Source organism: Mauremys mutica, chromosome 1 (assembly GCF_020497125.1).
Source record: "Mauremys mutica isolate MM-2020 ecotype Southern chromosome 1, ASM2049712v1, whole genome shotgun sequence".
NCBI classification, from domain to species: Eukaryota; Metazoa; Chordata; order Testudines; family Geoemydidae; genus Mauremys; species Mauremys mutica.
This window is the reverse complement of record NC_059072.1, coordinates 152,251,797-152,393,412: the sequence shown is the minus strand read 5'-3', so window position 1 is coordinate 152,393,412 and position 141,616 is coordinate 152,251,797. Positions and strand designations below refer to the sequence as shown.

At 49.0% G+C, this 141,616-nt stretch overlaps 4 protein-coding genes and 1 non-coding gene across 15 annotated transcripts; 1 reads left to right on the top strand and 4 right to left on the bottom strand.

Moving 5' to 3' along the window:
* Window positions 1-30,498: 30,498 nt before the first annotated feature.
* GAPDH (glyceraldehyde-3-phosphate dehydrogenase) lies at window positions 30,499-35,504 on the top strand. The gene is made up of 12 exons (XM_045000775.1): window positions 30,499-30,615; window positions 31,313-31,354; window positions 32,041-32,140; window positions 32,511-32,617; window positions 32,709-32,799; window positions 33,032-33,147; window positions 33,323-33,404; window positions 33,690-33,841; window positions 34,000-34,078; window positions 34,402-34,485; window positions 34,687-34,784; window positions 35,178-35,504. Exons 2-12 carry the CDS (start codon window positions 31,332-31,334, stop codon window positions 35,245-35,247), a joined length of 1,002 nt encoding a protein of 333 aa, XP_044856710.1. The 5' UTR covers window positions 30,499-30,615; window positions 31,313-31,331; the 3' UTR covers window positions 35,248-35,504.
* Window positions 35,505-67,316: 31,812 nt separating this feature from the next.
* On the bottom strand, window positions 67,317-86,092 carry IFFO1 (intermediate filament family orphan 1). 8 transcript variants are annotated; one of them, XM_045000760.1, is made up of 11 exons: window positions 85,970-86,092; window positions 84,896-85,065; window positions 78,217-78,277; window positions 78,036-78,131; window positions 77,529-77,669; window positions 77,071-77,079; window positions 76,466-76,650; window positions 75,254-75,374; window positions 71,145-71,240; window positions 70,752-70,882; window positions 67,317-68,081 (listed from the first exon to the last, which is right to left on the bottom strand). In XM_045000760.1, exons 1-11 carry the CDS (start codon window positions 86,039-86,041, stop codon window positions 67,979-67,981), a joined length of 1,185 nt encoding a protein of 394 aa, XP_044856695.1. In that variant the 5' UTR covers window positions 86,042-86,092; the 3' UTR covers window positions 67,317-67,978. The 8 variants fall into 8 exon arrangements, with proteins under 8 accessions (XP_044856695.1, XP_044856681.1, XP_044856684.1 ...); XM_045000746.1 differs by lacking the exon at window positions 85,970-86,092 and having other exon boundaries at window positions 71,145-71,237; window positions 84,896-85,669; XM_045000749.1 differs by lacking the exon at window positions 85,970-86,092 and having other exon boundaries at window positions 71,145-71,237; window positions 76,466-76,626; window positions 84,896-85,669.
* A 5,552-nt stretch (window positions 86,093-91,644) lies between these two features.
* On the bottom strand, window positions 91,645-103,984 carry NOP2 (NOP2 nucleolar protein). The gene is made up of 17 exons (XM_045001915.1): window positions 103,917-103,984; window positions 102,867-102,985; window positions 102,644-102,689; window positions 102,375-102,478; window positions 100,520-100,794; window positions 100,150-100,193; window positions 99,319-99,473; window positions 98,733-98,932; window positions 96,709-96,798; window positions 96,543-96,630; window positions 96,274-96,414; window positions 95,883-96,022; window positions 95,539-95,628; window positions 94,701-94,823; window positions 94,502-94,599; window positions 93,237-93,367; window positions 91,645-93,085 (listed from the first exon to the last, which is right to left on the bottom strand). The coding sequence occupies exons 2-17, from the start codon at window positions 102,970-102,972 to the stop codon at window positions 92,850-92,852; spliced, it is 2,067 nt and encodes a 688-aa protein (XP_044857850.1). The 5' UTR covers window positions 102,973-102,985; window positions 103,917-103,984; the 3' UTR covers window positions 91,645-92,849.
* A 2,525-nt stretch (window positions 103,985-106,509) lies between these two features.
* On the bottom strand, window positions 106,510-132,104 carry CHD4 (chromodomain helicase DNA binding protein 4). 4 transcript variants are annotated; one of them, XM_045000738.1, is made up of 40 exons: window positions 131,982-132,104; window positions 130,537-130,688; window positions 127,464-127,591; window positions 127,058-127,249; window positions 126,614-126,732; window positions 125,970-126,211; window positions 125,761-125,888; window positions 125,442-125,577; window positions 124,720-124,901; window positions 124,331-124,570; window positions 122,376-122,579; window positions 122,070-122,275; window positions 121,499-121,630; window positions 121,151-121,247; window positions 120,459-120,650; window positions 120,156-120,356; window positions 118,779-118,916; window positions 116,279-116,400; window positions 115,990-116,163; window positions 115,541-115,682; window positions 115,030-115,161; window positions 114,811-114,928; window positions 114,459-114,583; window positions 113,898-114,135; window positions 112,759-112,931; window positions 112,409-112,589; window positions 112,204-112,290; window positions 111,942-112,030; window positions 111,724-111,857; window positions 111,270-111,414; window positions 110,849-111,014; window positions 110,345-110,460; window positions 109,911-110,037; window positions 109,619-109,696; window positions 109,362-109,499; window positions 109,166-109,274; window positions 108,735-108,867; window positions 107,511-107,706; window positions 107,203-107,378; window positions 106,510-107,031 (listed from the first exon to the last, which is right to left on the bottom strand). In XM_045000738.1, exons 2-40 carry the CDS (start codon window positions 130,631-130,633, stop codon window positions 107,014-107,016), a joined length of 5,751 nt encoding a protein of 1,916 aa, XP_044856673.1. In that variant the 5' UTR covers window positions 130,634-130,688; window positions 131,982-132,104; the 3' UTR covers window positions 106,510-107,013. The 4 variants fall into 4 exon arrangements, with proteins under 4 accessions (XP_044856673.1, XP_044856675.1, XP_044856677.1 ...); XM_045000740.1 differs by having other exon boundaries at window positions 109,911-110,034; XM_045000742.1 differs by having other exon boundaries at window positions 110,345-110,454.
* On the bottom strand, window positions 110,681-110,823 carry LOC123362297. The gene has a single exon (XR_006576405.1).
* Window positions 132,105-141,616: the final 9,512 nt, after the last annotated feature.

Below are 141,616 nucleotides of genomic sequence, written 5' to 3'. Positions count from 1 at the left end.
GCATTCCATCCAGGAGCAGCGGGGCACCCAGTGTTCGCACACCCGGTCGTGTGGCACTTCCTGAAAAGTTTTTGGAAAAGATCCACCCCCTGACGAAACCTCTCATGCCAGCCTGGGACCTGAACTTGGTTCTTTCCTGTCTGATGGGTCCTCCTTTCAAGCCACTGGTTTCCTGTTCACTCCTCTACCTCTCCTGGAAGGTCGCCTTCCTAGTGGCCATTACTTTGGCATGCCGGGTTTCCAAGCTACGAGCTCTCACATGTGAACCACCTTCCACAAGGATAAAGTTCAGCTGAGGCCTCCCCCAGTCTTCCTGCCGAAAGTGGTATCTCATTTCCATGTAAGCCAGGACATTTTTCTGCCAGTTTTCTACCCGAAACCGTATGCCAATCTTTGGGAGCAGCGTCTTCATTCACTGGACGTTAGAAAAGCCTTCACCTTCTATATAGACTGTACAAGGTCATTCCATAAGACGACCCAGCTGTTCGTCACCATCGCGGAACAGATGAAGGGCAGATATCTTCATGGATTACCGCATGTATCCGTACCTGCTACAATTTGGCAAAAGTCCCTCCTCCTGCTGTTACAGCTCACTCCACAAGGGCTCAGGCATCGTCTATGGCCCTTCTGGCAAATGTGCCCCTTCAGGACATCTGCAGGGCTGCCACATGGGCCTCAGTGCATACCTTCACATCGCACTACGCCATGGTCCAGCAATCCTGCAATGATGCTGCTTTCGGCAGGGCTATTCTTCAGTCCACACTGCCTTGACTCTGACCCCACCTCCGAGGTAAGGCTTAGGAGTCACCTAACTGGAATTGATATGAGCAAACACTCGAAGAAAAACCGGTTACTCACCTTTTTGTAACTGTTGTTCTTCGAGATGTGTTGTTCATATCTATTCCATTCCCCCACATCTTCCCCCTCTATCGGAGTAGCCAGCAAGAAGGAATTGAAGGGGGGTCGGGCTGGCAGGGTCTTATATAGAGCATCATATCGGCGCCACTCCAGGGGGCTCCACAGCTGGCCCGACGGGTAGCTGCTAGGGAAAAGTTTTTTCCAACTTCTGTGCACACGGCGTGTGGACACATCTAACTGAAATAGATATGAACAATACATCTCGAAGAACAAGAGTTACAAAAAGGTGAGTAACCATTTTTTTTAGAGGGCATGAACAGAACAGGCAAGCATAGAGTGATCCATGCTGTCGTCCACTCCCAGCTTCTGACAAACAGAGTCTAGGAACACTCAGGGCATGGGGTTGTATCCTTGACCTTGGCTAATAGCCAGATCTATTCTTCATGAATTTATGTAGTTCTTTTTTGAACCCTGTTACAGTTTTGCCATTCACGACAGCCTGTGGCAATGAGTTCCACAGGTTGACTCTCTTGTGTGACGTACTTCCTTTTGTTTGTTTTAAACCTGCTACTATTAATTTGATTGGGTGATCCCTGCAATTCTGTTACGTGAAAGGGTAAATAATATTTCCTTATTCACTTTCTCCACACCAGTCAAGATTTTATACAGGTTTATCATGAAAAGTCCCAGTAATTTTAATCTCTCCTCATACAGAAGCTGCTCCATACCCTCATGATTTTTGTTCCTCTTTTCTGTATCTTTTCCAATTCTAATAATCTTTTTTGAGATGGGGTGACTAGAACTGCATGCAGTATTGAAGGTGTGGGCATGCCATGGATTTATATAGAGGCATTATGATATCTTCTGTTTTATAATCTATCCCTTTCCTCATGATTCCCAGCATTGTTAGCTTTTTTGACTGTTGCTGCACAATGAGTGGATGTTTTCAGAGAACTATCCACAATGACTCCAGGACCTTTCTTTCAGCTAATTTACACTATGGGTTGTCAATTAATTGCAGTTAACACCTGCAATCAACTAAAAATAAAATTAAAACTTTTTTTAAACTGTTAATTGCATAGCTCTGGATGGGGAGGTAGGCATTGGCTGCAGACTGTCCACTCAGGTGCTCTAACCCAATCCGCCACCGGAGGGAGAGGAGAGAAGTGGAAGTGGCTCCTGGCTCTGGGTAAGAGGTAGGGATCCTGACCCATTGCATCCATCCGGCCCCTCACTCTGGGGACCGCCCCTGCGCCATGCCCCATTGCATTTGGCTGGCCACTTGTTCCAGGAGGCATAGAGAACAGGAGCCTGGCAAGCTGAGCCTCCCTGCACCAGCCTTTCCAGTACCTGTATGAGATAAATAGTATTTCAATTTATTTTTTTATGGTGCAAATATTTGTAATAAAAAATAATATAAAGTGAGCAGTGTATATTTTATATTGTAATTGAAATCAATATATTTGAAAATGTAAAAAACATCAAAAATATTTAAATATATGGTATTCTATTATTGTTTAACACTGTAATTAAAACTGCGATTAATCACAATTAATTTTAATAGCTTGACAGCCCTATCACAACGATCTGTAACCCACTAACCTCTTTTTGTCCTATTACTACAGGGGTGTTAAAGGGCCACTTTACATTGAATGGTCCCATTAGACTATGTGCTAACTACTTATTCTAAACTAGCTGTTAGACCGTGGTTCTCAAACTGTGGGTCGGGACCCTGTTTTAATGGGGTGACCAGGGCTGGCATTAGACTTGCTGGGGCACAGGGCCGAAGCCCGAGGGCTTCCACTCTGGGTGGTGGGGCTCAGGTTACAAGCCCCCACCTGGGGTAGAAAACCTTGGACTTAAGTTTTGGCCCTACCAGGCTTTCCCCCTGTCCTGGGCAGCGGGGTTCGGGTGGGCTCAGGCTTCAGTCCCCGCATCCTGAAGTCATGTAGTAATGTTTGTTGTCAGAAGGGGGTCACGGTGCAGTGAAGTTTGAGAACCCATATGTTAGACCTTGTCTTTAGCTGTGACACTCTGAGTGCCTTTCTCAGACCCAAGGAAGAGCTCTGTGTAGCTCAAAAGTTTTTCTCACCAAGAGAAGTTGGTCTAATAAAATATATCTTACCCATTTTATCTTCTAGTAAGAACTGTAGTCATACTGCAGTGTTTCAAGACCTGTGCAAAAAATTACACTTGCTAGGTTTGTGTACTGTACTATTGTTTCACCTTGCCTACAGGCTTATCACAGTACCTGTCAATTCCACATCATACTGTGATGTTGCACCCCATAGTGCTTTATGGAAATATGCTTATGAATGTATATATGACATAACTGGAATATGTTTTATGCTATATATGCCATGTAACATATCTCTGTAAAGGTTATGATCTACTGAATATATTCATCCTATTTGTATTAATGTATCATTTTTGTATTCAAAGTTATGAATATTGGCTGTGTACTTGTTTGATTTTAAATAGCCTTAATAAGGCATTTGGTCAGCTTCTTAACTCGCAAATTCCTTTCTTAAGTGCCCAGTCAAGAAACACTTAACGGACAATGGAACCTTGGACGATTCCAATCCACATACGTCTACCTGGGGACATTCAGGGTAGCATGTGAACAATGGCTGCCATCTGTAAAGTTCTGAGTCATGCAAGGACATGTGACTTGCCCATGTGACTCCAAAACTCCAGCTTGCAGCTGGATTCTGCATATGAGAGAGGAGGGGGTCTCCCCCCACAAGAGAGAGTCTATTTAAGCCCCTGGGAAACCCCTCCATTTTGTCTTCAGCTGGCTCAAGAGATAGCCTCCCCCCCGCCCCAAAGGATACCTGAAAGAAACTGGAACAAAGGACAGTAACCACAGGGGCAGGAGTGATTGGTTGACCCAGACTAGAAGGAAGCTAGTCTGTAAAAGAAGCTTACTGGAACATCTGAGGGTAAGATTTCATCTGTAATCACTTTTTTACTGTATTAGGTTTAGACTTGCATGTTTTGTTTTATTTTGCTTGGTAATTCACTTTGTTCTGTCTGTTATTACTTGGAACCACTTGAATCCTACTTTTTGTATTTAATAAAATCACTTTTAACTTATTAATTAACCCAGAGTGTGTATTAAGACTTGGGGGCGGGAGGAACAGCTGTGCATATCTCTCTATCAGTGTTATAGAGGGTGAACAATTTATGAGTTTACCCTGTATAAGCTTTATACAGTGTAAAATGGATTTATGTGGGGTTTGGACCCCATTTGGAACTGGGCATCTGAGGTTTGGAGACAGGAACACTTCTTAAGCTGTTTTCAGTTAAGCCTGCAGCTTTTAGGGGAAGTGGTTCAGACCTGGGTCTGTTTTTATAGCAGGCTGGCGTGTCTGGTTCAAACAAGGTCCCAAGCTGGCAGGAAAAGCAGGGGCAGAGGTAGTCTCGGCATATCAGGTGGCAGTCCCAAAGGGCGTTTCTGTGATCCAACCTGTCACACATACCTCATCTAAACATACATAAAATAAGCTTTCAAAGATATAATGTTTTGAAATGTGAAGGGTGGATATACTAAGTTCCAAAAATATTACCCTTTTTGGAGGATTGCTCCACACCTATCTATACTGTCTGCATCCTCTTTTAATACTGCTCACTAATCACCCATGTGTGGTATAGCACTCAAAGAAGAAATGGGGGTTATTTACCTATAACTGGAGGTTCTTTGAGATGTGAAGTCCTTATCTGTATTCCACTCCTCACCCTCCTTCCTCTCTGCTTCAGATATCTGATTTGGAGTAAAAAGAGAAATTGACGAGACAACAGGCCACATTGCCTCTTTTACCCTAAGTTCAGAGCACAAGGGAGCAACTGCATAGACGTGGACTGATGAACACTACTTGCTACAAGTCTCTGATCTCAGGCACATAGAGCATATGTGTACCCAGGTATGGAATACAGATAAAGACCACACATCTCAAAGAAGCTCCAGTTACAGGTAAGTAACGTCCATTTTATGGAATAAGCAGCTGTCAGGGTGAATAACAAAACCGACTTTTTAAAATCAATTTTTTTATTTAAATCAGGCTTATTATTTACATGCTGCTAGATATTTACTTTTTCTTCTTTGAGTGATTGTTCACGTCCTTCCAGTTAGGTGTGCGCGCGTTGCGTGCATGGACGTCAGAAACTTTTCCCCTTAGCAGCTCCTGTTGGGACAGCAGGGGAGCCCCCTAGAGTGGCGCCCTTATGGCGGTGAATATAGTACCGTGTCGGCCCGACCCCCCCTTCAATTCCTTCTTACTGTCCGTGGCAGCGCTGGAACGTTCTCTCTCTTGGGAGTGATCCCTTAGCTGTTCAGTCTTCTAGTTAGAGTTGTTTTTAGATAATTATCAGTTAGTTAAATACCATTGTATTCAGGTGTCTGGAAGCTAATTCCAGCACCAGCCATGGGCTGCGCGGCATGCCGCAAGCCCAGGGTTTCAAAGCTTGCACCACATGCCTCAAGTCTATGCCTAACAGTGACTCCCATGACTCCTGTTTCTGGTGTCTGGGAGAGGCTCATCAGGCAGAGCGCTGCAAAATCTGCAAGGCCTTCAAACCGTGCACTAAGAAAGAAAGACTTTCGCCTTAAGCAATTGCTCATGGAGGCTGCGTTACAACCACCGGCACCAGATCGACTGGCACTGGGCCTGGCTTCCTCAGTGTGAAATGCCCTGGCATCATTGCGCGATCCAGCACTGCTCAGGCACCGTAAATCACCGTCACCGAGGTGGGACGACCAACCTCGGCACCAGTTGACCTCTCTGGCACAGACTAAGTGTCACAAGAAAGGGGAAAGAGGGCCCTCTCCCCAAAGAGCTGCCAAGACGCTCAGAGAGGCTCCCAGAACGCAAAGATAGGTTGCAGGCCCGAGCCAAGAACTGACACCATTGACTCCGGTGCCTCAGGCCTCGTTGAGTCTGGTACCCAGCGAGTTCAGTGCCAATGAATGTCTGGAGGAGGTCCTGGAACACCTCTCCTTGCCCAACATTTTTGAGGCAGCAAAAGACCTCATTGAACTGTTGACACCAAATCCACTGTCATGCAGGGAGAAGCCTCCGGCACCACCTAAGAGGGTGCCATCCAGAAGGAATCCAGCAATGGTGCGCTGCTCGAGGCCACCATCTCGGCACCGCTCATGGCACTGTTCCTGTTCAAGCTTGGCATCCTGCTACTCCGTGGCACCGGCGAACCAGTGCGAGGTTATGGCACGGGAGGCAAATCTACCCGCAGCGACTAGATGGCATTCCACAACGCCATCGGTCGCCCGACACTGGAGCGTGGCACCAGCAACCTCACCAGCACCGAGTGAGAGGCGCCAGTCCCTGTCCTGAGACTCCTGGTACCCATTCGCGGTCCTGGTCAGCCAGGCACCGCTCCCCGGCCCGCACCTCACCCTGAAAGTCTCAAGTTAAGTACCCAATAAATGGTGGCCCCTTCTGAAAATATGCCTGCATCTATTTCAGATGCTCCACCACCAAAACATCTGGGCCCCTTCTAAAGCTTTACTATGACTCAAACATTTCCCCAGCTGCATTACCTATAATAGTGCCCCATCTTCTGAATGTTTCCCTCTTCAGCTGGATCCCTGCAACCTGGTGCTGTGTCCTGTGCCTTCCTGTGCACTGTAGAAAAATTTAATTAAATCAGTTCTGGCTTGGCAAAGTCTCTCTCTGGTGCTGAGTGACAAGGTAAGCTGCTCCCAGGACAAAAATCCTACTGCACTTCACTCACACACACAACCTGCCCAAAAAAACCCTCACTTCAGTGCTACGGAAAAAAGCCCCATGATCATTTTTCATGGTATGTGTATGGGGAAGAACGGATGCAATGAAATGGATAGGCACTTCCTGGCTCTTGGGCTGAGAGGAAGGAGCCCTAAAAGCTGCATCAACCATTGAGATATAATTGTGAGAAGGGAAGAGAATCTGAGGCAATACAGGGCAAATATCTGAACGAGGGCTAATAGGGGCAACACAAGGCTCCAGGTACTAATTCACTGATGTCCTCAACAAAAGAAGCAAATAGCGGATGATAGAATGGGTTGTTTCTTTCAACTTTTGTGCCAATTACTTCAGCCATGAGCAATTAGATTAAGGCAAAATAGAGGTACTATTAACCTCTCCCAGCTCTGTGCTGCCCTTCAGTACTGATTCACAGTACTGCTGCTGTTCTTGTCCTGGGTCTCATTTTTCCCCACTGGCTCTGCTGATTACTTTCTGCCTTCGCACACACATGCAAACGCGCCCCCTGGCTGACTTCTGCACCCTGGTCTCCAAACAATGATCTCATTGCCACATTCAGCTGGTGAGAAACTATAATAAAATGGGGGAAAATTAAACACATGAGGGGAGAGTGAGGCTGCTGATTTAGGAGGTAGGAATTTGCCTCTTGCTGTCTCCTGCATTGTGTGTCTGATCCTGAGAAAGTGACAGCTTGACCTAGTGCTTTCCTAGTTGAGACTCTTGCTATGCTTGTTCCTCTGGAAACAGCCTGGTTCCTGCAGATGTTGCATGAATACATGAATAGCTCAAAGGAACATACATTCATAGATTCCAGGGCCAGAAGGAACATTGTGATCATCTAGTTTGTCCTCCTGTATAACACAGGTCATAGAACTGCCCCAAAATAATTCCTAGTGCATAGCTTTTGGAAAAACATCCAATCTGGATTTTAAAATGGCCTGTGAAGAAGTATCCACCACCACCCTTGATGTTCCAATAGTTAATTACCCTCACTGTTATGCCTTATTTCCAGTCTGAATTTTGTCTATCCTCAACTTTTTCAGGAATTGGATCTTGTTATACCTTTGCTAGATTGACGAGCCTATTATCAAATATTTGTTGCTCTTGTAGACTCCTATAGACTATAATCAAGTCACCCCTTAACCTCTTTATTAAGCTAAATAGGCTAAGCTCTTTGAGTCTATCACTATACGCCATGTTTTCCAATCCTTTAATCATATTCTCATAGCTCTTCTTTAAACCCTGTCCAATTTATTAACATCCTTCAATTGTGTACACCAGAACTAGACACAGTATTCCAGTAGCAATCACACCAGCATCAAACACAAAGGTAAAATAACCTCTCTACTCCTCAAGATTCCACTGTTTATGCATTCAAGGATTGCATTAGCCCTTTTGGCCACAGCGTCACACTGGGAGCACATGTTCCGCTGACTATCTACCGTGGCCCCCAAATCTTTTTCAGAGTCACTTCTTCCCAGCAGAGAGTCCCTCAGCATATAAGTAGGGCCTACATTCTTTGTTCCTACATTTACATTTAGCTGTATCAAAACACATTGTTTGCTTTGCACCCAGCTTACCAAGCAATCAAGCTTGCTCTATAGCATTGACCTGTCTTCTTCATTATTTGCCACTCCCCCAGTTTCTCTGTCACCTGCAGCCTTTATCGATGATGATCTTATATTTTCTTCCAGGGCATTGATAAAAATGTTAAATGTTCTTCTTTGAGTGCTTGCTCATGTCGATTCCATTCTAGATGTGCGCGTGCCCATGTGCGTGGCTGTCGGAGATTTTTTGCCTTAGCAGTACCCATAGGGTCGGCTGTGGCACCCCCTTGAGTGCCACGCTCATGCGTCGGTACATGAGCGCCACCGGCCCTACACCCTCTCAGTTCCTTCTTACTGCCCGTGGTGGTTAGTTAGAGTGCCTTTCCTTGCATAGCAAGGGCTAGCGGTTTCGTCTCTTCTGACTTTGAGCTTTAGGGCCTTGTAAATAGTTGTTTATAGTAGTTAGTGTTAAGTAGTTGTTAGAGACCCATCAGGGACTTTGTCCCAGGCGGGGCATGCCCCGTTCTCCGGGGTTTAAGCCCTGCACAGACTGTAACAGGCCTATGCCTGTAAGTGACCCCCACAGCAGCTGCCTCAAGTGCTTGGGGGGAATTGCATGTAAAGGACAAGTGTTGTATTTGTAAAAACTTTCAACCCAGGGCTCCCAAAGATTCATTTGAGGGCTCTCCTCATGTAGGCAGCCCTCTGACCGGCTTCTGAGCCATCCCGGCTGGATTCAACTCCTAGTACCTCATTGCATAGTGCACCCCTGTCATTGGGCTTTGCCCAGCACCACTCTCCGTCACCGGTGCCCAGTAAGAAAACTAAGAAGCATGGCTCCCCGGCACCAGGCAAGAAAGGCCATCAGGCAAAGGACCCAGTTCAGGCCACCCGGCCATGCCGGAGCCATGCGGATGTACCTCCCCAGTCAGGGCCCTTAGCCCCTTAAAGGATCCATCACTGACTCCCGGGAGTGGTAGGGGACCTAAACTTGTGGTGACACCAACGCCTTCCCAAGCTCCCCCAGTGCCAAGAGAGCAGAGGCCTCCACCGCCACTGATGGCACTATGTGTGCTGCAGGAAGCAGCAAAGGCTCCATACGAGGGCAAGCCAGTTGCCAAGACCCCCCCCAGAGGGCAATGGCATGCCACTTATCCCCTGGAGCCAAGGCAGCATTCTCCATCTCCACGTTGCAGATCTCTGGCATCGCAGCCCAGATCCTTTGGGCCTCGCCCTTGGTCACTGGCACCACGTTCGTGGTCCCCAGCATCTCAATGCAAATCATCTACGGGGAGGCGCCAGTCACCATACTACCAGCACCATTCACCCTCCCACCGGTCGTCCTCCCGGCGCAGATCTCCATCACCTGCCCCATGGGAGCACTCCCTGTCGTGATACCGGTACCCCTGATACTAGCACTTGTTCTCCCACTCCAAGCATCTGTCTTCGGCAGTGACGGTCATCAGGCAAACACAGGCGCTGACAGCCCCTCCATGGTCACCAGAAGGGGATTTCTCCAGCACAGAAGGGCAGTTCAGTCCCTTGCTGAGACTCCACCGGTGCTATTGAGCACCAGAGGCCACGTCTACATCTACAGACCACCTTGGCAGCACGGCCAGTGGTCAGCACATTGGCCCTATTGGAGTGCATGGGGTATGCCAGTGATGCCGATACCCCCTTCAAACCACTCAGCTGCTTCCACCTCAGAGCAAAAGTTGACGGCACCAGTGGCACCAGGATCAGTGCATGAAATGCACTTGGAGGTCGGGACAGAGGAGACAATGCCCACCCCAAACCTCTCTTCCCCCATGGGAGATGATGTCTTGGGGCCTGCCCCCAGCAGTACAATTGTTGTCCTCATCCCCAGACAAGGCAGTAGAGGGACCCTTGAGGGGTAGCCCACTGGACAATTTTAAGGAACACCAGGCCCTGCTTCAAGGGGTGGCCAAGAATTTGGGCCTAGAGGTGGAGGAGATGGCCGAGCAGGCAGACACCTTGTTCAGTGTGCTCTCGGGCTCTACTGCCCGTGTTGCACTACCAGTGCATGACGGGTGTGACGTTGCACCCCATAATGCTTTATGGGAATATGCTTATGAATGTATATATGACATAACTGGAATATGTTTTATGTTACATATGCCATTTAACATATCTCTGTAAAGGTTATGATCTACTGAATATATTCATCCTATTTGAATGCATGTATCATTTTTGTATTCGAAGTTATGAATATTGGCTGCATACTTGTTTGATTCTAAGTAGGCTGTAGTGAAGCAGTTGGTCAGCTTCCTGAGAAAAGACTATTCTCAGTAAGTGCCCAATCCGGAAACACTTAAGCCAACAATGAACTTGGAGACACCAATCCACATCTGCGCTTTCCCAGGAATGTGGCCTGGCTGGTAAGGAACTCAGTCATGCATGGACATGTGACTTGCCCAGGTGACTCCAAAACTCCATCTTGGAGCTGAATTTTGCATGGGGGTGGGGGGTGTCTCCACCCACAAGAGAGAGTCTATTTAAGACCCGGGAAACCCCTCCATTTTTGTCTTCAGCTGGCTCAAGAGAGAGCCTTTCCACCCCAAAGGTTACCTGAAAGAGACTGGAACAAAGGACAGTAACCACAGGGGTGGGAGTGATTGCTGGACCCAGACTAGGAGGAGGCTAGTCTGTAAAATAAGTTTACTGGAACATCTGTGAGGGTGAGATTTCATCTGTAACCACTTTCTTACTATATTAGGCATAGACTTGTGTGTTTTATTTTATTTTGTTTGGTAATTCACTTTGTTGTGTCTGTTATTACTTAGAACCACTTCAATTCTACCTTTTTGTATTTTAATAAAATCACTTTTTACTTGTTAATTAACCCAGAGTATGTATTAATACCGGGGGGAGAGGGGGAACAGCTGTGCATATCTCTCTATCAGTGTTATAGAGGGTGAACAATTTATGAGTTTACTCTGTATAAGCTTTATACAGGGTAAAACAGATTCATTTGGGGTTTGGACCCCATTGGGAGCTGGAAATCTGAGTGTTAGAGACAGGAACTTAAGCTGTTCTTCTTCGAGTGATTGCTCCTATGCATTCCAGTTAGGTGTGCGCGCCGTGCGTGCACGGCATCTCGGAACTTTTTTACCCTAGCAACTCCGGCGGGCCGGCTGGGCGCCCCCTGGAGTGGCGCCGCTATGGCGCTGAATATACACCCCAGCCGGCCCGTCCGCTCCTCAGTTCCTTCTTACCGCCCGTGACGGCCAGTTGGAACTGTGGAGTGCTCTCTGTCCTCCACTACCCTAGCTCTCGCTAAAGGTTTTTTGTATATAGTTAGTTCATAGTTAGTGTAGATAGTTGTTATAGTTAGCTAGTTAGGTTTAGTGTTAAGGTTAGGGGGGTTTCCCCTCCCTTTCCTCTCCCGGTGCGGGCTCATGCCCAAGGCACCGGGCTTTAAGCCCTGCGCAATCTGCCAGAGGCCTATGCCCATCGGAGACCCGCACGACGCCTGTCTTCATTGCCTCGGCGAGGGTCATCGGACAGACAAGTGTCAGATCTGTTCTGCCTTCAAGCCGAGAACACGTAAGGAGCGGGACTATAGACTTAAGCAGCTCCTCATGGAGGCGTCGTTACAGCCCCCGGCACCGGCCGCGCCGGCACCGAGAGCCTCATCGGTGCAGAGCGCACCGGCTGCTCCGAGCCGTTCCGGCACCGCGGCGCCGCAGCCTCAGCCAGCGACCGCGAAGACCCGGCACCGCTCCCTTTCGCCTGCTAGGAAGCGCAGGCTGGTGAAGGCGATCGCTAAGTCCTGCGCTGAGGACTCAGCCAAGACTGTTGCGCCACCTGCCACTCCTGCGGTGGCCGTGCACCAGGCGGGCACCGGGCCCTTGACTCCGGCGCCGCAAGGGCCGTCGAGTCCGGCACCGCCACGCTCCCCGGCACCGTCCGCGGTTGAGCCACGACTGCCGTCGACGCCGGAGACATTCTCCGCGGCGCGTGAGCTGATACAGCTCGTAGAGGCACCGAGCCTCCGGCCCCCGGCACCACCGGTGCGGGCTGTCGCGTCTGCCGGAAAACCGGCAATGATGATCCGGCCGCCCTCCGCGGACCACCGGCACGGACGACGCTCCCGGTCCCGGTCACGCTCCCGGTCCCGAAGAAGGTCGCCATCCCGCCGATCTCGATCTCGGCACCGCTCGCCGTCCCGGTACCGGTCGCCATCCCGACGCCGATTGGAGTCCCGGTACCGTTTGTCATCCCGGTACTGGTCGCACTCTCGGCACCGATCCAGGTCCCGATCGCCGTCGCGTCGGAGGTCTCAGTCCCGGCACCGTTCCCGGCACCGCAACTCCCGCAGCCACTCCCGGCACCGCAGATCCCGCTCCCGGTCGAGCTCCCGGCACCGGTCGAGCTCCCGGCACCGCGGTGACCGACGGTCTCGGTCACCGTCCCGGTACCGAATGGACAGACACCGTTTCTCGGCACCGTCTGCGGACAGACTACCGCCTTCGGCGGTACAATCCGTCAGCGCCTCAGCACCTCCTTGGCCATCCCGCCCGGCATCGGTGGCCTCCGGCGCTGACAGCAACGCGCACTTACCACCGACCCCTCACGGTGATCCTCAAGGGGCTCAAAAGTGGGGCTTCTGGGTTCCCTGGGCCCAGTATGAAGCGCAGGGGGTACCGTTTCCCCCGAGAGACTTGGCCTCCGAGCGCAGGGTCCCCGAGGCAACGGTTAGTCAGGCGGCCCCTTCACCTCGACGTGAGCCCTCCGTTCCGCCGGACCGCCAGTCCTCCATGCAGCACGACCCAGCCGAGGCGCAGTCAGCAGCCCCTGCGGAGGAGGCCGTCGTGCAGGGCTTGTCCTCATCGTCCTCCCCGGACGAGGCGGTGGCCGGTGCTTCGACCAAGGAGCCGCCGCCCATTGACCTGAAGGCCCACCAGGACCTGCTTCGCCGGGTGGCGACGGCCATGGATCTCCCAGTAGCGGAGGTCCAGGAGGACGAGGACCCCATTACCAACGTGGTTGGTGCGGACGCTCCCGTGCGGGTGGCGTTGCCCTTTGTGAAAACAATCCAAAAGAACGCCACCACGCTTTGGCAAACACCCGCTTCCATCCCTCCCACGGCCCGCGGGGTCGAGCGTAAATACTCAGTTCCCCCTATGGGCTATGAGTACCTTTATACCCACCCGACCCCGGACTCCTTGGTCGTGCAATCGGTTAACGACCGCGAGAGGCACGGTCAACCTGCCCCTGCGCCTAAGTCCAAGGACGCCCGGCGCATGGACCTGCTAGGCCGCAAGGTCTACTCGGCGGGTGGCCTACAGATGCGTATTGCTAACCAGATGGTCCTCCTAGCCAGATACGTCTTTGATATCCTAACGTCCCTGGCGAAGTTCACGGAGCTCCTGCCGTCAGCCTCCCGCCAGGAGTTCACGGCGATGTTAGAGGAGGGAAGGAGATCATCTAGGTCCTCCATCACGGCCGCCCTTGACGCTGCGGACTCCGGAGCTCGGACCTTAGCCTCCGGCGTGTCGATGCGGCGCATCGCCTGGCTGCAGTCCTCCACCCTGCCACCGGAGGTGCAATATACACTGCAGGACCTGCCCTTCGACACGCAGGGTCTTTTTTCCGAAAAGACGGATTCCCGGATCCAGACCCTAAAGGACGGTCGCATTGCCATCCGCACCCTAGGGATGCACACGCCGGCGACACAACGCAGGTCCTTCCGGCAGCAACCCTCCCGGCCCTTCTACCAGCAACGCTATCGGCCGTACAATAGCCGGCGACCGGCTCAAAATCGCCATCGTCCTTCCGGCAATCGGCATAGCCAGGGCCAGGCCTCGTCCAAGGCCCCTCAGGGGGCCAAGCAGGCCTTTTGATGGGACGCTCGAGGACGGCCCATCACTCTCCCTACCGGATCCTTCCCCTTTATTTTACAACCGCCTTTCCCATTTCTTTTCGGCGTGGTCCCAATTAACAACAGACAGCTGGGTGCTTCAAACAGTCCAGTCGGGATACCTCCTTCAATTTGTTTCACCCCTGCCTTCCCACCCACCCTCCCTGTCCCTCTTCAGGGACCCCTCTCACGAGCAAGTCCTCTTACAAGAGGTTCAGACTCTGTTGAGCGTGGGTGCCATAGAAGCAGTGCCTCAAGACAGGCGGGGCAGGGGATTCTACTCCCGTTATTTTCTCATCCCCAAAGCGAAAGGGGGGCTACGTCCTATCCTGGACCTTCGCAAGCTGAACAAGTTCCTGCTCAAGCCCAAGTTTCGCATGGTTACCTTGGGGACCATCATTCCCTCTCTGGATCCGGGAGACTGGTTTGCCGCCCTCGACATGAAGGACGCCTACTTCCATGTCGCGATTTATCCTCCTCACCGACGTTACCTCCGCTTTATGGTCAACAACGCCCACTACCAGTTCGCCGTGTTGCCGTTCGGGCTCTCCACCGCACCGAGGGTGTTCACCAAATGCATGGCGGTGGTTGCCGCAGCCCTCCGCCGTCGTCGGATACATGTCTACCCGTATCTCGATGACTGGCTGGTTCGCGGTCAGTCTCAACAGCTGGTGATGGGCCAGTTGACAGACATTCTGTCCGTCTTCCAACGGCTCGGGCTTCTCATCAACGCCGAGAAGTCCACTTTGGTTCCGTCACAGCGGGTGGAGTTCATTGGAGCGGTCCTCGACTCCGTGATAGCCCGAGCCTGCCTGCCGCAATCTCAACATCAGACCATGGTCTTCATCATCCGGGACCTCGTCTCCTTCCCGACCACGATGGTGCGCTCCTGCCTCCGCCTCCTAGGCCACATGGCATCATGCACGTATGTCACCGCGTACGCGCGGCTCCACCTCCGCCCGTTCCAGTCTTGGCTCGCATCGGTGTACCGACCGAATCGCGATCCCATCGATATGGTGGTCACAGTCTCCAGGCCGACCCTCGACTCCCTCAACTGGTGGCTAGACCCGCAGGTCGTCTGTGCGGGAGTCCCGTTCCATCCGCCTCGCCCGTCCGCCACGCTGACCACGGATGCCTCAGCGCTCGGTTGGGGGGCTCACCTGGGCGACCTTCACACCCAGGGTCTGTGGTCGCCGCAGGAGCTCGCTTTCCACATCAATGTACGCGAGCTGCGAGCGATCCGTCTGGCCTGTCGCACCTTCTGCACCCACCTGCAAGGCCGCTGTGTGACAGTGTTCACTGACAATACAACAGCAATGTTCTATGTGAACAAGCAGGGCGGAGCCCGCTCCTACCTCCTCTGCAAGGAAGCGATGCTCCTGTGGGACTTCTGCGTGACCCACTCCATTCACCTGGAAACGTCCTTTCTTCCGGGAGTGCAGAACACGCTGGCCGACCATCTCAGCAGGTCGTTCCTCTCCCACGAGTGGTCTCTCCGCCCCGACGTCGTACACACGATCTTCCAGAGGTGGGGGTTTCCCCAAGTAGACCTATTCGCGTCCAAGGAGAACAGGAAGTGTCACCTGTTTTGCTCGTTCCGGGGTCACTCGCCGGGCTCCCTGTCGGACGCCTTCCTGTATTCCTGGAAGGATCGCCTGCTCTACGCCTTCCCTCCGTTCCCGCTCATTCACCGAGTGCTTCAGAAGCTGCGGAGGGACAGAGCCACCGTCATTCTCGTAGCTCCGGCCTGGCCGAGGCAGCATTGGTACTCCCTGCTGCTCGAGCTCTCCGTTCGGGATCCCATCCCCCTTCCGTTGTGGCCAGACCTCATCACCCAGGACTTCGGCAGGCTCCGCCATCCGAGCCTGCAGTCCCTTCATCTTACAGCTTGGTACCTGAGTGGTTGACCCACGCAGAGAGGGACTGCTCGGCGGCAGTACAGCAAGTCCTGCTAGAGAGCAGAAAGCCTTCCACTCGCTCCACCTATCTGGCGAAATGGAAGCGGTTCGCACTCTGGTGTGACCAACGAGGCCTCAATCCCTTCGTAGTCCCGGTCCCTACTATCCTGGACTACCTCTGGTACCTTAAGGAGCAAGGTCTTGCGGTCTCCTCCTTGAGAGTTCACCTGGGAGCAGTGTCTGCCTTTCGTCCATCCGTGGAAGGTCGGTCCATCTTCTCTAACCAGATGGTTTCCCGCTTCCTTAAAGGCCTGGACCGCTTGTATCCGCCGGTGCGGCGTCCTGCCCTGACCTGGGATTTGAACCTCGTGCTGGCCAAACTGATGGGTCCTCCTTTCGAGCCCTTAGCCACGTGCTCCCTGCTCTACCTCTCCTGGAAGACAGCCTTCCTCGTCGCCATTACATCAGCGAGATGAGTCTCTGAGCTCCGTGCTCTAACGGTGGGTCCACCATACACCGTCTTCCACGGGGACAAGGTGCAGCTTCGACCACATCCGGCCTTCCTCCCAAAGGTGGTGTCGGCCTTCCACCTCAACCAGGAGATCTTCCTCCCGGTGTTCTTCCCGAAGCCGCATGCCTCGCCTCGGGAGCAACAGCTGCACGCCCTCGACGTCCGCAGGGCGCTTGCTTTCTACATCGAGCGGACTAAACCCTTCCGGCGTTCGCCCCAGCTGTTCGTAGCGGTTGCTGACCGCATGAAGGGCGAACCGATATCCTCCCAGCGGATTTCCTCTTGGGTCACCGCGTGTATCCGGACCTGCTACGAGCTTGCTCGCGTGCCGCCATGCCGCCTCACCGCACACTCGACGAGGGCGCACGCCTCGTCGGCTGCCTTCCTGGCCCACGTTCCGATCCAGGACATCTGTCGAGCGGCAACCTGGTCTTCGGTCCATACCTTCACCTCCCACTACGCGTTGGTGCAACAGTCTCGAGACGACGCAGCCTTCAGCTCCGCGGTATTACACTCCGCCACTTCTCACTCCGACCCCACCGCCTAGGTAAGGCTTGGGAATCACCTAACTGGAATGCATAGGAGCAATCACTCGAAGAAGAAAAGACGGTTACTCACCGTAGTAACTGTTGTTCTTCGAGATGTGTTGCTCCTATCCATTCCAGACCCGTCCTCCTTCCCCACTGTCGGAGTAGCCGGCAAGAAGGAACTGAGGAGCGGACGGGCCGGCTGGGGTATATATTCAGCGCCATAGCGGCGCCACTCCAGGGGGCGCCCAGCCGGCCCGCCGGAGTTGCTAGGGTAAAAAAGTTCCGAGATGCCGTGCACGCGCGGCGCGCACACCTAACTGGAATGGATAGGAGCAACACATCTCGAAGAACAACAGTTACTACGGTGAGTAACCGTCTTTTTTCAGTTAAGCCTGCAGCTGGTGGGGGATGTGGTTCAGACCTGAGTCTTGGTTTGTAGCAGGCAAGTGTGTCTGACTCAAACCAGGCAGGGCACTGAAGTCCCCAGCTGCCAGGGGAAACAAGGGAAACAGGCTCAGGGGTAGTCTTAGCACATCAGCTGGCAATTCCAAAGGGGTTTTCTGTGATCCAACCCCTCACAACGGGGGAGGGTCCTGAAAATTGCCAAGGCCCTGTAGCAAACCCTGTCGTCCATCCCTCCCATCTCCAAAGGGGCCAAAAAGAAGTACTTCATCCCAGCCAAAGGGTTCGAGTACCCTATACCCACCCATCTCCAGGCTCACTGGTCGTCTCTGCAGCCAACGCAAAGGACAAGCAGGGACACACCAGTTCAATTCCCAAAAAATAAGGAGGCCAAAAGACTGGACCTTTTGGGGAGGAAAATTTATTCAGCTGCCAGCCTGCAATTCCAGGTGGCGAACCACCAGGCCCTCTTGGGCAGGTACAATTTTGAACTTACGGAGGGACTCTCATAAGTTAAGGAGTCCCTCCCTCAAGGGTTGGCCCAGGAATTTGGCACCCTGGTGGAGGAGGGTACTGTGGCAGCGAGGTGCTCTCTCCAAATGGCATGGGATGTGGCGGACTCGGAGGCTAAATAGCCGTCTGGGAGGAATTTGTACTAAGGTAGAAAGGTCCTGGATTTTCCCCCCGTCCCCTTTTCCCCCCTGCAGAGTGCGGCACTGCTGATTGGCCGCCTGGGCCTGATTGAGCTGCTCCCATTGGGCCTCCAGCAGCCTCAGCACGTTGCGGGGGAGGGGCTGTGCGCTGGCAGCATGTCTAACTTTGGCTCCACGGGCAGCCAGCGGCTCGAGCTGCGTGGTGGTAAGGGGAGTCCCGGGGGGCAGTCAGGGAGCAGGGAGAGGGTTGGATGGTTCGGGGGGGACTTTCTGGGGGTAGGGGTGTGGAGAGGGGCTGGGGCAGTCAGGGAGCAAGGGGGGGTAGATGGGTTGGGGGTTCGAGGTGGGAGGAAGTGTGGGCCTCTTTCCAACAGCAAAACACAAGCATATAAAAGCAGCCTTCAGCGTGAAGTACTATCGGATGGCCCAGGCAGCCTGCACAGCACCCAGCCCGCAGAGGTGGGGCACTCTGCTTGCCTGAGCTATGTTGTTAATGCATTTCATTTGGAAGATGCATCCCGAGTGATTTAAAGGCCCCAAACGCTGCTGAAAGAGCTGGGACAGTTGCAAGCTTTCTCTGCTGGGCTTTTCATCTGGGTAATATAATGCAAACCTGCTTGAGGCATCGCACAAAAGAGATTTATTGAGGAAGTTCATGCATCTCACAGCTTAAGCTCTTCTAAGCTTGCAGCCATGGCACAAAAGGATTTGGGAGCAGTTAACAATTCTGTGTGGTTAAGAGATTTTCATTTCCCTGGGCCCTGCTACCCAATCCCACAGGGCCCCACAGGGGAGACTGAGTGAGTAGCCCCGCTTGTTCTCTTCCTAGACACAATCCCTTCCCTGCTTCTTTTCCTTGTGTTTGCAAGGGTCTCATTAACATGCATCTGAATGCCCCTCCCCCAGGCCTTCCCTCCAGAGACAGTCTCCTGGCTTCTCCTCCTTCCTCACTTTCTCCTTCTCTCTGTCTCCGTCTCTGCGTTTTTCCTCCATGCCCTGTCCCTTTGTCTTTACCCCGCCCCCGTGCACTGTATTAAGCACATCTCTGCCTCTCTTGTTTATGGGCTCTGTGCTGGGATGGCAGAGGCAGCACTATTGTTGTGCTCTCTGCTAGGTCTGTTTGGATCAGACTCTAAAATCAAGCACTCCCTTTGATAGCAGTATCCCTCTGCCTTCTGGCTAAACACTAAAGCCAGGTGCTAGGGCAGAAGCAGCTGTCCATGTACCCTCAATGGCAGGAGCTGGGGGTGGTCCTTCGCCCCCCCCGACCCCTCTCCCCCACACACATTGGATTACAGGGTGTATCTGTGTATATTGGGAGTCCTGTCAGGGGGAGGGGAGCAGTTGCATAGGCGTGGGAGTCCTGGGGGTGGGGGTGTGGATAAGGGTTGGGGCAGTCAGGGGACAGGTAGGGTCCTAGGGGGCAGTTAGGGTGGAGGGGGTCTCAGGAGGGGGCAGTCAGGGGACAAGGAGCAGGGAGGATTAGGTAAGGGGTAGGGTCCTGGGGGGCAGTCAGGGTACAAGGAGCGGGGGGGTGTTGGGATTCTGAGGGGGGCAGTCAGGGGGCAGGAAGTGGGAGGGAGTGGATGGGGATGGTGGCAGGGCTCCCCCCTGTCCTCTTTTTTGATTGTTGAAATATGGTAACCCTACCCAACAGGGATGACCTAGACTGGGTAGTCAGGGTGCCAGATCACATCCGGTCATCACTGGATTGGTGGTTCGATCCTGGGTTAGTGTTGGAGGGAGTTCCTTTCATGGCCCCAGCCCCATCATTGACACTGGTCTCTGATGCTTCAGACTTGGGCTGGGGAGCCCACCTGGGTGAGCTCAGTACCGGTGGCCGCTGGTTGAAGGATGATCTGGTTCTCCATATCAACATCAGGGAGCTCAGAGCAGTTCCCCTGGCCTGCCAGGCTTTCTTGCCCCACCTGAAGGGCAGGGACTCATCAGTTATAGGTCCTGATGGACAATACCACTGCAATGTATTATATCAACAGGCAGGGCAGAACCAGGTCATCGGCCCTTTGCCAAGAAGCTCTCCGTCTTTGGGACTTTTGTGTGTGGCATGCCATTCATCTGGTAGCTGTGCACCTGCCAGGGACCAGGAATGAATTATCAGATCGCCTCAGCAGGACCTTCTCATCTCGCCACGAGTGCTTGCTCCACTCAAAGCCTGTCAGTGCAATCTTCCGGAAGTGGGGGACTCCCCAGGTGGACCTGTTCGCGTCCAGGCAGAACAGGAAATGCCACGTTTTCTGTTCAATCTGGGGGAAAGACAAGGGTTCCCTGTCAAATGCATTTCTCCTTCCATGGTCAGGGGCTCTGATGTACACCTTCCCACCAGTGCCATTGATTCACAGAGTCCTAGTGAAGATCAAACAGGACAGGGCGAAGGTTATCCTAATAGCCCCTGTGTGGCCTCCCCAGCACTGGTTCGGCATGCTACTCAAAGAAGAAAAAACGGTTAATGTGTAACCCTTCTGCCAGGCAAAGCCAGCAGCAACTAGGGCCGGGTTCAAGATCTAGGGGTTCCTTTCCATTGATACAACACAGAACCAGCTTGACCCCCACCCAGTGACCTGGGAAAATTACACATCACCTGTGGGTGCCTATGAGAGACAATACTTCCCCACTTGCAAGCAGAGAGTCTGTGTGTAGCAGAAAAACTTTTAACAAAAGGAGGGCAGTAACTGAGCGTTAATTTGGGAAAACACCACAAACAGGGTTCATAAACCTAAACCATCAGCAGAAGACCCACTGCTCATGTAAGCTGGGCAGTGTCCTTTTCCCCTTGGGTTCTTAAGTCCTGCAACCCAAAATTCCCTTTAGCGTGCCCATCCCTTCTCTGCACTCCACTCACAGTTACTGTCCTTGGTCAGTGCAGACCCAGAGTTCAAAGGTGCATCTGCAGAGTTCACCTCCCACACTGGGGGGAGGTAAGGAGGCACCTTACTTGCTCCACTGCTTGGGCACTTGTCCGCCAAGCCTCTCCAGCTCTCGTTTACCAGCCAACTGTCAGCCACCTTCAGCTGCCACATGCCCCTCTGCTGTGACCTCTGCACATCAGTCTCTTAGTGATTTTTAGCTATTGGCAGGCACAGAGCTGTAACAAGGAATTTTTGCACCCAAGGCAAGGGCCAGCTCCAGGCTCTTCAGCGGCAGGTCCCTGAGTCCCTGCCACCGAATTGCCGCCGCCGCTTCCTGGAACTTAGGGACCTGCCACCGAATTGCCGCCGAAGCAGCGGCGGCGGTAGAGCTGCGCCCCTCCATATTGAATTGTGAGTATAAAAAGATATATAGAGTAGGAGTCAAAAAGGTATGTAGGCCCCTGACTTCCATTGAAATCAGTGGGACTTAGGCACCTAACTACCTTTGTGAATCTCACACATTCTGTCCATACCATGCACAGAATAAGGCAGGAATCCTGTGGGGGAAGAAGGGGGGAAGAAAACAGTATGCAATTATATAAAGACTATCATAATGTGCAGGGGCCAACATGAATTCTGACGTTTCCTAACTTTCAAGTGCTTGACTTTAATAAATATTCCATGTAAAAAAATTAAGGTCCTAATATAATAATATTAGGTGCCAGTTAAGGCAGAGTTGAGTTTTACAGCTGAAGCAGCAATTCGGTCCCTTTAGATATGAGAGATACAGCATAACCTCACAAAAATTACAGCAGTTCAAGTACAGAATGAGTTTTCTGAGAATTTAAAAGGAAATCTGTTGTTTAGATTAGGAATTAAAAATAATGAAATGGATCATTTAACACCCAATGTCAGACTTGGTTTGCCCCTAATGATCTCACTAGCAGGATGCCACAGTCTTCAAATTTCCCATATAGTTAAAATTCACTGAAATCTTGTGTATAGGTTAAATTTGAATGTTATGTTTGGATTAACAGTCACTTTCCCCATTATGCTTCATAATGGAAAGTTCCTCATTTAGCAAAGGCTGTGAAGGGGTGTCAGTCAATGGTAAAACGATAGAGCAGGGGTGGGTAAAGTTCGGTCTGCGGGCCACTTTAAGCTGGCCCGCGAGCTCCTGCTGGGGAGTGGGTCTGGGGTTTGCCCCGCTCCGGTGCTCCAGCCCAGCCATAGGCACCGGGTCGGGGACCGCACCACGTGGCTCGGCCCTGCTCCAACACTCCAGGCGGGGATCCGGGTTGGGGGCTGCACCACGCAGCTCCTAGAAGCAGCTGCATGGTCACACTCAGGCACTCTAGCAGGGTCAGGGCTTCTCCACGCATAGGAGCCGGAGAAGGAACATGCCACGGCATCCAGGAGCCATTTGAGGTAAGCATTGCTTGGCGCCTGCACCCCTGAGCCTCTCCCTGGCTATGCCCCAACCCCCTGCCCCAGCCCTGATCCCCCTCCTGCTCACCAAACTCCTCAATCCCAGCCCAGAGCACCTTACTGCACCCCAAACCACTCATCCTAAGCCCCACCCCAGAGCTTGCACCCCAGCCAGAACCTGCACCCCTTCCCGCACCCCTGCCTCAGCCCTGATCCCCTTCCTGCCCTCTGAACCCCTCGGTCCCAGCCCAGAGCACCCTCCTACACCCCAAACTCCCCAGCCCACCCCAGAGCCCACACCCCCAACCCCAATTTTGTGAGCATTCATGGCCCACCAGACAATTTCTATTCCCTGATGTGGCCCTCAGGCAAAAAAAATGTTCCCATCCCTGCTATAGAGAATTGTATGAAGAATTGCTTTCTTTCAAAATGGTTGCCAGTCTCCCATTCCTCTCAGTTGGTGGCCATTTTGAGAAATCTCTTTCCCCCTCCCCCTTTCTCATTTTTCCTCAGTGGAACGGAGTGTTTCCATCTCCTCACAAAACGGGTTGGGGCTACCCCTTTTCATTCGGGGCAGCTGTAACTTCAGCCCAACTGAGAACAATGGGAGATGGTTCATGACAGCTAAACTTTCAGTATGAAAAGGAACAGCAAAAAATGACCATTATCTTAAATTAGAGAGACAAAGTGGGTAAGAGGTAAGATCTTTTATTGGACCAACACACCTACAACTACACTGCATATATAATCTTAAATATATTTTCAAAAGCCACCCATTGCATGAGAACCACTGAACAGGTAGGCCAGGAGCAGAGGGGACACATTAGGAGGGGTATGAGTGCATACATGGTAACATAAGGAGGTGTAGGGAGGTTCAAGAAACAAGGATTTTGGAGGATGGGGGGTGGGTGGGGAACAGGATATGTGTGCCAGCTGTTTTGCGCTGCTCTGGCAAAACAAAGCACCTATACACCCACTTTAGCTGGCCACTATTTTCCAGTCGCATTGTGCTGCTCAAGAGTAAGCTAAAGCAGTTAGAAAGTACAGGAGAATCTGGCGTTAACAGTTAAAATTAAAGTCATTTCACATCTTTAGATGATTTGAAATATTCCATGCTAACATTCTTTGAGGTTTTTTACTGTTTATGAATGAAGTTTAACAACCAACAAGGGAAATCTGAGACAAAACACACAAAAAGGAAGTTAAAATTTGAGATTATATATATATATATGTAATTTAGGGTAGAAAGGGACGTTGCAATATTCTTAAAACTAAATGTTAAACTCAGGAAATTAAGATTTAACAGGTTAAGGGAGCCTTAATTTCAAAGAAAGCCAAACAAGCAATTTCAGACCACACGAACAACCTTTGTCCTATAGTGCTGCCAGAAGAGGCGGGGGAAAGTGAAAAATAATCAAGTGTGTTTTAAAACTCAGTTTAATCTAATCTGGATCCACATACACTAAAATGCCTTATTTGTAATCCTGTTGTTTTTGCACTGGGTCAGTGCAAGGGCAGAGGGCAAAGTTCTTGTTCCCTGAGAGATGCCATCTTGCTGGATTGGAGGTACCAGTTCCTCTTCTTCCTTTCTCCAGATTCCTTTCAAGCCTGGCTCTGCTGGAAGCTGGATGGGTTAGTGTGGATGCGCACAGAGGGGCAGTGACACTCCAGCACTTGATGGGAGGAAGAAGGGTAATCACCTGGATGAACTGAAGGGAGGGGGCAGGGAACACAGGGAGATGAATCACGGTGGAATAGGACACTCTGGATCTCACCCTGTCTCCTTTCTGAGTCTGTCTCTTTCTGTCTCCTTTTCTTAGAGGTTCCTTTCCCAGCTGCTGCTCTTGGATTCTGAATCCATGCTGGCTGAAGATAACATGAGGGAAGGATCCACTTTTGGACCTTAGTTGCTCCCCTCAGGCCCACCACTCCTTCCTTCCAGAGCACATGCTGTCTGGATAGCCCTTTGGCATCGGACCCTGGCCAGTCGCAAGTGGGCATCATCTGGAGAGTGGTCATGGAAGGCAATGCCCAGGGCTGCTTTGGGCTGAAGTTGGATCGGATTGGAATGTTCAGTGGCCTTGGATGCTAGCTCTGGAGGGGGACAAAGGAGCGAGCATTGAAATGAGGGGAACAGGTAGGTGAGGGGAGTCCTGCGGGTGGGGGTACCAGGAGAGATGGGAGCTGGGGGGCATGGAGGTGGGTGGGACCAAAGGGCAGGGGGCCATGAATGATGTGGTGGGAGTGGAGTTGAGGACATCTGAGTGCTGGGTGGGGTGGGAGCAGAGGAATAAGGGATTGTGGAGCTAAGTTTCTCTCTTCATGAGATGTGGGGGTGAGAGATGTGGTGAGGCTGAGCCTTGTGGAGGTGGGTCATATTTTTTATTTATTATTTGTATTATCATAGTAGGGGCGGGTGGTGCACAGATGGCAGGATGGCTCCAGATTGCTGTGTGGCTGATGTATATTGTTTTTTCCTAGGCACAGGCGTTACAGAGACTCAGCCTGTCATTTGGGACAACTCAAAACAAAGTGCCCAGTATATATGCACTTGAAACCCATCAACTCCTTTTGTCTTGTGCTCCAAACTGGAACAAGGGGGCTGTAACTTGTGCAGACGGTTGAACACAACCACCCCCCAACTGTGCCACTGCCTTTCCGTCTGGTCCGATAGTGCCCCCTTCTTATGCAGTCCTGCACCTCTGTCAATACCCCTCAATCCTCACCTGCTGCCCTACAGCTCTGCCCATGCTCCTCAAGTCTGACCTTACAGAAATCCTAATGCCCCTGTTGTTGTCTTATCTATATGAACAATGTTTTAGTTTCTGTAGTAGTTTCTGTGTTTAAGGACAAATTTGGTAATTAAAAAGACGTGTAATTGATTTGTCTTGTAGAGTTAAATTAGCCCAACATCAGTAACAGTAAAACCTTATCTGCAAAAGACCTTTTTTGACTGGTATTATTTGTGAAAAAGAGGTATGTTGCGAAATGAGGGTGATCGGAACCATAGAGGTGAAAGACCCCTGTATTCTGCTCCTCAAGCCCCTGAGATAGCCAGTCCCCCTGTCCTGGAGTCTACTGGAACCACTAACCTAAAAGTAAAAAGCCCCTAAGCCCCTTGGAGCCTCCCACATCCATTTTTATTCTCCTGCCCCATGAATCTTTATTTGGGTTGGTGTTTTTTGCCAGCAGGTGGCAGCAGCATCCCAGGCATGGTGCAACCATCTGGTGTCAGTTTACTGACATGTTCTTTCATGCTCCAGTTTCCCCTTTGAGATTCAGTCAAGGGGCTCCAGTGTTTCCAGTATACTAATCATGATCATTCCACATCTCACTGCCAGTTTAAGAGATTGGCTGAATCCAGACACATTATTTGCTGAGGAAAGACTCCCCAGCCCTGTACTGCCACAGAAAATCTTTCACTCTCTCTGTCTCTCACTCGTAGCCTCACGTAGACACTGTTCTGTTGTGTTCACCTCACCGGCTGTCCCAGCCTGACCTAGCACTTATGTAACAGCCATTCAAGTCTCATTCCCTTGTCCTGCCCTTGCCAAATCCCACATATGAATCTGCCGTCCCTTCTTCCCTTTCCCAACAGCAGCAAAGTCACAGAAAAGCCAGAGCCTTACAGAGAGGTTGCTAATGAACCGGCTGCTGATCATGCATTCCCCTTGTTAGACTCTCATACCCAGGTCCTTGGCAGCCCAATTAGGAGATGATTGGGAACAAATCCATCTCCCTGTGCCCGTCTACTAGCGTCACGTTCTTCCCTTCCCTCCTGGCAGCCTCAGAGGAAACGGCTTTCCAGTCCTAGAGGCCTGGACAGAGACAAGGAGATGGCATATTCCAAACCATAAGTGATCTCTCTCCTGCCATCCATCACCACCCTCTGACAAACAGAAGCTAGGGACACCATCCATTACCCATCCTGGCTAATAGCCATTAATGGACTTAACCTCCATGAATTTATCCAGTTCTCTTTTAAACCCTGTTATAGTCCTAGCCTTCACAACCTCCTCAGGCAAGGAGTTCCACAGGTTGACTGTGTGCTGTGTGAAGAACTCCCTTTTATTTGTTTTAACCCTGCTGCCCATTAATTTCATTTGGTGGCCCCTAGTTCTTATATTATGGGAACAAGTAAATAACTTTTCCTTATTCACTTTCTCCACACCACTCATGATTTTATATACCTCTATCAAATCCCCTCTTAGTCTCCCCTTTTCTAAGCTGAAAAGTCCTAGCTTCTTTAATCTCTCCTCATATGGGACCTGTTCCAAACCCCTAATCATTTTAGTTGCCCTTCTCTGAACCTTTTCTGGTGCCAGTATATCTTTTCTGAGATGAGGAGACCACATCTGTATGCAGTATTCAAGATGTGGGCATACCATGGATTTATATAAAGGCAATAAAATATTCTCCATCTTATTCTCTATCCCTTTTTGAATGATTCCTAATATCCTGTTTGCTTTTTTGACTGCGTGGATGTCTTCAGAGAACTAGCCACGATGACTCCAAGATCTCTTTCCTGATTAGTTGTAGTTAAATTAGCTCCCATCATATTGTATGTATGGTTGGGGTTATTTTTTCCAGTGTGCATTACTTTACATTTATCCACATTCAATTTAATTTGCCATTTTGTTGCCCAATCGCTTAGTTTTGTGAGATCTTTTTGAAGTTCTTTACAGTCTGCTTTGGTCTAAACTATCTTGAGCAGTTTAGTATCGTCTGCCAACTTTGCCATCTCACTTTTTACCCCTTTCTCCAGACCATTTATGAATAAGTTGAATAGGATTGGTCCTAGGAACACCACTAGTTACCCCTCTCCATTCTGAAAATTTACCATTTATTCCTACCCTTTGTTCCCTGTCTTTTAATCAGTTCTCAACCTATGAAAGGCTCTTCCCTCTTATCCCATGACAACTTAATTTACGTAAGAGCCTTTGGTGAGGGATCTTGTCAAAGGTTTTCTGGAAATCTAAGTACACTATGTCCATTGTATCCCTCTTGTCCACATGTTTGTTGACTCCTTCAAAGAACTCTAATAGATTAGTAAGACATGATTTCCCTTTACAGAAACCATGTTGCCCTTTGCCCAACAATTGATGTTCCTCTATGTACCTCCAGTGTATTCTCCTGTTAAGAAAGACCAGGACTATGTGCTGTAGAGGGAGCAGGACTGTTGGCAGTGTGGGTTCTCTCTCAGTTACTCCAGTTCTGGTTTCCCCCAACAGGAGGCACTATAAGGAGCAAGGGAGAAGTATTGGCTGTGGGGAGGTTTGGGGTATAGCGGTTTGCAGCTGTTGTGGTGGTTGGTCTTACTTGCCCTCTCCCCTCTGCACAGAGTCCTCCCAACGTTTGTGTTTACTCAGCAAACAGGGCCTTGTGTTTGTGCAAATGCTCAAGTATCAGAGGGGTAGCCGAGTTAGTCTGGATCTGTAAAAGCAGCAAAGAGTCCTGTGGCACCTTATAGACTAACAGACGTTTTGGAGCATGAGCATGCATGCATCCGACAAAGTGGGTATTCACCCACGAAAGCTCATGCTCCAAAATGTCTGTTAGTCTATAAGGTGCCACAGGACTCTTTGCTGCTTTTGCAAATGCTCAAGTAATCCCAGAAAGATCCCCTGTCCTCTCTTCTATTAGGTTTTTGCCCAGGATCTAGCCCATCTCCTGGTGAGGCAGAAGTGCCAAATTGTTCCCACTTCCCTGGTTCCTCTTCGCTGTTGTGGTATAAACCATCCCTGTGGCCTTTAATTAAAGGTCATAACTTCAATTGGAGCTAAACATAGCTCCCTCCCACTTTCGTAGCACTGGGAATAGCAGCTGGATAAGAGGAGTTAGATTACTCCTCAGCCAGGTGATCTGTCTCTGCCCTCCTCTTGGTATCTGCTCTGCTACCCACTCCCATCTGTGCTTTCCCCTGCTGCCTCCTATCCCTACAGATCCTGCTCTGCTGATCCACACAGTCCTGGAAGACTGAGCTCTGATATGAGGGCTGGGGAAGATTTTACTCCTCAATTATTACCCGTATACATCTCCATAACCCAAATATTCTCATGAAAGGGGCACTCCTTAGAGATTTCAAAAAGGTGTAGTTTCAAATACCCTCCAGCTCTCAATCCTAAAATGGTATGCCTATTCTGCAGGCATCTTGTCCCATGCTGGGCCTTGCTGAGATGAAGCCTGTATAGCGGGCATCCCAACTTGGGCTGGGCGTAGCCAGGGCGCTGCTGTGAGAAAGCTCATGCTGCAAGGATCCCAATCCGGGCTAGGCAGGTGCAGCAAACAGATGTGAAGCAGGCACTGTATCCAGGCAGGACACTGCCAAAGACAAGTTGTTCGAGCTGTGGGCGCTCCCTCTTCACACACACAATTGTGTCACTACCAGGCCCTGGCCTGTTCTCCAGCCAATGAAAATGCACTGCCACCATTGATGTGAGCAGGCTAGTCAGGTGGTAGGCAGGATGTCCGCAGTCACGTCTAGCGGGTAGGCGCCTCCCAGGGCCTTATTCAAATGTTACTCACGCTGCTGAGCGCAGCCTGATGGGAACCTGGCCTGAGGGTGGGGAATGCCAGGCCAGCCAGTCTGGGAAACACAGTCCCATTCTAGGCATGTCTGGCTGAAGCAAATCAGGGGGGACGCGGAGCCAATGAAAGTCCGGGGCAATTTTAGCTCAGGAGGGCTCGGGGCCAGCAGCACTATAAGCTTCCTTGCAGCTGTGCTGAGCCGAGGGAAAGGTGCCCGCGGCTGCAGGATCCTCCCTGCAGTGTCCTGGCAAGGTCCTGAGAGGGGTAGAATTGGTTTGGGGGATTTGTTCCCTCTGAGTCCAGCTGGTAGCTTGTCTGAGCGACAATTGTTCCCTATTCTTTCCAGGGGTGGGGGAGGGGCGGTTGTGCAACTCCCACCCAGCCCCCATCTCAGAGCGGAGAGGCCGGGTTTGGCCTCTTGCCATATTACCATAGTGTTTATAATAGAGGTGCATACACTTACTTTCCTGCCAGTCTTCGGTGAGCGGGATAGAAGAAAGCACCAGGTGTAACTCAGCCTGAGTGGAGACAAACCCCTGGCTCGCACCAGTGAGAGACCCCTGGGTCCCATCCCCCATGCAGGGCCTTTGAGAAAGATTGGGAGGGGCTTCCAGGACCCTTGCCCTCTCCCTGCCTGAAAATGTCAGAGCCCCTGGAAACAGGTGCCCCTAATAGAGGGATCCCCTCAGGCTCCTGTGTGCTTCCCCTCTCCCCACTGTGTCTCCAGCTTCCTGTGGGAGTCTGTCCTCATGCAGCTGACCTTTCCTGGCCCACCGTACAGCAGAGGGGCTCATCCGGGGGTGCACAGGAGCCAAACAAGCAAGTACAGAATAAACTCCATTGAGAAACCCTGCTATAGCCCTTCACTCCTGTTTTATAATCCTCTGCCATTCCATTCCTGGACTCCTCACATACAGCCCTAACTATGCCCATTAGGTGTAATCTGCAACCCTCCTGCAATTTCACTCACCAGCGTCCCCCATTCCCAGACACACAGGGCACACTACTGATTATGTGTATTACAGTAGCACCTAGAGGTCCCAGCCAGGACCATGGGTCCCTTGTGCTGGGCACTGAACATAGTGACGAGCCTCTTTCTATTCCAGTCAGCCCCTGCCTCTATAGCTCTCCTAGTGCCCCTCAGCCTCGATGGCTGGGCCTGTGCCCTGGGTGCTGTGTCCTGCTATCTGTGTTTGTGGTTACAGTGTAGCTGGTGAATCCTACTGCCTGTGTCTCCTCTCACACACGTGCACGGGATTCACGGTAGGGTGACCAGACAGCAAATGTGAAAAATCGGGATGGGGGTGTAATAGCCTATATAAGAAAAAGACCCAAAAATCGGGACTGTCCCTATAAAATCGGGACATCTGGTCACCCTAATTCACAGGTTGGAGTCTCCCCCTGCCTTCCCCTTGCACAGCAGGTGGGGACACAGGAGAGATCTGAGAGTGATTGGCTGTGTGGGGCTTGCAAGAGACGGGAGAGGGGGAGCCCCCACCCCGCTTCTCCTTTGTAGGCTAGGGAGTGCAAGAGAACAGCCAAAAATGGGTGTGGGAGGCGCGCAACCCAGCAGCATTAGGGCTGCACGTACGCTGCTCTCGGCTGCCCTCCGCCTCTGATTTGACGCTTTCTCCAAAGGCCGGGCCCAGCAATTACCATACGGGGCTCTATAAAGGCCGGGGCAGCGAGCCTGCCTCCCTTTACCTTCCCCCTACTGCAGGCGCGCGGCTCAGAGGCAGCCCCCCAGGTAAGAAAGGGCTCCCCACAACGTGGAGCCGGAACACGGCAACCAGGGTGGCCTCCCGCTGCGCTCCCGGGCAGCGATGCTGGCGGCTCTGGGGTGGCAGGGGGCGGAGTGCGGGGTTTCGGGTGCTGGAGGAATAAAGATCGTGCGGGCCAAGAGCGGGGGCGGCTGCGGCCTGGGGGCAGAAGGGAGGGGGGGGCGCTGAGACGTTGTAGGGGCAGGTGCACGTGAGGCGCTGGCTGATTTCGGATTCTCCTTTGTGCTCAGGCGGGCTAAGCAAAATGGAGGCGCGGGCGGGGCGGGGGGGGGGGGCGAGGTGACAAAACCCAATTGGGGCGGAGGGTGTAAGTGCCTGACGTGCGCTGCAAGCAGAGCCGGGAGTGGAGCGCGGTGGGGGCGGCGCGGAAGCTGCTGCTGGCCCAGGGAGGAGGAAGTCGCGCTCCGGGGGAAGTGGGTTTGGCGGCCCCGGCAGGGCGCCTGTGTCCTGCCCCGCACGCACGCGTGGGGCTCCGGTGCTCCGACCCGCGCACACCCAGTCCCCGCCCGGCGCCGCGGCTTAAGTACGTGGGGCTAGTTTCCCGGAGCCCCCCCCCCCACCCCACCCCGGGGGGCGCAGCCGCGGCAGGGTGCGTGGCTGGGGGGTGCGGGTCCTGCTGTCCCTCGAGGGTGTCTCAGCCCCCCCGCCCCGTCTTCTCCGCAGGAGCATCTCGGCAGAGACGATGGTGAAGGTCGGAGTTAACGGGTGAGTCTCTGCAGGGGCGGGGCGCTGGGCGCGGCGGGGCTGCCCCTAGGGCAGGGTAAGGCCCGAGTGTGTGGGGCGGGGGCTCCCCGCGCCAAGGGCGCGGCAAGGGCTCTTGGGCCGCGGCTGGCCTGCAACCCCCCCCCCCCCCCTGCGGGCCCCTGGCGGGACGGTCCTGGCCCGGATGACTCATTTCTCCCCGCGGCTGCTGGGGGGGGCCGTGACTCACCCCGAGCGGGAAGCGCCGCTGCATGCCGGGCTCCTGCCTCCGCCCCGGGAAGGGCGCCGTGGTATCGCGTGTCCTCCCCGGGCCCGGGGAATGTGACCTTCTCCTGCCGCGCCGCGGAGTAACCGGAGCCGGGGCCCGGGGTAAATTTAGCGCCCGACCTTTGGGGGCGCGGGGCGGGGTCTCTGTTAATCTCTGCTCGCCCCTTGCAGGGCTGCGGCTCCCTGGGGGCCCCTCCTACCTTATGGCCTCTGCGCCGGGAAGTAGCTCTCTTTCCTCCTTTCCCCCCCCCCCCACTGGTGGGGGAGGGGCTATGGTAGCGCGGGGGTCTCCTCTGAATCCCACAGGTCTGAATCTGGGGTAGCCTCTGGGAATGAAGCCAAGCCTGAGCTCCCCATCAGAACAGGGGTTCCCTCCCTGAGTGGTGGGGGGTGTGCTTCAACCTCTTCTGTTCCTCTCCTAGATTTGGCCGTATCGGCCGCCTGGTCACCAGAGCTGCCTTCAACTCTGGCAAAGTCCAGATTGTAGCAATCAATGACCCGTTCATTGACCTCAACTACATGGTGAGTGGGAACCTGATCTCTAACTTTGAGCTTGCTGTGTGGCCTGTGCAGGTGCTGTGCTGCAGGTGGGGTGGAAAGAGGTGGGGAAGGAATGCAAGTTGTCTGACCTATCTATTATATGCTTTCCCTGTGAAAGCCAGAGAACAACCCAGGGGATGAGATGAGATTTAATAGGACCGGAAAATTCCATTTGAGCTAAATACAGATGAGCAAGGTCACTACAGGCTGCAGCCAACTAAACCCACGGATTCCTGTGGCCAAAATCAGGGTGAAGGGGCATTAACAGACCTATGAGTGGGCTTTGAGGATTGAAATAGGGAAGCTTTGAGAATGCAGCCAGCACTTGACTTCTGTCCGTTTCTACTCCTAGGTTTACATGTTCAAATATGACTCCACTCACGGGCGTTTTCATGGCACTGTCAAGGCTGAAAATGGAAAACTTGTGATTAATGGAAACCAAATTGCTATTTTCCAGGAGTGAGTGTGACTCTTCTTTGCCTTTCCTTTGGGCCTATGGGAGAGGGCATTTGACAACCTTGCAGTTCCTAAACTGTTTGTCTCCTCTCAGGCGTGATCCCGCTAACATCAAGTGGGGAGATGCTGGAGCAGAGTATGTTGTAGAATCCACGGGAGTTTTCACCACCACAGAGAAGGCCAGCGTGAGTGATGGATCACATCTGGCTTGGGTATGGGAGGAAAAGGGTGTAGGGATGACTCCATCTGCTGCAGGTGCAAGTAGGTGTGTACAGACTTCTCCCAGTCTGAGGCTGTATTGCAGTGGAGGTGTTTTGTTTTTTGCTTTTTTGCGGGGGAGGAGGGGCAAGATATCCCAAATGTGCTGCTTTATTGGAGCTGTAGAGGAGTCTATTAATGTTGGTCTGTCTCCCTCAGGCTCACCTGAAGGGTGGCGCTAAGCGTGTCGTCATCTCTGCCCCCTCAGCTGATGCACCTATGTTTGTGATGGGTGTCAACCATGAGAAATATGACAAGTCTATGAAAATTGTCAGGTGAGGATGGGGGGAAATCAGGGTTGAACCTGAGGTGCAGAACTGACTATTGTCCTCTCCTGTGAACGTGTGTGGCGGAGATGAGTGATGTTTGGCCTCTCCTGCAGAGGGACTGCCTTCTGGGGGGTGGGCCCTGACTGCCTCTGGCTGACTGTGCTTCTTGTCTTTCTTCCAGCAATGCTTCCTGCACCACCAACTGCCTGGCTCCTTTGGCCAAGGTCATCAATGACAACTATGGCATAGTGGAAGGTCTCATGGTAGGTGATCTGGAGGCACAGAACCCCTTATTCCTGAAAGCCCCCCCCCCCCAGCTCTGTCTGTGGGGCAAACTATAGAGCTCTGGATGGTGCCTCTTTCCCCAGCCCACAGTTTTGGGTGGAGAGGGATGGTGACTGTGACCCCACAGAGGAGGAGAGACAGGCTCCCTGTGCTGCCTGGAATAGAGGAAAAGGGAGGGTTGTGGGAGGAATACTTAGTTCAGTGGGGTGAGGCTCTATGTAGATGTTGATTCTGTTCTACCCCCTCCCCCCTTTAACTTCCAGACCACTGTCCATGCCGTCACAGCCACACAGAAGACTGTGGATGGCCCCTCTGGGAAGATGTGGCGAGATGGCAGAGGTGCTGCCCAGAACATCATCCCAGCATCCACTGGGGCTGCTAAGGCTGTGGGCAAGGTCATTCCAGAGCTGAATGGGTGAGTGTCAGTTCCGTGCATCCCTTGCTTTGGGGCACAGGGACATCAGAAGGGGCAGGGAACCTGCAGCTGGCCCACTTTGCCCTCTCCCCAGTAGGATATGCAGAAGTCCTGGTTGGGGGCAGGAGCCTGTTCTGATCCACTTGTCTCTCTCACAGGAAGCTCACTGGAATGGCTTTCCGTGTTCCAACTCCCAATGTCTCTGTCGTGGACCTGACTTGTCGTCTGGAGAAATCAGTGAGTATTGCAGGAAGTGGACCAGGCAGGCCCTGGAGCCTGCACCCCTAATGTTTCTGTCTCCACCTTAACCTATGGGGCAGGGAGCAGCTGCTTTGCAGCCTCCGTCCTATTTGGAAATAGCCCCTTGTTGCTTGTTTCTTGTTGTTCTAAGAGATTATGCAAGAGGCTGCCCCATGTCTGGTGTATTTCCTGGCATAATGGGGTCCTAGCTATGCATCTCAGCTGTGCAGTCTCAACTGGCAGCAATCTTCTCTGGGAAGCAGTTGCCACTACATGGGATCTGGGATGCTCTGATCTCATATTCATTCTCTCTCTCTCAGGCCAAGTATGATGACATTAAGAAGGTGCTGAAAAGTGCCTCTGAGGGGCCTATGAAGGGCATCCTGGGATACACCGAGGACCAGGTAAACTCTCACCATCCTTTCAACAGATTGGGAGAGGAATGGAGTGAATACCTCCTCGCATGAAGGGGAAAAGGGAAGCAACCCCCTGGGAGTGTTAATGTATCAGGGTGTCAATAACATTTTTGTGGGCTTGGGGGATGGAGTTGAGGACAAAATGGGTGTGTGTGTGACAGTCTTTCCCTCTTCCCTCCCCACTTGCAGGTTGTCTCCAGTGACTTCAACGGCGACAACCACTCATCTATCTTTGATGCAGCTGCTGGCATTGCTCTCAATGATCACTTCGTCAAACTGGTCTCCTGGTATGGAGAAGAGAGGCTGTGGAGATGAGGGATTTGGAGGGTTGTTTCTCTGGGATAGGTTGGGAGTCCAGGGGAGACTTGGGGGTCACTTACGGGGGCTGGCAAGGATCCTATCATGGCAAGCTTTGCATGCTCTCCCTCTGTTGCCTCCAGCTGGAATTTTAGGTTGAAGACACTTTGCTGCTAGCAGCAGAGTTTTTGGTTGGCAAAGAGGCAGTATCTGCCTAGGAAGACCTCCTATAGAGTGAGGTTGTCCCCTAGTATCTGAATCTTTCCCAGCTGGAGGAATGGAGGTTGTTCTGGGGCTTGGGGGAGGGAGGGGGGGGACTCCTGTGGGGGACGTACAAGGGGTCTGTCCATCCCTAACTGCTCCTTCTCTACTTCTGTCTCCAGGTATGACAACGAGTTTGGATACAGCAACCGTGTTGTGGACTTGTTAGTTCACATGGCATCTAAGGAGTAAGCCAGGTGCATGGATCAGCCTCTGCCTGGGGAATGAGATGTGTGTGGGGGGAAGTCTCACTGGAGACCCTTGTTCCTCCCACCCCTCTTCTCACCACCACTCACCTCTGCAGCCTGCAGCAAGAAGCCAGTTCTGTTCCATCTGTCTTCCCCATTCCTCTACTGTGTATCTGAAGCTTGGGGGAGGTGGAGAAGCTAACAGAAGCGGACCTGTTTCTATACCACAATTTCTCAAATAAAGTAATAGCTATCCTAAAATATTCCTGTTTCTGTCTGTCAGGAGATGCCACAAAGGGCTCATAGCATGTGTTACTGTGGCCACTGACATAGCCTGGGACTTTTCCACCACCCCAAATGGTAGCTACTGGCCAGGAAATGCAGCTGTTGTAAACTAAGAATATTTCATACAAGACTAAAACTAAGGTTTAATCCAAGCAGTCAAACCTTGGGAAATGCCAGAAGAAAGGCTGTGCAGGGTGTGGTTAGACTTTTTTTTTTTTTGGTGGGGGGGGAGAGACACATGGTGTTCCCTCTGTGTGCTGCCCTAGCCCTGCACGGACAGCTGGCATGGCAGACTTCAAGTGAACTGCCCAATGACCACAAGGTCTGTTAAGGAACGAAAGCATCCAGCCAGGTTTGTCAATGAAGCGCAGTGCTAGTGTCCCATAGACTCTACTGGACCACTAATGCATGTATGCCTGTAACAGTGGACCAGCTCAGTGAATGGTGGGACTTCCATTCCTCCCTAGGCCAGACAAAGATATTCCCTCTGATACATTTTTATACCCAGATGCAAACAAGTTAGTACTGCCCCTCTAATGCAGTTACTGCCCCCTGATGTGGTTATTTATTATCCATCGCCATGTACATGTTGGTTAAATTAAAACACTTCTATTAATGGCAGTATGTATCTTTTAGGAGGGGTTAGTGTGTTCCTGCTATTCTTGAGGAATGTTTTTGTACCATTCCTGATAGCCGGATGTGTTGGTACCACTTAATATCAGGATGTGTTTGCATGAGTACTTTGTGACTAGCATTACTTAGGAATGTGTGTATTTGCAACATAAGCCCTGTTCTTGGCAGATTCTGTGAGCAGGCCTTGCCTCATACCAGGCCTCTGATACAAGGGTTTATGTTTCAGGCTTTCTTTCTACTATGCAGGAAACCTTAAATCTGCCTTTTAATGATAGTCAAGCTACATGATCATATATAGTGCCTTTTTTAATCCCTAGTACCTATGCTTCATTCATTCAGAGCACATGGACAACAAATGAGATGGGGTTATATGAATGAAATTCTGCTACAGTTCTTGTGTGATGCTGGGCCCTAACTTTCAGGGGCGGCCACTAATTGTGTTCTCAGTATCACAATTGACAACTAAAGCCTGACTTTCAGATGTGGTGCTTGAACGACTGCAACTGAAGTCTGAGAATGGCAGGTGCTTAGCAGCTCTGGGAAATACCAGAGCCTAGGTCTGCCAAGTTGGGCACTTCTACAGAGGTTTAGCCTTCATCTTTTTCCTCAGTTGCCTTCTAAAATACTTGCCTGCTTTCTAGTAGTATTAAGGTAAGTAAATTCATTAATGGGGTGAAGTACTTGGCCACTGTGGGTGTCATGAAAATAACTTATTCAGTGCAAGGTTTGGGTGGTGTATGATTAAGGATGTGGCAGTACCTCTGTAATGGAAACAAGCAGCTATTAAATATTTTATGCTCAGTCCCTGATCACTGTCCATCCTGTGTAAGAAATGAGGTGGGAGGACAGTACAGTACATCAGGTAACTAGGTATTGTAGCTTTTTTTGGTTATAACGTTGCAAAGTCAATAATCCCAACTAGAAAAAGTTGCCTTTGTAATATTTGGTTCTGTTGTTCATATGTATTAGTGTAGTCTTAAAATTCTGTATTTTACAGAGCTGCTAGATAGTATTTCTCTTATCTTAATTACAAATGTAGCTCCTGGCCTCATTTACTATCCACCATCCAAACAATGCCCTGAAAACAACTTATGCCTCTTAGCTCACCTGTGAGCTGTAAAAATATTACTATGTTCATGTTACAGTGAAGGGCAAGTGTGAAGCATAGCTTAAGGCAAAATAATCCACTAATTTTGGCTACCTTAATGAATTCACCTGAGTCTTGAACCTTCAGAGTATTTAGCATTATCTTTCACTTTCTATGTGGCTAGCAAAGCACTTATTGGCCTTAGTGAGTGCTCAGCACTTCTGTAAATCAGCCCAAGATCTCAAATTATGCATATGGGGGTGGAGGGAAGAAATGCCTGCCCTGTTCTAAAGCCTAATCTAATTCATCACACATCCATGATTCGGTCTGAATGAGGCAGGGGCCCTGTGGAAAAATTAGTCTTTAATTACATGATTAGATACTATCAATGCGGGGTGGGGGGCTTGTGTAACTTCAATTCTGGCATTTCCTACCATCTGAGTGCATGATTACACACACAGCTATACTGAAAAGAGGGGTGGTGGTTTTCCTAGGCTTGTGAGAAGGGAAACAACTTTCACTGTGTGATATAGTAGTATTATCCATGTGGTTCATTAACAGGATTAGGGTCAGTGAGGTGATTTGAAAGATTATTTCACTTGAGGTAGTGAGGTGATACCAGTAACAAGTGGTTATCTGGCAGTGGAGGGGGCTAAGAGTTTGCCAGCAAGTTTCACAGCTGTTTGTGACAGTGGAGGAATAAAGAGACTCTGAAATATTAGATTCTCCTCTAGCTCTTTGGAAAAGAGCATGCTCTAGCAGCCATTGTCCCTTCTGCCCATTTAGCTTGTCCTACTCCTTCCCTACGATCCCCAGCTCCTTAGCCCTGCTCCATTTTCCTGGGCTAGTGAGTCTGCTTCCTGCCTGAGCTTGGTCTTCCAGTCTCCATCCCCAGTCCCTGTGGCTTCTTATCCCATCTTACTCTCTACCTGTGCTCTTTACCCATGTTTTCCCTAATTTTGTTCTTGGAAATGAGTGAATCATTTTTTTTGTTGAAACCTTCCAAAACAAATTCAGCTGGTCCCTGATTGCTGGCATAGGAAGTTTCAGTCTGAATGGTTAATAAAAGCTGAAAACATTCTTATAATAATGGGAAGTGTCAGTCAACTATAGCCAGCACAATGAGTTATACACAGCACAGACCTATCCCTTAAGCTAAAGCAGGGGTCGGCAACCTTTCAGAAGTGCTGTGCCGAGTCTTCATTTATTTACTCTAATTTAAGGTTTTGCGTGCTGGTAATACATTTTAACGTTCTTAGAAGGTCTCTTTCTATAAGTCTATAATATATAACTAAACTATTGTATGTAAAGTAAATAACATTTTTAAAATGTTTAAGAAGCTTCATTTAAAATTAAATAAAATGCAGAGCCCCCTAGACCGGTGGCCAGGACTCAGGCACTGTGAGTGCCACTGAAAATCAGCTCGCATGCCGCCTTCGGCACCCGTGCCATAGGTTGCCTACCCCTGTGCTAAAGGAACAACTGGAACATACTTAAAAGAGAGGACACTATCCTGGGAAGCAGTGTCTCTGAAAGAGGATAATCAGCTGAGCATGAGGTCCCTGTACAACATTGTAGCCAAAAGGACTAATGCATGAACAAGGGAATCTCAGGTACGAATAGAGGTTATTTTAGCTCTAAATTTGGCACTGGTGCAACTGCTGCTGGAATATTGTATCCAGTTCTGGTGCCCACAATTCAAGAAGGATGTTGATAAATTGGAGAGAACAATTAATGAGTTAGAAAACCTGCCTTATGGTGATAAACTAAAGGAGTTCAATCTATTTAGCTGAACAAAGAGAAGGTTGGGGGTGACTTGATCACAGGCTGTAAGTAGCTACATGGGGAACAAATATTTAACAGCTCTTCAATCTAACAAAAGTATAACAAGATTCAATGGCTGACAGTTGAAGCTAGGCAAATTCAAACTGGAAATAAGGTGTACATTTTTAATAGTAATTAAGCACTGGAACAATTTACCAAGGGTAGTGGCAATTTTAAAATCGGCTGGATTAAAAAAAAATGCTTTAGCTCAAAAGGAATCATTGTGGGGGAGGTGTATGGTCTGTGTTATATAGGCAGTCTGCCTAGATGATCACAGTGGTCCCTTCTGGTTTTGACTATTATGACTCTATTAAGTTTAAGTTTGTCTCTGTGGAGCTGACACGCACATTGCCAATGGGTTACAGAACAGCTTTCCAGACAGCAGTGGCATGTGTGTTATCAAGATTCCTGGATCCTACTTCTGTCTCTGAAAAGATAGTTTGATGGTGATTGGCTTGCAGGTATGTGCAATGTGGTCAGAAAATTAAGGACCAGGAGTGAAACAAGTTCTACTGATGCCAGGTGTAAATGGTGATTATTTTTTGTGTGTGTATATTTTGATGGTGGCCAATTTGTTTATGGATTTGTGTGAGGCTAGGACAAGGCACTCTTCTGCAACCCAGGGCTATCGTGTCTTAAAATGTGGCTGCTTCTTATATATATTTTACCATGAGAAAAATGATCTCTTTTCCCCTAAATCTGTTCTTAAAAATGTTGGGATTGTTTTTTGCTGGAATGGTTCAAAATGCTTCAAGCTCAGGCATGGGCAACTTCAGCCTCAACAGTTAGTTTGGCAAATTTATAAGCCACTGAAAATAGTCTGAGTTACTATTGTGTAATCTATGTGCTTTGTCTATAACTCAGTGTGTGTATTTAAAAAAAAAAATTAGGGCAAGTCTACACTTAAAATGCTACATTTGTGCAACTGTGCCATGGTAGCACTTTAACATCGATAGGAGACTGCTTTCCCATTGGCATAGTTAATCCACCTCCGTGAGAGGCAATATACAGCTGGCTACACCAGTGCTTAAGTCAGCATAACTACATCAATCAGCGGTGTGGATCACTAGGTATGTGTCATCAATATCCATGTGCACTGGTCAGGGGTGATGCATGATGCTCATATAATTAAGAACACAGGACTGTTTAGAAAGCTGCAAGCATAGACTTTCCCTATTGTTGGCTTACCGTTGGTGATGTTGAAATGCCAGTAGTAATCCTAGGGGACCTAGCCTACTCCTTCCCCAGGCTCATGAAGCCGTACATTGGCCACCTCCACAGCACCAAGGAAAGATTCAGCTACTGGCTCAGCAGGTGAAGAATGACAGTTGAATGTGATTTTTGTTAGAGTGAAGGGGCCCTGGTTTGGATCTCAGTGGGCCCCAGCTGTGTCCCTGAGTGCCTGCGCAGTGCTAAATAGGCTGCCATGCAACTTACAGGGAACTAAGCCTGTGATTTACAGGACATAAGACTAAGTGACCTAAAGGTCCCATTTGGCCTTAAACCCTATTGAAACTATAATTTTTATTTATTTTAATCAGGGAAACTCAAACAACAATTGTGTGAAGTAGCCTGCCAGATAATTCCATGTTGTGACAAATTTCTAGGTTTTGAAATTTGTCTTTGTTCCACATGGGCATTGACTCTCTCTCCTATGAAGTGACTAGCAATCTCTGGACCCAAAACTCCTTCCCAACAAAGTACCTCACTGTTAAATATTTTTCCTTCAACAAAAGTTCATTTAGTCAAAAATGTTCTGCCTAGCTCTAGACTAGTCAAGTTGCACAAAGGCACAACAAACAATGATAAACATACATGTACACGTGGTGACTTTCCATTGCCATAACAATTCTACCTTTCTCAACTACAAAGTTCACATGCAGACAACCTGAACTCTGTGTGACAGGGTGGGTGGGTGTGGGTGTGTGTCTCTCACACACACACACACACACACACACACACACACACACCCCTACCTACCTACCTACCTACCTACCTCTCTCTGCCCCGGGGAGCAATCTGGGAGCTGTGGGAACCACTTTGCCCCCTAACCATACAGCTGGGCTAGTCTCTCTCACACAGCTCTGCTGGTGGTTCAGCCAGCCGCTCCAGGCCCTGTTATCACCCAGCATGACAGCAGGTGGTGCCACACACCCAAATGAGGTTGCTGAGTGTGTTACCTAAGCCACTCAAGGACAAAATAGCCAATTTCCCAGCTCCCCAGCCTTGCACCCTTGTTGGAGTATAAACTCAGTATTATATGGTCTTGCACTGCACAGCTTACAATGCAAGCTCATTAATATAGTTGGCTTTCCCCTCCATGTTGGAGCTGAGATTTTCCCAGACACTTCACTCAGAACAGACTGGTTAAGATAAAACATGTTCATTAACTATAGAAAGATAGATTATAAGTGATAAACAGATCAAAGCAAATTATATAGCAAATAAACAAAAATGCAAACTAAGCCTAACATACTAGCTCAGGGGTTGGCAACCTTTCAGAAGTGCTGTGCCGAGTCTTCATTTATTCACTCATAATTTAAGGTTTTGCGTGCCAGGAATACATTTTAATGTTTTTAGAAGGTCTCTTTCTATAAGTCTATAATATATAACTAAACTATTGTTGTATGTAAAGTAAATAAAGTTTTTAAAATGTTTAAGAAGCTTCATTTAAAATTAAGTTAAAATGCAGAGCCCTCCGGACCTGTGGCCAAGGACCCAGGCAGTGTGAGTGCCACTGAAAATCAGCTCGCGTGCCGCCTTCAGCACACGTGCCATAGGTTGCCTACCCCTGTACTAGATAGATAGGATTTGAATTAGCAATTTCTCACACTGACTGATGATACAAGCAGTCTACCAGGTTTCCCCGACACAGGATAGAAATCCTTTTAGCCTGGGACCAGCACTTCCCCCAAGTTCAGTCTTTGTTCCTCAGGAGTTCTCTTGTGTGGGAATGAGGCCCAGAGATGATATTACTCCTCACCTTATATAGCTTTTCCATACGGCAGGAACCAGGAGTGTAGCGAGGGGGGGAGCAGGGGGAGCGGCTGCTCCCCCTGAGCACATTATCCAAAAGTGGCACCTTAGGCCCCAACCCCGTGGGTGCTCCAGCTCCCTGCCCTGCCCCCCAGCCCCAGCTCACCTCGGCTCTGCTTCCGCCTCCTCCCCTGAACACTCTGCCCCACTTCTCCCCCTCCCCCTGCTTCCCGTGAATCAGCTGTTCGCACGGGAAGCTGGGAGGGTGGAGAAGCAGTGCAGCAGCTTCGTGCTCAGGCCCAGTGAGCCAGAGCCAGAGCTGAGGTGAGCTGGGGGGTGGGGGCACCCGCACCGCAGCAGGTAACGCGGGGTGTGTGTGTGCAGGGGAACCGCTCCCCGCCCCAGTTCACCTCTGGATCTGCTTCCCTGGGCCTGAGCGCAAAGCCACCACTTGCTTCTCAGCCCTCCCAGGCTTCCCATGTGAACAGCTGATTCACGGGAAGCGGGGGGGGGCTGCGAGCTCGGCCTGACCCGGTGCTCCAAGCACTGCACAGTGGTGGCGTGGCCTGACTCCAGCCAAGCGGCGCGGCTGTAGCACCGCCAGCCACTTACAGGCAGCGCGGTAAGGGGGAGGGGGTTTGGATAGAGGGCAAGGGAGTTTGGGGGGTGGTTGGGGTGGGAGGGTGGATAGGGGTTGGGGTGGTCAGAGGGCAGGGAATGGGGGGTTGAATGGGGGCAGTTGTCTCAGGGGAGCAGTCAGGAAGGAGGGGTGGTTGGATGGGGTGGCAGGGAGCATTCAGGGGACAGGGAAGGGGGGTGGATGGGGCAGGGGTCCGGGGGGGGGGGCATCAAGGAACATGGGGGTTGGATAATTGACAATGCAGCTGCAGAACCTTATCTGTGTACCTGTGCGGGAGAGCATGCTCTGCTGTACTGCTGGGGAACTCAGCCTGTATATGGAACTGCCTGGAGGGAATTGGTCATGGGGACAGTCCCAGCCCTGCGACCGCACCCACTGGCAGCTGCCTCCCTGGCTGGACTCCAAGGACGGGTAGCAGGAGTGGGGCTGTGTGGCTCCCAAGCAGAGACATGGGTGAGCTCTGTCCACCCAGATGAACCCTGGATCGGCTGAGTCAGCCCTTAGCCTATAGCAGTGATTCTCAAACTTTTGTACTAGTGACCCCTTTCACATAGCAAGCCTCTGAGTGTGGCCCCCCCCTTATAAATTAAAAACACTTTTAAATATATTTAACACCATTATAAATGTTGGACGCAAAGCGGGGTTTGGGGTGGAGGCTAACAGATCATGACCCCCCCCCATGTAGTAACCTCATGACCCCCGAGGGGTCCTGACCCCGAGTTTGAGAACCCCTGGCCTATAGCACCAGCTGGCCTCTGCTCAGTGTGTGCTGGCCACATGGGCTGGAAACTTGGGCCACAGCTTTTATGTAGCACCTTTTTTATTTACCTTCTTGCTTTTACCAGGCTGTGTGATCCCGGGGAGGGGGCTGAAAAGGGCTGAGGGCCCCCCTTTGTCACTGCCACAGCAGTGCCACCCCTTAGCAGCACCCTCCCCTGTCCCTCCCAGCCTGGGGCCCAGCAGAGACTGCTGAGTTTATATAGTGGAAGGAGTTCACCTGATGGAGCCCATCCTCCCTTAGGCAGGGGAAGCTTAGCTTTGCAGGGGGCTAGGAGAGTTCAGGAAAGATGCTGCTCTCCAGACCTTGTTTCTGCTCTTAACCCCGCCCCCCCAGTTGGGAACTGGTGCCACCCCCAGAGCCTGTGTCCTGGGTACTCTGTCATTCTGCATCTTGCTTTTTCCAGTCTCAGGTCTCTTCTCTGACTGCTGCAGAGATGCCCCACTAAGAGCATTACTGAGTTGCACTGTGCTGGGTGCTGTCTGCAGCCTGGACTCTTGATAGGTTGGCTTTAGTTTTGAAGGTGTTTTTTAAACTGTTTTCAAGCTGCCTCCCACTCCCACAACATGCAGTGCCAGGGAGGGAAGGGAAGGGTTGGGCCCTTCCTGCTGCCTCAAGATGTTTAAAAAAGCCTTTGGGGGCCTTTATTTTTTGTCTACATTTGTTACCTTTAGAAACAGTCTGCTCTCCCCTGTTCCTACTGGGGGGTCTCCTTGGAGGAGCAGAGAGTTGGGAGGGGGAGGAGGGGTATGGCTTCTGCCTGCTGATGAGGGAGGACATGCTGGGGCCTTGCACAGACCTCTTCCACCTTGAGTGTCTGGCAAAGCCTTGTGTTCTGCACCAATCCCTTCCTATCCAAAGGGCTGTGGCTCTTGCTCTCTGACATCACAATTCTGCTAAACTCCAAGCCCTTCAGAATCCTCTAGCTCAGGATGGCTAGCCCCTTGCACCACTGTGGCTCCGTTTCTATTTTTAGCACACTAGCTTGATCAGCGCTAGCATGGGTATGTCTACACAAGCTGGAAATTACACCTCCCTTTTCCAGTGTAAACATACCCCAAATCATGGAGATACTTCCTTTTGTCCACCCTCTGTATATATGGGGAGGGGAATTATTGACCTTGTGCATATATAATGGTGTTTGGTGTTTGTAAGACAAGGTATAATAATCACACTTCCAAATTGCAATGAACTGTAGAAAAGTTCCTGTTTGGTGTGAGAGATGTTACTTATACCTAGATGCACTCCCCTTCCCCACCCCCAGCCCTACACATGCAGGCTTGGGAATATCACTGCTGTAGTGTCAGCTTTTAAGACACTTTTCACATGCACCACTTCTAGTATTACAATAAGTTAAAACACGCAACAGTACATTGGGACAGGGCCGCCCAGAGGATTCCGGGGGCCCGGGGTCTTCAGCGGTGGGGGGACCCCGCTTCGGCGGTAAGTCGGCGGGGGGGGGGGGTGTCCTTCCATTCCGGGACCCGCCGCCAAAGTGCCCCAAAGACCCACGGCGGGGACCCCCCGCTGCCGAATTACCGCCGAAGCGGGATCCGCCGCCGAAGTGCAGCCCCCACCCTGGGTCTTTGGGGCACTTTGGCGGCGGGTCCCGGAACGGAAGGATTCCCCCCGCTGCCCAATTACCGCCGAAGACCCGGCTCCACTCTGGCGGCGGGTCCCGCTTCGGCGGTAATTCGGTAGCTGGGGGTCCTTCTGCCCCAGAGAGGAAGGACCCCTGGCCAGCGAAGACCGGGAGCCAAGAAGCTCTGGGGGGCCTGGGCCTCTCGAGAGTTTTCCGGGGCCCCAGGAGCGAGTGAAGGACCCCGCTCCAGGGGCCCTGAAAAACTCTCGTGGGGGCCCCTGCTGGGCCCGGGGCCTGGGGCAAATTGCCCCACTTGCCCCCCCTCTGGGCGGCCCTGCATTGGGACATTAATACTCTATTACAGTGTTTGCATTAGCATATTAAAAGCAATAACACTTAACAGACCAGTATATCCAGGACATTACTAGCACACTTTTCCCCCACCGATACATAGTAGTTGCACTGTCATCTCCCATAGCTACTTATGTTGCAGCTTTTTTTGTTAAAACTACATTGGGAAGAAAGACTACTGATTCTGAATTTGTTTAATGGTTACTTTCTTGCTAAAGGGTGTAGTGGGGTGTAGGCTTGGAGGGAGGAAGGTTTCTATGATGTAGGCAAGATCAGGTGTTTTATTCAAAACCAGAATAGGGTGACTTCTCCTTCCTCACATTTTGGTTGAGGATTCCATTGATAAAGGGATTGGCCTCAAATACCTGGTTGTAGGACTCTTCCATGATGTAGCTTTCACCTTGGGTGGCCCAGTCCTAATTATATTAAAGCATGTACTTTAGTCTTTGTAATTATCTGTTATAACTCTGTAGCTTTTTATGAAGGCAGGAGTAAAATAAAAGTAGCTGCAATAGTTCCACAGTTAACTAAAACTGAAAATTTACATAATTTAAATCAGACTCCTAATCTTAATTTTTGCTTAATAAATAAATCCATAAGAAAAGTCTGTTGGGAAACTGCTACAGTTTACTTAGAAAGTGCGCTTCTCCTATATAGGTCATAAGGATCCTATCTGTCTGAATACTGGCTGCTCTTTCTTTCTTTGATCTACAGAGTGACGGATGCTTTTCAGATATCAGTTGTGGGTACAGGAGGGTTTCATTGCATCTTCTTTCTTGGCCCCAGCTACTGTTCTCCCTTCTTGTTGCACTGATAGTGTGTGGGTATGTCTCGCCTTTTTTTTTTTTAAATCTCATATGCTAGGGACAGTCTTGTCCTCTTCACCTCTCCTGATGTCAGTGTAGATGCAGGCAGTGCAAAATGTACTACAGTCATATAGTGTCTCAAATGCAAAGCTGCATTTCTCTGATGTGAGGTTTGAAGAACAATGTGGAACTAGCTATTTTACAGAATGTCTAGATTTCATTCCTGTAGTAACAGAACTTGTGATAGGAAAGCAGAGAGAGAGAGAGAGAGAGTGGCTTAAATTGGTTAAAAAACCTAACTTTCAGTACTCAGTGTTTCAAAAATGTTAGACTGCCAACCTGTGTCAGAGAGATGTCTTTTGTTTAAAAAAAACAAACCATGAATAAAGCTGCTTTAAGGGAAATTACTGCTTTGTCCAACCCTGAAGAGCTATGAGATCTTTGCTCACCAATTCTCATAAAACTTCTATTTGTCATGCATTTTTGGTGGCTTTAGTATTACGATCTATTATAAATAAAGTGCATTTCATTGATTTTAAAATGAAATTAGTAACTGGAAAAAATGGCCAGTATTTTTTTTAAACCTGTGACAATTATAAACTACTGTATTCTATCATTTACTTTCTAGAATCTAAAGTATATCTAAGTATAATCTAAAGTTCTCCTGTGAAATGCTGGCTGTTCAAACCCTTCCGAGGCTGGATCATTCTTGTGTTTTTATTTTAAGTACAAATAAATATGTATAACAAATGTAAAAGTATGTAATTAGTAATTTGATATGTCGGATGGTGCCTCTTCTTATGTGTTCACTTCCCCTGTTGCAGGGCCGGCTCTGGCTTTTTTGCCGCCCCAAGCAAAAAAAAAAAAAGGGGGGGGGGCGGAGCGGCAAAGTAGGAGGGGAAAAAAACAAAACAAAACAAAAAAACCTGTGGCGCGGCCTGAGCAGCAAAGTGGGGGGGGGGGGGGAGACACCTGCAGCGCGGCCGGAGCGGCAAAGAAAACAAAACAAAAAAACTTGTGGGACGGCCGGAGCAGCAAAGCAGGAGGGGAAAAAAACAACCAAACCAAAAAACCTGCTGCGCGGCCGGAGCAGCTGGGGGGAGGGACCTGCAGAGCGGCTGGAGTGGCAAGAAAACAAAACAAAAAAACCTGGGGCATGGCCGGAGCGGCAAAGCAGGAGAGGGAAAAAAACAAAACAAAAGAAAAACCTGTGGTGGGGCCAGAGCAGCAAAGCGGGGGTAGGAGGGAAACTGGAGCGCGGCCGGAGTGGCAAAGCAGGGAAAGAAAACAAAACAAAAAACCTGGGGCATGGCCGGAGCGGCAAAGCAGGGGGAAAAAACAACCAAAAAAAACCCTGCCGGGCAGCTGGAGCCAGGATGCAGGGGGACTTCCTGTGCTGCAGACGTGCAGCGGAGTGTGCAGCCAGTCTAGCGGGGAGGAAGGGAAGGGAGTGGGGGAGCGACCAGGGCTTCAGCGGAGCGCTTGTCCCGCGGTCCCGACCACTGCGCCGCCTGCCGGGAGGGCTCCGCTCCACTCCAGTCGGGGGAGAGGGAAGAACAGGGGCTGCCCTGCCCAGTTTCCTGCAGGGCACTCCCCTCCTCCGTGCCACGGCTCCCTACAGGGTGGCCGGAGCGGCAAACCAAAAACAAAAACAAAAACCCGGCCGTGCTGCCCTAGGATTGGGCGGAATACTGCCCCATAGACTATGCCGCCCCAAGCACCAGCTTGCTCAGCTGGTGCCTGGAGCCGGCCCTGCCCTGTTGTTAGAACCTGGCTATGTCACTGGCAGAAACCCTTTGTTCCAAGCTAAGTTTCCAGTCCAGTTTGTGTAAAAATACAAATACCAAAATGGAGTTTAGTGTCATGTGGTCTGGTCACATGCCCCTGCATGTCTTGCTGGGTCATAGCAGCCATTACTCATAGGTTGGCTGAAATGTTCACAGGAAGGCTAAGCTCTTCCCTGGTCCATTGTCTTTGCTGATGAGCCATTAGCATTGTCTAGCTTCTTCATTGTTGTACTCGAAAGTCTACCCAGAGTAAGCACATTTGAAATACATATATACAGTCAATGTTCATAACTTTAGATATAAAAATGATACATGCACACAAATAAGATCATATTCAGCAGATTATAACTTTTCCACTGACACATCTTGTACAAAATGCATCATAATTATGTCATAATCATACCACTATGATGAATATGGGGGTGCAATGTCACACTCTGTCCCCCATGAAATGATGTGAGAAAGAATGTATCTGTCTTCCAGATAGAAAAAAAAAATCAAAGTAATAGACACCCAAGAGATCAACACAGGTATTCTGATAATGCCACTCAGACAAATGAGCCTGTGGTATTTGTCTAAAACTAACCTTTATACATCACACTGTCTGTTATACAGAACTATTTTGTACAATGCACAGTGTTCATGACCTGCCATCATTTACAGAGTCACAGTAAGCAAACATTAATATTTATGCAATTTTTACAGAACATGTAGAATTTATTTTAAAAAAATAGCCAAAAATAAACCCACCACACTATGGAATTATATATACACCATAAACTAGAAAATTAAAATGAGCTTGTAGACTACATTTTGAGCTGGATATAAACATAGTGTCTTAATATAACATCTCCAAAAATAGCATAACATTCACAACTAATCTATTTCCACATGTAATCTTATTGTACACAGATTTGTCATCTTACACTTTTACTGCGCACATAAAAATAATTGTTTATAATGAGCTTGTTATGCAACACAGCTGTCAGAAAGACAGCTACTTATAGATTGTACTCAAGCCACCCCCTAACTGTCTCTTCCTTAAGCTAAATAGATTGAGCTTCTTGAGTCTAGCACTCTAAGGCAGGTTTTCTAATCCTTTATTCATTCTTGTGGCTCTTCTCTGAATCTTGTCCAATTTATCAACAGGCTTGGCTTCATGAACTGTGGACACTAGAACTGGACACAGTGAGATGTTGCACTAGTGTCAAATATTCCTTCTTGAGATTCCCCTTTTTATGCCTCCAAGCTTTGCATTAGCCCAGCGATACTCAAACCTCAATGGTTCAGGAGCTAAATTAGCCCTCAAAAGTAAAAGCGCCACAGTAGTGTGACTTCATTGTTTCATTTACAATTTTATTATATATGTATAATTCTCACAGCAAAATGGCTGACCCAGTATTATTTTATTACTACAATTAATTACAATTGGTTAATAACCTAGTAAAAGCACCCTGTCTGGTTAATAATTAAATCACAGTGTTTTACTATGTGCTACAAAGAGTAGCAGGAGACACATTAAAGGAGCTTCAGTCTGAGGCTCTGGCTATATATGGATAGGGCCCTACCAAATTCACGGTCCATTTTGGCCAATTTCATGGTCATAGGATTTTTAAAATAATAAATTTCATGATTTCAGATATTTAAACCTGAAATCTCACAGTGCTGTAATTGTAGGGATCCTGACCCAAAATGGAGTTGTAGGAGGTGTGGGGTGGAGTTGCAAGGTTATTGTAGGGAGGGTTGCGGTACTGCTACCCTTATTTCTGCACCACTGCTGGCAGCAGCGCTGCCTTCAGCGCTGGGCAGGTCGAGCGAGGCAGCTGCTGGCCAGGAGCCCAGCTGTGAAGGCAGAGCCACCACCAAGAGCAGCGCAGAAGTAAGGGTGGCATGGTATGGTATGATATGGTGGGGCGCTGCCTTCAGAGCTGGGCACCTAGCCAACAACTGCCGCTCTCTGGCCACCCAGCTCTGAAGGCAGCACAGAAGTAAGGATGGCAATACTGCACCCCCTCCCCCCAAATAACCTTGCGACCCCCCCCCCACAACTCTCTTTTGGGCAGGACCCCAATTTGAGAAACACCGGTCTTCCCTGTGAAATCTGTATAGTATAGGGTAAAAGCACACAAAAGACCAGATGTCACAGGAAGAGACCAGATTTCATGGTCCGTGACACGTTTTTCATGGCCGTGAATTTGATAGGGCCCTAACTATGGACCTTCAGCATCACAGTGGCACCACTGCTAGTGCAGATGCTCTAAGCTGATGGGGGAGAATTCTGTCAACTTAATTATTCCAGCCCCTGTTAATGGCACTAGCTATGTCGGTGATTAGGTTAGCGTAGCTTATGTTGCTTGAGGGGGAGGCTTATGAGTGACACAATTTATACCGACATAAGCTGTATTGTGTACATAGCCTGCATATCACTGCCTTAGCCCTTTTGGCACAGAATCACACTGGGAGTTCATGTTCAGCTGATTATCCACCATGACCCCCAGAAATTTTTTTTAGCATATCTGCTTCCCAAGATAGAGTTCCCCATCCTGTAAGTGTGGCATACATTCTCTGCTTATTGTTTCCTTTCCCCCTGGTTACCAAGCCATCCAGATCACTTTGCATAAGTAATCTCTTCTCTTCAGTATTTACCACTCCCCCAATTTTTGTGGCATCTGCAAACTTTATCAGTGATGGGGTTTTTTTTGTTTTGTTTTTTTGCGTGATTGTATGCAGGGCCATACCTAGCCATTCTGGTGCCCTATGCAGCCCCCCACAGTGGGGGGGGGGCAGGCATCCACGAGGGGAGCTGGTGCCCCTATGCAGCTGGGTACTTTGCGTATGGGTAGGGACGACCCTGATTGTATGTTTTCTTCCAGGTCATTGATAAATATGTTAATAGCCCACGGTCAAGGACTGAGTGCTGCCAGACCCCACTAGAAACACACTCTATCATTCTCAGGGTACCCAGGACTGGGAGTCACCTTGTTACCCCCATGCCTCCATTGTGATGGAGACTTGCTTGTGCTTAACTCTGACATGGGTGATGTCATGGTGAGCATCTGCTATAGACCACCAGACCAGGAAGATGAGGTAGACAAGGCTTTCTTCTGACAACTAACAGAAGTTTCCAGATCACAGACCCTGGTTCTCATAGGGGACTTCAGTCACCCTGACATCTACTGGGAGAGCAATACAGACAATCCAGAACGTTTTTGGAGAGTGTTGGGGACAACTTCCTGGTGCAAGTGCTGGAGGAACCAACTAGGGGCCATGCTCCTCTTGACTTGCTGCTCACGAACAGGGAAGAATTGGTAGGGGAAGTAGAAGTGGGTAGCAACCTGGGCTGCAATGACCATGAGATGGTCGAGTTCAGGATCCTGACAAAAAGAAGAAAGGAGAGCAGCAGAATACAGACCCTGGACTCAGGGGCGGCTCTAGACATTTTGCCGCCCCAAGCACGGAGGGTCCGCTGGTCCCGCGGCTTCGGCGGACGTCCCACAGGCGTGCCTGTGGGAGGTCCGCCGAAGTCGCGGGACCAGCGGACCCTCCGCAGGCAAGCCGACGAAGGCTCCCTGCCTGCCGCCCTAGTGGCGACCGGCAGAGCGCCCCCCACGGGTTGCCGCCCCAGGCACGTGCTTGGAGCGTTGGTGCCTGGAGCCGCCCCTGCCTGGACTTCAGAAAAGCAGACCTTGAGTCCCTAAGGGAACTGATGGGCAGGCTCCCCTGGGAGGCTAATATAGGGGGGAAAGGAGTCTGGAAGACTCCATCCCGATGTGCAGAAAGAATAGTAAATATGGCAGGCGACCAGCTTGGCTTAACAGAGAAATCTTCGGTGAGCTTACAAGGAAGCTTACAAGAAGTGGAAAATTGCTAGAGCACGCAGGGGTGTAATCAGGAAGGCCAAAGCACAGTTGGAGTTGCAGCTAGCAAGGGATGTGAAGGGTGATAGGTTTCTACAGGTATGTTAGCAACAAGAAGGTGGTCAGGGAAAGTGTGGGAACCTTACTGAATGGGGGAGGCAGATGATGTGGAAAAAGCTGTACTCAAAGAAGTACTCAATGCTTTTTTTGCCTTGGTCTTCACAGACAACATCAACTCCCAGACTGCTGCACTGGGCAGCACAGTATGGGAAGGAGGTGAGCAGCCCTCATTGGTGAAACAACCGGTTAATGACTATTTAGAAAAGCTGGACACGCAAAAGTCCATGGGGCCAGATGCAATGCAGCTGAGGGTGCCACGGGAGTTGGCTGATGTGATTGCAGAGCCATTGGCCATTATCATTGAAAACTCATGGTGCTTGAAGGAGGTCCCAGATGATTGGGAAAAGGCAAATATAGTGCCCATATTTAAAAATGGGAAGAAGGAGAATTTGGGGAACTACAGACCTCACCTCTGTCCCCAGAAAAATCATGAAGCAGGTCCTCAAGGAATCCATTTTGAAGCACTTGGAGGAGAGGAAGGTGATCAGGAACAGTCAATATGGATTCACCAAGGGCAAGTCATGCCTGACCAACCTGATTGCCTTCTGTAATCAGATAACTGTCTCTGTGGGTATGGGGAAGGCAGTGGACGTGATATATCTTGACTTTAGCAAAGCTTTTGATATAGTCTCCCACAGTATACTTGCAAGCAAGTTAAAAAAGTATAGATTGCATGACTGGACTATAAGGTGGCTAGAAAGCTGGCTAGTGATGAATGGCTCAATGGTTAGTTGGCAGCCAGTATCAAGTGGAGTGCCACAGGGCTCGGTCCTGGGGCCAGTTTTGTTCAACATCTTAAATAATGATCTGGATGATGGGATGGATTGCACCCTCAGCAAGTTCGCGGATGACAGTAAGCTGCAGGGAGAGGTAGGTATGCTGGAGGATAGGGATGGGGTCCAGAGTGAGCTAAACAAATTGGAGGATTGGGCCAAAAGAAATCTGATGAGGTTCAACAAGGACAAGTGCAGAGTCCTACTTAGGATGGAAGAACCCCATGCACTGCTACAGGCTGGGGACTGACTGGCTAAGTGACAGTTCTTCAGAAAAGGACCTGGGGATTACAGTGGACAAGAAGCTGGATATGAGTCAACAGTGTGTCCTTGTTGCCAAGAAGGCTAACGGCATATTGGGCTGCATTAGTAGGCGCACTGCAAACAGATCGAGGGAAATGATTAATGAGGCCCCATCTGGAGTACTGCATCCAGTTTTGCCCCCCCCCCCCCAATACAGAAAGGATGTGGACAAATTGGAGAGTGTCCTGTGGAGGGCAATGAAAATGATTAGGGGACCTCAGCACATGATTTATGAGGAGCAGCTGAGGGAACTGGGCTTATTTAGTCTGCAGAAGAGAAGAGTGAGGGAGGATTTGATAGCAGCCTTCAACTACCTGCATGGGGGTTCCAAAGAAGCTGGAGCTAGGCTGGTCTTGGTGGTGGCAGATGACATGACAAGCAGCAGTGGTCTCAAGTTGCAGTGGGGGAGGTTAAGGTTGGATATTAGGAAACACTATTTCACTAGGAGGGTGGTGAAGTACTGGAATGGGTTATCTGGGGGGTGGGGGGAGGAGGGTGGAATCTCAATTTGTAGAGGTTTTTAAGGCCCGGCTTGACAAAGCCCTGGCTGAGATTAGTTGGGGTTGTTCCTGCTTTGAGCAGGGGGTTGGACTAGATGACCTCCTGAGGTCCAACCCTAATCTTCTATCATTCTATGACACCACCAGCCTGTTGGCCACCCAAGCACTGCCCTCTGGACTATGCTAGCCCTTATTTTGCCTTGCAGGTTAACAACAGGTGCACTCCAGTCACCGAGTCCCCCATAGAGTCCAGACCCTTATCCACTGAACACTCAGATACACCAGGTCTTCTGTCCACAGAGAGACAGTGTATTCACCAGCTTGTCTGATTCAACACTAGGATCAGCACTTTGCTTAATATCACAGCACTTAGCTATATTTATAATGAAAGCAAGGTTAAGTTTATTTTCAAAGAGGCAAATGGCTACATATAAAAACAAAGTCATAACATGCTTTATAGAGACTAAACCAACAGGTTAATCTCACCCTCAAAGTCCTCTGTAGTGTTTCAACAACGTCTCGTTGTGATCCCATTTTCATAAATAAAGGTGCTGTCCGTTCGCTTTCTAGGTGCAGAATAAGGGGATGTCATCTTTGCCTTCTACATGTACTCCCCAAAGTTCATTATCTTTACAGACAGGATAATCACCTGTGGTTTATTTTTCCTGTGTGCTTCTTCCTTGTTAACTTCACATCTCTTTGCTAACTTCTGACTTTGTATGTAAATAGGCATCCATTGTGTTAGCTTACAATGCTTAATTTATATCTGATAGAGATACATTTCTTACCTCCTGTTGGGAGGAAAACCTGCTTTTCAGCCTTACCTTGATATTTAAAGAATATTTTTCAGTATATATATATATATATATATATATATGTGAGAGAGAGACAGCTGTCAATTAATTGCAGTTAACTCAAAAAAATTAATTGCGATCAATTGCACTTATAACAATAGAATACCAATTGAAATGTATTAAATATTTTTTGATGTTTTTCTACATTTTCAATATTGATTTAAATTACAACACAGAATACAAAATGCTCAGTGCTCACTTTATATTATTTTTTATTTCAAATACATATACTGTAAAAATGATAAACAAAAGAAATAGTATTTTTCAATTCAATTCAAGTGCAATCTCTTTGTTGTATTTTTCAATTCACCTCAGATAAGTACTGAAGTGCAATCTCTTTGTTGTGAAAGTGTAACTTACAAATGCAAATTTTTTTTTGTTACAGAACTGCACTCAAAAACAAAACAAAACTTTAGAGACTACAAGTCTATTCAGTCCTAATTCTTGGTCAGCCAATCACTCAGACAAATAAGGTTGGCTACAATTTGCAGGAGATACTGCTGCCTGCTTCTTGTTCACAATGTCACCTGAAAGTGAGAACAGGCATTCACATGGCACTTTTGCTTGCCAGATATGCTAAACATTCGTATGCCCCTTCATGCTTCGGCCACCATTCCAGAGGACATGCTTCCATGCCGATGATGCTCATTAAAAAAATAATGTGTCAATTAAATTTGTGACTGTACTCCTTGGGGTGAGACTTGTATGTCTCCTGCTCTGTTTTACCTGCATTCTGCATATATTTCATGTTATAGCAGTCTCGGATGATGACCCAGCACATGTTCGTTTTAAGAACACTTTCACAGCAGATTTCACAAAACGAAAAGGGATTTCTAAAAATAGCTACAGCACTCGACCCAAGGTTTAAGAATCTGAAGTGCCTTGTAAAATCTGAGAGGGACGAGGTGTGGAGCATGCTTTTAGAAGTTTTAAAAGAGCAACACTCCGCTGATGAAACTACAGAACCAAAGCCACCAAAAAAGACCTTCTGCTGGTGGCATCTGACTCAGATGATGAAAATGAACATGCGTCAGTCCACAGTGCTTTGGATCATTATCAAGCAGAACCCATCATCAGCATGGAAGCATGTCATTTGGAATGGTGGTTGAAGCATGAAGGAACATATGAATCTTTAGTGCATCTGGCATATAAATATCTTGCAATGCCAGCTACAACAGTGCCATGTGAATGCCTGTTCTCACTTTCAGGTGACATTGTGAACAAGAGGCAGTCAGCATTATCGCCTGCAAATTGTAACCAACCTTGTTTGTCTGAGTGATTGGCTGACCAAGAAGTAGGACTGAGTGGACTTGTAGGCTCTAAAATTTTACATTGTTTTATTTTTGAATGCAGGTTTTTTTGTACATAATTCTACATTTATAAGTTCAATTTTCAGGATAAAGAGATTGCACTACAGTACTTGTATGAGGTGAGTTGAAAAATACAATTTTTTTCTTACAGTACAAATATTTGTAATAAAAAATAAATATTAAGTGAGCACTGTGCACTTTGTATTGTGTTGTAATTGAAATTAATATATTTGAAAATGTAGTAAAAGTATTTAAAATAAATGATATTCTATTGTTGTTTAACAATTAATTTTTAATTACTGTTTTTTTTTAAATTGCTTGACAGCCCTAATATATATATTGTGATAAAGTTCCTCCTCTACCTTGGTGGGTCCTGCACTTATTGGCAGATTTTGCTTGCCTCAGAGATTCATAGTAGCCCTCAGTTTGGCCACTTTCATGGCTCAAATCTGCTGTTCATTCAGATAACCTCGTCACTGGCCAGCATGGGGAAAAAAGAGTAAGAACAATCCCCGCAGTTTCTGCTGATCCACCATGTGGGTCGGGGGAACAGCCCAGAGACCTTCCCTTCTGGTGGAACCTCCTGTGTTGGATCAGGAGTTGGGAGGTTTGGGGGGAACCTGGGCCTGGGCCTGCCCTCTACCCCAGGTTCCAGCCCAGGGCCCTGTGGACTGCAGCTGTCTAGAGTGCTTCCTGGTACAGTTGCACGACAGCTACAACTCCCTGGGCTACTTCCCTATGGTCCCCTCCCAACACCTTCTTTGTCCTCACCACAGGACCTTCCTCCCGATGTCTGTTAATGTTGTACTCCTCAGTCCTCCAGCAGCACATCCTTTCACTCCCAGCTCCTTACGCACACCTCACTAACTGGAGTGAGAGCCTTTTTAAACCAGGTGTCCTGATTAGCTTTAATTAATTCTAGCAGCTTCCCAATTGGCTACAGGTCCCCTAATTAGCCTGCCTGCCGTAATTAGTTCTAGAAAGTGCCTGAGTGTTCTGGAATAGTCCCTGTTATCTTACCCAGGGAAAAGGGACCTGCTTAACCTGGAACTAATGTATCTATCTTTGACCACTCTCTTGTAGCCATCTGGCCTGACCCTGTCACATATCCCCCCCACTCTGCTCAACACCACAGGGTTGGGCAACTTGGGATGTCAGGCAGTGTACTCGCGATAAGCTATCTGCATTGCCATGGTGGCTTCCGGCCCGGTGTTGTATGGTGAATTGGAACGGTTGTAAAATGAATTCTTTGTTGAAGTCTGGGGCTATAAAAGCACGCGGTTACTGCAGAGGGCTGTTCGTAGATCTGTGAATGCGTTCTCTGCAGTGTTAGTTCACTTCACCAGGTCTGGACCCTGGGCTTTTATCAGGTCTGTCAGGGGACTCGCTCTGGTAGCAAAATGGGGAATAAATCGCTGGTAATACCCGACCACCCCCAGGAATGCCCGGACTTATCTGATTCGGCCAGGGCCAATTTCGGATAGCTTCCTGTTTGTTCAGTTGGGGCTTGACTACGCCCCTTCTTACAATGTAGCCAAAGTATTTAGCCTCAGCTATCCCTATAGCACACTTGGCTGGATTAGCTGTAAGGCCAGCCCATCTTAGCGTGTCCAGAACTGCTTCCACCTTTTCCAAGTGGGTCTCCCAGTCGGGGGTGTGAATAATCACATCATACAGGTATGCAGCTGCATAACTGGTATGGGGGCCGCAGGAGCTTGTCCATAAGACGCTGGAAGGTGGCAGGTGCCCCATGCAGTCCAAAAGGAAGAATAATATATTGAAACAGACCCTCTAGTGTAGAAAATGCCATCTTTTCTTTTGCATCTTTCGCAAGGGGACTCTGCCAGTATCCCTTTGTTAAATCAAGAATGGTCAAAAATCGGGCATTGCCCAGGCGATCAACTAACTCATCGATGCAGGGTATGGGGTATGCATCAAATCTGGATATCTCGTTCAGCTGGCGGAAGTCATTACAAAATCTAGTGGTGCCATCGGGTTTGGGCACCAATACAATCGGGCTCGACCAGTGACTGTGGAACTCCTCAATGACTCCTAGTTCCAACATCCTTTTTACCTCTGCCTTGATCTCCTCCCTTTTTGCCGCTGGGACCTGGTAGGGGCCTTAAAGTTACCTTTGCCCCAGGGTCTGTGATAATGTGGTGATATGCTTCGGTGGGCCGACCTGGTTTGGTTGAAAATACATCCTGGTACCGGTTGATCATCTCAGTTACCGCTTTCTTCTGGTTTGGTGTCAGATCAGGGGATATCCTGATCTGCTCATGTAGGTTATTTCCCTGGGTCGGGGCCTCTTGGGCTACCACACATGCCTCTTGTTGGTGCCAAGGTTTCAGGAGGTTAATGTGATAAATTTGTTCTTGTTTCCGGTGTACTCGCTGCCGCACCTTGTAGGTTATTTCCCCCACCGGTTCAACCACCTCATAGGGCCCCTGCCATTGGGCCAGAAGATTGCTTTCTGCCATGGGTACCAACACCATCACCCAAGCTCCTGGTTGGACCTGTCGGACTTTTGCTGGTGATTGTAGTGGGTTCTCTGGGCCTCCTGCACCTTTTCCAAATGTTCCCGTACAATAGGGGTGACCCGGGCAATCCGGTCTCACATCTGCAATATATGTTCAATTATGCTTCTCCCCTCATTGGTGTCCTCTTCCCAGATCTCTCTGGCAATATCTTACAGGCCACAGGGATGTGCCCATATAATAATTCAAAGGGTGAAAACCCAGTTGAGGCCTGAGGTACCTCCCGGATAGCGAACATAAGGTAAGGTAGTAGGGTGTCCCAGTCCTTCCCGTCCCGACTTACCACCTTCCTTATCATTACCTTGAGGGTTCAGTTAAACCAGGGGTTCTCAAACTGGGGGTCACAAGCTGTCAGCCTCTCCCCCAAACCCTGCTTTGCCCCCAGCATTTATAATGGTGTTAAATATATTAAAATGTGTTTTTAATTTATAAGGGGGGGGGGTCGCACTCATAGGCTTGCTATCTGAAAAGGGTCACCAGTACAAAAGTTTAAGAATCACTAGGTTAAACTTTTCTACCAGCCTATCGGTCTGTGGATGATAGACTGACGTTCTCAGGGTATGTATATGGAGCAGTGTACAGAGGTCCTTCATTAGCTTCAACATAAATGGGGGTTCCTTGGTCTGTTAATATCTCCTTTGGTAGCCCCACTCGGGCAAAGACCCCCACCAGCTCTTTGGCTATCGTTTTAGAGGCTGTGTTCCACAGGGGGACGGCTTCTGGGTAGCGAGGCGCATAGTCCAAAACAACAAGTATATATTGGTGGCCCCGAGCCATCTTCTCCAGGGGTCCCACTGGGTCCATCACTATTCGCTCAAAGGGGAACCTCTGTGATGGGAAGGGGTACTAAAGGTGCCCTCAAGTGAGGATGAGGACTGTGCAGCTGACACTCTGGGCAGGACACACAGTACCTCCGCACTTCTTCATGTACCCTGGGCCAGAAGAACCGTCGTAGGACTCGTGCCAGGGTCTTCTCTACCCCTAAATGCCCCCCCAAAGATGACCATGGGCAAGGCTTAATACGGCATTCTGGTGTTTTCGAGGTACTAGGAGCTGTCGTACCTTCTGCCCCTGTACTGGCGCAACCTGGTACAAGAGAACCTTCTTCATTATGAAGTAGGGTCCTGGTCCCTGGGTTTTTCCTTCCACGGGGACCCCCCATCTATTTCGGTCACCTCCTTCCTAATGTTGTCGTACCTTGGGTCTTCAGCCTGGTCCCATCCAAAATTTTCTTTCCTGGGGCTAGTCTGTCCTAGTTCTAGGGGGCCAGTCTCTGTTGCCTCTCCTGGTTCAGAGATATTAGAGTGTGTGTGCGGGGGGGGGGGCGGGGTCAGGCTCGGGCGTTTCCTCCTCCGGGGCAGCCTCCTTTCCAGCTACCCTGGTCCACCTGCCTACAAGGGCGACCCTCTGTCCCTGGGTCAGGATCCGAGTCCCCAAGGCCTTAGCTGCCCTTCTTTCCCTTTTCGTCTTTCTACCTGACCTGGGAATGGAAAAACAAATCTGGGGATATTTCAGAGAAGACTGGGGGTTGACAGTGGAGGCCTCACTAACTTCAGGGTTCCCCTCTTTCTCCAATCCTCCTACTGGGAGTAAGTGTCCAAACCCTGGGAAGTCCCTCCCTATGAGCACCAAGTATGGGAGTTTAGGGACTACACCTGCTGCTACCTCAGTAGTGTTCCTCTGGATTTCAGTTTTTACTGGGATGGTGGGGTAGTAACTAATTGTCCCCTGGATGTATGTTATCCGCATACGTTTAGCTTGCAGCAGCTGACTATGCTTCACAAGCTTCCCTGAGATAAGCGTGATAGCACTCCCCGAATCAACCAGTGCCGTGGTCTCTAACCCATTTAGCTTTACTGGTCTGGTGTACAGATGTGGGGTTAGTGAGACACCCCACAAGGTGGATTAGGGAGCATGGATCTGCCCAGTTCCCCAGGTTACACTGCATAGGCTCCTCGCCATTGGGACACTGTGCAGCTACGTGTCCCCACTCCCTGCAGGCGTAACATCTGTATGGGGCCCTAGGCATCCCCCGATCTCTTGGTTTGGGCAGTCTAACATCATGATCCTCTTCTTCCGTCAGTGCTCCAGCTCTTTGTGGCTTCTGGTGGATCTTCAGCCCCTCTCTTTTTCCACCTGGGCTCTCCTGGTGGCTCAGTCACCCAAGGTCTAGGGCTTGGTGCTGCTAGTTTAACCCGGGGTGCCTCTTCCTTAACTGGTCGGGTCAGCTCCCTCGCCGTCCTTTGCCTCCCTACCAGTGCGACAACCTCATCGTAGGTGGAGGGTTCGTTCTGGCTTACCCAAGCACGAAGGTCTGGCGATAGCCCCCTCATGTATCAATCAATGACCAGAACCTCTAGTATCTCTTCAACCACTTGTGTGTGAGATGGATGAGGTCATAAAATTGGGACCATGGGTTTCCTGGTACCTCCACTTGTGATACCGCTTATGTAGTATTTGTACATATATTTCATAATAATATTAATGACGAGTGTGATCCCGGCTTTCATTTAATACCTCACATGACATTCTTTGGTGAACCAGAATGGCCGTACCTGAATCGGGACATTCCTGTAACTCCCTTGCCAGTTGGCATTAATGAGTTCTTGGGTCCCACATAAACCCATTTGATGATGCTTTCCCCATGAGACCTGTAAGTTAGTCAGTTTTTAGTGCACTTGTACTATGTTAATTTTGTATCATTCTAGTTTCTTAATCAAAATATTATGCTGTACCAAGTCAAATGCCTTATAGAAGTATAAGGATATTGCATCAGCACTATTACTTTTATTAACTGAACTTGTAATCACATCAAAAAAAATATTAAATTAGTTTGACAGGATCTATTTTCTATAAACCCATGTTAATTGATATTACTTCTATTACCCTCCTTTAATTCTTTATTAATCAAATCTTGCATCAGCCATTTCATAGTTTTGCCTAGGATTAAGATCACAAACAGTGGAAAACAAAGATTAATTCCTCGGGAACATTAACATTCAATAGAGGGGAGGGTTCAGAGCATTTGGCTGTTACCTTGGTGACTGTTGTTGTTTCTAGGCTGTATGTATAAGAAGACTGAATAGACAACATGTGTTGATTCATACAGTTTAAGGGACAGAAGGGACCATTAGATTATCTAGTCTGACCTGCATATCAGAGGCAATTACATTTTATTCTCTTACCCCTATATTGACCCCAATACCTAAACCAAATCTTCCAGGAAAGGATCCAGTCTTGATTTGAAGATATCAAGAGCTGGAGAAGCCACCTCTGCCCTTGGTACTTTGTTCCAATGGTTAAATTTTTTTGTTTTATTTCTAGTTTGAATTTGTCTGGTTTCAGCTTCCCAGCCATTGGTTTTTGTTATGCCAGTCTCTGTTAGATTACAGAGCCTTTTAATACCCAGTATTTTAGCTTCATGAAGGTACTTATAGATTGTGATCAAGTCACCATTCAATCTTCGTTTTGATTGATCTCTTTTTTGGTCTAAATTACTCCTCACAATCAATGTCCCTCATAATTTTCTTTATCTCTGAGAAGTTAGCCCTTTTGAAGGACCAAGAATATATATTATTGGTTAGGACTGTCCTGTTTGCTCATATTGAATTAATCATGTCATGATCACTGCAGCCTAGGCAACCATCAGTCGAGTTATTAATTCAAATTTAGTTGTCATAATGAGGTCTAAAAGGAGGTGGCTCCTGTGTTGTGTGCATTAGAAAATCATCATCTATAATTTTTAGAAACTCTAATGGATGTTTTACTACTTGTTGCATGAGAACTCTAGAATGTGTGTCACAAGTTGCAGTCCCCTATAACACACTTCCCCGCCCCCCATACATTACAGACAGGTGCTTGGAGAAAAACTCATCTTGTTCTCTGGTTTGAGTTGGTGGTCTGTAACTGACCTCCACCAGTATCCTTTTCTTGGGGTTTGTTTCTTAGCACATTGATCCACATGTATTCAAGATCCTGTGGTTCTGAATTATCAGTAACTCGAAAACTAAAACTTTAATATAGAGTTCAACCTCCCACTACCCACTACCTTTTCCCCCTCTCTGTCCTTCCTAAATAGTTTGCAATCAACATTTTTAACATTCTAATCATGCAAATCATCTCCCAGGTTTCAGTACTGCCAATTATATATCACATTTCCTTTTCTCCATGAAAATTTTCAAGTCCTTTTGCTTGTTACACAAAACCATAGCACTGGTATACAAGCAATTGAAAAAATGTCATCTTTTCACATTCTTTGCTCCTTTGGTTCAATTTGTTCATGACAGATGGAGTTTGCGTTTGAATTGTATTTGCCTTCTTAATACTTTTCTCTTGCATTGCTAGCCTAACATTTTCCTGGCTACTCCAGCAAGTCTCCCCTACCCATGAGATGCAGGCTGTGCCATTAGTACAGCCTCCTTTCCCACTGGAGCACTGACCAATGCTCTACCCAACCAAAATCTTCAAGTTCACACCTGTTGTTCAGCCAGTGGTCACCTCCAATAGTTTCTGCCTTCTCTCACTCACGGGACTGGAAATATCTCCACTTCATCTTTTCTCTTCTTCAGTTCCCTTCTGTGATCTCTGATGTCTTCTATAATCTGTGTAGTTCCATGTGATGCCATATCATTGATTATAATTTATTATAAATGTTATAATTGTGACAGGCACGGCAATTTCCTGCATTATTCTGGACAAACCTTATTGAATTAAGTTGAAGCATCTTAAGTGCTCATTGTATTAAAAATGTAAAGGTTTATGCACTCTTATGGGATTGTAGGTAACTTGTCTAGGAGAAATGACTAATGTAAATGTTGGGAAGTGTTATGAGATTCAAAAGACTTTTAAACAATGGGTAGAAAACAAGAATGAATTGTTAGTTGAGGTGGTTTCCTAGGAAATACATGTGGGGAGGGGAATACCAATGCCCACCTCCAGCCCTGACCTTTTAAAGCTTCCTTCTGGGGAGGGCACCTTTATCTATGAATTACCTAGTCCCAGAATCAAAAGGCCCAAATAACTCTCAAACTCACAGGTGTAGCGGTTCTGAACCAGAACAGTTATGAATGGCAGTCACTAAAAAATCCCTTGGTGGGATTTGAAGGACTGTTCGTTGACCAGAGGCCTTGCTGGAGTTAGGGGGTGGTCTCTGGTAAGCTTGTTAGCATGTGTGTAAGTTCTTTTATTGTTTTAATATGTTTTATCTGTAATACTTTACCCTATGAATAAATGTGCTTGCTTAGAAGGAGCAGTGTGGTAACTTGACTGTGTCAATTACACTGTTTACCATACCAGCGGAGAAAAGTAAAGCAGACCTGCTTAGAAAGTCTGGCCTTGCTGGGAAAATCATGATGGAGGTAGAGAGCTATGCAGCCTGGAAATACCCCAATGAGGAGGGAGAGAGGGATGTGTGTCTCTGCCCATGAGAGGTTATGGCTGGGGAGATGAAAGCCTAATCATGGGTGCCCTTGGTAGACCATAGAAGGGGAATGCAAGTGCAGTTGCCCTGAACTGTGACTATAAATCACCAATGGAGATTTGCCAGAGAACCTCATAATATATCCAATCTTGCAGTTACACCTTGTATCCAGGGATACAACACTCAGTCTTGATGTCCTTGTGTCCCTGGCTGAATTCTCTGTCCGTTGCTTTCTTAATAAGGAGTCATCACTGCTTGCTTTAGCAGGACGGCTGAAGAACCTCTCTTGGTAGCTGCTTACTTTATATCACAAGAACACCCTTTAAGTGTGTCCCCTGTTTTGTTCATCTAGAAACAGGTTTCTCAGTAGTTTACTCACTGAGTATCTGCTAGTAATTGGATCCTTCTAGCCAGGTTGAATGGCTCGGTCTGTTTCCTTTCTTAGTCACAAATCACCATTCCACTTCCTCAATTTTTATACTCGCTTCAGTTTCTTACTGCGATCCTTTCCCGCGTGGTGTCCCTAGCAATGATTTCTATTGTCCAAAAGATCTCCGTTTTCTCAGCTGTTATGCACTGTTGAAACTCGCACTTCCAGACAACATATCCTCTCTTCCAGCATGGCTACCAACTTGCACGTCATACACTAGATCTCTCTTCTATCTTCCAGCAGAAAGGAAAACATAGCACATAAAAGGGCAGGTCATAGCAGGTGTGTGCGCAAAACTATAACTAAACAGAAGGACCCACAGTGCCTCCGAAACTCCCATTTGCCACTCCTGATCAAAGGTTCCCTTGACAATTGATTTATATACAAAGTCTTGCTGCTCAGCGTCACTGTTCAAGACAACTGGACCTGTATTCCCTGCTCTATGGTCCAGAAAAAGCACCCGCTCTTAAGATTCTGGCTGTCAGCCATCACCTCTCTTGGATTTAGACAAGCATCTCTCCCTCTCCTGACCTGGGATCTTCCAGGCTGCACAGTTCACTGTCTACACTTTTCAGAGTAGCAGCCGTGTTAGTTTGTATCCACCAAAAGAACAGGAGTACTTGCGGCACCTTAGAGACTAACAAATTTATTTGAGCATAAGCTTTCGTGGATAGCCCACGAAAGCTTATGCTCAAATAAATTTGTTAGTCTCTAAGGTGCCACAAGTACTCCTGTTCTTTTGGTGGATACACTTTGAATTCCCTAGCCAGGCAGATTGCTTCTGCTGGCCTGCTCTGCTTTTCTTCTCTGTGGCTATAAACAGGGTAATTGCCCAGTTATAAGGTACCACACGGCTTTTCCTAAGCAAGCATATTTATTCTTAAGGTGAAAGCATTACAGAAGAAACATAATAAAAACAATAAACGAACATACACGCATACTAATGAGTTTACCAGAAATCATCCCAGCAAGGGCATGTGAAGAGCCCTTCAAATCCCACAAGGGTTTTTTTGTGAGGTTACAAGTTCATAACTACCTTGGCTCAGAACAAGCACCTCCATGAATCTGAGAGACACTCCTAGGCCTCTGATCCTGTCCTTATGTAACAGGTGATCAGCAGACAAAGGCAAAGCTTCAAAAGGCTGAGCTCTTGCACAACTGGAGGGGGTACACATTTGCATACATCTCCTGCTACAGACTTCCTGGGAAATGAAGGACAGTTTCAGATAGTCCTCTGAAGTGCATAACACTTCCCAGCAGGACTTTGGAGCGGAGCCCGGAGCAGCTCTGGAGCAGTGAAGCTGCAGGTTTTTGCCTGGAGCTGGATTGGAGCTGGATCACAGCTCCAAAGCCCTGCTTCCCAGGGTTTATATTAGTCATGTTTGCCCCCTACACACAATCCACAAACACAAATATTTTCATTTTTAATATAACGAACTCCTAAAATGCTTAAACATAATTCAATAAGGTTTATCCAGGATACTGCGGGAAATTGACATACCTGTTACACTCGGCTCTACCCTTCACTGATAGGGAGGGATTAACCACAAGTAGACTTCAAACATTGGGGCTGATCAAAGACCCAAGTGTCCCAGTCACATGGTCCTCACAGAGATAAACAAATGGACCAAACACACAACCTCACTCAGTTCCATTTTCTAAAAACAAGGTGGAGGAAAAATCAATTCTTTTTTTAAATGTAAAAGTCAGACTAATAAAAAAATGCTATTTTTGTGTATTTTTTTAATTCCAATTCAATTCCAATCATGAGTAATAAAATTAACTATCTTCTAGTAAACAAGAAATAGGTCATTCACCATTTTCTAGCATAACAAAATATGAAAATTAAGACTCTGAATAACTATGTTAAGCAATATAATTGCTTAAATTATATAATTATATATATATCTATATCTATATCCTCCTGGTTAGCAAACAAAAGCACCAAATTTAGTGTAAAGGCTATCATTAGTTCCAAATCAATGTTTTAATGGTTACCAATCAATGTGAATGAATCTTTCTTTAAGAAAATAACTAAACAACAAACAAGATTAAAATGCAGCAAAGGAGTCTTGTGGCACCTTATAGACTAACAGATGTTTTGGAGCATGAGCTTTCGTGGGTGAATACCCACTTCGTCGGATGCATGTAGTGGAAAAAACTACTTTTTCCACTACATGCATCTGACGAAGTGGGTATTCACCCACGAAAGCTCATGCTCCAAAACGTCTGTTAGTCTATAAGGTACCACAAGACTCTTTGCTGCTTTTACAGATCCAGACTAACACGGCTACCCCTCTGAAGATTAAAATGGATGATTGAAATTAAGGTTTCCTGCTTGCCAATTTAAATCATGATTTGAATTGGTGAATCATTCAGTGCAGCCTGATTCAGCCAAAATGAGAATGTTCTGCAACATACAGTGAACTTGAGAGACCAGTCTTCCTTCCTGTGGAAGAGTACTACCATCCCATCCCACGACAGATGAGAGAGAGAGTATTTTCCATTATCCTGTAGCCAGTTGTTACATTTGACATTCATCATTTTAACAACAAGGAGTCCAGTGGCACCTTAAAGACTAACAGATTTATTTGGGGATAAGCTTTTGTGGGTAAAAGGTTTGCAAGGAGATAGGGAGTGAATTCTTAGTTAAGGTGTACTGGACACAGAGGTTAATTCCAGGTATGTGATGAGAGCAGACATTGCCCCTGTGCATAGTGTTACAGGAACTCCCATTGCCAGCAGTGGATAAGAATGCGCTGAGAGTGTGGGGAAGGGTGACAAATGGGAGGGTAACGCAGGTTCCTGTGGGGTCCTTGAGCAAGAGTCAGGGCAGCATAAGCCCCGTCCTTGCTTAGAATGGAAGCTCAGCAGAGCAAGGACCATGTCTACTTTTTTGTTATTTTTAAAACCAAGCCTAGCGCATTGGAGGGAGCCTCTCGATTGCTACCACAATCAAAACACTAAGTGCAGTCCCTGGAGGGCAGCGTGACCCCAGCAATGGAGCCCTCTTACCCATCATGTTCCCCACACATGGTGATAGACAAACCGAGGGATGGAGCATCATTAACTCCCCTCTGAGACTCCAGCAGAAGCTGCAGCAACAGACCCTTCCCTGCAGCAGTGCCCAGGCAGTGCCCAACGTGGGCTGCCTACGGGAAGCTTCCTCTCAGCAGTGTCCTCCAACTCCCATGCCAGCTAAATAAAACCCCACACAGCTGTAGAAAAAGGGCATTATTGTCCCATTTAATGAGTCCTCATTTCCATCACAAACACATACACACTGTCATCACACCACAGATGCACAGCAAAGCAAAGTGCATGGAGGGGGCAGGAGCCAATGGCCCTTTCCTTGTCCCCAAGGAGAGAAGAGGCTTTCGGTACCTTGTGTGCTGTGGTGCAGGGACCACGGGAGTGTTCAATGAGCACAGAGGGCAGAAAGAGTCCAGCACTCGGTCCAGTTGGCACCAATGTTTGCAGAGGGACACAGCTCCAGTTCTACTTCTGAGCAGCACAAGGGGTGCAGAGGGAGACAGGTCAAGTATACCAGGACAGGGGACGGAGGCAGTGGTCCCCAGGAGACAGGTCCCAGGGGATGCTGCTATAATAAAGTTGGATCCTCCCTGTCTGAATCCCAGTAAGATCCAAGTGGGGGAGGGGAAGACAGAGGTGGGGAGAGGGAAGGGAACCCTGTGTGAGGGCCCTCAGCTCTAGCTAGCTGTTCTCATTTACAACATGTCCTTTCTGGGTAAATTCTCCACTCCTGCCCCAAATGAGGAGGGATTTGATAGATTTCTGATGGTGGCTCCCTGTCAGTCTCTCCCAGCCACAGTTCAGACACCCCTGCTCTCTGCCTTGCCAGGAGTGGGCAGGGCCTCTCAAATTATCTGATAGATGCATCCGCTGGGAGGTCGTGATTGGACTCCTCGGTATCCTCATTCAGGGCTGGTTCACTGTTAGAGGGTGGTGTGAAAGCAGGAGACTTTCTGAAAGAGAACAAAGGGCAGGGGTCACATGGGCACCAGACTGGGGGCGGAGGGGCAGGAGAGAAGCAGAGCTATTATAACTAGGGCTGTCGATTAATCACAGTTAACTCACGCGATTAACTCAAAAAAATTAATCTCGATTCATTGCAGTTTTAATTGCACTGTTAAATAATAGAATAACATTTAAAATATATTAAATATTTTGGATTTTTTCTATATTTTTGTATATATTGTATTCTTGTTCTAACTGAAATCAAAGTGTATATTTTTATTACAAATATTTGCACTGTAAAAATGATAAAATAGTATTTTTCAATTCACCTAATACAAATACCATAGTGCAATCTCTTTGTCATGAAAAATGCAACTTACAAATGTAGATTTTATTTTGTTGCATAACTGCATTCAAAAACAAAACAATAGAAATCTTCAGAGCCTACAAGTCCACTCAGTCCTGCTTCTTGTTCAGCCAATTGCTAAGACAAACAAGTTTGTTTACATTTACGGGAGATAATGCTGCCCTCTTCTTATTTACAATGTCACCAGAAAGTGAGAACAGGCATTTGCATGGCACTTTTGTAGCTGGCATTGCAAGGTATTTACGTGCCAGATATGCTAAACATTCGTATGCCCCTTCATGCTTCGGCCATCATTCCAGAGACATGCTTCCATGCTGATGGCGCTCGTTAAAAAAATAATGTGTTAATTAAATTTGTGACTGAACTCCTTGAGGAAGAATTGTATGTCCCCTGCTGTTTTACCCGCATTCTGCCATATATTTCCATGTTATAGCAGTCTTGGATGATGACCCAGCACATGTTGTTCATTTTAAGAACACTTTCACTGCAGAATTCACAAAATGCAAAGAAGGTACCAATGTGAGATTTCTAAAGATAGCTACAGCATTCAACCCAAGGTTTAAGAATCTGAAGTGCCTTCCAAAATCTGAGAAGGATGAGGTGTGGAGCATGCTTTCAGCAGTCTTAAAAGAGCAACACTATGATGCGGAAAGTACAGAACCCGAACGACCAAAAAGAAAAATCAACCGTCTGCTGGTGGCATCTGTCAGATAATGAAAATGAACATGAGTCGGTCTGCAGTGCTTTGGATTGTTATCGAGCAGAACCCATCATCAGCATGGATGCATGTCCTCTGGAATAGTGGTTGAAGCATGAAGGGACATATGAATCTTTAGTGCATCTGCCACGTAAATATCTTGCGACGCCGGCTACAACAGTATCATGAGAACACGTGTTCTCACTTTCAGGTGACATTGTAAACAAGAAGCGGGCAGCATTATCTTGTTCAGCACTGGCTGAACGAGAAGTAGGATTGAGTGGACTTGTAGGTGCTAAAGTTTCACATTGTTTTATTTTTGAGTGCAGTCATTTAAAAAAAATTCTACATTTGTAAGTTTAACTTTCATGGTAAAGAGATTGCACTACAGTACTTGTATTAGGTGAATTGAAAAATACTATTTCTTTTGTTGTTTTACAGTGCAAATACTTGTAATCAAAAATAAAGTGAGCATGGTACACCTTGTGTTGTGTGCTGTAGTTGAAATCAATATATTTGAAAATGTAGAAAATGTCCAAAAATATTTAAATAAATGGTATTCTATTATTGTTTAACAGTGTGATTAATCATGATTAATTTTTTTAAATGCTTGACAGCCCTAGGGGGTGCTGTAGAACCGGATGGATTCCTCAGGTACTGGAAGGGGTGTAGTTAACACTGGGAAGTAAACACATGACATTATATGGGTCCTGCAGAGTACCACTGAGAGGGCAAGGGGGTTATATGGAGCCTAAATAAACACTGGGGCCAATGACGGGGAGCTTTCCTCAGAGCAATATCCCGGCAGTATCCTGCGGAGGGGGATATGGAGGAGGGAAGTGACACTGTGAGCTCATTCCAGCAGGGCCCAGCCCAGAGCTGCACTGACTTCATACTCCCACAGGCCGGCAGAATGTCCCAGCAGATCAGTGATGCTCTTTTCCAGGCTCTTTTTAGACAATGACATCATCTGTCAAAGCTGACAGCTGAGCATGATTCATCTTCCATAGGCACCTGGCACCAAATTCAACTCCTGTGAGGAGTCTGCAAGCTCATCATTCCAAGTCCAATCCAGTTGTGACAGCCAGCCCGGCCCCTCACCCATCAATGCACTAGCTCCCATTCCCCTGCGAGAACTGGGAACAGAACCCAGGAGCCTCAATTCCCAGTCCCCCCTAGTAGTGCCCACTCTTCTACCAGCACTGGGAGTAGAACCTTGTCTGAGTGGGAGAAGGAACAAACCTAAGTGCCTTCCTCTCCAAGTACAAGGTGCATGTCTTTGCCGTCTCGAACAGAAGATACAGAGTAACATGTACATTCAAAACAAGCAATGCCCCCCAAACCAAAGCACTGCACTGGGCACACTTCACTCCCAGGGGAGAGGATGAGTGAACAACCACCACGTGACAAACACGTCATCATGATGCTTAATCTGGAAGGCATTCAGATACTACAGCGAGGAGTGCAGTACACAAACCTATAAAGCACAGAACTGAATTGAACCCAAGAGTCCTAACTCCGTCCCCTGACTCTGAGCCACTAGATCCAATGCCCCCGCCCCCAGAGCTGGGACTGGAACCCAGGAATCCTGGCCCTCCCTATCCTGGAGCTCACCTGTCTCCAGACTGGGTGATGAGCCGGCGGCAGGTCTCCATCTGCACATCCAGCCCACGCTTCATGCTGCACATTTCCATGTATTCATGCAGATGCCGATTCATGTCATTCTTTGCTGTTGCAAGCTCCAGCTGCACAAGGGGGAGCAATGAGGAGCTGAACCTGCCAGCGTGGCACTCTCTGTGCCACATGGGGACACTGCATACTGTCCCAGCCAGCCCGCCAGATGACACTGCCTACCTTCTCCTCCCACCAGGGGACACTACCTAGCTACACCAGCCAGTCAGAGGGAGACATCCACAATTACCGATTTTCTTGTCCCTCCTAGGGTCTATTCCTACATCTCCCACCTCCTTGTCCACCCTCATCTTCCCCACTACGTCCTTCTCCCACCTCTATTTGGTCGATGGTTTCCTGATATTCCTTCTCGCGGCTCTTGAAGAGCGACTCTGTGTCCTTAATCACCTTCTCCAGACAGTCATCCTGCTGCTGGGGGAGAAGAGGATGCCATGATGTTTGGAGACAGGGCAGTTGCCAGACATCAGAAAGCACAGAGTGAGAGATCAGAGAAAGACCCGGCGGCACCAGAGAGAGTGAGGAAAGGGTAGGGAACAGAGACAGACAGTGACACAGGATTAGGGGTGGGGGGGGGTGTTCCCAGTTCACACAAATCCCATTTAACAGGCCACAACTACAGCCTGACCCCATGTTTGCATTCACCCCATATTTGCTGGTACAGCTACACCTATACCCACTTGATCAGCCAGGGCTCTCCCACCTAGCAGCAGGGATGGGACAGACAGTGTGAAGTTTTGTCCCACAAAAGCACAGCGTTGCCCTGAGACATTGGGGATTGTGGCAGAGAGACAGCCCCCAATCCCCAACAGCCCCTGCCCCGAGACCCCACAACTGTTAACCCACCACGGTCAAGGGGAGCAGCTGGAGTGCTGGCTATGCAGGGGCCTTGGCCAACTGGACTTTCAGGCCTCATCTTAGGTGGTGCAAAATGAGTTTCCTTCTCACTCAAGGGCTGATAGTTTCGTAGGTGAGTTTAAGGGACAGAATGAGGGGTCACTGGAGCCTGGAGCAGCTAGAGATGGCACCTTACCAGCTGGGTAGGATTTTTCTATGCTTGCTGGCTTTGGCAAGGACCTCAGACAAGAGGCCTTAGGCCAGTCTGAAAAGGAGATCTGGGCACATTTTACAGGGGCAAGGCGGTGTAGCTAACTGGTGGGGGGAAGGCCATGTAGGGCCTAGACAGGGGTGTTTGAATATTCTGCATTTGAATGAGAGCTTCGAGGTAACAAACACTCAAGACTGCACGGCAGTGGGGATTTTAACATTGAGAGGGAAGAAAACTAAGTAAGAAAGGATACAGCCGTGGGTAGGAGAATGGACATTAGGAGGAAGGGTAGTGTAGATACTAGTCTAATTGGTGATACTGGTGGTAGAATGTCTGTGCCTAATTGGGTAAAGAATGTCAGTGAAGCCAAACGGCAAAAATTAAGATGTTTGTGCACTAATGCGAGGAGCCTAGGTAACAAAATGGAGGAACTAGAGCTACTGGTGCAGGAAGTGAAACCGGATATTATAGGGATAACAGAAACATGGTGGAATAGTAGTCATGACTGGAGTACAGGTATTGAAGGCTATGTGCTGTTTAGGAAAGACAGAAATAAAGGCAAAGGTGGTGGAGTAGCATTGTATATCAATGATGAGGTTAACTGTAAAGAAATAAGAAGGGATGGAATGGATAAGACAGAGTCTGTCTGGGCAAAAATCACATTGGGGTAGAAAGCTACTAGAGCCTCCCCTGAGATAGTGCTTGGGGTGTGCTATAGACCACCGGGATCTGATCTGGATATGGATGGAGACCTTTTTAATGGTTTTTTATGAAGTAAATACTAATGGAAATTGTGTGATCATGGGAGTGGGAGACTTTAACTTCCCAGATTTAGACTGGAGGACAAGTGCTAGTAATAATAATAGGGCTCAGATTTTCCTAGACGCGATAGCTGATGGATTCCTTAGTGTCTGGGGACTGGTCCTGCTTTGAGCAGGGTGTTGGACTAGATGACCTCCTGAGGTCCCTTCCAACCCGGATATTCTATGATTCTAAGTAGTTACTGAACCAACAAGAGGGGATGCCATTTTAGATTTGGTTTTGGTGAGTAGTGAGGACCTCATAGAAGAAATGATTGTAGGGGACAACCTTGGTTTGAGTGATCATGAGCTAATTCAGTTTAAACTAAAAGGAAGAATAAACAAAAATAGATCGGTGACTAGGGTTTTTGATTTCAAAAGGGCTAACTTTAAAAAATTAAGGAAATTAGTTAGGGAAGTGGATTGGACTGAAGAACTTGTGGATCTAAAGGTGGAGGAGGCCTGGAATTACTTCAAGTCAAAGTTGCAGAAACTATCAGAAGCCTGCATCCCAAGAAAGGGGGGAAAATTCATAGGCAGGAGTTGTAGACCAAGGATCTCAGAGAGGTGATTAAGAAAAAAGCAGAAAGCCTACAAAGAATGGAAGATGGGAGTGATCAGCTACCTTATTGAGGTCAGAACATGTAGGGATAAAGTGAGAAAGGCCAAAAGCCATGTAGAGTTGGACCTTGCAAAGGGAATTAAAACCAATAGTAAAAGGTTTTATAACCATATAAATAAGAAGAAAACAAAGAAAGAAGTGGAATCGCTAAACACGGAGGATGGAGTGGAGGTTAAGGATAATCTAGGCATGGCCCAATATCTAAACAAATATTAGCCTCATTAAAGACTGAGGCAAAGTAAGGAGCTTAGGGATAATGGTAGGATGACGAATGGGAATGAGCGTATGGAGGTAGATATTACCACATCCGAGGTAGAAGCCAAACTCAAACAGCTTAATGGGATGAAATCAGGGGGCCTAGATAATCTTCATCCAAGAATAATAAAGGAACTGGCATATGAAATTGCAAGCCCATTAGCAACAATTTTTAATGAATCTGTAAACTCAGGGGTTGTACCATATGCCTGGAGAATTGCTAACATAGTTCCTATCTTTAAGAAAGGGAAAAAAGGTGATCCGGGCAACTATAGGCCTGTTAGTTTGACGTCTGTAGTATGCAAGGTCTTGGAAAAATTTTTGAAGGAGAAAGTAGACAAGGACATTGAGGTCAATGGTAATTGGAACAAAATACAACATGGTTTTACAAAAGGTAGATCGTGCCAAACCAACCCGATCTCCTTCTTTGAGAAGGTAACAGATTTTTTTAGACAAAGGAAACGCAGTGGATCTAATTTACCTTGATTTCAGTAAGGCATTTGATACGGTTCCACATGGGGAATTATTAGCTAAATTGGAAAAGATGGGGATTAATATGAAAATTGAAAGGTGGATAAGGACCTGGTTAAAGGGTAGACTACAACAGGTTGTACTGAAAGGTGAACTGTCAGGCTGGAGGGAGGTTACTAGTGGAGTTCCTCAGGGATCAGTTTGGGGACCAATCTTATTTAATCTTTTTATTACTAACCTTGGCACAAAAAGTGGGAATGTGCTAATAAAGTTTGCAGATGAAACAAAGCTGGGAGGTATTGCTAACACAGAGAAGGACCGGGGTATCATACAGGAAGATCTGGATGACCTTGTAAACTGGAGTAATAGTAACAGGATGAAATTTAATAGTGAAAAGTGCAAGGTCATGCATTTAGAGATTAATAACAAGAATTATTGTTATAAGATGGGGACACATCAGTTGGAAGTAACAGACGAGGAGAAGGACCTTGGAGTATTGGTTGATCACAGGATGACTATGAGCCGCCAGTGTGATATGGCTGTGAAAAAAGCTAATGCAGTTATAGGATGCATCAGGCGAGGTATTTCCAGTAGAGATAAGGAGGTGTTAGTACCATTATACAAGGCACTGGTGAGACCTCATCTGGAATACTGTGTGCAGTTCTGGTCTCCCATGTTTAAGAAGGATGAATTCAAACTGGAACAGGTACAGAGAAGGGCTACTAGGATGATCCAAGGAATGAAAAACCTGTCTTATGAAAGGAGACTGGGTGCTGGCTGGTGAGTCTTGCCCACATGCTCAGGGTTTAACATCGCCATATTTGGGGTCAGGAAGGAATTTTCTTCCAGGGCAGATTGGCAGAGGCCCTGGAAGTTTTTCGCCTTCCTCTGCAGCATGGGGCACAGGTCACTTGCTGGAGGATTCTCTGCAGCTTGAGGTCTTCAAACCATAATTTGAGGACTTCAATAATTCAGACATAGGTTAGGGGTTTGTTACAGGAGTGGGTGGGTGAGATTCTGTGGCCTGCATTGTGCAGGAGGTCAGACTAGATGATCATAATGGTCCCTTCTGACCTTAAAGTCTACGATTCTATGAATCTTTTAGAAATGCCTGAGTATTTGTGTAGGAATTAGCATAAAGAGGAATGAGGGATCCACACTGTATCAGAGAGAGACAGAGACAGAGGGCAGCTGGAGATGGGGTATGACTGGAGCATAAAGCTGGTGTTACCTCCCCAGGCACCTCTGCAGCTGCAATAGCGTATCCGGAAAAATCCTCCCAGAGCAGCAGCGTTTCCTCTGTCTCCTCCCATGTGAGACTGTCACAGTCATCCTCAAAATCATACTCCCTCCTGGGGACAAGGAAACCACATGTCAGCAAAGAGAGGGGAACTCTCCCAGTAGGAAGAGCTACAAAGTGTGAGGCTTCAATACTAACTGTGGGGGAATTCCCAATCCTGGCTTTTCCCCACAGGAAGGTGCTGTAATGCAGTGGTTTTCAAACTGTGGGTCGCGACCCAGTACTGGGTCGCAGAATAGAAGGCACTGGGTTGCGGCAGCTCTGGTCAGCATTGCTGACCGGGCCATTAAAAGTCCTATCTGCAGTGCTGCCCAGCTAAGGTAGGCTAGTTCCTACCTATTCTGACACCACGCTGGGCCCTGGAAGCAGCCATCAGCAGGTCTGGCTCCTAGGCAGGGGGACCACAGGGCTCCGCGTGCTGCACCGGCTCCGCACTCCCATTGGCAGTGCCTGCGGGCGAGAGCTGCGTGGAGCTGCTTGTGAACCTCTGCCTAGGAGCCGGATCTGCTGCTGGCCACTTCTGGGGCACAGCATGGTCCGCAGTGCCAGGACAGGCGGGAAGCCTACCTCTGCACCCCAGCTGCACCACTGATCAGGAACCACTGGAGGTAAACATGTGCCCCAACCCCCTGCCCAAGCCCTGAGCCCTCCCCTCAAACCCAGAGCCCCCTCCTGCACCCAAACCCCTCATCACCAGCCCCATCCCAGAGCCTGCACCCCCAGCCCCTCTCCCGCACCCCAACCCTCTGCCCCAGCCCAGAGCCCCCTCCCACACCCTTAACCCCCTCATTCCCAGCCCCACCCCACAGCCCTCACCCCCGCACGCCAACCCTCTGCCCCAGCCCCGAGCTCCTCCCACACCCCAAACCACTCATCCCAGTTCTGCTGGGTCACAGGCATCAACAATTTTCTTCAACCGGGTCGCCAGAAATAAAGTTTGAAAACCACTGCTGTAATGAACATGGAAGAGCCATTGGCTGTGGGGGAACTTTCAGCTACACCAGTCCCAGCCTCTCCCAGCACGGGGAAGAGCAGTAGGGAACAGGGCAGGAGAGCTGGCTATGACAGAACTCACAATGGCTCCACTCCCAGCCTGTCTCAGCAGCAGGTGTGGGGCAGAAGTAAGGGCTGGGCTACACTCACAGCTGGTTCAGCATCCTCTGCATCTCCTCATTGATGCTCATGGCTGTGGTCTCTTCATCTTCCTCCTCTTCAGGCTTTTTGGAGGCATCGTTCTCAGACAGCGAAGTGTCCTCGTCACTGATCAGCTTCCGCTCCCGCTTCCGCCCCGCCGTGGCTGGGACCTTAATGGGAGACAAGTGCAGAGACTACAGAAACAAGGCCGGGTCCAAGGTCGGGTTGTTGAGAGGAGATGGAGGGAAAAGGAATGGCACAGGGGTAGGAAGATAGGGAAAGTAAGAAAGAAAGAAGGAAGGAAGAAGAGAGAGTGAGAGAGGGGGGCTTATTATGATCAGGTTAAAGATGGTGCAATGGCTAAAATGTGATTTTAGAATATTTTAAAATTAAAAACTATGCAACTAAAGATGGAATCTGTGAACCTGATGAGAAGAATGTGGTTTAATTGAAGAACTCAACCCTCCCGCCCCCAGATCCAGAGACAGAGGGAAAGAGAAAGGCAGAGAGAGGAAGAAGAGACAGTCTAAGTGAAATATGTCAATATTTACAGTCAAACCTCAGTTTACAGAAAGTGTCTAAATTGTACATATTCTTAACTGAATGAAACTAACCAGCTGCTTCTGTAGCGGGGAGGGAGACAGGGACAGAGCGAGAGCGAGAGCGAGAGAGAGAGAGAGACAGGGAAAGGGACAGAGAGAAAGGCAGAGACAGAGAGGGGGGGGTGGAGAGAGAAGGGGTTAGAGACAGACACTTTGCACCAGGTCTCCCTCTTCTGCAGCTGCTCTTAGGAATCCCAGCGCCCAGTATCTCTGAATAATGAGTTGAGTGGATACTCCTAATGCCTCGAGTAACGTCAGGAGCTCTCACCCTTCTCCCCTTGCCTCTCTGCCTGCTGCTCCCCACCCTAACGCACGTAACCCAATATGGACAGCAGGTGAACTCGTGGAACAAGGCTTATGGTGACTGAGCCCCTCCCCTGAAAGAGGCATGCAAGTGCTTTGGTCTCTCCCCTTGGCTGGAAGCTCATTCCCCCAGTGATAGCTGTTTCACAGCAGCAGGTGCATCTCACCTGAAACATTTTGATCATGTCCTCACAGTTACGCTGCTGTGCCACGTCACACAGCTTGGCTGTGATGTCAATGCGCCGGCAGATATCCATGTCCACTTTCATGGCCTTCTCTTGGATCTTGGTATCCAGCTCTGTGAGGTTCTGACCCAGTGAGCACCAGCCCAGCACATGGTGGCAAGGGGACAGAGGAAAAGGATAGTTAGACAAGGCACACGGAACCCTCTGGCACAGAGTCCTGACAGAGAATTCTCCTGGGCATGGTGAGGGAGATCATCATGCTGGAGACATTATAATCAGGGCCAGGCACTGTCAGGGCATTGCTGAGGGAGCTCACGCTGGAGGCTTTCCCCATGCACTCAGGTTGGGCGCTGCTGTGTCACTCTGTAGACATTCCTTGTTCGGCATTACTATGAGGAAATGCACAGCAGGTCTGCTGAGCCATGGGATGGGTTCACAATGTCTTGGCCAGTGGCTGAGGGTGTATGCTGGGTGGACAGGGGCACTCACATTGCTCATCAGTCCCTTGAAGACAACCAACTCTGCCTTGAGCTGCTTCACCTTCAGGGCCAGCTCCTCCTGGCACGCTTCAGCCTCCTGGGCCTCCTGCTCAGGGGAGAAAGGGAAACACTGGAATCAGTGCCAAGGAAATGAGGCTAGAGTGCAGGGGGAGTGGGGATGGGCCCCTCACCTCATGCAGCTCAGTCACTTGGTCCTGCAGCTGGACACGCACAGTATACTCCTCTTCCCACCTAGCGAGACAAATGTGCCAATTACACCCTGCCTGCCCCACAGCACCCTCCGTTGGGGAGGGCAGAGCTGGAAGCTGCAGCTTGCCTTCCTCACTGCTGAACTGCGCACTACAGGATCCACTCTAGTCATACAAGGAGTGTTGGGAGTGGGGGAGAGAATTTGATGCCCTTCCTTTCCAAACAGCTACAGCTGTTGGATGCATATCACGCCTTCCAACCACGAGCTGGTCCTGGCCACAGACTCTACTGATCTCACTCAGAATTCACCAACTGTCTTTCACGTCACAGTGCGAGGCCCTCAGGACACCAACCACAAGCTGTATTTAGCAGCTGAAACGCATTTCCCCAGGACCACATTAGATCAATTGGCAGATCTAGCCCATTGTCCTCTCTGCCCGTCCCCACCATGCCAGTTCAGGCGAGTGGCCTCCAGCCTGGGCTATGCTGGGGTTTGCTGTACAGGCAGTAACAGGCATTGGGCTGTATCGGGCACTGGGTTGCTGCAACAGTCTGTGCTGTGCTTGTGTTATATTTATATATAGATATGCTGTGTTATTAAATTGGGCTGTACTGGGACAGTGGATAGCAGAGCTCTGTAAAGGGCTCCACTATACAGGGCTGTACTATGTTGTGACGGTCTATGCTGTGTGGTATAACCGGCTATGCTATAATCCCCTGTATTGCACTGCAATGGGCTGAGCAGCATTGCACTGTGATGGGCTGTGCTGAACTGGCCTATTTTATGCTAGGTTGTATTGGTTATTCAGGGATTATGTTACACTGGGTTGTACTGCACTGCAGCTGGGCTGCAAAGGGCTCTTCTGCCCTGGTTATGTTGGGTTTCAACTGGTTGTACTATACTTAGGCTGTATTGTGTTGCAAAAGACGGCTATATTAAGCTGTATTGCCCTGCAGCATGCTGGGTATGCTGCAATTATTGCAAGATGACTGACAGTTTTATGCTGGTTGTGTTGTGCTGCAATGGGTTACAATACTCTAAGCTATATTTCATCACCAGGTGTTGTGCCATTCTGTGCTATATTAGGTTGTGTGGTACAGTTTTGTGTTGCGTTGTATTGCAATGTGTTGATCCATGTTTTGTTATGTTGTGCTGGGTTGTATTTCACTTTGCTAATTAACTGTATCCTCTCCCATCTGTAGTTCATATTGGTTGGTGGTGCACTGTATTGGCCCCTGCTCTATTGTGTTGAACAGCGCAGCATGAGGTTGTCGCTATTCCATTTCCTTTGGGTGAGTGGAATTTTCTCACTGGGCTGGGCACTCATGAGTTGCCAACTCTTGCAATTTTATCATGATTCTTGCAATATTTGGTGTTTTTCTTAAAGCCCCAGCCCCTGGAGTTCTAAAACAACATGAGAATCTCAGCTTTCATTTTTAACATAGCACATTTCTAGTGCTCGTGGCTGGGCAGAAAAGTTTGAAAATGTGAATCCTAAAAGCTCAGAAACCAGACGGCAAATAGAAAATCCCACATTTATTATCTCATTCTTTTTAAGCCAGTCTCCTGATTTCTGATGCCTGACATGACTTTGGAACACCTGGGGTTGGCAATATTGCTCACTGTGTTAGAAAATGTCCCACCCTAAAGCTGCATGCTGGCCTTTTTTAGATACCCCAGACCACTGCCCTGAACAAGCAGGCAGCCCATCCTCCATCCGCAGGATAAGAGTCCATGGGGGTTCCTCTTACCTTGATAGGGGAGAAGAGGAAAAAGTGGAGAAGAAAGAGATACACAACAGAGGGAAGGACAGAGATAGAGACAGGATGTATCTTACATGGGAACTGATCAAACAAAATTTCCCTGACACAAAATACTTCAGTATCTCTTCCTCTCCCTCCTTCTCCCTCCAGATCTGGCTTGCAGTGCTTTCTGCCTCTCTTTCCATCACTCAACCTGTCTCTCTAGCCCTGTCTACACTAGGAAAGTGACCCATTACTGAAACAGCTTTAAAGTAGTGATTCCCCATAACCATTATGGTGTAGAACAGACAGGGATTTCAACACTGGGTCAGAAAATGACAGTGATACTTAGTGGAAGCAACACTTCTGTGTATCCTTTCCATCCTTCACCCCCTGCTTACTCTTTCCCTGGCGCTCTCTCTCTCACTCTGTTTCTCTCCTCCTCTCAGCTACTCTATCATCCCCATCTGCAATGCACCATTCCTAATAATAACCTCCCTGAACACTTCCACCACACAGCCCAGACCAGCCAAGAGGCTCCAGCCAGCATCCTGGATGTCCTGTGGACTGTGAGCAAAGCTTCCTCCTGTTACCCCTTCTCACCACCTCAAGTCTCCACGGGGAGCCACAGATCCTTCCTTTGTATGCAATGTAACATACACATCACTCCAGCATCGCAATATTCCAGTAACCTGCCCGAGGACCAGATAATGTGAGGGGAGGAAGACAGAAAACCTGAGAGATCCTCTGCCCCATATAGACCAGGCCACCCACCAGGCAACAGTAGGTCAGCATTTCCAACCCATCTCCTCCCACGCCAAGGACAACACCCAGCCCCTCCCCATCCAAGCCTCACGACACCATGAGGAAAACAACATGAAAAAAAAATCTAATCTGTCTTTAAAAATCAATATTTGCCAATCTGGGACCATGAACACTAAAATACCTTAATTATCATCACGTGGTCATTGTGGTGCCACTAGTGGACAGAGTTAAGGTTGTTTGGGTGCTTTAAACTGTATATTTCCAACCTTAACATGTTCGGGTGACACTTTTAAGTTTAACCTTAACTGTGGATTTCCTGGGTTTGTAATACAAGGTTTGGGGATAATCACACCATATCTGCCATGTAGTTTATCCTGAATTACTGATAGGAAGTCTCCATCTTAACCACAACTTATCATTTGTTTCTGGGAATACATATATATACACATGGAAGAAAGGGAGAAAGCAGACATGACTGTGCTCCCAGCTGCATGATCCTTGGCAGTCTGCACACATGTTTTCTCCCCCTAAGATCATTGACTCATCATTTAATTTTATCCACCCCAAATGTGGTTCCCACCCAGTCTCTTGTCGCTGTTTCTCCTCCCTTCATATTCCCGATTCCCTGCAAGCTGTGTTCTGCTCCAAAGTCCTATACATTTTAAGAGAAACTTTCCTCATCACACTGTTGGGGGCTCAGCAGTCTTTGGGGCTCCTTTGGCCAAGGTGCAGATACTCAGCACTGCCCTATGCCCTTCCAGAATGCAAGAATTTCATTCCCAAAAAAACTATTCAAAAACCAGGAAATGCTAAGTTAATGCAACTCTTCCTACAAAACACAACCGTAGCTGTGTCCCTATTAGGATGACAATGGGAACAAGGAATTTCCTGGGTCTGAAGCATTGAAGTTTAGGAAATTCAACTCTTATTGCAGGAGGACATGAGGAGCCCAGGGCCTGGGTGAGCTCCTGCAACCTTAATTCCATAGCATTACATTTTTGCATATGAACTTCCCCTATTTTTGAGAAAGTGAGGGGCCATGACTGAAGGGACACTTTGCAGCAGGGACTGGGGATGGTTTCTTGGGCACGCCTTATCACCCCTCAGGCATTAGCTTCCACGGACCTCCTCCTAGCCTCCAGCAGGGTTAGAAGCCCAGTGGGAGGAAGGAAGCGGGTAGTGGAGATACCTTGAGAAAGTCAGCTATCAGCTAAAGACTGCACTGGGGGGTGGGAAATCGCCGGAATCCAGGCCTCAGACTGGGGCCCATGTAGCGGAAAGGGTCTCTGCACTCCCCTTGCCCCCAGGAATGGGAGATGGGGAATCCCAGAAGCTCTTCCACTGACGTGGGAGAAGTGTGTGGGAAAGGGGAGCCCCATAACTTCCTCCTCCCAGTCGGGACCACTGGAGGATCACAGCTGCAGCTGTGCATCTCAGAAGGTCCTCGATGTGGGGAAGGGGTTGTGGGGCTTCTCTTTATCCCAACGTAAAAACAGGTTACACCAAGCACATCACTGGCTCTCAGGCCTGCAGCATCTCTAACCACCCACCTGTCTCCTCCCAATGTACCCGCAGAATCACCTACACAATGCCCCTCTGAGTGCTGGGGTGAATACGGAACCCCTCCAAAGCCTTCAAAGTTCTTCAGCATCAAACCAGCTAAAACGAACTCTTGAACTGTGAACAAGCCAAAACAGGCTGGTCATGCTCCTGAGGAGCCCAAATAGTTTACAGTTTTGGAAACCGCCAGAGATTAAAGCCCAGATCCTCAAAGGTATTTATACACCTAACTCCCATTGAAATTGCTGGCCCCTAAATACCTTTGAGGATCTGGGCCTACGTGACTTGGCTAAGGAAACTCAGGAAGTCTGTAGCAAAGTTCAGAACTGGGTCTCCTGAGTCACCATTAGTGCCTCAGGGTGGGCTAGTTCTCCAAAATACCTCAGAAGGATGGCCAGCTCCAGATGTACAATTTAAGTGACTGCTAACCACCACAGAGCCAGTCTGTGGAGGGGCTTCAAGAACAGAAACCAGTTCTCCTGGGTCCTACTCTCCATTGTCTCAATCACAAGGGGGGAGGGATAGCTCAGTGATTTGAGCATTGGCCTGCTAAACCCAGGCTTGTGAGTTCAATCCTTGAGGAGGCCACTTAGGGATCTGGGGCAAAAATTGGTCCTGCTAGTGAAGGCAGGGGGCTGGACTCAATGACCTTTCAAGGTCCCTTCCAGTTCTAGGAGATTGGTATATCTCCAATTATTACCTATTACAAGACCACCTTGTTTCTTCCTACAATCTGTCCTTCATTACCACACCTATTACACTGACATTCCAGCTTGTATGACTGCAGCCCCGGGCAATTCAGTTTTAGCATACTAATTTCAAAAGGCAAAGGGCTGAATGGATGATACCTGAGTTTGCTGTATTAGAGACCTGGGTTCTATTCCTAGCACCGATAGCAGTGACATTGGGCAGCATCACTGTTACATGATCTGCAAAAAAGGGGCAATGGTAGGTGCCTGCCCCTAGGAAAGGGCTCTAAGCCTGCACATCATAATAAATAATATGTATGACGCACACAGAAAAGTAACACTAGCAGCCGAGAGAAGAGAAGACTTGAACTCTTGAGCATCTGTTTCCTATTCAAGTGCACCTTCCTCTGAGTATCAGGTATTTCATAGAACAGTCTGGTCCCCCCTACCCCTTCCTGTTCCATACATAGCTCACAGCACTTCAGCTTCCTGCTCCACAGAGACAAAAAGAAAGCCTGATTATTTTTGAATTATTTGGATCTTGGCACCTGACAGTTAGGGGTTAACAGCGCTATACATTTTATTTGAATACTGATCTTAGTTTTGCCCCTTTCTTTGCTTGAAAAATCCCCCCAAAGCATCACAAGAACATTTTGTTTGTTTGTTTTTTAATTCACACGTCATTTGGTTGTGGGGGAGGTGGGCAAAGAAATGAATGTCTCCAGGATCCCTCAGCCAAGTTACCCCAAATTTGCACCCAACTCTACCCTAGGCCCTGAACTGGGACCTTTTTGTTTTCAGGCTGATCTTATTAAACATGTGAATTTTAGAGCAGTTTAAAACTTGACATTAAACAGAAGTGTGGTTGCCACTTTAACGTTAGTAAAACAAGGACTTCCCAGTGATATCAAAAGACTATCCAAGAACTTTGGGCACAAGCCAACCACTAGCTCTTGGGGTCAGGAGGAAACTTTCCCTGGACAGGTTATCCCATCACTGCCCCCTGCAGGGTTTCCTCTACCTGCCTCTGAAACAGCTGGTGCTAGGATACTGGACTAGATATGCTACAGGACTACATTCTTATATGATGTTTGGAGAGGAAGGACAACAGGAAGAAAGGGGGTTAGGTGGCCAATAGACAGTCCTATCAGGGATTTCTCCAGAGCATTTCAACTACACAGCAAGGTCCCTTGGTCTTTGACACTGAATTACCACAGTCTTGGAGACTCTCTCTCTGCCCTTACCTCCAAACTTCATCTCCTCCCTGACTCCGACTCAGCCCCGCTCCCTATTTCCCTTGTAAGCCCAGTCTCCTTACTTGCTGTATCATCTCACTCTGTGTTGCTAACTCTCAACTTTTTTCTTAAAGTCCAGCTCCTGGAGTCATGTTAATTCAGGAAAATCTCAACTTTCATTTAAAAAACGTTTCAGGCCCTCATGGTTGGGGTGAAAAGCTGGAGAATGTGACCTGAATGCAGCATGAATGCTCAAAAACCAGAAGACAAATGAAAAGAGCCCAGCACTTTTCATTTTTAAAGTTTTTGTAATTTGTAGCCTGATCTCATGATTTTTTGGGACCTGACTCATGATTTTGAGTGCTTGGCATTTGCAATCTGCATTCACCCATGTCCCGTTGCCCCACCCCACTGCCTCTACTCTCTCATCTGTGCTAGTAGCCACCTACTCACCACCCTGCTCCCTACCTTACACTCCCCTGCAGCCCCTCCACTTTCTGACCTTTAGCTGCATTCACCCCACAGCTCCCTACCACTCCATTCGCTGCCCCCCTCTCTTGCCTGCACTGACACGTCTCCCAGTTGCCCTGGGGCTGTCACTCACTCCCTGCCCCCATTCTCCCTTCAGTCTCCTGCCTGCACTAGACTCACCCTGCTGCCTTTCTCACCTGCGTTTGTACTCGTCGCGCTCCCTCTTCACCTTGGCCAACACATTGTAGAGGGCCCGGATCTCAGGGGTGATGGTGTCGATCTGCACGCCAACCCCGTCAGGGTGAACCCACGAGACCCCCGGCCCCTGAACCAGGGTGGTCTCAGGTCCTGGGCCCAGCCGACGGGCCTGCGAGAAGGACCAGATGGTGCCGGGCATGAAGCGAGATGAGGATGAGAAGGGGCTGCCAGACAAGGGAGGAGGCTGGGAAGAAGGCGTGAATGGTCCCCCGAGGGGGCAGCTGGGAGAGCTCAAAACCCTAGAGGGGGCACAGAGCCCAGCTGGCCGGGGGCTGCCCAGGGCAAGCCCCAGGGGGCGAATGGGGCTGACGAAGCTGGTCTGCACGGCCTGATCCCGGCGCTGGACAGCCCGCTGACGGCTGCCCCCCTCCTCCAGCGCCTGCTGCAGCTGTTTTTCCAGCTGCCGGTTCCTGCGCTCCAGCTCGTGCACCTTGGCCAGGAAGCAGCGGAACCGCAGGTTCAGGGTCTTCAGCACGTTGATGTTGGAGCCCAGGTCGTTGCGGAGGGCCATAGCCGCGGGCGGGGCCGGGAACGGGGGCGCTGCCGACGCGGGGCCCAGCTCGCCGCCGAAAAAGTCCCCCAGGGGCGCCGGTGGAAGCGGCTCCGGCTCAGCCAGGCCCTGCTGCTCTTGCTGCAGGAGGAAGAGGTTGGGGCCGAATAACGGGTTCATGGCTGCGGCCGGCCCGAGCGGGGAGCGGAGCGGAGCGAGGGAGGAGGGGGGGGGGCCGCGGGGCCAATCAGGGCCCGGCCGGGCTGCTGCAGGGCCGCTGTCAGGCAGAGGCGGGCCGGGGGAGGGGGCTGCGGGGAGCAGTCCCCGGCGGAGCGAGGGAGGAGAGCAGGAGGGAGCCGGCTGCTGCGGGGCGGGCGACGCTGCAGAGGGGCGGGGCCTGGGAATGCAGCAGCAGCGCCGGTGCCTGCACGTAGAAGCCGGAAGGGGGTTGGGGGGGTAATATCAGAGCCAGGCACAAAAAGAGAAACTCCTCCGTGGGGGGGGCCTCATTCACGTGCCCCACCTGAGACGGGTCCCGGGTTTTTCCTTGGGCGAGGGGTTCTGCAGCCCCCGCGGGGCTCGGGGGAGGAGTCATGGCCACGCCCTGGTTTTCAGGCGGGGGCAGCCTAGTGGTTCGTCCCTCTAGCCTAATATCCTGGCTCTGGCAGTGGCCAGCACCAGCTGCAAGAAGCCCCGCAGGAGGCAGCGATGAGCTAGATAATCTGCCGTTACCTCCAAGACTCTCCTCAGTATAGTCCTGCCCTACCGCGCTGTCCTATGAATTACTGAGACATCCAGCCCCTGCCTTCTCGCCAACAAAAGCCTTGATTCTCCCACAAGCCCTGGGTGCTTTCTCCTCTGCAGCCCCTGAAATGTAGGGGCACCTCCCCCTCAAACCGTATCCACTTTCAAATCCATCCAGACGTGGGTCACCACCCTCATGGTGCCTACAGAGGCGCCAGCTGATGACGGCTAGGCAGATGATTGGCTGAGATTTTGTGTCTGCAGTTAGTCTATGCAATGACATGCTGCTGGTGTTACCACCGTTTTTCTTCTCCCACCCCAAAATTGCTGTTTAACTCACCTGTTGAGTCTTGCCTTTATGATTACGCTCTTTGAAGATTACCTTTACTAGACTGGGACTCCGAGGAACTGGGAGGCAGGGAGTCCATGTCCAGCTCTGCCACTGGCTTGCTGAGTGACCTTGGGCAAGTCACTTAATCCCAGTGTCTCCGTTTCCCCACCTGCAAACTGGAGATTCAGTCTTTAATGACATGATCACAGGCTGTTTTTCCCACCGGACCCCTTTCTCATTCAGTGCACAGCTAAATGAGCAGCTATTATATATTTTATTTACTCAATGTACAGCCCCAGGCCTCATTCACTGCACACTGTTCAAACCCTGCTCTGAAGACAAAAAATATGTATTTCCTCATGGGCTTTTCTGCAGCTGTCATCACTATAATAGCCAAATGCTTTACAAACTTTACTTAATCTTTACAACAGCCCTGTGAGACAAAGGGGTTTTATCCCCCTTTTACAGACAGGGGACTCAGGCACAGAGTTTAAGGTCAGACATGCCCACTCATTTTAGATGCCCAATTTGAGATACCTAGGACTTGATTTTTCAGAATACTTAGAGCTACACTGATCAAAATCCAGCACTTCTGTAAATGAGACCCAGAAAATGAGAAGCACACAATTAGCAACTGCCTGTGAAAAGTCTGGTTGCTGTGACTTGCCCGCAGCCCAGCCTCACATAGAGGCAAGAATAGAACTCTCCAGGGCAGGATTCAGCTGCCATGAGGCCATCCTTTCTCTCCCTGCAGTCCTTTCTGCAACAAATAAGATGGGGGGTCCTACAGACAGCAGTTTCCTTCATCACACAGAACAGGTCCGTCATGTGCACTGAATGAGGCAAGGGATGCTATAGAAATAATAGTATGTGATCACATAATTAAAGACTGTACCATAACGCATCAGCCTAAGGGCGGGGGAAGGGCAAATTAAAGTCACACAGGCAGCCTTAATTATGACACTTTCTAACTTATGTATTCCTGACTTTGCAATATTCTTTTAACCCATCATCCACTCCAGTTAACTAGTTGCTTGTTCATTTTTCAGTTTGCTCCAGCATCTTTTCTTTTGCAACTTCAATTTTTGACAGAGCCTCAGCGTAATTACCACAAAACAGCAGGTATCTCGTAACATCCTCTGTGGTCAAGACTAAGCCAAAGAAATGATATGCATCTCCACACTGTCTTCATCCCAGCATGGCTGGCCCCTGTAAATGATGCAGGGGCATCACCCCTGTGCCTGGCAGAATAGGTACAATTAAGAGAGCAGGGCTATAAAGGACCAGGGAAAACCTGGGAGGAAGGACACCTGGTGAGCTAGGGCTGGCAGTCTCTGTGGAAAGCTGCAGAGTTCTCTACAAGCCCTCCTGGGGAAAGGGGGGAATTTCTCAGGAAGCCAGGAGAGGGGCTAGCCTGATGACTTTCAAGAGTGAAAGTCAGTGCTGGGAGGCTGAAACTTAGGAAGCCAGTGAAGGGCTGGCTGGCTCGCTGGCTGGCCTTCCTCAGCTAGAGAGCCTTGGCCAGAGAAGGTGTGAGATGGCTAAAGGTAAAGAACAGCAGAGGGAATATGCTTGCAGGCTATTTGAGCCAAAGAGGGCTGAAGCCTGGGGCTGAGGTGTAGTGAGGGACACAAGCTGCACTAGAGAGCTGGGGGTGTGCTGAGAGATGCTGGGACTCTGGACACATCTATGCGATGTGCTCTCTGGACTACAGCTATGAGAGTTGGGGTATGGTTTACGTAAATGGAGGTGGCTGTTGTTGTAGAAGCAACAGTGATCTGTATGCTCTGTCTAACCTGTGTGTTCAAAAGGTCTGTTACACCTCCCTCCCGCCCCCCTTTTTGTCTTCTCTCCCTCTTTGAATACCTGTGAACAGGGCCGGCTCTAGGTTCCAGTGCTCCAAGCATGTGCTTGGGGCAGCACTTTCCAAGGGGCGGCACTACAGCTCCTTTTTTTTTTTTGGCTTGGGGCGCAAAAAGCTGGGAGCCGGCCCTGACCGGAGGTGAGCTGTGGCAGTGCGGGGAGTGGGGAGGGCTGCAGGAAGTAACCTGTGGGAGGGCAGAGGAACCACTCCCCCCCCCCAGCTCACCTCAGCTCCACTGCCGCCTGCTCCCCCAAGCGCACCGCCGCTCCACTTCTTCCCCCTCCCTCCCAGGCTTGCCGTGTGAATCAGCTGTTTTGCGGCAAGCCTGGGAGGGAGGGGGGAGAAGCAGAGCGGTGACGGCACAGGCAGAGCGGAGGTGAGCTGCGGCAGTGGGGGGCATGGGGAGGGCCACAGGAAGTAACCCTGGGGGGGGAGAGGAACCACTCCCCCACAGCTCACTTCCGCCTCCTCCCTCGAGCGCGCCACCGCTCCGCTTCTCCCCCCTCCCTCCCAGGCAAGCCCGGGGGAGGAGGCAGGGCCAGGGATGTGGGGAAGGGGTTGGAATGGGGCGAGGAAGGGGCGGAGTTGGGGCAGTGCAGGGGAGAAATTTTTTTGCTTGGGGCAGCAAAAACTTGGAGCCAGCCCTGCCTGTGAAGTGGCTTTCCCCCTCCTGGAATGCTTGTGGAATGAATGGGCTGCTTGAACAGCTGGAAGATCAGAAGAGCTTCCAGGTAGACAAGGTGTTTGGGACACACACACACACACAATGCATGGTCACTGTCTGAGGTTGACTGTGACCAACCCATCTCTAGTCGCAGGCCATGAGGAGCAGGCCCTTAAAAGGGGAAGGGGACATGAGCTCAGGAGTGCACTCACAAGATTGTACCTCCCGTAAAGGCCCTTCGCCCAGATCACCTGGCCAGTGGTTTGCCATATTGCATTCCATCATGCCCTGGGAGGACTTACCTTCATCTCACTGTCCATTGCTGCGCTGTGGGACACTTACCTTGAAGGATCCTGACATCTCCAGCACCGTGCCTGTTCTGGGAGAGTGAGTGTGGCCCCCTCACCCCCTTCTTTTGAGCTATCAGTATAATAAACGTGCTGCTTTCTGCCAAACTCTGGTGGGTCATTAGTCCTCCCTAAGCTTACTAGCTGACCCAGTTTTGGTTAACATTACTGGCAGAGAATGCAGGCAGCTTAGTGTAGGATTTGACCCAAGAGTAGGGGTCCCCTGGTCAGGGGTGGCTCTATGTATTTTGCGGCCCCCAAGCACGGCAGTCAGGTGGCTTTCAGCAGCATGCCTGCAGGAGGTCCGCTGGTAACACAGATTCGGCAGCATGCCTGTGGGAAGTCCGACGGTCCCGCACCTTTGCTGTAGCCGCCGCCAAATTGCTGCCAAAACCGCAGGACTGGCAGACCTCCCGCAGGCACGCCGCCAAAGGCTCCCTCTCTGCTGCCCTCATGGCGACCAGCAGGCCGCCTCCCCCAGGCATGCGCTTGGTGCGCTGGTGCCCCCCGGTAGTCTCTTGACCCTGGTGCCCCCCGGTAGTCTCTTGAGTGGGTCCGGCTCAAGCCTGTGTAAAAAGTGGTAGGTTAGCAAGCCACTGCAGGAAGAAAAGGATGCTGCTACTAAGTATGCCACTGCGCAGCAATGGGAAGAAAAAGTCGAAACAGCCTGAGCAAGATGATTCCCCCCCCCACCTCCTTGGGGCATGGCACTGTTACCTGGGGTGCTGTTAGAATGGCTCCAAACGAAAGGGGCAGACCCCTGGATGCCAGGGGGGGTTCCACCTGGGAGTATAATTCCTGAACTAGAACTCACATTGAATAAATATGTATTTATATACGGTCCTAATAAGGCGGGACTGGATCGTGCAGCTGGCTGCTGTGGCAAGCAGGCTGGCAGTGGCAGGTGGCAAAGAGTCAGCTCGCCACTGAAATAGATTCACTCAGGGACCGATGTAATGAGCTGGAGAAGGAACGGGATACGTGCAAGGCGCAGGTTCTGACTGCTAGTGCCCAGGAGTCTTCCCTCTCTGTAGCCACAGTACAGGTGACGGCAGCAGAGGAGGAGTGGGAGTGGGTGGAAGTAGAGAATGCTGCTCTGAGCCAGGCAGTTACCTGCCTGAAGGATCTGGTCCTGGAGGGGTCCACCTGGGAGAACAGAGTCCGGAGGGCTTATTCAGCCTGAGTCACTGCCGTTGGGGTGAAAGCCCAGGGGGGTGCGGGATCATATGATGATTGGGACAGGGATATCTGGTATGATCCGGATCCCGGACACCATGTTGCGGCAGTCCGGAGGGTAGTCCGAAACTATGGGCCTGCACCTGCAGGGGGCAGAGCAGCCCCAAGGAGCGGAGACACTGTGGCAGAGACTGAGTTGATTCCCACTCAAGCAATAGAGTTAGCAAAAACCCTGGGTGGCCCCTCGCGCTGCAGGTTCAGCAGGTGGGCCTGGGATATGGCGACCCTGTGTTTGGATCAGGGTCAGAACCTAGCTGACCCTGATGTTAAAAGCCACATCCAGGTTGGGAGGAGATTTAGCAGGGGTGGCTCATCAGCAAGCTGGTCATGCCACACACAATAAGATCTTTGATATGTTGGCGGGGATGGCACCTGCTGTGGAGCATTGTTGGCAGGGTTTGTCTTGGTGGCTGCTGCACCTGGAAAAGACCCTGTCTGGTTCATAGAGAGAATGGTTCTCCTGGAATGCTTGCGTGGCTGCCACAGTGGGCGGACGGGCAGGTACCCCCGAACATAGCTCAAATAGTCCTGCCTCTGGAAGAATTGAGGCTGGTCACCCAAGGTGTCTCAGTCCACGTACAGCAGGTGATCGGGAGGTGGAGACCCAGATCCAGGGAACCTGCAGATGTGGAAGCCCTGCTGGATGCAGTGCAGCAGGCTGCTCTCATCGTCCCGCCTGTGCTAATTTGTTTCTAAGCTTCTATCTTTCAGCCTCTGAACCAGAACGTCAGGAGAGCTGGTACCAGCTGAAGAGTTATAAAAATACCATAGTTATAGTGTAGCAACAAAGTCTGTGTTGCATGTTCTGTCTGTCTCTGGTGGGTGTCCTGTGCTAGCATTGGGTCCAGAGAGAGAGAGAGGATACTATACTAGACAGGGCAAATACCTTTTCTTCTCTCTACTTCCCCCCCCCCCATCTCCAACCAAATCATCAGTCATATCCACCTCTGTCCAAAAGACTTTGGTCCCCAATGCATTAGGTTTATTTTTTGTTAGGTTCTCTAATAATCATTGTGTTGTTGATAATACATTTTCTTGTACTGTTAATTCCACACTTTCCTCTGTTCACGTTGGTTCTACTTCCCCAAGCCCTGAAGGGTAGTTCATCAGCCCCCATAACCTGTAACACGCATCACCCCCCTCTTGTGGGATTTTTGACCTTGGCCTGTGATTGTAGGGCCCTGTCTTTCAGGTCTTGGGTCTGTTTCCTCCCCACCCCCTGAGACCACTTGAGAACAACTGGTAGTTATAGGGGATTCTGCAACGTTTTAGCAACTAGATGTTAAAGTATCAGCAATTTCACCAAGTTCTCTGTTGCAAGGTTAAACTGATTTGGAAGATACCTAGTATGACAACTGTGGTACTCCTACAAATCATATTTGTTGTGTGTACTTAAGGGTTAGGGTTGACATTTATTGTTTGATGGCTATTGCAGCATCAAACTTGGGCCTCATTTTGTTTGTCAATGTACCCAATTGTACTAGGCATAGGGCAGTTACCGGGGTTTGTATGAAGCTTAGTAGCCTTCCAGCAGAAGCAATTCCCTTCCATCCTTTGCTAGCCCCACTTATTGAGCCACAGCAGCCAGAGAGTGAGTGAAGAGGCAAATGAACCAAGCTGTAAGGCAGCCCCCAGCACTGGCCCAGGAGAGAAAGAAAGGGGCACAAAAGAAGGGTTTGGGAAGGAGGGGTGAAGTGACTGGAGTGGATGACAGAAGATTGGGAAACAGGAGGGTCAGAATAAGGGCAGGACAGAAAGCAAAGAGGCAGAGAGGGAGAGTGATGGGAGAACAGAACAATGGAAGCCAAGTACAGAGGGAGAGGCCACAGTGCAGCACAAGAACAAGTGGCTACAGCTGAACATTTACTGCAGGGTCCAGTTACACTACACTGAAATAAATTCCTGCCTTAGACATGCAGGGAGAGAGAGAATTTGATCAAAGTATAAATCTTTAATGAATCAGGATCTATCAATCCAGCATCCCAATCCCATGCTGGGGGAAGCACACTGGGCTGCAAGTCCAAAAAATGCTCCCTCTGTAGGGGTAATAGTTGTCCCAGACACTTACTGGTAAAGCAACCATCTGCACAAGATGGCGAAAAACAACCCTACATGGGTGGAATCTGGAGAGTCCCTGACCTTCAGCCTTCAAGGAGAATGCCCCATCCCTGCAACTCTCATGGAATCAGACACCAAAGCCCAGAGAGGCAGTCCCTCTTATTGTCTATTCGGGTGCACTCTGTGCTGCTTCCTGGCAGGTGGCCGAGCTCCTGGACGCTGGGGAAAGGGCCTCTTATGCCTTTGCACAGAACCTCCCTTTGAAGGGGGCTGCCGCTGCTTCTTCTGCCCCACGGTGACTTTCAACCTCTCAAGTTTTTTCCTTTTAAGCTGTGGCTCTGCAGCTACTTCTGGAGCAGATGCTGGACTTGCTGTTTCCACAGTAGATTCCTCATCTAGAAGAAGAAACAAGAGTCAGAGAGGAAAGCGCAGAAGATGTTGTGGTGAGCAAACAGTGCTGCCTGGATGGCGAGCTCTCTGCTGCTCCACACCAGCCAGCATTGTACATGAGCAAGGTAGCATAGTACAGCTCTGGAGTTCAGTTACCTTTCTGCATTTTGGGGATGGCATTAGAAAATTTCTTGAGCTTGGCGATGAAGAACCCATCCATGTTGTGGGTGTGAGGGTAGAAACGCCGTGTGGATTTGAGGGATGGGTGGAAGCGACGCTCCTTGAACCTGAGGGGAGAGAGAAGAGAGAAAATACTAGTTTCCCAATTAAAGTCTGAGGGTTAAAAACAGAGCAAGCTTCCCTCAGAAATCATCTGGAGAAAGGGGTAAAAAGTGAGGTGGCAAAGTTTGCAGATGATACTAAACTGCTCAAGATAGTTAAGACCAAAGCAGACTGTGAAGAACTTCAAAAAGATCTCACAAAACTAAGTGATTGGGCAACAAAATGGCAAATGAAATTTAATGTGGATAAATGTAAAGTAATGCACATTGGAAAAAATAATCTCAACTATACATACAATATGATGGGGGCTAATTTAGCTACAAGGAATCAGGAAAAAGATCTTGGGGTCATCGTGGATAGTTCTCTGAAGACGCCCATGCAGTATGCAGAGGCGATCAAAAAAGCAAACAGGATGTTAGGTATAGAGAATAAGACGGAGAATATATTATTGCCCTTATATAAAATTGATGGTACGCTCACATCTTGAATACTGTGTACAGATGTGGTCTCATCTCAAAAAAGATACACTGGCACTAGAAAAGGTTCAGAGAAGGGCAACTAAAATGATTAGGGGTTTGGAACAGGTCCCATATGAGGAGGGATTAAAGAGGCTAGGACTCTTCAGAGGAGACTAAGGGGGGATATGATAGAGGTATATAAAATCATGAGTGATGTGGAGAAAATAGATAAGGAAAAGTTATTTACTTATTCCGATAATACAAGAACTAGGGGCCACCAAATGAAATGAATGGGCAGCAGGTTTAAAACAAATAAAAGGAAGTTCTTCTTCACACAGCGCAGTGTCAACTTGTGGAACTCCTTGCCCGAGGAGGTGGTGAAGGCTAAGACTATAACAGCGTTTAAAAGAGAACTGGATAAATTCATGGAGGTGAAGTCCATAAATGGCTATTAGCCAGGATGGGTATGGAATGGAGTCTCTAGCCTCTGTTTGTCAGAGGGTGGAGATGGATGGCAGGAGAGAGATCACTTGATCATTGCCTGTTAGGTTCACTCTCTCTGGGGCACCTGGCATTGGCCACTATCGGTAGACAGGCTACTGGGCTGTATGGACCTTTGGTCTGACACAGTATGGCTGTTCTTATGTTCCTCCCCACAGCCCCCAGAGACTTAACACACACCTGGTGAATCCTTCCTTGCCAAAGTCCAGCCCTGTGGGCACCAAGCGAACATTGCGTTTCTTCAGGGCATAATCCACAACCCACTCATTCTCTTCCACCTGCCAGAGACCAAGCATTAGAGACAGACTCTGTGGAGACTCTCTGAATGAGAGCTCCCCCAGCACACGGGCCAGCTGCCTGGCACCCAAAGGGAACTCACCATGATGGAGCAGGTACAGTACACTACGTAGCCCCCCGTCTCTGAGGCAGCATTGACTGAGTCAATAGCACTGAGAATCAGCTCCTTCTGAAGATGAGCACAACGCAGGACATCCCTCTCATCCTGAGAGACACAGAGGAGGTTAGAACACTTGAGCTGTGCTGCTCCTTCCCCTGGCCTAGCTCACTGCACCCTCTGTCCCTGCTGCGAATGGGGGTGTGATGAGAGCAAGAGCCCCAGTGGTGAGGTAGCAGGACTCAGGTAGGCTTCTACCCCTAAATCTGGTCCCAGAACAGTGTGTGCGAGGGAGACAGGTCAGTTTTTTTCAGGTTTCTCTGGTCCAGACATCTTGGTACAAGGACAAGAGTCCAGAAGCCCTGCTTGTCCATGGCCTGCGGGCAAGTTCACATCTCACTCTATACCCTACACCAGCAGTTTTCAACCAGGGGCCCTCCGGGGTGGGTGGCACAAGCAAGTTTCAGGGGGTCCACCAAAATAAACCAGAGATCAGGGCCAGTGTTAAATTCACTGGGGCCCAGGGCAGAAAGCTCAAGCCCAAGCCCCTCCTCCCTGGGCTGAAGCAGAAGCCCAACCAACGCAGCTTGGTGGGGCCCCTTGTGGCTGGGCAATCGCTCTCCTTGCTACCCCCTAACGCCAGCTCGGCCCTGGCTTTTAATCTACTGACAAACAATTGTTGTTGCACGGGTGGGCAATGGAATTTTTGTAGCATGTTGCGGGGGGCCTCAGAAGGAAGAAGTCTGAGAACCCCTGCACTACACCACAAATCACCCAAGCTCCTTCCCACCTTCTCCTGAGCCGCCCCCTGCAGGCTGCTCACCTTGTTGGTTTTGACAGCAGGATCCTTGGAGATGACACCTGTGCCACTGCAGGGAGCATCAAGGAGGACACGGTCAAACCCACCCAGCACCTAGAGGTGGGTGGAGAGACAGAGGTCTTGGACTCAATTCCATTGAAAGGACAACAAGGGGGACAATGCAGAAAAGGGGAAATTGGGGAGGAGGGCGGGGAAGAGAGATGCTCCATTGCCTTCTCCCCCACCCCATGTGCATTCCTTTCTTGTGAGTCACCCACCCGCTGCATACAGTCAAGGAGAGCATAGCTGAATTCCATGAAGCCTTGTGATGGCCACAGCAAGCATGAAGCTACCCAGTGGCTGCATACCTTGGGGAACTGGCGTCCATCGCAGTGGCTCAAGACAGCATTGGTGACTCCCAGACGGTGCAGGTTCCCCACCACACTGCGCAGCCGCTCAGCACTGCTGTCGTTGGCCAGGATCACACCTGTGTTCTTCATCAGCTGAGCTGCCAGGGGATGAAGGTTACATCAAGACCCAATGTGCAGCCCCACCACTCCCAATCAGCAGCAGGAATACCCCGCCCCCCCCTTCCCCAGTGGACCCCTCACTGCCTCCCCCTCTTACCAGGCAACCCATCCCCCAGCTTCCCCCTATTTCTCTGTCCCCAGGCATCCCTGCAGACCTCTTTCCCCCAGGCTCTCCTCCCAAACTCCAGAGCCTTGGTCCCTCCATCATCCCCCCACCCCAGTCAGGTACCTATGTAGCTGGTCTTGCCTCCGGGGGCACAGCACATGTCCAGGATGCGTTCATTCTCTTGGGGGGCCAGAGCCATGACAGGAAGGAGGCTGGAAGCTCCTTGTAGCATGTAGTGTCCAGCCAGGTACTCAGGGGTGGCACCTGGGGGGGGAGGGGGGAGGAGAGAGAGAAAGAGAGGAGGGGTGAAGAACAGAGCCATGAGAAGAGGGGAAACAGCCAAAAAATGAGTCAGTCAGCTCAGCCCTGTGAAAGGAGGGTCAGTTTCTCACCAATGGGCACAGAGGAATCGTAGACAACAAGCCCTGTTTTCGACCACTTCCCCAGGGGGTCAAGATTCACACCGCGATTAATCAGAGCCTGAAGATGAAGACAGAGGGGTGAGATCTTTGCTCCATAACTGGGACAGAGGTTGAGGGACCATGATGCTTTGCTCACCTGTGCCAGGTCTCGTCGCCGTGTTTTCAGCGTGTTGGTACGAAGCGTCATGGGGCGAGGAACCTCATTAGATTCTAAGAAGTTGACCAGCTGGAGACAGAGTCAGAGTTTAGGGCCAGAAGGCACCACCAGATCACCTAGACTGTCTTCCTGTACATAACAGGCCATCTAACAACCCCTCCCAGTACTTGCAAGCTATGCCCAATAACCAAAATTACAGTCAAGTATTACAACCGTCAGGAGACTAGACTGTTGTGTGCTACAAGCAGAGAACAGGAGGAACCAAGATGCACCAATGCCTGAGGCCTGTGCAGTAGCAAGGAAGCATTTACGGGAGATATACCCATATAATCCTGGCAAATGACCCACACTCACATGCTGCAGAGGAAAACAAACCCTCCCTCCCGCTAGGTTACTGCTAATCTGAGCTGGGGGAAAATTCCTTCCCAAACTCACATGAGATGGTCAGTTAGACCCTGAGCATGTAGCAAGAACCAGTCAGCCAAGCACCAGAGAGACAATGATCAATACCACCTCCGAGCCTTGACCCACCCTGTCCACTGCCCCTTCTCCAGCTGTGGCCAACTCTGATGCTTCAGAGGAAGGAAAGGAAAAAAAAAACAAAAACCAGAATACATTGCCAGGGAGGGAGTCCCTTCCTGACCCCTGCAGGTAACCAGCTGAAATCCCGAAGCATGAGATTTTAAAAACATCGGACATGAACCAGAAGGAACCTCCAGGACTGCCGAGACCTGCACCCAGCCATATAATTCCACTGATAAATTTGTCCAACTCTCGTTTTCCCCCATAACTTCTAGAATCTGTTCCAGAACCTGTTCTCTGATGGTTAGAAACCGCCTTCTAATTTCCAGCTTGAATTTGTTCACGTCCAGTTTATATCCACTTTTTTTTGGGCCAACATTGTCCTTTAACTTAAATAGCTCTTCATCCTCCCTGGTGTCTACCCCCTATGTAGATGTATAGCGCTATCATATCCCCTCAGCCTTTGTTTTGCTAACAAACCAAACTCTTCCAGTTTCCTCTCATAAGATAAGCCCTCCATTTCCCGTTTAAATTAATCTTTTTTGAACATGGGAGACCAGAACTGTACACATTCCAAATGAGGTCTCACTAGTGCCTTGTATAATGGCATTAATACTTCCCTATCTTTCCTGGAAATGCCTTGCTTCACATCCTAGCCTTTTTCACAGCCGCATCATGTTGGTGGCTCAGTCACCTGTGATCGGCTCATACACCCAAGTCGCTCTCCTCCTCTGTTGCTTCCAACTGATGAGCACCCAGCTAATAGCAGACCCTATGTGCATGAACTTGCAATCTGTACTATTAAATTTCATCCCATTTCTGTTACTCCAGTTTTTAAGGTCTTCCTGTTCCAGTATAATATTCTGAACCTCCTCTGTATTGATCATGTCTCCCAACTTTAGCAGCAGCAAATTTCATTAGCACTCTTTTTTGTGCCAAAGTCATCAATAAAAATATTAAATATGAGAGGTCCCTAAACCTTGAGGAACTCCATCAGTTCCTCCATCCAGTCCAATAGTTCACCTTTTAGCATAACTTGTTGCCTTCTCTGCTTTAACCAGTTCCTTATCCACCTGACAGTGCTTGGACTGATCCCCATCTTTCCTAATTTAACTAACAACGTTCCATGTGGTACTGTGTCAAACAGTTTACCGAAGCCCAGGTATATTAGATCTATTTAGATAAATTTAATTATTCTTTTCTTCACAATTTGCTCTAAAGCCCTGCATGCTACTGAGGTCAGACCACAAGGTCTGTAATTGCCCCAGGTTACTTTCTTCCCGCTTTCTTAAATACAGGTACCGTAGCTATTCTCCAGGGGAGGAAGGGGAGAAAAGAAAATGAGATAAAGAACAGGGGAAGGCAGCAAGGAAGTCAGGCCCATATCTGGGAACTGGGTGGGCAGATAGGTGAACACCAGTCAGTGTGGATGTAGGATGGGTGAATCCAGAAGCATACCTGGACCTGGGCGGGGTTCATACCTCAGGGAGAGGGAAGAGCTCCATGAGCTTCTTAAGCAAGAAGTCACTGTAGGAATAGTAAGCAGCAAGGTCCTGGCGTAGCAATGCGAGGTACTCCTGCCGGGCACGTCCCGCCTCCCGCTTCACCCTGAAGTCCTGCAGCACCTCCACATTGTCCTTGATACGCTGATGAATGAGGTGCAGGTCAGGTGGCTCAGCAGGTAATGAGGCAGTTAAGGAATCAAGAAAAAGAAGAGTCACACGACCCTGGGCATTGCTCAAATGTGAATATTGTGTGCATACCAAGCCATGCAATGCACAGGCGCCTCTAGTGCATGACTTTCAGGCTATGCATATGGCATCACAAATGCCTTTGCTGTTATGCTGGAGCGTGCTAGTTCCCCTCTCCCCCCAACAACACACAAGCACAATCTAACACATGCAGGTGGTATGGCTCCTGTGATACACTAGTGCAGCCTACCATAACCAATACACCTCCGCTATGCAACACACATGTACAACCCAACATGGTTCTGTGCAAGAGTGTTGGTGCTCATCTGTGCTGTGTACACAGCTTAAGTGCGCCACACGTTAGAGGGAAGGATATTCTCTCTCTCGATCTCCTCACCACTGGGTAACACAAATTGCTCATCTATCTCCATATTGAGCTGCAGGTCTGTGTCCTCCTCTTCCTCCTGCCCCTTGCTTCGGCTGCTCACCAGCTCCTCCTCTTCTTCACTGTCATCCTCACTGAGCTCCTCCCTGAGCACAAGAGAGGGAAGGGTTTGCATTTAAGCATGGGAACCTTCCATCCTCTCCCTCCCCCCACGTAAGGAGAGAAGTGCCACAGAGAAATGTCCAGTTCTGATGCCCACAATTCCAGAAGGATGGTGATCAATTGGAGAGGGTTCAGAAGAGCCATGAGAATGATGCAAGGATTAGAAAACCTGCCTTCTATTGATGATTAAGCTAAATACATAGGCTCAAAGAGACAGTTAAGGGGTGACTTGATTACAGAGTATAAATACCTACAGGGGGAACAAATATGTAATAATGGGCTTTTCAAGCTAGCAGAGAAAGGCATAGCACAATCCAGTGGCTGGAAGCTGAAGCTAGAGAAATCTAGATTGGAAATAAGGAGTACATTTTAATGGTGAGAATAATTAGTCACTGGAACACTTTAGCAAGAGTCGTGGTGGATTCTCCACCACTGGCAATTTTTAAATTAAGACTGGATGTTTGTCTAAGGAACATGCTCTCGGAATTATTTTGGCTAGTTCTATGGCCTGTGTTAACACAGGGGGTCAGACCAGATGACCACAGTGGTCTCTTCTGGCCTTGGAATCTAGGCATGCTAGAAATGTGGGGGGGATGGAAGAGACAGCCTCACCCCAGCCTAGGAGAGAACTTGCTGGCCTCCAGCTCCTGAAACCCTCACCTGCCAGACTTCTGCTTCCGGGCGGCTTGTTCGATGGGCAGCAGCTAAGAGAGTCATGGGAGAGTTAATGAAACTATGGCATCAGATGGCACTCCCTGCCACCCCCATTCCTGCTCCTGTAAAACCCACTCACTCTATGCGAGAGCACATACAGACCAGCAGCAGGTGAAGGCAGGATTAAGTATTCTATGCCTGGACCCATCTCCACTCTTGAGGTGTCTCTCCCGTGGGGATAAAGCCTTTCAACTCCTCCCACCCACGCCAGGCCTCCTCCATCTCAGTGATAAGGTCATGATGTCTGAGTCCCGCACTACCCCCAGCTAGGGAAGTCTCAAGTGTTTACTGTGACATGAAAGTCAGGAGTTCCTACCTCCTCTTCCTCAGAGGATGAGGCGCCATAATCATCCACCATCTCCTCATTGCTCCCGTCATCCCCCATGCTCTCCCAGGCATCTACATCCTCATCTCCCTCACTTTCACTGGACTCCAAACGCTCTTCTTCATTATCGCCAGCAGGCTGTGATCTCTTGGCTGGAGTTAGCGAAAGTGAGCAGCTGTCACTGCACCCAAGCTGAGGGTGCCGAGAGGCTCCTTCTGCTTGCCCCTTGCATTTTCCTCCTTTCTGTGGTGATGGCTGCTCTGCAGCTGCAGGCAGAAGAAAAGGTTAATGATTTGTAACAACCCTCAAAACCATCTTGTCCTGTTCAATGCAAAATAAGAGGGCTGGGAATTCTGCATTCTAACTTTTAGCTAGAAGGGCCAGTTAATTCTCTGTACTTTAGTTTCCTCACATACAGTCAATGGGGATTTATGATACACACCCCTTTTTCACAGGTCTAACACTGAATTTTTAAAATTCTATTTATTTGTTATATTTCTCTTGTTTGTTTCCAAGTTCGATTCTTATGCTACACCTACCAGCATGACACCAGAGCACCTTTCACAATGCGTTATGTGGAGCAGCTAACAATGATTACATGTAGTTGTTCCTTTTGCCGTTCCTTCCTTTTCCCAAGGGGGAACCTCCCCCTTTTTTTTTTAAATATATGATGTGGTATGAGTTTGTATTAGTGAAGGCAGGTCACAGAAGCGTGTCCTATACTTGTAATGGAAATTAGTGAGGTTTACAGTAGTTAAGGAAAGGATGGTCTTGTAGAAGGTGGCACTGGATGGGGACTCTGCAGATCTGGGTTCAGTTCCAGACATCACCATAGACTGTCTCTCTCTGAACCGGTCTCAATTTCCAAATGTAAAATGGGGGTCACAGTATTTTTGTTCATCTCATCTGTTTAGATTGTAATCTCAGAGTCAGGGAGTGCCTTTCACTATGTTAGTGCAGCGTTTAGCACAATGAGGTTGTGATCTTGGTTGGGACCTTTAGGGTATGTCTATACTGCAGCTGGGACTGTGCCTCGAGTAGGCTCGAGTAAAAATAGCAGTGTACACAGTGCAGCACGGACAGAGGCTCAGAGCCACCACCCAAGTTTGGACCCAGGAGGACAGGCAGGCTCTGACTTGGGGGGGCGATCCTGAGCCACCATCTGTGCTGTAATGTTTATGCTGCTATTTTTAGTAAGCAAGAGTGAGCAGAGCTAGCACTACTCTGTCTACCTGGGCTGGGAAACTCACGCGCAGCTGCAGCGTAGACATACCCTTCGGCACTGCCGTAAATACAAACTCTTCATTCTCCTCATTACTAAGTGGTTCTTGGATTCTGTGAAGATTTCTCTCTACACTTTTGGATTAGTCCTCAAAAATTCCCAGATCCTTCAGTGTATCCTGAGCCCAGGTTATTGTGCACCCTGAGGTCAAGGACTGAGACCATTGCATTTGAAGCTGTATTTTATGGGGAACCAGCACAGAAAGCAGAAAATAAGTCTGATGCGCTTGCTCCCAGCGTTACTGAGGAGAGACAGTTTTAAAAATCCAGGTTTTACAAATTTTAATTTGAGCCAAAATTAAGTTATGGTGGTTACAAGGCGTTTCTTAGTCCTGTGCAATGCATGTGTTTAAAACCCTGGCTACTAAAGATGCCCACAACACCCTGGAGGTCAGGTGGGGGCAGTAGAAAGAGATGTGCATTGCTTAAAATGACTTAAGCTATGCCAGACTCCTACTCTGCCCACAGCTGGGGACGAAAGTGAGATTTAAGAACTTAAAACATCCGGAACTCTTCATTAGAAACATGCTTTTAAATGATTGAAGTCAACTCATTAGACACATACCTGTGCTGGTGCCATCCATCTCCCCCTTATCTGTTGGCTTCTTTAGCTGAAGCAGATTTTTCCTAGCTTGGGTTTTTCCTGACCCCATTCGTCTCTTTGCAGCCCTGAAAACACATGGACAAGTGAACAAAAAGACTAAATGAACAGAAAAACCTTCTGACGTCAGAGAGCCTAACAACTCCCTCTGACTTGGGTCTGCCAGATTGCAAATAGTGCCTTGGATTCTATCCTCTCTAGAGGAGAAATTAATCATGTATTTGTACACTTACCTTTTTCGTGCATGGCTGGATAATTTGTTTCCACTGTTATCAGTAGCTAGAAACAAACAAAGATGACAGATAATTAAGACATTAGTAACAGGAGGAGGAAAAACAATAGGATGATGTACTTATTTAGAAGCCCTTACAGGTGTGATTGCGTGTGGGGAGTGCATGCATGTGTGTGTGCATGTGCAGAAAATGTAGAAAAGGATATGGAAACAAAGACACTTACCTGGGGGAAGAAATTTGGCTAATTCTACCTCTGCTCCCTTCTGTTTGCGGGCTTTGCGCCCTGGGCCACGTTTTTCCTTCCTCAGTACATCAAGTTTGCGCCCCATAGTACTGTTCACCCTGGGGGGTAAGTGAAGGAAAAGGAAGGAAGGAAAATGAGATAAAAGAAAACAGAACAGACCCCCTCCACACACATATTTACTCATATGGGATGGCAACCTCAGGGCTGATTCCTGTAGGACAGCAGTTCTTCCAATTGCCTGTCTCAGTCTCTCTAACACAGTGGTTCTCAACCAGGGGTCCATGTACCCCTTGGGTTACACAGAGGGCTTCCTGGGGGTACTTCAATTCATCTAGATATTTGCCTAGTTTTACAACAGGCTACATAAAAAGCGCCAGGGAAGTCAGAACAAACTACCATTTCATACAATAAGTTGTTTATACTGCTCTATATACCATACATTGAAATCCAAGTACAATATTTATATTCCAATTGATTTATTTTATAATTATATGGTAAAAATCAGAGAGTCAGCAATGTGTCTGTGTGCTGTGACATTTCTGTATTTTTATGTCTGATTTTGTAAGCTAGGAGTTTTTAAGTGAGGTGACACTTGGGGGTACAGAAGACAAGTCAGCCTCCTGACAGGGTCGTCTAGGAAAGTTGAGAACCACTGATCTCACACACTCCCCGATCTAAGGCGTCTCTGGTTAAACCCCAGCCCCCTGTATCTCATTTCTGAGCTCTCAAATCTCCCTTCCCAGAAACCAATGAGCTCAGGGTCTTCCCCAAACCCTCAGCCCTCCCGACCAGCCTCGGAGTTTTCCCCAGTTCAGACACCAGGAGCCCGCGGCTGGATCCCCCCCACGCCAAGGCCCGAGCGCTGCTGGAGCTTTCACCCCACGTTACCACCGCGCCCAGGGCGCCTGCACGAACCCCGGCCTCCCCCCCGCCCGCGCGCTACCCCGGCTGCGAGCCAGGCTGGGGGTGTGGGGACACGGGCAGAGCCCCGGGCCCGGGCGAGAGCCGCAGCCGCAGCCCCGCACCTACCGTCCGGCCCCACGTGCGCAGCGGCGAGTTCCGGGGCCGGCCTGAGCGCAGCGCCCTCCACGCAGGCTGCGCCCGGCTCCGCCCTCGCCCTGGGATTGGCCGGACGCTTCTCCTCCTGCCACCCCGCCCTTGGCTAGAAGCGGCTCCCCCCACCCACCGGTTAGGCAGCCTCCCCCCACATTCTTCCCCCAGCCGAGAAGAGGCGCAAGCGAAGCCCCTTCCCGCAGTGGGGGTTGTTCGCCTGGTTTCGGAGCAAGGCAGGTGTGACTCTGGAGTGCAGCCGCGATCCCAGAATAATTCCATGTGTTGGGCCAGACAGCCGTAAAAGCTGGAGGCTTGGTCTACCCCAGGGGTTAGCAACCTTTCAGAAGTGCTGTGCTGAGTCTTCATTTAGTCACTCTAAGTTAAGGTTTCAGGTGCCAGTAACACATTTGAACGTTTTTAGAAGGTCTCTTTCTATACGTTTATATATTATAACTAAACTATTGTTATATGTAAAGTAAATAAGGTTTTTAAAGTGTTTAAGAAGCTTCATTTAAAATTGAATTAAAATGCAGAGACCGCCCCCCCCCGCCAGACCAGTGGCCAGGACACAGGCAGTGTGAGTGCTACTGAAAATCAGCTTGTGTGCTGCCTTCAGCACATGTGCCATAGGTTGCCTACCCCTGTTCTACCCTGCAAAGTTAGGGCAGTATTGGTGTCAGGCAGGACTCTAGAGAACCCCTGCCCCTGGGGCAGGGGCGGCTCTACCTTTTTGGCCGCCACAAGCAGTCATGCGCGGGAGGCGCCCCAGAGCCGCGGGAGCAGCGGACCTCCCGCGGGCATGACCGCGGAGGGTCCCCTGGTCGCTCGGCTGGACTTCCCGCAGCTGCGGACAGTTCGCAGGTCTGGCGGCTCCGCTTGAGCTGCCGCAGTCATGCCTGCGGGAGGTCCAGCCGAGCCGCGGGACCAGCGCCCCCTCCGCAGTCATGCCTGGGGCAGGTCCGGTCGTCCCGGGACTCCGGTGGACCTCCTGCAGGCATGACTGCGGCAGGTCCGCCGGCCCAGCCTGCCGCCCCCCCGGGAAAGGGCCGCCCCACACGTGTGCTTGCCGTGCTGGGGTCTGGAGCCGGCCCTGCCCTGGGGGCCTAGCTAGGCTAACCCCAGCCATGTCAAGGAAAGAGGGTTTATTGACCTATGCCCCTGTTTGGGGAGATGATGTACTTACATCAACAGAAAGTTGTGCCAGCAGCTGCTCTAGCTATGCTGGCAGAGACTCTATAGCAGGGGTAGGCAACCTATGGCACACGTGCCAAAGGCAGGACGCAAGCTGATTTTCAGTGGCACTCACACTGCCCGGGTCCTGGCCATTGGTCTGAGGGGCTCTGCATTTTAATTTAATTTTAAATCAAGCTTCTTAAACATTTTAAAAACCTTATTTTCTTTACACACACAATAGTTTAGTTATATATTATAGACTTATAGAAAGAGGCCTTCTAAAAATGTTAAAATGTATTCCTGGCACCTGAAACCTTAAATCAGAGTGAATAAAAAGACTCAGCACACCACTTCTGAAAGGTTGCTGACCCCTGCTCTATCGCCTAGATTTACAGGAGACTGTACTCAAATGAGCTCCTTTACATTTACACATGCTTTCTGAAGCTTTAAGGAGTACAGCTCAGATTTTTCTTCACAGGCTGTAGCGCTAAAATCTTTAATATTAGACACTTGAGTGTGCTATATTCACTTCTGTCCAAACATCACATACAATGAGATTAACAGATAGCAACACTGATTTGTCCCAACAGCTGCTCCAGAATATTTTGGGGGAGGGAGGTAAATGTGCACACTTATTTGCCAGATCAGAACAAAAATTACCACCCTCAACTTGGCAAGGTGGGGAGCTATCAAGCCCAAAAGTCTGGCCCTGCTGTGAGCAGAGCCAAGCAGGCAGCTCTGCCCAGGCCTGTGCTGATAGCAGTAGCCCTAGCAGCATGACTCAATCATGGGGGAGAAGACAGTAGCCATAGAGATCAGAGACTGGGTGTAGCTACAAAGCTTTCTCTGTATGTTTCCTTACTGTCACCTTGGGTATGTCTACACCATGATGGGACACCTGACTCAGGCTCCTGGGGCTCACGGGGGTGGTTGGAGCCCAACTACCTACACTGCAATGAAACAGCCCCTTAGCCTGAGTCAGCTGGCACAGGACAGCTGCAGGTTTTTAACTGTAGTGTAGACATAGCCCTTGTGCTAAGAGGCCACTTACAAATGCTGAGCAGTGTAAAGGCACAGAAATCAGGGATATGAGGGCCCCAAGCCAATAGCCAGCCTCTGACAGCTCATTACTTGAGCAGTAATGGTAAGTGACAGATCTGCACTGATCACAGATTGGGCTGGAAAGGAGGTAGCAGCATCTCAACATGCATATGAGGATCCGACAATTTTTCTGTCTTTGTGGAGCACAGAACAAGGCTTATGCTACAGGATACCAGGGACCCACCCCATGCCATAGAAGGGCAAAGAAGCAGCAGCACTCCACCAGAGATCGCTTGTTCATCTCCTGCTATTTCCTCTCCACAACTTCTTGGCACAGCTACTAAAGACAGCAGAATAAAATACAAGGAAACCTTTATTTTTCAGTTTTATCAAGATTTTTTTCATCTTTTTTAGCTGTTTATTAGTGGACAAGTCCAGTCAGTTTTTGTATTAAAAACGATCTTGATGGAGGTAGCTGTGTCTCTGTCCTGGCTTTTGCTTGGTCTCATCTGTACACTCATCTCAGTAAACAAACTCAAAATAAGATTAAAACAAAAAACGTGGAACTCCAGGCTGAGGCAGTGAGCAGTGCAGCCAGGATTCTGTGTAACAGGACGTGGCGCTGTGGCCTCCAGTCACTATGTACAGAGTCCATCATGTCCCCTCTAGCCTCAACACACTCCTTGCTTGTGTAGGCTGGCAGCAGAGGGAGGAGTCTCCTCTTCCCCAGGGAGGCCCGTGCAGCAACATCCACCAAGGGGAACAGCACCCGATCAGGAACATCAGGTAGAGGAAGGGTAGAGTGTGAAGAAGGATCATTTCAGCTTGGTCAAGAAGCCAACAGTACCAAGCCAGGGACTCACTGCTGCTGGGCCACCTGTGGGGTGAAAGAACATGTGTTAGGAGCCCTTATTGACAGCACCTGTGCAGCTGGGACACTCCCTGTGGATCCCACTCCCTCCCAATAAGTGACCGGATTGGAGTGGGGTGGATTAAGCTCCAAGAGGGATTGGGATCTCTACCAGCTGTGGGAGGGGAGGATGCTTACCTGCTGGGGAGGTGGTGGGGGAGGAGGCTCGCTGCTGCGGTTGGCCAGTCGACTGAGGATGTTGCGCTCAGACATCTGGAGGCGCACAGCCACAGGTGGGATGCGGGCAATGGTGGCAGGCAGCCGAGTCACATCTGCCTTCATGTCACTCAGAAGCTCCTCCAGCTGCTTCAAAACTGGGAGAAAGGGGTGTGTATTTAGAGGGGGAGGAGAAGGGGGAAGGGGCACCCTGGCATGGGGAAACAAGTTGGGGGGATAGCGGCACAAGACACAAGCCCACCTTTGCTCAGCATGATCTACTGTCTCACCTTTGTGAAGAACAGCATTGGCTGGCTTGTTCCCAGCCATTGACTCCTTAGACAGGTGCTGGTGGCTCTCTGCCAGACACTCCACCTCAGCAAAACGTGTATTGAGGGCCATAGATGGGTGCGATGGATCTTCCGACATGTTCAGATAGGCAGCTCGCCGCAGCTGCTCCTCAATCACCAGTGCCTGCTCCAGCAGCTGAGAGAGAAAGGATAAGGATGAGGGCCTTGCCATGCCACCTCCAGTTATTTCCTGCAGAGCAGCCTAACAATCACAGCTTCCTACTCCCCCAGATTCTAAGACTTACCTTCTGCCAACATCCCTGCCCCATCTTCTCAGGCCTGAGCTACTGCAGCTCGTTCCCTTAGCCCCATTTCCCAGGCTCTTATTTATATTGGGGGTAATGCCTAGAAATGCCAGTCAAGGATCAGGTCCCCACTGTGTTAGACACTCTTCACAGAAGAACTAGTCCTGTCCCAGAACAAAAAAATCTCATAAGCATCCTCTCCTCCATGCAACTATAGCTCACTTTTTCAGGGACTGTTCCCTCAGGTACCTTCACGGTTTTATCCTCTTTATCCCTTGAAGGAGCAAAGAGACCACAAGAACACATTCACAGTGGGTGTTCCCTGAAAGACCTTCAGGCTGTTTCTTCCCCCTAAACCCCAGGAACAAGTGCTCCTAAGAGAACAGTGGCCATTTTCCTGCTTTCCAGTAGGCAGAGCAGCCTGGGACAGGTTTTCATAGTAATTCAATCAAGAAAAACAAACATGCTAACCAAACCAAAATAAAACAAAAAACATTCTTGTGTAGTCTCCAAGGGCATTGTTAGGCTAGAAGAAAAATGGTTTTATTGAAGCATTGGTTAACTTGTTTTAGAACCCTACTGTAGTAATGTGAATACAACATGCACTATCTACGCTAGAATTCTATAATGTGTTCAAACATGTTTTAAAATTATTTTTACTTAGTCTAGACATACCCTGAGTGGGCTGAAATACCAAGGAGTTTGAGGGTGGAGAAAGGGGTGTGTGTGTTTAAAACAAAAACAAAAAAAACCCACCCCACCCCTTTGATGCTAGAGCACTCCCAATCCACTTCATAGATTCTCCTGCAATCAGGGAATATAACAGTGGACAAGCATGAAAGACAGCAATGCTCTCTTTATCCATCAGAAATAGTCTCAGAGAGGCAGACACCCTCAATTTTCCTTCTGCAGCTCCCACCTTGAACCTCCTGGCCAGGAACTTGTTCTTGATCTCCAGGAAGTTGCCCCTGTTCATCTCACCCTTGAAGGGTTCATTGAGGATGGCATAACGTGGATCATTCTGAATGTCCTGCCAGCGGGCATAGCCATGACTGAGATAGAGGAGCTCAGGCAAACAAAGGTAATGAAAACAAGGGAACACGTATTCCAGGCAAATAGGACTGTATCCCATTGGGTGTGAGGGAGATGGAAGAGACGAGACTATCTTGCTCACTGTATCCTAGCCACCCCCATTAAGATCCCCACATGGAGCGGTGATCTTCGTTAGGGTGGGTAAATATGAGGCTATCCCACTAACTATATTCCAGCCACCACTTGATAGGATCCCCTTTATGGGGATGGGTCAGACTCCCAGAAAGGAAAAAGGGTTTTCTGTCAGGGGAAGGATACTTGATGATCCCAGCCAAGAGCCAATAGTCATGGCGCCGGTGCCAGATCTCGTAGGTTTTCTTGGTGACAGTTGCTGCTCGTTCTTCATTTTGCCATAGAGAATGCAACTCTGAGAATGGGAGAAAAGAAAGTCAAAAGGGATTTCACTAAGATGAGCAGAGGCAGATAAGTGTAGCTGCACTCAGGCCTCTCATACCAGTGAAGCCACCATCAGCTATGTTGAACATGAAGCGCTGCTTCACTGCCTTCTTGTGCCTCTCATCAAGAGAGTCCTTCAGCATCTCCCCGTTCTGCAGCATCACCACATCCCTCTTGTCATCTTCCTTCTTCTCCTCTGCAGACACAGAAACCCATTAGAGAGAAAAGTAGAGTGTACCACAGCAGCTGCACTCATGAGGTACCCCTCTAGAAGGTGGAGAATGAAGAGGGCTGGCAGTACCCTGCCACACTCACCCTTCTCATCCAGGTTGATAGTTGGAGGTTCAGCAGAGGGCTCAAACACTACTCTATCTTCAATCTTCTCCACATCAGCTGCATGAGAAAAGGGGAATAGAAGACATGAGATCAAGTCTGGTAGCTACAGAGGGTTTAACTGTTCAGTCTAAAACCTGACCTGTTTCCCCAATCACATTTATGTTTAAAGCCTCACCCTGACCAAAAGAGGATAGGCTCTGTACAGCTCTGGAAACATGCTAACTGGGGTCCTGCACACAGTTCTGGGCTTTTATCAACCTCCAACTAATACCTTTGCTTTCCATTTCCATTGGCTCCTCCTTCACCTCTGGTTCCTCAGGCTTTTTCTCCTCTGCTTCTGGGGGGTTCATTGGGGACTTTGCCTCTTGTGGGGGTGTCTCCACAGGCTGGGCACACTGCTGATGAGAGAAACCCTGTTAACTCAAGGAGGAGCAGCGTATGGACAAAGCCTGTGAAACCCCACCCACCACCAGAAGCTGAAGGCAGGGTGAGTGAACAGAGTGTTAGAGAGCACAAAATAGGGCTCCTTCATACGTCCACAGAGTGTTAACAAGGAGATGCATTCTTCTTAGGAATCCCCAGAGTCTAGCTCTGTGCCAGGCGGGCGGGCAGGGGAGGGGAGAAGAACGGGACAACAATGGGCACAGCAGAAGGAGGAGGAGATACCTGTAACAGTATGAAACAACTAAGCACCTACTAACTCACCTCCATTGGGACCTCTGCTTCAGCAGAAGCTAGGTTGGGTTCCTTCTCAGACTCCATGGGCTCCCCTTGCTCCCTAGTACTGGCTCCTTCTTCCACTTTCACACCCTCTTCTGTGCCTCCCCCACCGAAGACCAGCATATTTTTATATAAAATAAAAAAATAAAAATAGAGACCAGCAGTAAGCTCTGATCTTCATTGCAATTTGGTGCACCTTTCCCTTAGCTCCCACAAAGTGGACCTCCAACCCAACTTGAACCACAATGGAACCAAATCCCTCAGACCCCACAGGCCAGATGCAGGAGTTGCCTGTTGGCCCCAGCCCACCCAGGGAAAGGCAATGTTCTCTCGTGCCTTTAAGGGCATGCACATCTCTTGGGGGCAGCCCTCCTAACCTGAGAGGCAAGTTTATCTGCGTCCGCCCCCAGGTCCTCCCCACCACAGCTCTGGTGAGGGGAACAGCACTGGTAGGGGCAGGACGGGGCTATGCAAGGGGAAGGCTCTCACCAAGTGGAGGGGCAGGGGCAGGTGTGTTAGGCTGCGTGTCCCCTGGCGTGGAGGGTGTGGGGGTTTTGGGGGAGGGCGAGCCCGGCTGCAAAAGCTTCTTGTTCTCCTCTATCTCTGCTAGTTCTGGCATACTCCAGCGCCCATTCACATGCTCAAATTCCTGCACCTGGCGGGGGAAGTGGAGAAACAGACATGTCATGGGAGAGATCACACCAGGCTGCCCCTCTAAGCAGGTTAGATGGAGATGTCAAGACATCATAGGCTGGGGAGTCCCCAAAAATTGGTGGGAGAGGAAGAGAGCAGTCACAGGTTTATCCACTGCATACAAGAGCTCAGGGCTTCTGTGATAAGAGGACCTCTGAGGAGAAAGGGATGCTGTGTGGTGGAGGGAGAGTTCAGCATTGCTCCACTAAGCACCCACCTTTTTGCGTATGAGTGACATGACTCCAATGCGGGTGAGAACATGCTGGCGGGACAGCCCCTCCCGTGGGACCCCATCTGCAAAGGTCTCCGCACCATCTGCTCCCGGCTCACATAGGTGACGCATGAACAGCGAGACATAGGCCCTGTAGCAGTATTAGATAAGTTTAAGGTCCAGCATATATGGAAAAAGATGCCCTAGGGCTCCTAGTCCCCAGTGACCCAAGCAACAGGCTCCTGGCTCAGACCCGTAAATACTCTGGGATAGTTCCTGAGCTCCTTTCCCTTGGTTCAGTTTCCCCTTTTGTTATTCCTCCTCAGCCTCCCCAAACAGGCTTCTTGCCCCTGCAGCATGCAGCCCCTTTTACCCCTTGAGCCCTCTGCTACTAGACCTCACCCTTTCCCAGTGGGTTCAGATGCCGCCACCTCCCTTCCCTTGCCCAATGCAGACTCACTTGAACTCCTTCTCAGACTTGCCACGCAGGTCCCGGACAAGCCACTGGGTGGTGAAGGCATCCTGGGGTGGCATCCCATAGCGCATGATGGCATTAAGGAAGGCTTTGCGCTGGCGGGCATTGAAGCCCAACACCTGGAAACGGGAAGGACAGGTATAGTGAGAGCCCCAGGCACACAAACACATGGGCTCAAAGGCCCTTTCCAGGGTACCACTTACTTCAATGTTCCCTCCCACACGGGCAAGAAGGGGAGGCAAGGGCTTGTCTTTGTCGTTTCTCAGGCCTTTGCGACTGGGTCGGCGAGCAGCTGTAAGAAAGAAAGAGAACCAGGTAAGAGGTACACAACCTACCATAGTGAGAACATTCACTCATGACATCCTATGCTACATGGAGATGGACTGGAGCACCAAGCTCCCAAGCCAAGGTGTCCTGACTGCCACCTCCCAGAGATAATATTGCCCAGGCTCCTGGGGCATCTACCTTCAGATCTCTCATCAAAATCTTCATCACCTTCCTCAGAGGCCACTGAATAATCCGACTGGTTATCTGACTGGTCATCCTGCCAATCTGGAGGAGAGGAGGGAAAAAAAAGATATATATAGTGTGAGAGCCTGACAGACCCTATCCTTGCAGGTCCTGTTTTCCCCAGCCCCACAAAAAATCCCTGTGTCTCCCCCTTCTGTACCTCTGTCCTCCTGGGAGCCGTCATTGTAGTTGACCTGCTTGCGGATACGTTTACCCTTGCCCAGGTTCCTAGCCAGGTCCTCCTGCTGCTGCTCATAGTGGTGACGCAGCAACTTTTCCCAGTAATCAGGGTCCACTGACTCTTCTTGTTTAATGATCTCCCGCTCCACTTCCTCCTCCTCCTGCTCCAGGGAGAGAGGGATAAGAGAATAGCCAAGAATTCAAAACCCCCACCCCCACAGGGGCAGATACCTGCTCACCCCTCCCCACCACTTCCAGATGTCTACACCCTAGTCACATCTGTTCCTGTTTAACTCCTGCACCCTGGAACAGGAGGTGCAAGACACTCACCCCCATCTCCTCTTCCCGTACCACATACTGGGCCACCTTGAAGGAACTGAGATACTCATTCATGCCCTGCAGCTCTGTGTCTTCAGTCTCATCCTGATTTCGGTCCAGTAGTCGCTCGATTGCTTTGTCATCATAGTGGATGACACTGCTGTCCTCACCCTCTTTGCTATCACCTGAAAGAGGAGCACAGTCAGTTGGTGTTGCGACTCAAGGGGCTTTTGGGAGAGTGCCATGCAAGGCCTCTCCATGAGGCAGCATTCAGCCCTCTTGCCATTCTTGAGGGGGGGAAAAACATTCCCGACTCCCATCACTTGGACAGCATCCCCTAGACCAGGGTTTTTCAAAGTTTGGGTCACGACCCAGTACTGGGTCATGGCATGCAAGGCAGTGGGTCACCTTGCTCAGCACCCAGGGACCCTAGCAGCTCTGGTCAGCACCGTCAACCGGGACGTTAAAAGTCCCATCGGTGGTGCTGCCCAGCTAAGGCAGGCTAGTGCCTACCAGTTCCAACACCGCGCTGCGCCTTGGAAGTGGCCAGCAGCAGTTCCAGCTTCTAGGCAGGGGGGCCATGGGGCTCCATGCACTGCCCCCGCCCCAAGCACCAGCCCATGGGAGCGGGGGGGGGGGGGGAGGCGGGAAGAGGGAGAAGAGAAGGAGTGGTGCAGCGCCTGCAGGCGAGAGCCGCAAGCACAGCTCCGCCCAGGAGCTGGAACTGCTGTTGGCTGCTTCCAGGGTGCAGCACGGTCCACAGTGCCAGGACAGCCAGAAAGCCTGCCTCTGCATCCCAGCTATGCTGCTGACCAGGAGCCAGTGGAGGTAAGTCCGAGCCCCAACACCCTGCCCTGAGCTCCCCCCAAACCTGGAGTCCTTCCTTCCTGCACCCCAAACCCTTCATCTCCAGCCCCAAGCCCACACCCCAACCCCCTGCCCAGAGTCCTCTCCCACACCCTGAACCCCTCATTCCTGGTCCCACCCCACAGCCCTCACTCCAACCCTCTGCCCCAGAGCGGAGCACATCCCACACCCCAAACGGCTCATCCCCAGTTATGTTGGGTCATGGGCATCAAGAATTTTCTTCAACTGGGTCCCCAGGAAAAAAGTTTGAAAACCACTGCGTTAAAGAACACCCAGGCACTCACCACCCTCAGTGGCCTCATCCTTGAAAAGCTCCTCAGTCCCAAACTTCAGGATGTCATCAAGCTCCTGCTTGGACATGGAGCCCGTCTTTGAGCCCAACCCTGGCCTCACCACCAGATGTGTTAGCATCATCTTCTTCTTGGCCACCTGAGTGATACGTTCCTCTACTGAAGCCCGTGTCACAAAACGGTAAATCATCACTTTCTTGTTCTGTCCAATCCTGTGTGCACGGCTGAAAGCCTGATGGGAAGATGGTGTGTTCAGAACAACCCCAAAACCAAGTACTATACTGCTTCACCCATCTGACCTTGTTTACATAATCCTGACCTTTCTGGGATCTTTCATTCTCCCCTTCCATTTCCTGCAGGTTACCCCTTGAGAGCAGCCTTCACTGCCAAATCCCTTCCAGCCGCCCCCTCTCCACTTAGTGGAGTCTCCCCCTCCCCTGCCTAACCACATATATACTTCCTTCTCTCCCCTCCCTCTACTCTTTCACACCCCCCCCCCACTTCTAAGGGTCACCTATTACCATTAGTGACTCTAGTGCCATCCTACAGCCTTACCTGGATGTCATTGTGCGGGTTCCAGTCTGAATCATAGATGATCACCGTGTCTGCTGTGGCCAGGTTGATACCGAGCCCCCCAGCTCGAGTGGAAAGCAGGAAGCAGAACTGCTGAGCACCAGGAGCTTCAGGAGGAGAGCGAAGGGGATGGGGAAGAGCATGCGCATTAGATTCAACTCCACAGACTCATCACATCCAGCCCCTCATGTAGTGTCAACCCAGAGGCCTAGGAATGGCATAGCAGGACTTGCTGCAGATCAGCACTAAGGATTAGCAGCAGATGTGGGGCCCCCAAGCATCTGTGAAGTGAGGGAGGGTTCTTGTTTTCTGTGGGGTGTATAGGGTTCCATACCATTGAAGCGATCAATGGCCTCCTGGCGCATGTTCCCTGTGATCCCACCATCAATCCGCTCATATTTGTACCCTTCATGTTCCAGAAAATCTTCCAAGAGATCCAACATTTTAGTCATCTGGGAACAAGGAGATAAAGCTGAGCAGGAAGATACCAAACTGGATTGCCGCCCCTCTCACACACAGGGTCCCCAGCCTCTGGGAGGCACTGCCCCATTACCTGTGAGAAGATGAGCACCCTGTGGCCTCCTTCCTTGAGGTTCTTCAACATCTTCTGGAGCAGCAGCAATTTCCCAGATGCTCGGATCAGGGCACTACCATCATACATCCCATTTGGCATCTTTGGAGCTTCCTGGGGGGGAAGAACAGAAGAGAAGGTACATTTTCCCTTAGATCTCTGAGTCACACACCACAGTGGTGGCTCAGCACCATCATCCTTTGTGCAACTGGTATCTTGGAGTTTGGCTCCTACACTCCCATTCCATTTTTCTTTCTTCCCACTCCTTTCCCTTTTTGCATCTTCCCCTCCCTACCTCTTGTTGCCCCTGCAGGGACAACATCTGCTTGCCACTTGGCAGGGGCTGCAGAGGGAAATAAAGGAAGAGCCTACAAACATTTCAAGCCCAAATTAAGGGGAAGGATAGCTGCTCCAGGTGCAAGGAAATTCAGGCTCACCCCAAGTGAATGGTAAGGAGGCTTGCTCAGAGGAGGACTGAGGGGCTAGAACATACCATAGCAGCAACAGGAAAGAGGTAGGGGTGATTACAACATTTCTTCAGATCCATGACCACATTGAGCAGGGAGACTTGGTTGCCACCACCTCGTGCATTCAGTGCCTCAAAGTTCCTTGTCAAAATGTATTTATAGTATTTCCTGTGAAGAGAGAATCTGAGTCACTAAGCCCCCATCACAAAAGGGCTGATAACACCCTCCCCACCCCACCCCCAGCTAGCATCAGTCCAGCTCCTGGCACTACCTGGGCAATTCTTCCCTGCTAGCACTACCTATACTCTGCCAATGGTTAGTCATTATCTCTCCATCTCCTACATGAGTGTGTAAGATTATTTCTCCTCGGCAGCGGCAGCAAGAATTCTTGATCCCACCCAGCAAATCCAAAGCATATGGATCTAGAGAAGGCATAAGTTGGTCTCAAGTAGCTCCTCCACCCTCCCATGCTCACTTCTGCATGGGGCTCAGCTCCACCCGGACGATGAGTTCTGTCTTGGAGGGCATGTTCTTGAAAACATCAGCCTTGAGGCGCCTCAGCATGTGTGGGCCCAGCATGTCATGCAGCTTCTTGATCTGATCCTCCTTGGCAATGTCTGCAAATTCTTCCAGGAAGCCTTCCAAGTTACTGCAGGAGAAACAAGCACTCAGGGCAGAAGATGCAGGTCCATGGGAAGACAAATAGGGTGGGGGGAAGGGAACAAGGAAGCAGACTCAGTCTGGGCCTGCATTACAAGACATACTGGAATCTCTCAGGTGTCAGGAAGTTTAGCAGGTGGAACAGTTCCTCCAGGTTGTTCTGCAGAGGGGTTCCTGTGAGCAGTAGCTTGTGCTGGAGGGAATATCCATTCAACACCCGGAAAAACTGGTGAAGAAAGAAAGGAAGGGAGTCAGTGGATTCATCCAGGTAGTCTGCCGGTCCCCCTTCCCAACACAAGATACTGTGACATAGAGGAAAATTCCTTCCAGAATCAACCCTTCAAGCCAGGATTCATCTTAGATTAGATTACAGGGACAGTTTGTGCAAGAGTCCTACGTACTGCACCTCCTGGCTAGTGTCTTTACAGAGGCTGATCTCATTCACAGATTGCCTAATACTCACTCCTTAGACCTGTGAGACCCTGCTGCAGCAAGTTCCCACAAATCAGATGCTACACATTTCCTTTGTGTGTCTTGAACTGCAGACTCTTCCAGCCAACGAGCTGTCTCCAGTCTGACATATTATCCACTCTACTGCCTCCTGAACTGGAGTCCTACATTCCTTCAGCCTCCCTCCCTCTCAAAGAGTTTAAGAGACCTGGCCAAGTAGATCTAACTATTACTGGCAATTTTTAATTAATTGTGAATACTAGGGAAGTTCCAGAGAACTGGGGGGCGGGGGGGAGGGGGGAGGAGAGGAGTTAAAGTTATGCTAGTATGTATAAGCAGTAAAAATGGGTTGACCCAGTTAACAGGCTGGTTAACCCAACAATCAGTCCCAGGCAAAAACATGGGAATGCTGGTATGTTACTCCAAATTAAACAAATATTTATGCCAGTCAACATGGTTCTATGAAAAATAAAGTTGTCAGACAGACTTGATACTTTGAGATTAAGTTTAGTTGACAAAGGTAACTGATGACAGCATACTTTCACTTAGTACTACATAACACTGATTAAAAAGTGAGAAGTATAACAAGTCAATGTAGCCCATCTGAAATGGATCAGAAACAGTCTAAAACAGATCTCTAAATGTAGTTAGTAGGGTATCATTGTAATGGGGATTTCTTTTGAATCCCACAGGGATCTGTTGTTGGTTCACTATTTAATAGCTTTATTATCTGGTAGAAAATATTAAATTGCTGATTAAGTTTGTAGATGACAGTTTGGTGGGGCTGTAAATCATGGGAACATCATTCATACAGAACAACCTGGCTTGCTTTATAAACTGGGCACACACATTTTTATATAACCAAAGGGAAGGTCATACACGTAGGAACAGAGAACACAGTCCCTCATCCTGTAAGTATAACCTATCTTAGAAAGCAGTGACCAGTAAAGACTTGGAGTAATGATGGATAATAAACCAACTTCCCAGTGAAATGCAATGACTAAGAGGACTAACATGATCCTTTGTATGAACAGGAATATTTAACAGATGTGGGCAAGCTAGTAATACTTCTATATGCAACATTGATGAAAATGTCATTAAAGTCCTGTCCAACATCAGTGTTCACACTTCAAAAGAGATGTTGAAAAATTGGAAAGCATTCAGAAGATGCCTACAAGGGTTGGAAAACCCAGCCTTACAAGGAAAGCCTTTGAAACGAAAACTATTTAGCTTAGCAGAGAGGTAAAGAGGTGACTCAATCATGATCTAGAAGAACCTACATAAAGGAGAAGATTTTCAATAGCAGAGGGCTCTTTAATATAAAAATAAATAAAGGACTCAAAGACGTAAGATCCAATGGCTGGAAGTCAAAGCTGGCTAATTCATACTGGAAATAAGGCACAAGTTTTTGAACAATCAGTCCATAAGAACATCTTGCACGGGATGTGTTAGATCAGGGGTGGGCAAACTTTTTGGCCCGAGGGCCACATCAAATAATAGAAATTATATGGCAGGCCATAAATGCTTACAAAATTGGTGTTGGGGTGCAGGCTCTGTAGTGGGGCTGGGGATGAGGAGTTTGGGGTGTAGGAGGGTGCTTTGGGCTGGGATTGAGGGGTTTGGAGTGCAGGAGGGGGAATCAGGGCTGGGGGAGAAGCTCACGAGGTGCAGGCTCTGAGCGGCACTTACCTCAGGCAGCTCCTGGAAGCAGCGGCATGTCCCCTTCTCCGGCTCCTACGCAGAGGCGTGGCCAGGCAGGTCTGCATGCTGCCCCATCCATTGAGGCATATAGGAGTCAGAGCAGGACCATGCTGCGGCTTCCAGGAGCCATGTGGTGCAGCTCCCAACCCTGCGCCCAGGCCGGAGCAGGGCTAAGCCACATGGTGCGGCTCGAGGGCCGTAGTTTGCCCACTCCTGTGTTAGATTCTTTTATCACATGAAGTCCTTAAATCAAGATTGGATGTCTAAGACATTATGCAGCTCATCTGAGAACATGGGCTTGATCAGGAATTACTGGGTGACATTCTCTGGCTTGTGTTATGCAGGAGATTAGGCAAAAACAATGGTCTGGCTTTTTTTTTTTTTTTTTTTAAAAAGGCCTATAAATTCCACCACCTTCAACCTCCTGCCATCACTCCAGAACTCCTCCTGTACCTTAGATTGATTGTTCTTGAGCCGATGAGCTTCATCCACAATAAGACAGGCCCAGTCAATGGAACCCAGAATGGCCATGTCAATTGTGATCAGTTCATAGGAGGTGAGCAGCACATGGAACTTCACAGATGCTTCCTTCTGCAAGGAAAAATGAGAGTTTAGCCATAGGGGAACAGGGAAGTTCCAGGCCAAAGCAGCAAGGGAAGGACCTGCCTTTGCATCAGGCTGCCCTGACCATTCACTATCATTCAAGGCCTCAAGAGTCAAGGTGTTAATATCATGCACCGAGGTAGTTCCAACTTGGACAAATCCATTTTACCTCCTCAGCAGCCATGTTCATTTAGATATAGGATTCTCCTCCACAAGTTATTGTTTAAGGAGGCTGCTGAATACTTGCCAAGCCTCATTCCAGAAGAGTCTACTGTTTAGAAATGGGTGAAGAGAGGGAAGGAGAATGCTAGAGAAATGGACAATTACTAAAGAAGAACTTGGAGGGCTGGGGGTGGGAGTGGTATGGCCAGAGAACTAAATCCATTCCATACAACTCTGATTAGTTGAAATCGTTTTAGTGCTGCCTGGAACTTCATGGAGAAGTAGTTGTCAACATGGTTCTCATTTTCACTGCCACTCACAGTGAAAGCAGAGGAATCCAAGCTTCCCTATACTGCTGTGGAAGCTTTGAGCAGCAACATCACCCACACCAAGCTGCCTGTCTGTAGGCTTGGCAAGGCAAGCAGTCAGTTTAAAGGCTCTTTTCAATTAGAATGTTCAAAAAGTTATTTACTGGGAAAGCTGGAATGCTACAGAAACTAACAGCTGTGGTAAGAAAGGTTCTTTACCTATCAGGGAAAGGGGGCAAGCAGGGAGGAGAGGGGGAATTTTCAGCCCCCTAGTCAGGTGGCACGAATGTCAGAGGAACTATGAGGAACTGGCCCTTTCAATGGCTCTACATGGAGTCAGAGCTTCAGTCTGAGTTTTACTACTTCACTCTTATCTAGTGCTATAGATCTCAAATTCCTTTACAAAGTAAGGTCAGTGTCATCCACTTTACAGATGGGGAAATGGAGGCAGAGAGAAGGGACTTGCTTAAGGTCACACAGTGAGTCAATGACAGATCTAGGAAGCCCTAGTCGCAACCTCCCTCATTTACTACTGAACTTGGAGTGGAAATGTCTACATGAGCAGCACATGTCCTACCAGGAATCTGATGGAGAACTTATTTCACAGAGGATTGCCCACCAGCCCTCAATTAGCAACCACTTTCACGGCCCAGATCAGAACCAGGTTTCTAGGGGCTGAAGTCCTCATATCCCTGAATTCTCAACTCTTAGAAGTGAGCCAGTGGGACTTAACTGGAATCAATTTCAGGCTCTTTACCTTCATCCTGGATGCCTTCTTGCCCCCACGTATGGCATTGTCCTCGAAAGAGAACTCATTCTCCCGGATGATGGCCCGGCTGTCCTTGTCCCCAACGTAGGTCACCACATACATGTCTGGAGCCCACATCTCAAACTCCCGCTCCCAGTTGATAATTGTGGAGAGTGGGGCACTCACCAGAAAGGGTCCCTTTGAGTGGCCCTGGGGACAGAGTCATCAAGAGTGTTACAGAACTGCATCCCACCAGGGCAAGAGAACATTCCCACAGATACGTGTGTATCCTCAGCCACTTTTGCTCCTCACCTCTTTGTACAGGGAGTACAGGAACACAGCTGTCTGCACTGTCTTGCCCAGCCCCATTTCATCAGCCAATATCGTGTCTGTGCCCTGGGCCCAGGAGAAGCGCAACCAGTTCAGCCCCTCCAGCTGATAGGGGTGCAACGTCCCTCCTGTTACATCAAGGTACTCCGGCTGCCGGTCATACTTCACCGTTGGCTACAGTAGGAGAAAAATGTTGAGTCCCTTTGCACCAATCAGACAAAAATCAGCCACCAAGACTTCTGTTCCCTATGCATTGGGCTCCAGCTTGTGCCTCCCTAGTTCAGGCACAGTTGAGACAGTGGCAGGAGACGCTCTCAATCCCCCATGCCATGTGTCTCAACTGGCCCTGAATGGCATCCCCTCTGAAGAGCTCAACTTTGGAAACCAAACCCTCCTTATGACAAGTCAGCCAGTCCCCTCCCCAGATAGCAAGGTAAAACTGAGTTGGAAGGTTCTGTATCCTCTTCCCTTCCTCTTTACCCCAATAAGGGGGCTCTCTGCAGACAGTATGCTTCTGCCTTCAGCTTAGTAATTTACTGATGTTTAAGAGTCAGATGCACCAGCTGGCATCACTAGTGGGAGTGAAACATGCTTCACACCTCTACCCCTGTAGATGCAGGTATCCCACACATCCCAGAACCCACTCGCCTACCTAACAGGGAGTAGTAACTTACATCCACCGTGGGTGTGTCTGGGGGTCTTTCCAGCTTCCGCATCTTCACCTTCTTTATCTTCTTGCCAGGCCGACCCTCTTCACCTCTCATCAGCTCCCTGTACAAAGATAGTCTCTGGGTGTGTGTGGGGCTATGTGAGTTTAATGGAATTTGCAGGAGACACCTAATGGGGAGGGGCTGCAAATAGCAAGGTGGACAATCATCCAAAGTGGTCAAGAGACGAGCTAACCCTGACACACGCGGCAAGGCAGGCACAGGGCCACTGCTTTAAGGAAAAGGAGTCAGTAGGGGCAGAATGATTCCTTGAACCCCTTCATCCTACCAATCCTGCAGACCCCACCCCCTTACCTGTGATTCCAGTAGGCCTGTTTGTAGAGGTCATAGTCCTGCACCTCCACATCCTCACTCTCCCAGGAGGCCTGGTCATAGGGCAGGTCCCTCCATTTAATCAGATAGTGGACATTCCCCTTCTTATCCACACTGCAGAGACAGACAATAAATCTCAAGCGTGGGAACCAGCCTTCACCCCACCCACCCCTTGCACAGAGGGGAAGGAAGGTAGGAAACAGAAGGGGTAGGGGTAAGAGCAGCCATGTCCATAATTCCCAGCATAATTGAAATCAAATCTCCAATCCCACCCTTTACCACAAAAGAGGATCCAGTTGATCCCATCATAAAAGGAACCCTGCCTTTACCTATAGTGGAAGATCCACCTTCTTTCTGCCAAGTGTGACTGATATCTGTGGTTAGGGTCTCAATGGATCTTATCACAATGGGTCCTCCCCTCTCATGGAGAATTCAGTGGATCCTATTCCATTCCCTTAGTAATGCTTGACACCCTTGAGAAAGCCCCCTCGACTATCTCTGTAGGCTGGAATCCACTGGATCTTGCTGTGACAATCCTTGCTCCCTCCCTCACCTGTGGTTAAGGATCCGGTGGATCATCATCCACTCAGGCTTGATCCCATAGCGATAGAAGCGCTCTTCCATCTCAGCAAACTTGGGGTCCTTGTTCTTTCGCTTGCGGCTCTTCTCCTCCTCACCCCCAAAGTCCCCCGAGGGTGGCTCATCCATATCATTCTTGCGTTGGTAATTTCGGAACATCACTTGGCAGTGCAGCTCCAGCTGGGGCCAGAACAGACATATGGTTAGAGTGGCATCACGCATCCTTCCCACCACACAAAGATAGTGGTCCACCCCCTAGGCAAGCCAAGAGCCCACTAACCTGCAGCTCAGACACCCATGAACAGTGCCAATAGGACATGCCCTGCCATTTGACAAAGAACTGCCGCTCAGGCCGGCCCTCCAGGGGTTTGGGGGAGGGAGTGTTAGGGTCTGCATCAGCTGGTCGGGGCACTGGTGTGGGTAGTGGGGGCTGGCCCCACTTCCAGATCAAGATCTTCTGCACCTTCCCCTTCAGAGATGGGCACTAGAGAAGAAAGACAGAGGTGGTTAAGCCAGAATTTAATAAAACAACCCCCACTTCCCCCCCAGCATTTCTCTGAACTTTTGCCAATTTGTCATTTTTCCAGGACAACGGGTAGTGATCTAGTTGGCTCCGTGTCTAGCTGGCATTTGGTATCAAGCGGAGTGCCCCAAGGGTCGGTCCTGGGGCCGGTTTTGTTCAATATCTTCATTAATGATCTGGAGGATGGCATGGGCTGCACCCTCAGCAAGCTTGCAGATGACACTAAACTGGGAGGAGTGGTAGATACGCTAGAGGGTAGGAATAGGATACAGAGGGACCTAGACAAATTAGAGGATTGGGTCAAAAGAAACCTGATGAGGTTCAACAAGGACAATTGCAGAGTCCTGAACTTCAGATGAAAGAATATCATGCACTGCTACAGACTACGGATCGGATGGCTAGGCAGCAGTTCTGCAGAAAAGGACCTAGGGGTTACAGTGGACGAGAAGCTGGATATGAGTCAACAGTGTGCCCTTGTTGCCAAGAAGGCTAACGGCATTTTGGGCTGTATAAGTAGGGGCATTGCCAGCAGATCGAGGGATGTGATCATTCCCCTCTATTCGACATTGGCGAGGCCTCATCTGGAGTACTGTGTCCAGTTTTGGGCCCCGCACTACAAGAAGGATGTGGAAATATTGGAAAGAGTCCAGTGGAGGGCAACAAAAATTATTAGGGGGCTGGAGCACATGACTTATGAGGAGAGGCTGAGGGAACTGGGATTGTTTAGTCTGCAGAAGAGAAGAATGAGGGGATTTGATAGTTGCTTTGAACTACCTGAAAGGGGGTTCCAAAGAGGATGGATCTAGACTGTTCCCAGTGGTAGCAGATGATAGAACAAGAAGCAATGGTCTCAAGTTGCAGTGGGGGAGGTTTAGGTTGGATATTAAGAAAAACTTTTTCACTAGGAGGGTCCACTTAGTCCAGTATCCTGCCTGATGGCTAGAGAACAATTATGGAAAAACTGATCCATAAAGGAAGTTTCTTCCTAGCTGATCAGAGTTGGAATATGCACTGAAGTAGGAGAACTTTTATATTTCTCACTGTGGATGTTCTCAATAGCCACATATACATTTAACAACTTTTTAAATTATTTTCTTAGTGATATCTTGTAGCAGTAAGAGTCTATCCCAGCTCTGTTCTGGGACGTGAGGCCTCTGCATATGCCACCAAATCTGCAGCTCACATAGGTAATTCACACCCCACTGCAGGGTGCTGGAACAATTTGTATAGTGGGGGTGCTGAGAGCCAAACTATAAAGCCTGTATATAATGGAAACCACTTCAAGCCAGGGGGTGATGCAGCACCCCCAGTTCCAGCACCTATGCCCTACTGATAATGAACTTATGAACAATTTTTGTCAGCTCTAACACTTTAGGATTGAATAGTTTTAACCATAGCCTTTGTTCTCAGACATGTTCCAGGTCCAGGAAAGTTGGAGCCTCAAGTCCCTGGAACCATTTTGCACATGGTAGCATAAGTCTGCCCAAACACTGGGATCCATGACCACAGAGCCCTTTTCTGAAGTCTAAATAAGGTAACCAAGCTATGAGGCACTGTAAGGCTGGAGGAGAGAGACCCCAAACAAATAAAAAGACAAAGAAATGGGCAAGCTAGAAGAGCAACTACAACCCTGAGGGAACTACACAGCCCTGAGACCGAGAGGGATACCACTCTCTGTGGAGGTGGGGCAAATGGGGGTAGCAGAGACTCACAGTGCAGCGAGGGCACAGCCATTCCCCATTAGGAATCTCTGGCAGTGGGGGATTTAGACAGTGAATGTGGTAGGAAGAGGGACAGGCATCACAGCAGAGCAGTTCCCCTCCATCCTTGCAGACCCGGCAGAACTCCATGTGATGATCATCCTCCTCCTCAGGGTCTCCCACAACATCCTCCAGGATCTCCTCGCCTTCCGAGTTATCCTCCTTTGCCTCCCACTGGATCCCCTCCTTCTCCTACAGCAGAGAAGAAAACTATTAGCCCAGGGTATACAAAACCCCCATCCTCCTACCATCTCTTCAACTTAGCCTTCCGCAGAAACAGGGAGTACAGAACCCCCTTCCTCCATGGTTTTTCCCTTGGGTGTATAAAATCTGGTACTCACACAGTGTGGGCAGCTCCATTTGCCCTCTGGGGCTTTCTCCATGTCTGGGTCCAGGCAGACCATGTGGTAGGCACGGGGACAGGTGTCACAAAGGATGATTTCTCCTCCCTGCTGACACACCTCACAGTAGTCCTGGTGATCTGTCTCATATCCATCCACAGGAACTGTGGAGTCATCCTCACCTGGAGAGGGTGGTGGTGACAGTTACACATCATTGGAAGCCATTGGCACTAGCAGAATTCCTTCCTGCAGCAGTGGGGATACCCCACCGCACCAAAAGGCTACATAGGAATAGAGAGACATTGCTCCAGATCCAGACAAAAAAAGGCAGGGGAAGGCAGCTCTTGCTCCACAACAGCCAAGGTGAGTGGAAACAGAAACCAAGGGCAGGGCAGAAAAGCAGCTGTTGCCAACTGCAATAATTGTATAAGTCCCTTCATGTCTTATTCTACCTAGGGGACCAAAGGCAGGATTGCTTCTCACAGTCCCTTCCTTGGGAATTAAAAACTCTTCAGTGCTAACTGTGGGTGAGCCTCACAAGTTCCCTTCTGTTTCAGCAGTCTTACCCTATTCCAATAGTTCTTCCACCCTGAGCTCTCTCTAAACAATTCTCCTGTCCAGAGGTTTAGAGTCCTTAGACAGTAACAGCAGACAATTCTCATATCTCCGCCCTCATCCCCTTAGTTGTGCTCCATCCGAAGCTGAGCACTGTACTTGGATACCTTTCTTTTTCCTTTTCCCAGCCTTGAGTTTCTTGCGGCTGCGGCTGCTGCGGCTAGTGGATCCATCTGAAACAGAGTAGCTATTGATGCTAGCATCATCAAAGTCTGATTCCACATCCAGATCCTCATCTTCACTCTGGGGAACGCAGGAAGAAAGTATGGTGAGTCAAGCAGCTATGGTTTACCAGCCTCCTACATCCTTGGACACATCCTCGTGCATTGCATGTTGGGAAGCGTGGAGCTGGTCAACTGCAAGTACCTGCCATCATCAGTTTATCAGTACCCCCAATGGGGAGAAAAGAGAGGAACAGTCACTCACTGATGATCTCTTACGCTTGGAGCTAAATCCTCCCAGTTTGATTTTCAGAGGAGCCACCTTCTTGGTTTTGGGTTTCTTGATGTCAGGAACACGAGGACTGGCCTTGGGCTTCCGCCGGGCATTAGGCCCTATGAGTAAGAGAGACTGTGAGACAGAGGATCACCATCTCTAGATACCACATTCCACCTCATCCTCATTTTTCATCTCACCTTTGCCCTCCTTGGTCTTGGCCTTACGTAGTGGCACATCAGCAGGGGGCTGGGGCAGGACAACATCCACGTTGGCCACCATGCTCTCTACCACAGCCACAGCTGCCGCCGCTGCAGCTGCCACAGAGGCCCCTGAACTGCCTTTGAAGGGGTTGTTAGTGCTGAACTCCCGCCACTTGGCCCCCAGCACCATCATCATCTTTGAGACAGCTATCTTAGGGTTCTTGGCAGCTATGAGTGGCCTGTGTGGGGGCAAAGAGGGAGTGTTACTGAACTGACATGGATACTGGGATCCCCTCCCTACCCCAGGAACTACAATCCAGCCTAACCCTAGGGTTACTAGCTGCTGCCATCCTCCTGAGGAGGGAAATATTTCTGGCTCTGGGAGAGGAATGATGTCTATATTAGAGCAGAAGGGGGCCTGAAAATATGGACTTGTGTCCCAGCTTTACAACTGACAGCAAATTCACTGCTGAATTTGAATCACTTCACTGTTGTCTCCATTCCCCTTGCCCTGGGGGTAACTGTCACCAAAAGGTGGCCATTTAGTGTCTAAAATGCTTTGAGGTCCAGGGAACAAGGATATTTTGTCCTGTTTCCCTTCTGCTCCAGAGGCCCAAAAGCCTCATTGGCTCAAAACTTACCTGACAAACTGGCTGAAAGCCTTGTAGTTGGTGAGAGTGCGGTAATCCTCCTCTGTGAAGATATGATCAATGTCCTCCATACCCCAGTCTTCCAGGAGCTGAGCAGATGATTTGGGTTCCTGTGCAAAGGGTGACAGGCAGCAAGTCCCAGGGTGACCAGACACAATGAAAAGGGGTTTAGCCTCTATATACTGCGGGCAAGCCCATCAGTCCGGGGGGGTGGTGGTGGTGGGAAGAAATGACAACTCTGGGTCAGGGGATTCCCCCTCAAGGTCTAGGGGTGAGGGGAAAGTAATTTGGGAATATGGCCCATATGGGCCAAGTCTAGAGGACAGAGGGAAGAACAAGCAGGACAGCCCCCATGTGCTATTGTAAGGGGACAATGTGATGGTTTCTCCAGGTCAGATCTAGGAGACAGAGTGGGGCAATGGGGCAGCCTCTCACCTTTGAGTCATCATCTTCCTCTTCTTCCTCCTCCTCCTCCTTACGCTTGGCTTTGTTTTTCTTTTCTTTCTTAGGCCCTAATTTCTTCTTCTTCTTCCTCCCAGGGGTGTAGTCACTGCCCTCACTGTCTGAGTGCAGCACCTCCTCTTCCTCCTCCACAAACTCATTCCCCTCACCAGAGCTGTCCCCTAGCTGGAGGAAAGGGGGAAGAGAAGAGAAGATCAGGCAGCAGTGAGAAGAGACCTGAGAGAAGCACTCACTACACCTTCCCGCACACTCCAGGGGGTTCAAACTAGGGGTCACTGCCTCAGGCTGTGCAGCAACAGGAATGACTGCCTATGTGCCCAGTCTTCAGAGCCTGTTCCATGGCAGAATCTCCCCTCACACTCAGCCCTCTATTCCTCACCTCCTTTTTCTGGCGCTTGCTAAGTTTGGGCACTTTTGGTTCCTTCAGCTTCTTGGGTTTCTTTTTCTTCTTGATTTTGGGAGTTTCAGCCTCTGACAGCAGCTCTTCCTCTGGCTCTTCTTCAGGCTCTGGAGGGCGATGCGTAGGTAGGGGAGAGCAGAAGAGTTAGGAAGCACGGATATATACCCAAGCACCACCATCATGCCCTCTGGGCCATGCTACACAATCCAGGAGTGCTGCATCACAGCATACCCCACTCCCCACACAGCTCAACAGCTTCTTCAACTCCTTGGTGCACACATTGAAACCCACACATTCATCTTAGCCCTGTCTAACAGTGTCCAGTAACAGACTGATCATACCATACTGAAGAGGGCAAAATCAAAAGCCCTTAGAACCCCATACCTCCCACATCACTATCTACCCTAGTTAGCCCACTGCTCCTTCTCCAAGCAAAGCCACACGCATTATTTAACAGGTTAGGAATTTCCTTAGCCCAGCAAGCATAGCAAAAATGGAGTTAGGAGTTACTGGCCATACACAGAGGACTCAGCAGAGATGTGAGCAGCCCCAATTGGCAAGGGAGGAAAAGAGCAAGACAGGGAGCCCCCAGCTGGTCTTTGGAATAGGCAGCATGAGAGTAGCAGAAAGTTCAAGAGAACCAGCTGATCGGGGATGAGGGCATGGGCTCTATTCCACGGTCCCCAGAAGAAACCTCTACAGCACAGGGTCTCTACAGTGGCAAGCAAGGAACAAAACAGTCAGTTACAGCTTGCTCTTCCCCTCCCACCTGGGCAGCTTCTGTTCAGGGCAACTCACTCACCAGATCCCTGCCTCAGCAGCCAGCCCACAAGCATAGCTTTCCGGCACCACAGCCAGCACGCTCAGTCCCTCACTGTTGTAATGCATGCCAACTCTCCCCCACCCACAAAAACACACTCCCATCTGTGTTCTCTCCCCCTCCTTCCCACACAAAGCCCAGAGAGGAATGGACAGCCAGACAGCCTTTTCCTTTGTGACCGGATCCACAGCAGCCCAACCACTCACCCTCTCTCCCGTCCCCAACCACCCCACCCATTACAGAGCGAGAGTTACTCATTCTCACTCCAGGGGAAAATGGCCTCCTGACCACAGAAGCGAGGCAGGATGGGAGAAGCCACAGCTCACAGCAGATGCAGCCACCGGAGAACAAGGGGCACAGGGGAACATGCTCAGGATGGGGTCCATATTCACAATGGACACAAGTATATCCCCTTCCAGCAATATTTGCTTGCAACTTATCTACCAGGACAGGCACCATATCCTTCCCTTCCAACCAGTTCTTTCCCTGAAGCTCTTAAATTCCCAGTGACTTAAGTTAGTGGCTCTCAACCTTTCCCCAACTACTGTACCCCTTTCAGGGGTCTGATCTGTCTTGTGTACCCCGAAGTTTCACCTCACTTAAAAACTACATGCTTACAAAATCAGACATGAAAATACAAAAATGTCATAGCACACTAGTACTGAAAAATTGCTGACTCATTTTAGCATACACTTATAAAATAAATCAGCTGGAATATAAATATTGTACTTACATGTCAGTGTCTAGTATATAGAGCAGCACAGACAGGTCTTTGTATGAAATTTTAGTTCGTAACGGATTTTGCTTGTGCTTTTTATGTAGCCAGCTGTAAAACTAGGCAAATACCTAGGTGAGCTGCCATACCCCATGGAAGACCTCTGTGTACCCTAGAGGTATGCATACCCCTGGTTGAGAACAGACTTAAGTGTCTTCCCTTAGAAAGGCATTTGAGTCTGGGGCAGGGAGTCTAAGCATGGGGGGATGATTCCAGAGCTCCTATTTTATAGAGTGGTAAAATGAGTCGTACATCCATACAAGTCAGCAATAGAACTGGGAATAGAACCTGAGAGTTGACTCTCAGTCTCCGAGCTCTAACTTTATTCCCATTCTCCACACCGAGACTGCAGTTATAATGAAAATCAGGCATGAGGCCTGAAGATGGAAATACACCTCTACCTCGATACAACATGAATTCAGATATAACGCGGTAAAGCAGTGCTCTGGGGGGAGGGGGGGGCAGGGCTGCGCACTCCGGCGGATCAAAGCCAGTTTGTTATAACGCAGTTTCACCTATAATGCAGTAAGATTTTTTGGCTCCCGAGGACAGCGTTATATCGGGATAGAGGTGTACTAAGGGAAGGATTCTCAACATTTTTCTTTGAGGCCTCCCCAATATGCTATAAAAAACCTCCATGGCCCACCCATGCCACAATCACCATTTTTCTGCATATAAAAGTTCAGGCCAGCAATTGCTAGGGGCCCTATGCCACAAGGGGCCCTGCAAAGTTAAGTTGATCAGGCTTGAGCTTCAGCCCTGGGTGGCGGGACTCAGGGCCCTAGGGCTTCTGCCCCACACAGCGGGGCTTTGACTTTCTGCCCTGGGCAAGTCTAATACCAGCCTTGCTTGGCAGACCCCCTGAAACCTGCTCACTGCCCCCAGACTCCTGGTTGAGAACTGCTGTACTAAGGGAACTGAACAAGTAATAAAGCTACTGACACAAAACACAAGAACAGGGCTAAGGTGAACAGTGTAGAATGATCCATGGGAAGCTTGGAGGTAGGGTGTGGTGAAGACAGAAAGTGGGTCATGCAACAGCCCAAGGCAGTTTCCTCTGGACTGTCAGCAGGTCTGAGCTCCCAGATGGATGAGAGGAAGCCAGACACCTTGCCCTCTCACATACTGTTCCTGCTCCCAGCCATGGTACATATACCTTGCAGGCACTCAGATGCCCCATTAAAACCAGACTCCCTGTCCCAGGGACCTCCAACAGCCTACACTAGCTTGGAATAAAACCAGTTCTACCTCACTATAGTGTGCAGACCACAGCTTTTAAAAGGACACAATAAAGAGACCTAAATATTCTAATCACCTGGGCTCCTAATGAAACAAAACTTCTCCCTGCACATCGTATTTTACCTGTAGCACCCATTCAATAAAATAGATAGAACAGCCCCACTACCACTCCCTTTTACATACTGCTAGTCACAGCCATCCTACAATGCCACCTATACCTGGGTGCTGAGGGATGCTGTTATTCAGCAGGATTTCCATCTCCTCATCATCACTGCCAGCAGAACAAGGTGATGGGGATCCAATGCCCGATGCCATGTCCTCCAAATTGGGGTACTTGGGCTCAGACAGCTTCTGCAGCTTTGTCTCCTTCCTGCCAGTCAGACCAGTATGTTAATAAAAATGCAAAAAAAGTTAATGATAATCATCATGAACCCACATTCTCATGCAATAATCCTCCCCAATGCACATCTGTAATGAACTTCAAAAAGTGCAGCCCCCCCGACATAAGGGCTGAGTAGGGAAGCATGGAAATGCTGAGACTGGGCACTAGTTTAGGGTCCTGATGAGGGTGGTTTTGTAGCTACTGGGAATTAAACTATGTCATTAATTCATTTCATGCAAAGGGCCACCAAATGGCGGTCCGACGGTAACAGCGTCCAAACCTTTGCAATATGATGCCAGACTGGTACCAGTGCTGTAGGGTATGGCTAAGTGGAGTTTTGTGACTTTTAGGCAATTGGTCGCAATTTAATTCGAGGTAGTTAAAACCTCTCTCAAAGCTACTCTTGACGCGCCCCAAACTTTGGCGGTTTACACCTCGAGGGAGCCAGCCACGGCCGAGCGACAAGCGGGTGCAGCATGGAACAAGTGTTTGGGGAACAGCCAAACTCGCCTTCACAAACAAAGTGTTCGCTGCCTCGAGCTGGCGACCAATTCATGAAGTAAAAACTCCAATGAAGTCAAACCCCTAGCGGTGCGCGAGACCAGCATCGCAGCCCCCCCCCCCAATAGTCCAGACGTGCTTTGGGGGTCCCCCACCCCCAAAAAAGCCTTTTTAATACGCGGAGGATTCACATCCCGCCCGCCTCCCGGAGCCGGCGGGGCAGGACAATGTACCGACGCCCGTTCAGGGCGCCCCACCACGCCCCCGGGAGGCTGACACCGGCCCCCCGGTTTCACGCAGGGAAAACAAAGACACGGCGAGCCCGTGGCAGGCACCGCGCGGGCTCCCGGCGAGCCTCCCCCCCCCGCCCCGCGCGCGCACACACACACACACACACACACACACGCGCCGGGGGGGGGGGGGGCAGCACGCGGCCGCCCCGGCCCCTCGCGGGGGGCGGGCGCAGCTGCGGCTCAGGGCGCTCGGCCAGTCCCGGCGGGCGGGGCCGTTCCCCGGGGGCAGCAGGGGCCGAGCCGGGCCGGTGGCTGCTGCGAGGCGGCTCCGAAGCAGGGGGGTCCCGGGCACCGCGGCTGCCCCGTGCCCAGCGGGGACGCAGGGCGGCCGGGCCGAGGTCGGCGCCCCCGGGACAAGGCAGCTCCCGGGGTCGGGGGCTCGGCGGCGGCGCCAGGACGGGGGGCGGCGCCAGGAGGTGGTGCAGCCCCCGCGTCCTACCCTCTGAAGCAATTTGGGGTCGTGTCCGGTCCCTGCCCCTCTCCTCACCCGGCTCGCCCCCCGGCTCCTCGCCTCTCGCTGCCGCCGCTGAAGGGAAAATGGCCCCGGCTCCGGCACCACCTCTTAAAGGGGAAAAAACCCGGCCAGGCCCCTCCCCGCTCCCGCTTCCAGCCCATAATATGTCCCGACTCCTCGGCAATGGGTCCGCCCCCGTCACCCTGGCAACCCCCCAACTGAGACATCCCATAATACTTGCCCTTCCTTCAGAACTCCCTACTCACTGTCCGGCCCAGCATCCCATAATAATCACCCCTCCCATCAGGAACATCCCATAATACAATCCTCCCTCTAAGAAACATCCCATAATATTCCCCACACACTCACCCCTCACTCAAACATCCCATAATACTAATCCTTTGCTAAAACATGCCACCCCCTCCCTCACTATCACCCTCCCTCACTGAGACATCCCATAATTGCATTCTCCCCCACACACTGACATCCACTCTCAGCCCCAGGCATCCCATAATACTCCCTCCTCCCCACCCCATTCCCCCTCCCTCACCCAGACATCCTACAATAATCCCCCTTCCTTGTTAAGATATCCCATAATACCACACACTCACTGCCCAACCTGGCATCCCATAATAAGCAATACTCCCTCTTCAACTCCTCCACTGAGACATTCCATAACAGCCCCCATAATATCCCATAATAGTCATACTCCAGACATATATCCCATAATAGTAGTCACCCTTCTCATCCTCCCCTCTCAGCCAGGCATCCTATAATAGTTGCCAGGAGCCACTGTCCAGCCAGGCATCCCATAATACTCTCAGCAATTCTTAGCCACAGCCCACAATACTGCCTGCTCCCCCACTCCAGCCAGGCAGCCCATAATAATCACATTCATGTATTTCCCCCCTCCACCCAGACAGACCAGAAGGAACAGGGTGCCATCTGAATAGCCCACAATACTGAAGCATGGAGACAAGCATCCTGTAGTACTACCTATCAATCACTTGTATGAAAATCTCATAATAATACTCATGATCCACTCTCCCCATTCACCCCACCCCCACATCCCATCTACACAGACCATAATAACCACTGGGGGCACAGGGCCAGCCACACATCCCATAATACTCTGGCACAGACTGCCAGGATTCTTTGTTCCTCCAGATGATGCAAATTCAACGTATCCCATAATGATCAACACCCCCCCAAATACACACTCGGGCAGTTAGCCCATAATATTCACTAGAATCTACCTCTAGGCAGACATCCCATAATAACCATGCTCACCCCCCTTTTAAAAGAGAATCAAGCATCCAAAAATACAGTCACACCCCATTAAGGAATGGCATCCTACAATACAGAAGAGCAATCAATGTGAACAACTCTGATACTCAAACATCCCTATCAAGGTCAAACATATTATCCACCCCCTCACGCAGATCATAGACATGACCATCCCTTAATGCTATACACTTTCATGGTATAAATTTAATAGTATCTATTTCCCTCCATTATATGCATGGACTTCCCTCAATAGTATTCCCTCCTTCCTTATACACAAAGATATTCTATAATTATGTCCTTCCCATTGTGTGTGTATGTATATGTTGACATCCCATAATACTATTCACATCATTATATATACAGACATCCTATATTACAATACTTTCCCCTCTACTATGCACAAGGGCATGACATAATGATATCCATACTATCCCACTACACACATTAGTATTGTGGAGGCCAAGTATCTAACCCTCCCTTTATACACATGGACCTCCCATAGTATTGTCCTTCCCCTTTGTTGTACACACAGACATCCCATAATACAATCACTAATAATCCCTTACTATAAACATGTAAATCCCATAATAGTATCTATCCCTATTTATGCACACACAGACCATAACACAATCCACCCTTCCATTACAGGCACCCATAAAACTATCCATACCCCAGTTATAAACAGACTCCCCATCTTACTATCCATTCTTTTCATTATAGACATGGCTATCTTACAGCATTACACATCCCTCATTATGACCACAGGCATCTCGTGATATTCATCATCACCTTATACTGACCATGGATGTTTCATAAAAATACAACCCCCCCAATTACACATATTCACAATTATAATATGCACATCCAATAATACGTAGTCTCACATTATACAAAGTGACATCCCATAACATATTCCAATCCTCATACTTATTGACAACTCATAATACCATCTATCCCAATTTACCATGACATTCCATAACACTATCACTTTATAACACCCTGTTATAAAGACAGACATCCTACACTGTCCAGCCCTCCCAGTAGACACATGGAAATCACATAATACTACTAATTTTCCATTATATATAGACATCCTATAATGTTATCCATCCCCTCTCATTACATACACAAACATCCCACAACAGTATCCATCCCTTGTTACAAACACAGATATCTCATGATATTTCTGAGGCCTCCCTATTACACACAGCCATTCCATAATATGATCTACCCTTTGTTATACACAGTCATCCTATAATACTGTGTACTCCCCCCTCCCCCGTTAAATACAGTCATCCCATAATGCTATCCATTTCTCTCCACTATATGAGATGAAATCCCATAATACTATTCTCATTGTACACATCAGCATCCCATAATACTATCCATCTACAGGACACACACTATCCATACTCCACATTCAATGCATATATTTACATTACTATCCAAACCAGACTGTCCACCCTAAAATACTATTTTACTACCCACCATCACTTTCCACCCACCTGTACACACACTCACAATATATTTCTTCACCTCATTGCTTCAGTTTCCCCTCTGAAAAGTGGGGCTAATGATATTGTCCTTCCTTTATCTGAGATTTATAGATAACAAATGCTGCATAAGAAGTAAGTGATGTTTATTATTACCGTACTACTACAGTACAGACCCGTTTACGCGCGAATCCGCTTAACGCGCAGTAGCGCCATGCCTTCCAGTGCTACATATTTAACACATGAAATTCGTTAACACGCGGTACAGAAACTTGCTATGTAGCACTACAGGTTTGCTCACTAACTCACTGACATAGAAATAAGCAGGAAGTGCGGAGCGGAAACGTGTTGTACGTTTTTACTGCCGACGGAGGGAGTAAAGGGGAAAGGGGCAGCAACGTTAAAGCGCTTTAAGGACGGTCCTTTGCTGCGGCAGCGCTTTAAGGAGCCCCGGGCCCTTTAAATTGCCACAGGAACCCCGGGCAGCGCTGACCGGGGGCCTAGAAGGGCTGGCTGGGGAATGCTGACCCCTAGCCCCGCCCCTTCTGCCAGAGGCCCCGCCCCTTCCAGGGGCCAGAGCCACCCCCGCCCTGTACCAGTAAGTGTCCTGAGTTACTTTCACCCCTGTGTAGTAATAATAATGTTTTTATTAGATTACACATTTGAATTTATATTCTTGCAAAGCGCCGTTAACAGATAGGCCTGCAGTATTTGGGAAGCTGTGAATAGTATGTAATCCTAGATCAGGGGTTGGCAACCTTTCAGAAGCAGTGTGCTGAGTCTTCATTTATTCACTCTGATTTAAGTTTTCGCGTGCCAGTAATACATTTTAACGTTTTTAGAAGGTCTCATTCTATAAATCTATAATACATAACTAAACTATTGTTGTATGTAAAGTAAATAAAGTTTTTTAAATGTTTAAGAAGCTTCATTTAAAATTGAATTAAAATGCAGAGCCCCCCGGACCAGTGGCCAGGACCTGGGCAGTGTGAGTGCCACTGAAAATCAGCTCGCGTGCTGCCTTCGGCACCTGTGCCATAGGTTGCCTACCCCTGTCCTAGATAATTATACATGTATATATAGAGATCTTCAGATATTTCAGCATGGCTCTCTTAACCGTTAACTCCCGACATCCGTGTGTAAATGGGTCTGTACTGTACAACTATCCAGCCCCAATTCTATCCATGAATATACTGTAATACTCTCTATCACCCATTATAGACATGTACATCCAATTCCCCTCTCCACACCCACACTATACATGCAAATGTATCAAAATACTTTCCATTCCCTCTTTACACACTGACATCCCATAATGCTGTCATGGTTGTGGTTGGTTGGAGAGAACTGTGAAGCTCTATGGTAAACATACAGTTTGTTATTACAATATAAGTTCTAGATATATCCCATAAAAGTCTCATTTTTACAGATGTGATCAAGTGATTAAAGGTAACACAGGCAGAACTGGAAGGCCAGTTACCAAAGGTCTGTCTCTGTATACCCTATACTACTTTCCCATTTAGAATTATGATCTCAGGAGGCTATATACCGCCATGGTATAACACAGGCCAAACAGTTATGCAACAGATAGGGAGGCTCTGTCACAGACATTGTTTGAATATATTTTTAATGATTAATGGTAATCCTCTCTCTCTCCCCTCATTATTCTTCATAAATCAAAAGTTTCTCATTCAGCAGAAACCTTAACTCTGGCCTGTAGTGACACCATGCAAAACCCACCTGGATTCAACCTACACTTAATCTGGCATAGTGGTTTTTACCACCATGCTTGTGAAAAACCTTTTCATATGCTGGGCAGCTTCCTGGGCTGTGCGCACAGACACACCATAGAACAATTTGCACAAGCCCATTTAATCTCTCTAAGCCTGTTCTGATTTCTAACTTTCTTGGGTTGATCTCTTGCAGAGCATTTTCTCAATTAGTTACCATGCAATTCCTTCTCTATTGTACTGGATCTTGTCATGACCTAGAGTTAAGCTCTTGTTGCTTCTGCTGTACAGCACCTCTTTTTGAAATGTGAGGTCAGAGTCTTTTTTCATCTTTCATCTGTAACACAGAAGATAATTTTGTCCTAGATCATTTAACTCATTATGGGCCAAACTCACAGATACTTGCTTTTACTTTAAGATCAATAAGAAAATGTTCTATAATTTTCCCTTTGTTTGTTTATAATCCCAGAATTTATGTCTCTGGAACACCACATTGATACATTTTTTACAGTATTCTATAAACTTTGCTATGCCCACTGGGCCCTCACCACTAGTGAAAACAAAAATACCAAATATTTCAAAGGCATCTTCTCTAATACTATGCAAAAGGATTGCTACTTGCATTTTCTGGGGCTTTGCCTCTGATCCAGATGCTGCCAAGTAGAGTTTGAAGCGTTGCTACCACCACTTCCATTTTTCTGCAATGTTTCCATCTTATGCTAGGGATTCTAGGGTTTTGAAATCACCCATTTTCTTTGTTTCTCTGTTGCTGTCTTCCTTTCCTCCCCCTCCCCTTTCTTTTCTCAGGGAGGCATTTCTGACACTATGAAATGTCCTTGTTTGGCACTGGGCATGGAGGCAACTAACACAGTTGCCTACTCTTGTGGAGAAAAGATGTGAGCACCTCAGGTCATATCAAGTGGTTATTCCTGCAAGAAACAGATGCCACTAGAACAAGAGATACAGACCTCTAGTGAGACATATACAAAATATAGAAAGGTGCAATCGAGAACCATCTTGTGGACCAGAGAGTGCATTGGAGGCAGAGATTGCTGAGAATAATGTGCTAGTTGAGGCAGAGAATCCTGTGACTCAAACATCCCCTGTGAAACTATTTGCCAGCATGACTATGGGTCTAATATGCAGTAGAAGGACAGTGGTAAAGACTGCACCCCTTGGTGAATAATGAAGTGGTAACCTCTGACTCCATATGCATTATATGCTGAGTTACATGTTTAAAAGTTTAACTGATCATTATAAAATATATTACAGGCATGGCTGGCAGCAACTCCTGTAGTTAAGATTGATAGACACTTTCCTTTATAAGACTGTTTTCAGTTGCTTATAACTTTGCCAAACTTTGACCATGTGGGCTGAAATTTTGTTTGCCGGGTGTTTACCTCAGGATAAGCTTTTTGTATATATGAAAAGTTCAGCAAACACCATTCAGCCATTTCAGAAAATGAGATTAAGGAAAAGTATGTTGTTTTTTTTCAAATGTTAAAACATTCTTACAACCATTTCACTGAGAAGCTTTAGCAACCAGAGATTTGAAATTTGGCAAGCGGCTTGCCTTGCAGTCACAGAGGTATCTTTTGCCATCCTTGTGAAAATCTAAACAAATATGTAGCTCTGTATCTTATTTACTACACCCAACATTGACAGAAACTTTTGACCATTTTGTCCTTAATCTCTCTGTACCTGTTCCCTCATCTGTAAAATGGAAATTATATTACTTTACCTCACATGGGTGTTATGAAGATAAATTAATTAATTTTGTAAAGAACTCTCAAATTAGGGTGATAAGCACCATAAAAAAGCCACTGAGGAAATTAATTCTGTATTCAGTGCAGGGTTTGGATGGTGGGTAATAAATAACGCACAGGGTCATACATTGAATGATATGGATCTGTTGAATAGCTACCCGTTCAGTGAGCACTATCCATCCTGCATTGAATAAGGCTGGGTGTCCTGTGGAAAAAATAGTACCTGATCATGTAATTAAGACTACATCATAATGCATAATCACAAGGGGGCTGAATTAAGGTTGTACAGGCAAGCTTAATTCTGTTTTTTCCTAACTTTCAAGTGCTTTGCAACCTTTACAGTCTTTTATCTTAATTTGTTGTATGTAATCATCAGCAAAGCTGCCTGCAAGACCAATAGTTAAGGTTGTTTAACACTTTCCATTATAAGGTCCTATGTAAATAGTGAAATAGGTCGTTAGCAGACCCAGCAGTTATGTACACCAGGAGGTGAACCAGTTGGATCTGGTTGTGGTACAAGCAGTGTGACCTCAGGGTCAAAGAGGCTGCCTGTTTGTTTGAACCACTAGGATGGTGCCTCTGTGTTACCTGCCTCTGTGTCCTATATAAAACCGAGGACATACATTGAAATACAGCCCCTCTTACAGCTGATTAACAGTGACACTTTCTTTCAGTTTGTAGTTGTACAGCCCCTAGCACAATGGGATCCTGGTTCATGACTGGATCTACTAGGTGCTACAATGATACAAATAATAAATAATAATACACAACAAATTAAGACAAGAAGTGAAGAAATCTACATCCAGCTGGAACTATAGGGGCAGTTTGTTGCAGGGAGTGGTGTGGATGACTCAGTAGGGGGTCTCCTCCCATTGGAGTCAGCGCTGCAGACCCCAGTACTGCTCTGTGCTGTCTGTTAGATTAGATGTAAATCTGAAGTCCTGACCTCTCGTGGGCATTAAAGGTCCCCTGTCATTTTGGTGGTTACACATTCCCACTCTGAGTGATTTCTGCTGTTCCTGATGCGCTAGCCCCAGCTCACAGGTCAGGGCACAAACTGCCAGAGTTTTGTAAGTGCTTCCAACAGACAGTGGTGTCTGGAGGATGTTTTCTCATGCCCCACCTTTGGTGGTGATAAACCAGGTGCACGGCGGGGTAACACCCTTCACTGAAACATAAGGAACTGGTCACTTTCAAAAAGCTCTCATGCTCCATGGCATAAACTGAAGCAATTGAACATGTCCTGTTGCTAAATGAGACTTGGGGAAAGACAGCCTGTGTGTCACCTTGTGTGTGTATTTCTCTCTCTCTCTCTGTATATACACACACACATTTCTGCCTTTCGGTGTTTCCAGATCTCACAATTTTATTGTAAGTCTTGTGATATTTGACATTTTTCTTAAAGCCTCAGCTTCTGGAATAATCTAAATAGGTACAAATTGTGAGAATCTCAGCTTTTTGTTTGTTTGGGTTTTTTCTTCTTCTTCTGGTTAGGTAAGTTTCTAGCCCTCATGGTTGCGGAGAAAAGCTTGAAAACACAACCCCAGTGCATCCTAAAGCCTCAAAAACAAAAGACAAATACCCCTCACACCTCTCAAAAAATATCTTTATTTTAGTCTCCTGACTTTTTGGGGCCTGACCCATGATTTTTGAACAGTTGGGCTGGCAATGCTGTCTGTCTCTTTTTCTATGCCTATCTGCTTGTCTGTGTGTGTCTCAAATATGTATCAGTGTGTTTGCATGTACGGCTGTTGCTCTCTCCCTCTCTTTCCCATTTCTCTCCCCTCCCCCTACCAGAAGCACTGTTAAGGTCCCTGAACAACTCTCCTGGGCAGTCCCACCCTGCAGAGCCAGGCACATCCCATAATAGTCCACAAAGGCAAGTCCATCCCATAATAGCCACCCACAGGAAACGTTCCTTAGCAACCACCCCACCCCCACACTGTGGAGCAGCCATCCCATAATATCATGCCTGCTGTATTGGTTATGACTGTTGAGAAACGGGAGGGAGAGCAGGGGAGAGGGGCCCTGTGGTGGATGGGAGCAGGCAGCTGTAATAAAGGGACAGTGGTGAGGCAGGGAAAGGACCAAACCAGGAAGAGAGAGACAGGCAGCAGCAGCTCAGAGAGGGTCCCAACAGGCACAGCCAGGGAGCATGGCTCTGGCTATCGCCTGCCCATCTGCACTGACATCCCATAATAATTCCTTCCCTCCTCCGGTCCACAGCATCCCATAATATTTCAAAGGGAGGCAACCCGCAGTAGGTACAGAGAGACATCCTATAATAATCTCCCATGTGTCACATGCATTGAGAATCGTGCCATCCCATAATATTACTCCCTCTCGCACACATACACCTCACTAGCTGCAGAAGGTCTTGCCATCCCATAATACTTCCCCTTCTTACGGGGCATCATCATCCCATAATACTCTCCCTGCTATAGAAGGACTTGCCATCCCATAATACTCCCTGCCAACCACCTGCCCCCCTCTGGTCACATAAGGCCTTGCTATCCCATAATAGTCATTGCTGTCCCTCCCCCGTCACAGAAGGCCTCACCATCCCATAATACTTCTCTCCTTCCCCTCCCCCCAGAAGGTCTCGCTATCCCATAATAACAGCAGCAGAGGCCTGACCCCGTGGGCCGAACCCTAGTCAGCTTAGCTCAGATATTTCCTAAGTTGCTGAGTCTGCCTCCAAGCACTAAACCCTCCGACACTGGCCAGGCTACATCACTGTTCATCATCCATCTGTTTATATCCCCTTTTCCCTCTGTCTTCATATCTTTTCTTTCTGCCTGTCCCTCTCTCTCTCTCCCTTTCACACTCTTTGTCTTTCTTTTTCTGTACTCTCTGTCTCCTTTGCTTTCTCTCTGACTTTCCTTTTGGTTCTGTCCTTTTAGTGGGATATGGCTTATTTGATACACACCTTCTCCATAACATTTCAACCTTATCAGTTCCATAAGGCACTAAGATTTTGGGCTGGATTAATTTTATTTCAATTGATTGTGATTTTCTTCACAAAAAAAGCTCTAGATATCTCTAAGTTACAGTTTAGACTTACTAGTGCTTTATCATATGCTTATCGTCTATAAATTCCATACATTCCTCCCGCATGGGTGTGATACAGACCCCATTTCTTACCACTGATTATTGGGTGCACTTTGTTCTGTCTGCAATACATCGATAACTTGCTCAGCACCCCTACCCTCTTACAAAAGGTCTGCAACCCTTATATTTAGCTATTACTTGTAGTATTTTGTCTTCTCACATCAGTGTAGTTGAAAGTACTGTCTGTTGGGTCACTATAGCTTTACTAGAAGTTTACTATCTGCTCACATCTTTATTATTGTGCTTCTGCTAGAAAAGATTACTCCAGTCTTACTATCTGC

Excerpts from the sequence above, each read along its gene's own strand:
- GAPDH (XM_045000775.1), top strand. The coding sequence starts at position 31,332 with ATGGTGAAGGTCGGAGTTAACGG. Across the intron at positions 32,141-32,510 it reads TCATTGACCTCAACTACATG|GTTTACATGTTCAAATATGA; the intron begins GTGAGTGGGAAC and ends TTCTACTCCTAG. Across the intron at positions 33,148-33,322 it reads AAGTCTATGAAAATTGTCAG|CAATGCTTCCTGCACCACCA; the intron begins GTGAGGATGGGG and ends TCTTTCTTCCAG.
- IFFO1 (XM_045000745.1), bottom strand. The coding sequence starts at position 85,626 with ATGAACCCGTTATTCGGCCCCAACCTCTTCCTCCTGCAGCAAGAGCAG. Across the intron at positions 77,670-78,035 it reads TCAAGGGACTGATGAGCAAT|AACCTCACAGAGCTGGATAC; the intron begins GTGAGTGCCCCT and ends TCACTGGGTCAG. Across the intron at positions 70,883-71,144 it reads AAACCATCGACCAAATAGAG|CTGGAGCTTGCAACAGCAAA; the intron begins GTGGGAGAAGGA and ends CCCCTTGTGCAG.
- NOP2 (XM_045001915.1), bottom strand. The coding sequence starts at position 102,972 with ATGGGGCGCAAACTTGATGTACTGAGGAAGGAAAAACGTGGCCCAGGG. Across the intron at positions 99,474-100,149 it reads CGGAAGCAGAAGTCTGGCAG|GGAGGAGCTCAGTGAGGATG; the intron begins GTGAGGGTTTCA and ends TCTTGTGCTCAG. Across the intron at positions 96,799-98,732 it reads AGCTCTTCCCTCTCCCTGAG|CTGGTCAACTTCTTAGAATC; the intron begins GTATGAACCCCG and ends CTCTGTCTCCAG.
- CHD4 (XM_045000738.1), bottom strand. The coding sequence starts at position 130,633 with ATGGCATCGGGCATTGGATCCCCATCACCTTGTTCTGCTGGCAGTGAT. Across the intron at positions 125,578-125,760 it reads CCAAGCGTAAGAGATCATCA|AGTGAAGATGAGGATCTGGA; the intron begins GTGAGTGACTGT and ends TGCGTTCCCCAG. Across the intron at positions 111,858-111,941 it reads GTGTGGGAGGGAACATTGAA|GTGTTGGGCTTCAATGCCCG; the intron begins GTAAGTGGTACC and ends TCCCGTTTCCAG.